The 144,179-nt window shown below is 35.3% G+C and overlaps 1 protein-coding gene and 1 pseudogene across 1 annotated transcript; one reads left to right on the top strand and one right to left on the bottom strand.

The window, feature by feature from the left end:
• Positions 1-4,466: 4,466 nt before the first annotated feature.
• On the bottom strand, positions 4,467-112,884 carry LOC148945959 (uncharacterized). Its single transcript, XM_089097775.1, has 7 exons — positions 112,812-112,884; positions 80,966-82,005; positions 31,935-32,093; positions 28,443-28,562; positions 23,057-23,178; positions 21,001-21,156; positions 4,467-4,714 (listed from the first exon to the last, which is right to left on the bottom strand). Exons 2-7 carry the CDS (start codon positions 81,996-81,998, stop codon positions 4,514-4,516), a joined length of 1,791 nt encoding a protein of 596 aa, XP_088953901.1. The 5' UTR covers positions 81,999-82,005; positions 112,812-112,884; the 3' UTR covers positions 4,467-4,513.
• Positions 66,768-76,853, top strand: LOC148945960 (52 kDa repressor of the inhibitor of the protein kinase-like; annotated as a pseudogene).
• Positions 112,885-144,179: the final 31,295 nt, after the last annotated feature.

A 144,179-nucleotide genomic window follows, 5' to 3' on the forward strand; every position in this document is an offset into this window, starting at 1 on the left:
CTAAAATGAAACATAAAGGAAGTGTTTTGAACAACAAATCTTCACTAAACTTTGATATATATATATATATATATATATATATATATATATATATATATATATATATATATATATATATATATATATATATATATATATATATATATATATATATATATATATATATATATATATATATATATATATATATATATATATAAATACTTGATAAGGCTTAATCTCAGTCTCAAATACTAGGAATAGCATTTTCAAAGATTAGAGCCAACAAAGATGACATAGAAAACCCAAAATTAAAGCAAAACATTTTTTGTCAAAATTTAGATAGGTCATGTATACCAACATGTCATGAATGATAGGTTAGATAGACCTGTCATGTATGCAATCTTCTAAGCCCTAGAAATATAGAAAGGGTAGAGATAGCAGCTTGGCAATATCTTCCCAGGGTATATTTAGGCTCTGGATTCACAGCTGGGTTTCATTCAGTCAACTCAACTCTCTAAGATAGCAACAAGCCCCTAATCTAGAATTTTACCCCTGTTTTTGCAACACTTAACTGAGGGATATGCTTATCTCACATTCTCGTCACACTTATGGATAACCTCAACACTGTGCACGACTTTAGCACCAATTATATATCGCGTTCGTAACTTGTCAAGGATCAACATTGCTCAACTTTCAAGCGTAAAAATTTATGATCGATCAGTCAGGGTAAAGATGTAAGACGTAGTCTATTGAAATTAAAAAAGAACGAAAGGTAGAGCGGCAAATCTAGAAAAAACATAATCTAGCAAAAGGAACAAAGACTCCAGGGTTGACTTTTTCCTGGGTTGATTCTAAAAGTTTTCTTTTATGGTTTAATTCAGTCTTACGTCTCTTGTCCCCCTAATGCATGGACACCAGCTTTTATTCCTTTCTGATACCGCTCTGTAAGATATGTGATAAAGTAAAAAACCTTATCCTGGAAATAAATAGTTCTCTTCCCTCTGAAAGAAGCGATTCCACGACACTCCTGCTAGAGTGACTCTCACCAAAAGGACAAGATATTTGCATTATTGGATTCATTAGTTTCAGAACTCTTGACCAGAATCATTATAGTGCTTACACTTTGTCTTGGGGAATATTCTAAACTTGCGTAAAAATAAGCAAATTGTCTTTTCTCCAACGATTTTCAACCAATTTTCAACGTGTTTTCAGTGTAAAAAAAACGATTACACCGAATTTCAAAAACATAATTTGGATAAAGCTGAATCTCAGCTAAGACATGATGTCAAATTGTCGTCTTTTGTTGATACATTAAGACTGCAGAAGAGCAGAAAAATGACATACAACAAACTGCACAGGGAATATGAACCTTAACAAGCCGTTGTTTGATTTGAAGTCTCAATATTCTTTTGTGCGCGTCTTTCCTTTTCTTCAATAAAACGGTGATGTCTCTACGGCCCTAAGAAATAATCGGTGTTTTATCTCTAATCGTTTTATACATCATCTTCGTAATTCTGACAATATTCGAATTTCATTCACTCCATCAGATAGGCTTTAATCTCCTGACTGCCTTTTATGCTGCCTGAAATACTTTACTCGAGTCAGGTAAAAGTGCCACGTGTTTGGTTCTTTCAGAAAAATTGCAAAAACACTTTTACTTTCTGGTATTTTTACCTATCCCAGCACGGGATGGATATCCCTGGGGGCAAGCTGCAATTTTGTTTTTGTATTGTTTATTGTGCATGATACTTAGTTTTGGCTTAGTTTTCGACAGGTAATTAGCGCTGGTCAGCTACTAGTCAATTTCTTTTTGTTAGATGTGTTTTTTTTCTCCTTATTTTCTTTCACCCTACATAAGCCACCAGAGGCGGATCCAGGGGACGGATTTTGGAAAATATTTCCCCCCCCCCCTGAGGGTCAAAAGCTGCGCTGATTACAGGGGCAGGTGGGAGAAGAATGCCAAAAAGAAAGCCCACGCTTCGTTGATGCCCCCCCCCCCAAACATAAATTCTGTATCCGTCCCTGTAAGGGACGAAGATTTTGGGAGTATATGATTATGTATTCTTTTTATTGTTAAATTTACGTTTAATTATTTTTTATATTTCTGATATATTTGAAGGAAAACAAATATTTTTCGTAAATTCTGACATTTTTATAGCCAGATTTGGCTATGGCGGGACAGTAGACCATAGAGAAAAAAGAAGAAGAAAATATTGCTTTCCGAAAACAAAACAAAAACAACAAAGAAACTAAGAATCTCACACAAACTCAATTATTTGCCAGTCAAAACTAAGTTTTTTTTTCAAATAAAAGCTTACAAATTATTTATAGCCATCTTATCTCAAATCATAAAAAAAAATTAATCGCAACATAAAATATTCTGAATTAAGATGTCCTTGACCAGATTCCTCGTCATTGGAAAACTACTAATCATGATAACTAACAGCTATATAATTGGATAGAGATACTTTATCAACAGACAGTTAGTAAACATTGTTCCGTGGTGTATTTTTGTAAGTTACTGTCAGGAGCAAACAACAACCCTTCATTTTGTTGCTGTCGTGCCTATAGGTCTTATCTTACATGTTCAAAATTTCCAAATAATTGCCAAAAACCATTTGCTAAGCTATTCAAAACAGGAAAATTCTCAGGACAATGTATGCTCAATCTCACTTTGATCCTACAGGCTCTATATATCCTTGCTGATCCTCCCTCTGAGAACTGCTTTGCAATCAATTTTTTGGGAATTACCTCAGAAATGTGAAGTTGATCTCCCAAGTGTCAGTTAGGCTACTGTCATGAACAAAGAGCAACCCTTAATTTTTTCGCTTCTGTGCTTAAAAGTTGACGCTTGACGTTTCACAATTCTGAAATAATTGCCAAAAGCCGTTTGCTAAGGTGTTCTAAACAGGAAGATCAGCAGGACAATGTATATTCAATTGCATTTTACTTGCTAATCCTCCCTTAGAGAACAGCTTCGCAAGCGGTTTTTGGTGATTACCTCAGAAGTGGAGTTACTCCCACAAGCGTAAGTTGGGCTACCGTCGGGGACAAACAATTTATTTTGGTGCTGTCGTACCTAAAGGTCGTATCTGGCATTTTTACACTACTAAGACAACTGACAGAAACTGTTTGCTAAACTGTTCTCAAAGGGGAGGATGTATGTTCAACTACAATTTGATAAGATGAAAAAACTTAAGCAGAAGAAAAAACGAGGATATTTCCAGTCAGCGAAAAAGCAAAAAAACAATGCAAATATTTCGACCGAGACCCCCGCTCAGCCGTCCTCAGTACAAAGATAGAAAAATAATAAAAGATCGTAAAAAACAACCACTAAAATGAATAAAAACAAACCATAAAAAATAACCACTAAAACCTCGGCTCTCCCGTTCTCAGCGCAAAGATAGAAAAATAATAAAAGACCGTAACAAAATAACCACTGAAACAAATAAAAGCCAACCGGAAAATAAAACAAACACTAAAGTGAAAGCGGAGGTCTAGGCCGAAATATTTGCATTGTATTTTTGCTTTTTCACTGGCTGATATATCCTCGTTTTTTCTTCTGCATGTTTTTTTTTCATCTTGCTTAGCCAGTGTTGTCTCAGAAATGAATTACAACTACAATTTATCCTCCAGACTCTTTATAGACTTGTTGACTCTCCATTTGAGAACAGCTTTTGATAAGTATCTCAGAAGCGCGAAAAATACTAGATCTGATCAATAGACACGTCAGAGATGATTTATATATTTGAAAAAAAAAACTCTTTGATATGGTTCCTGAACAGATAAAAGTTTTTTCTAAAGATGAGAGCCCCAACAACCACACCAGCCTTTAAAGTAATCTTATGCTAATAACCAAATCTTTCACCCCTCCTATAGATCACTCTATAAATGCCCCTGCTACTGTTTCTGCCATAGCTAGATCAAAGTTATTTATTTTGATTGAAGGTAAAATATTTCAAAATACTAAAATCTTATAATTTTTTTGTACTCTTAAGCCACATTATTTAACTCTGTTTATTTTGCAGAAAGACGATTCAAGCATAGACAGTGTGCAAAAACATTTGCATCGTTGGTATAGCCATTAGTCAAGGTATTTTGCTTAATTTTGGGTTATTAGGTTTTGGGGGATATTCTTTTGAGAGCATGCTACGTTAAGAGTGAAACGGCTGCTTTGCAGAGGCACCAGTTGGATGAAGGAGGAATCCCCCCCCGCTAGGCTTTGAAAAACATTTTTTTATATTTTCATTCAAAGATACTTTTTTTCCGTTTCTTCATTGAAAAAAAGAACCAACATAGTTGCTGCCACCCAGGTACTGAAAATACATCTTGCCCCCCCCCCTCTTTGTATATTTTCGTGAATTGGCACCCGATTTAAGCTAAGAAAAGATGAAACAGCCTTTAAAATATATGGACAGAGTATCGATTAGATAATTTGCATCAAAATAGCTCTAAACTTGGGATCAAGTCTCCTCAGATCAATAACGAACCGTTTAATAGCAAACTAAATGTATGACAAAACTGAGATAAGCTAAAATATTCTACCACTTCGAAGCCCCATCCACTTCATCACTTTTCTGAACAATGGAGGAGGAGCAGATTTTAGGACCAGATTTCTTCCGTTCTGCCCCAAAAAAGGGACTGCAACATAGGCAGCATGTAAAAACATTGGCATTGTTCGTACAGCAGCTTGTCGAATCTTTAAGGACTTCAACAAGTCTTCAGTCAATCTCTGGAAAAAAAAATATTGTGAATTTTTTAAGGTCATCTAAAAACTTAAAATGAAAGAAGAAATAATTTTATGAAAAATCATTTGATAACTAGATGTCTAGGCAATTCAAAGCATGACAAGGGTTTGATGTAGCTATTAGACTAACCCCTGCGAATCTTTTTTGGGAAGAAAACATGAATTGTGTAATTAGTTCTCTGAGCAATCTCTGAGCAAAGAAGACAAATATCAAAAATTTTCAAGGTCTTCTACTACAGATTCTACTAGTTTAATGGCTAATAGCTAATGATGAAACAAAAAGTTTTTACTCACGGGCAAGGGCATATTCAAGAGGAGATTACTGGGTCTGACCCCCCCCCCCCAATTGTGTCCAAATATGAAACAAGTAACAGAAATGTATAAAAACAAAAGTTTGATGGTTTTTTTAAAGTTTGTTTTGTAACACTCCTGCCCCCACAAAATACTGGATATGGACAGGCTCACGAGGAACGTTTTACTTTTCTAGACAAAATTTTGTGTTCAATTCAATTTCTGTTCGTTATATAGTAACATGGCTGTTGTATATTCTAATTGGAGTACCTTTGGGTTAAATAATTTTATTCATTAAGGCAGTTAAATTAACCTGATAATAGAAACCGAGTATTAGTAGTCATTGTGAAATTAGTTAGCCATGGAATAATTTTAGAATTGTGTAGTGCACTTTAAGCCAAATACAGTTAGAAACCTAGAAAATCCTTAAATATAAACTTTTGTGAAAATGAAACATTATTTGCGAAAAATGAGTTTGATTAATTTCAGTAATATAAATCATTAAATGCCAATGTTGGTGAGAATAAACAGTATTTGTGTTAAAACACTATGTTTCAATGAAAGCCTGAAACTTGAAGTCAACAGCCCCAGAAACCTTTAAATACCAAACTTGGCAGAAATGAAAAACCATCCGTATGATATATTTGTAAAGTAAATTTCGTAAAGGTTGTTTTGGGTACCCGACTGACTGGCCGTATCTCAAACAGTAAGCTGTACAAAAAAATGTGCTTCAACCCCGCTTTCTATGGCTGTAATGAGAGAACGGTTAAGATGGCTAAGACACGTTCTGTGGATGAAGTATGACAGATATCCAAAGATAGTCCTTGCCGGCTAACCGTCTAGGGCCAGACGAAAAGCAGGTTGTCCCCGAATGGGGTCGGAGGATGGGTACTATCCCTTATATTGGCATCTTTCAAGAAGTCCAACAAGAGATGCTGCAGTCAAACGGCAGAGACGCTTTGAAAAAACCCGTTTTTACAAGATGATTCAAGACACAGCCGAGAGAAATACTTTGTCTAGCGTGGTTTTAATTGCGTATATGATATTAAACTGTGATTTTTTTGGAGTTTAGATGTGGAAAAAGGTACCTAGGTTAGGTTATGTATTTAATATATGCAATGCTTTGCCCTTTGCCCCCACCTGCCGCCTCCTTTAATGTGCAAAAATATAGCCCAAATTTGTTTCTAAACTATTATATAGTCATCCTATTTTATTTTATTTTTATTAACATTAACCAAACTTGACTTTTTAGAAAGGCCCACATAAGGAGATTGTACCGGAGGATGTATAAGGAGGCTTTGGAGTTTTTAGAAGGTTTTGAACAGATTAGGATGGAGGAGGAGCGTGCGTAGCTGTGTTGGCCTCAGGCGGCTTGGTTCTGCAGTAAGTTGTTAGCAGTTGTTAGTAGTAAATAATCCTGGGACGATTCGAAAAAGTAAAACATCTCTATATAAGCTAATCTAGGAATGAGAATGGAGAAGATGTTGGAGAAGACAAGGGCATAAGGGATTCACTCTAGGCCCTCCAATGACAGAGATTCTTAACACGGATTTTCAAATGTCTACCATTTGTAAGACAAATAGTAAATGAATTTTGATTTTCGGATGTGAATATTGTAACATTTGCCTCAGATTTGTGATCAGCAAGAAATTCTAAATACCAGCCCTGGTGGACATCAACCAGCACCCGTAAGATATTTTCTGAACATTCTTGATTTTAGAGTTCTGTATTGAAATATTAGACTCAGATATAGCCTCTAGCGGTACAAATTTCATATACACATCCAGCGGTACATATCCCAGGATGATTTTCATTCCAACAAGGTCCGGCGCAACCTCAGACGTGTCTTAACAGCCTCAAAACTATCCAGTTTTCAGATTTTAAGAAAACCTAACAGTCCTTTACGGATTTCTTCAATGTTGATTTTATATTGCAATATTAATCTCAAAAATCCACAGCCCCAAAAATCCATAAATACCAGCTCTACTGGAAATCAAACACCACTCGCAAAATATTTACTTGAACAATAGTCATCTCAAGTATTTTAAATGATCAACATTTAATCATTAAGGACCATTTACAAAATAATCTTTGAATGAACATGAATTCAAAACGTACAACACGTCTACAAACCACCAGGTGTCTTGGGGGGGGGGGGGGGTGTCAAAGACCCAAAGACTGTAATTATCACCATTCACGAAGATTGAAAATATTTGAATGTTTTGATTCCAACCTGATGTGGCTATTTGTGAAAGACGTACTTAATATAAGATGATTTTCGACAGGTATATTGCATTCAGTAGACTTCAAAACCCCTAAATACTGAAGTTGGCGAAAGTCGAACGTTATTTTTATATTGGTTTGATCTTTTTGATTTCAGATTTCTTCCTTTTTTAGTTATTAGGTTTTTTTTTCTTTCTTTTGATACTTTGTCCTTGTTGTATACAGACAAAATATTCGTGCGATTACTTTCCTTTTTCTTCCTATTGGCCACAGGCCTTTTTTTTTTTTTTGTCATGGTGAGCCAATTTGGCCGAGTGTCATATTTGTTTAATTTAAAAAAACTACGTCGATTTTTATTTGTATGTAGTAAAAAAAAAAAAAAAAATTAATAAATAAAAAACCTTCTTGAAAAATTGACTTCTAAAGCCATTTTGGTATTAAAAAAAGACCTTTAAAGAGGGAACAATATATCAATTGTTCTCCTATTGTTCTAGGAAAGTACTCCTATCTTATGTTCTAAGCATTTCGACCTATAGCTACCAGAAGTCAACAAAGGTAAGCCCAACAAGCCTAAAACTGAATATTTATCAGAAGGCCCAAGCTGACTATCCTGAAAGAGAACGGGAGAGAAATGAAATAGGGTGCCTCGAGTGTCTAAATCCAAATAATCAAACCATTTTTTTGAATTTAGTAAACCATTAATACAGATCTAAAAACAGAGGCGTTTCAAGTTAACTAAAGATATAAATTGCTATGAACATTTGAAAGTGATTTATCTTCCATTGGAAGCATTCCTCAAATATAAGGATATGGCTCTCAAGTCCTTTAATAGTGATTCCCATCCTTTAAAGTGATTCAAGTCCTTTAAAGTGATTCCCATCTTTCAAATGATGTGTTGGTTGAAAAGTTCAATAGACTCTTACTCGAGACTTTTCGTCTATCCTTGATTCTTATGCCTTTGAGATGCCTTGATTCTCGATTCTGATGCCTTTCATCTTCGATTTTGTCCTGGTCCAGTTGTAAAGAACATTTCATCGAAACCCTTGACTAACTAACAAGAAGCCCATTTGCCAGAAGGGTTGGAATTCTGTTTCGTTCAGCAATTCGATGCTCCAAATTTAGGCAGAGGTTCGTATTTTTGTTTCTGTTGATAAAGGTGAAGCTCCACAAGAACTTAGAGCCGAGATTACGAAACATTAAACAGTTTTGATAAGACAAAGCTTAAAAAAAATAACACAAAAAATGACATAAAAACACTTTTACAATTCAAACAGAATACAGACATTATTATCACCAAAAGCGTATAAAGGTAAAATTATTGCAACAATGGACAATAGTGATAATCAACTAAAAATGAAAGACGTTATTTAATACGAATCCAAATACAAAAAACTGCATTTTGACCCAGATGAAAAATAAATGAAAGATTCTCAAAAAGAACTTACACCGAATGTCTCTATTGTATTAGATTTTATAAAGAGGTTTTTTGGTACCAAAAACCTACGATTTACCCAAAATTCACAAAACTATTCTCGACTTATTGTTTCAACCATCGGTTCATCACTTTCAAATTGGGCAAACGGCAACAGTGTTCTGACCGTTTTGGGGAACTCAAATATCTTATTTTAGAAATTCAATTGACCTTACTAAAGTTACTACTCCATGAACAATCCACTGAAGTAGAATATACTGCAATTGGTCGAGGCACTTTTAAAACAACAAAGAAGCAACTGACAATCAAATAATTAGACGAATTTAAAACGACTTAATTACTCTATTGAGAAATAATTTCCTAATGCAGCTATTCTATTTGATTTTAGATGTTAATTAATCTTATCTCATTAACTTAGATTTCATTATCATTAACTTAGATTTAATTTTAGATCTTAAAACTCGAATGAGTTACAATCTTTGACAGAAGGTTTATTGTTTTTTAATAGTATTATAAATTTAATCAATATTCAAATTACCAGTATCTCTGATAAGAAACAAATCTCCTAAAATTTGGGTTCTTTTTCATTTCTACGGCTTCCCTAGCCCCTTGTGCAATACATTCATCATAGGCAGCGCTATTGCGCTGCCTAGGTAAAGACCGATGTTAACACAATGAATTTTTTCCCCATACCAGGGCACTTTGTATCAAAGGGTTTGTCGTAGAAACTTCGAAAAGGGCTCATTCGATTGAAAATTGGTGGGGCTAGTGCCCTTTTTAATAGTCAAAAGCAAATGGAAGGCAACTAACTTCCCTTCCACGCCCACCATTTCCCCAAACACATCTAATCAAAATTTTGAGATAGCCATTTTGTTCGGTGTAATTGATTTCCGGATAGAAATTATATTTTTGAGGAGGCCACTCTCCCAAAGCCCTCAGGGCAAGGATTGTAAGTTATGCCCTGGGGTTATATAAGATTTTTATAGACAGCTTTGTCGTAGAACTTCAAAAAAGGCTCATTCGAATGGAAATTCAAACGGATAGTACCCTTTTTAATAGTCAAAAGTGATTGGATGGCAACGAACCCCCCTCTCACGCCCACCTTTTCCGAAACACATCCAATCAAAATTTTAAGATAGCCGTTTTGTTCACGTATTTTAAAGTTCTGTAAACTAGGTCTTGGTGGATGACGCCCCCCCCCCCGGGCCTCTGGGCAAGGGGTGTAAGTTGTGCCCTGGGGGGATATAAAGTTTTTATTGAAAGCGTTTTCTTAGAAACTTCAAAAAGGGCACATTCGATTGGAAATTGAATTGGCTAGTGCCCTTTTTAATAGTCAAAAGTGATTGGAGGGCAACTAACACCCCTTACACGCCCACCATTTCCCCAAACACATCCAATCAAAATTTTGAGATAGACATTTTGTTCGGTGTAATTGATTTCCGGATAGAAATTATATTTTTGAGGAGGCCACTCTCCCACAGCCCTCAGGGCAAGGATTGTAAGTTATGCCCTGGGGTTATATAATATTTTTATAGACAGCTTTGTCGTAGAACTCCAAAAAAGGCTCATTCGAATGGAAATTCAAACGGATAGTACCCTTTTTAATAGTCAAAAGTGATTGGATGGCAACGAGCCCCCCTCTCACGCCCACCTTTTCCCGAAACACATCCAATCAAAATTTTAAGATAGCCGTTTTGTTCATGTAGTTGAAAGTTCTGGAAATTAGGTCTTGGAGGATGACGACGCCCCCCCCCCCGGGCCGCTGGGCAAGGGTTGTAAGTTATGCCCTGGGGGGATTGTGTTTAAGGTTTTTTATAGAAAGCGTTGTCGTAGAAACTTCAAAAGGGGCTCTTTCAAATGGAAATTGAAAGGGCTAGTGCCCTTTTTAATAGTCGAAAGTGATTGGAGGGCAAATAACACCCTTTCCATGCCCACCATTTCCCCAAACACATCCAGTCAAAATTTTAAGATAACCATTTTGTTCAATGCCGTTGAAAGGTCCTGAAATTATAACTTTGAGCTGGACACTTCCACCACAGTCTTCAGGACAAGGGTTATAAGTTATGACCTGGGGGCATATAAGGTTTTTTATTGAAAGCTTTGTCGTAGAAACTTGAAAAAAGGCCCATTCGATTGGAAATTCAAAAGGCTTGTGCTATTTTTAATAGTCAGAGTGATTGGAGGGCAACTAACCCCCTTCCCACGCCCACCATTTCCCCAAACACATACAATCAAAATTTTGAGATATCCATTTTGCTCAACGTAGCCGAAAGTTCAAGGACTTAGGTCTTTCAGAATGACAACCACCCCAAACCCCTCAGGGCAAGGGTTGTAAGTTATACCCAGGGGGCATATAAGGTTTTTATAGAAAGTGTTTTCGTAGAAACTTCAGAAAGGGCTCATTCGATTGGAAATTCAAAGGGCTAATGGCCTTTTTAATAGTCGAAAGTAATTGGAGGGGAACTAACCCCCCTCTCACACCCACCATTTTCCCAAATACATCCAATCAAAATTTTGAGACAGACATATTGTTCAACGTAGTAGAAAGGTCCGGAAATTATGTCTTTGAGGATGAAACTCCCCCTAGAACCCTCAGAGCAAGGTTTTTAAGTTAAGCCCTGTGGGCATATAAGGTTTTTATAGAAAGCTTGGTCGTAAAACTTCAAAAAGGGTTCACTCGATTAGAAATTGAAACGGCTAGTGCCCTTTTTAACAGTTGAAAGTAATTGGAGGGCAACTAACCGCCCTCTCACGCCCACCATTTCCCCAAACACATGCAATAACAAATTTGAGATATTCATTTTCTCCAACGTAGCAAAAAATTCTGGAAATTAGGTCTTTTAAGATAATAACCCCCTCAGAGCCCTCAGGGCAAGGGTTGTAAGTTATACCCTGGGGGCATATAATGTTGTTATAGAAAGAGTTGTCGAAAAAACTTCAAGAAAAGATTATTTGATTGGAATTTGAAAGGGCTAGTACCCTTTTTAATAGTCAAAAGTGATTGGAGAGCAACTAGCCTCCCTCGCACGCCCATCCTTTCCCCAAACACGCCCAATTAAAATTTTGAGTTAGGCATTTTCTTTAACTTAGTTGAAAGTTCTGGCAATTATTATTATGACGATGGCAAACCACCCAGACTCCTCAGGGCAAGGCTTGTAAGTTATGCCCTGGAGGCATATAAGGTTTTTATAAAGAGTGTTTTCGTAGAGCCTTCCCAAAATTGCTCCCTCGATTGGAAATTTAAAGGGCTAGTGCCCTTTTTAATAGTCGAAAGTGATTGGAGGGCAACTAACCCCCCTCTCAAAATTTTGAGACCTCCCAATCAAAATTTTGAGATAGTCATTTTGTTCAACGCAATTAAAATTCTGGAAATTAGGTTTTTGAGGGTAGCAACCCCCCCCCCCCACAGCCTTCAAGGCAATGGTCGTAACGTATACCCTGGGGGCATATAAGGTTTTTTTTTATAGAAAATATTGTCGTAGAAACTTCAAAAAAGGCTCATTCAATTGGAAATTGAAAGGGATAGTACCAATTTTAATATGCTAGTCGAAACTGATTGAAGGGCAACTAACTCCCCTCTCATACCCACCATTTCCCCAAACACATCCAATCAAAGTTTTGAGATAACCATTTTTTTCAACGTAGTTGAAAGTTCTGGATATTATGTCTTTGAGGATGATACCCCCCCCCACAACCCTCGGGACACGAGTGGTAAGTTATGCCCTGGGGGCATATAAGGCTTTTATAGAGAGCGTTGTCATAGAAACTTCGAAAACTTCGAAGGGCTAGTGCCCTTTTTAATAGTCAAAATTGATTATAAGAAAACTAACACCCCTGCCACGCCCATCATTTCCTCAAAAACATCCAATAAAAATTTTCAGATAACTATATTGTTCAAAGTAGTGGAAAAGTCCAGAAATTATGTCTTTAAGGATGACACTCCCCCCACAGTCCTCAGCGCAAGGGTTGTAAGTTATGCCCTGGGACATATAAGGTTTTATAGGAAACGTAGAAACTTCAGAAATCGTTTATTCGATTGGAAATTGAAAGCGCTAGTGCCCTATATAATAGTCAAAAGTGATTGGAGGGCAACTAACGCCCCTCTCACACCCACCATTTCCCCAAACACATCAATCAAAATTTTGAGATAGACACTTTGTTCAACGTAATTGAAAGTTCTGGATATTAGGTCTTTGCCAGCATTGTCGTTGAAACTTCAAAAAAGGCCCATTCAATTGGGAATTGAGAGGGCTAGTGCCCTTATTAATAGTTAAAAGCGATCGGAGGGCGAATGCCCTCATTCCCCAAACACTTCAGATCAATAATTTTATATAGCCATTTTGGTGAACGTAGTTGAAGGGTCCGAAATTATGTTTTTGAGTACGACAACCCCCACAGCCCTCAGGGCTAAGTTTTTAAGTTATGCCCTGGGGGCACATAATGGCATATAGAAAGTTTTGTCGTAAAAACTTCAAAGAGGGATCTTTCGATTGGATATTGAGAGGGCCATTGCCCTTTTTAATAGTTGAAAGTAAGCAGAGGAAGAATTACCCCCCCCCCCCACGCCCATCATTTCCTCAAACATTTACGATCAACATTTTGATGTGGCCATTTTGTTCAACGTAGTTGAAGAGTCTGGAAATTATGTCTTTGAGGATAACAACCCTCCCCCCCATAGCCCCCAGGATAAGGGTCGTAAGTTCTGACCTTAGGGCATATAACATTTTTATAGATATTTTTGTCGTAGAAGGTTCAAAAGGGGCTCATTCGATTGGAAATTGAGAGGAATAGTGCCTTTTTTATTAGTCGAAAGTGATCAGAGGGCAAATGTCTCCCTCCACACCCATCGTTTCCCCAAACACTTCCAATCAAAATTTTAAGATAGTCATTTTGTTAAGCCTATCAGAAAGGTCTGGAAATTATGTCTTTGAAAATAAAAAATCCCCCCAGCCCTCATGGCAAGGGTTGTAAGTTATGCCCTGGGAACACATAGGGTTTTTATAGAAAGTGTTGTCATATAAACTTCAAAGTGGGCTCATTGGACTGGTAATCAGACACTCTAGTGCTCTAGACGCTCTAGTGCTCTTTTTAAGAGTCTCGGTGATCAGAGGGCAGCTACCCTCTCCGCGCCCCCCCCCACCCCCAAAACACACCTCATATTGTCCCGAAATGCGTCTAGTAGAAATTTTCTAATAACCATCCCATTGAAAACAGTCTTAATGAGACAAAAAGAGAGTTTTGTGGTTGAAACAAATCGCGGATATTAGGGGCAAGGGTTGTTAGATATGCCTAGGGGGTATTAAAGGTTTTTATGGAAAGGATGGTTGTTTAACGTCAGAAGAGGCTCAGTCTTTCTCCCTGAAAAAGACTATGTCAATATAAAACGAACAGAAATTAATAAAAAAAACTTTTTGCACAAAATAAGTTTTTCAAAAAAAAGTAAAGAACTCCATTAAACCAAAAATGAACAAAAATAGAATCAAATAATCTACCAAGCATACAACTACCACAAATCAGTATCAATAAATAAATGAAACCCAAAACAAACAGAAATTAAAACAAGTAAAACTCAAAACGAGCAGAAATTAATCTGGGTAGGGTTCTAAGCCATATGCTTTCTAAAAGCCAGAATATAGTTTATTCTTTACTGAAAAAAATTCTTTTAAATGTTTTGACTTTTATGACCTTAAGAAATCAAAAATTAATTAATATTTTAAGAAATAAATATCAGCATATTTATATTAAACTGACAATGCACATTTTTTTTTCTGTAAATTCATTTGAATTTTGATGCTCTGCCAAAAGATGCTCTGCCAAACGAGAGACTAAGTCTGAGGAGGTTTTCTAAATCTGAAAACTTTATCAATGGAATTCCAGTGCTCCATATATTATGGAGAACAAATTTTGACAGCCAATGAGATGAATTTTATTGATGATACTGAATTCATCAACCAAAGAAATCACTATTCGTTTTTTCACCAAGACTGGGTAGCATGGGCGGAAGTTTAATTCCTATCAACCAATGAAATCACTACTTCTTTTTTTTCACCAAAACTGGGTTGGTTGGTCTTCTAGACATCTACCATTACGAGTTTTTTTATATATTGAGAAAATTATTCTACTCTCTCTTTTTATTAACAAAGTATCTAGAAAAGGTGGATTGTCTTCTTTCTCCGATTCGAGCACAAATTTAAATTTTCTATCAAACCTGTTTAACTGATCGAGAAATAGATTTAAGGACTCAACTACGTCTCTCCAATGGAATGAAATATCGTCTATAAATGTACCCCAAAAACAAGCAACCAGACGGAACATTGAATAGCAGACATTTCAATGCAGATTGCGCAAATGATTAGCCAAATCAGTCACATTAGCCAAAATAGCCAGATTAGCCAAGAACAGAATAGCCCAATTATGAGTTAGACCCATAGGTACACCAAACATCTGCGGGTAAAATTCACCTCTAAAGCTGAAATGAAAGGAGTATGTGTTTATCAGAGTTACCGATATCAGTATGACGTCAATATCCAAACTTTCTGAAGTTTTATCCAATTGATCAAAATGGTTTTGTATTTCATCTCTTGACATAAATCCATATTTTACGTCACACTTATATGCATGGATACCAAATGAAAACTTCAGAGAAATATATCCTAATAATCCTAATATATATGAATATCCTAATAATCCTCTAAGCTATGATTTTTTTTTTTGTTCATCGAGTAGTAGCTGTTCATTTGATCTTTTCTTTCTATTCTTTTTTATTTTTTCATTTTTTAAATTGTTATGGTTTAGTTTCTTTCTTTGTCAACGCTGAAGACGCTTTGCTGGATACAGGCAAAATATTTGTGCAACGGTTCTTCTTTTCTTACTACTGGTCATAAACCCGTTATTTTCAAGAAATTCTTCTTTGATTTTGTTTAACGCAAGTTCGAAATGTTGACATAAAATATAGCACTTGTAATTATATCGACACCCAGTACGTATTATCTGTCCAAACAGGTTATACATTCAAGTTAGCTGCTTTTTTTGTGAGTGTAGTCACTTCAGAAAAAAAGTAAAAATTAACTTACCATCCGTGCTATAATGGACCAAGTATAAAATGAAATTTTACAATAAAAAAAAAAAAAGTTTCAATGTTAGCTTTGTCAAGGTCGTTACAATACAGGTCAAGTGAACAAATTAAATAGAGAGACATGGCCAGAATCCGATAAAAAATAGATAAATATAAATAATAAGTGATAATCAATAAAGCATACAAATCTTTCCTGCAACTTTTTTGTTTTGTTTTTGGCTAGGGGCCCAACACATCCCAGAGGAAGGGGGAAGGGGGTGTTCCTCCACAGCTCATTTCCCCCCTTGTTCGTAGGTATGAGGTCCTATGCTTCAGGAAACAGTGTTTTCTAGAAAATCGGTACCAAAAAATAGTGTTCGGGTGTGTTTAAAAACTTCTTTAAAAATATTATAGCCTTTTGGGATACGGGATATTTTAAGGGATAATTGTTAGTTTTTGTTTAGCATCTATCTTTTTCTTTTTTCTACATTTTTCCCTTTTTTAGAGCGCTAAAGACAGCTTGGCGAAGGTCTTGCAGAAATATCTACTTTGTTTTTTCGTTGTTATTTTTTCACTAGCTGAAGATTATCCTCATTTTGGATTTTAAACTTTGTTCTTCTTCTTCTTCTGATGGTTTTTTATTCGAGACTATTCAGCCCCTTTCCTTTTGTCTCACTACCTGAGATGATTTGGATTACTTTAAGTGGGTTCAACTTATTTGTCTTGTGTTGGATCGGTTCTGATCAAATGTCTTACAGAAAAGCTCTTTTGAGTCTAGGATCTGAAACATCAGGGGATATATTTCAACTCCAGTACTCTGTGTAGATATGGTCAGCTAAGCACCTAGCTGATGATGAGATTTTGTAGTGGTTGAAGCACTTTAACAGTTTATAATGCAGGTCAAATTGTGCAGACGTCAGCACATTACATTCAAATAGGCAATGGTCAACTGTTTCATTTTTTTTTTTTTTTATCGCAATGGCTGCAAAGAGGGGAAATAAACCGGATGAATTTAAAACTGGCATGAGAACGCCTGAAAAATTAGCCCATTTGAGCCTGAACTTGTTATATTTTATATATGTTTTAGAATGGTGCTTATTGGGGAAGGGAGATAAATCTGGTTTATATCTATTTGACTGGACTTCTGAGAATCTCCAGCGATATACTTCTCTAGGAGGGATTGGTCTCCCACTTGGCTGGCCAATATCTAGGGACTTTTTGCAATTTCATCAGCCTGATGATTACCTATGATACCTGAGTGGCTTGGAACATATTGGAAATATCTTTTTATGCCTCTTGAAGCAAGCATATCAGTAAGCCTGAGACAATATAGTGTATTCATATCCATCTTATGTTGGGATGCTATGGACAGCAACTCCAAGCTAGATATAAAGTCAGAATAAGCTATAATATTTTCTATATTAGGAATCATTGATTGATCATTCATAAGGTACTCCAATGCCATGATTATGGCATTTAACTCTGCAGACATTATAGAGACATTATCAAATAGTCTCTCACCCATTGCGATATTGAAGGATGGGAGATAAACTCCACGTGCAGCCTTCTCATTTATTTTAGACCCATAAAAAAAATTGGGAGGCAATCATTATATGTAATTTTATTAACTTCAGCAAATTTTCCTGGATGAATACTAGGGTAAGTTCTTTTGTCCACTTTGAGAAAGAAGTATTTACATTGGGAGCAATCAACTCCATGGAGGGGTTTGGGGGATTGTGGGGACAATAGACCTTGCTGGCACTGAAAATTTCTTCTGAGTAATTGCAAATTTGTTTATAATGTCTCCATACATGGATGGATTTCCAAACCAGTTATCCAGGGTGTGCGAGCTCTTAGCTTCAATTTTTGACAAGTAATTGAACAGAAGCAATCTTCGTCTTTCATTTATCGTTGATAAGCCACTCCCATTAAGCAGAAACTTAGTAATTGTTGGTTTCCACCAAATATGAGACAGATTATATCATTTTGTGTTGTTTCGATTTTTTGCATCTTGGTCTTTGCACAGGCACCATAAACAATGAGCCCATAATTAATTTGGGGTCTTATATGCGATTTACAAAATTGGAGTAAAGTTTCTCATTAAATCCCCAGGGTGTGGCTAGTAGTCTTTTTATTATTCTGATTTTCCTATAGCACTTTTTTACAGTAGTTGTGATGTGGAGGTGGAAATTGAGTTTTTGGTCAAGCACGAGACCTAGGTTATTTATTTGATTATCCTCTGGAATGATTATGCCATTTAGCGTTAGTTTTGCATTAACAGTTTTCCACTTATGGTGGAATTGGATGATTTTTGACTTGGTAGGTGCACTGGGTAAATTAGATTTCTGGAGTATTTTTTTTTTCAAATTGGAATAGTGACTTTTGCAACATTGAATGTGCAATATCAAAGGTGTTGCCAGTTGCCCATAAAACCAGATCATCAGTATATTGTATGTTAGTGTGGGGGAGATACATATTCCCAAGAAATAGGGAAAATAGGAGGCAGCTTAGGACAGCACCCTGTGGAAGACCATTGGCTATTGTAGTTTTGGCTGAAGTGGCTAAACCTACACGAATAATGAAATTTTTATTTTCAATAAAGATTTTATGAAGGATAATAGCTTTGGGTGTAATCCAAGACTTGTAAGTTTGGCAAAAAGGATCTGGTGGTTTACATTGTCATATAATTCTTCAAAACCAAGGAATGCAGCCACTAGGACCTCATTTTTAGATACAGATTCATTTATGGCTTTGTTAACAACACAAAAGCATCTGTAGAGACATAGTGTTTCCTGAAGCCAGTTTGAGTATGGGCTATCATATGATTTTTTTCAACAAACTAAAGGAGTCGACTGTAAATCATTTTCTAAATTACTTTTCCCAGCACAGGAGTAATCATTATAGGCCTGTAAGATGGAGGGTCGTATTTGGGTTTATTTTTCTTTAGGAAAGGTAAGAGGGATGAGCACTTGCAGACACTAGGGAATACAGATTCATCCCATGCCTGATTATAGCCCTTTATTGGCTCCTCTTTGTATGAAGGGCTGAGATTTTTTATCCATGTAGGATATATCTTATCGTAGCTACATGTAGCCTTAGCCTTAATATGATGTATTGCATTCTTCAGTTCATGAGTAGTGGGAGGAAAGGTTATGTACTCATAGCCTAGGCGAGGCTAGTATATGGGATTGATTGTTATTGAGGCGGTGTTGCTATTACTTTTTGATGTGAGCTTATTGGAGAAGAAGGTTGAAAATAAGCTTGCCTTTGAATTTTCATTATCATAATGGGTATTATTATGTATTAGCTCATATTGGAGAGGATTAGGGGACATTTTTTTCCCACAGATGTGGCTTATAAGTTTATGCATAATGGACTCAAGTGTTTCTCTGGTTAGATTATTTGCAAAATTGTTCCAGTAATTATATTTAGCATTTATTAATAGCCCTCTTGAAGTTGTTAATAGCCCTCATGAAGTTATTAATAGCCCTCTTGAAAATGTTATTATAGCTCTCTTGAGATTAGCCTCAGCATGTAATTTGTTTACATATGTAACAGGTGAGAATTTCTTCAGAAATATCCTCTTTGGTGCCTTTTTATTCTACAATTATTTTGGCACTCATTTGACCACCATGCTTTAGATGTGTGTTTGGGTTTTGTTTTGGGGATAGCATGATTAGTTGCATTTGTTAGTACAGATGCCAAAACTTCAGAGGCTGTGATAGGTGTTGTAGTTGAATCATATGATTCCTGCGTGTGAGTTAGGGTTTCATCATTAAGTCTATTTTTGAACTTAGTCCAATTTGCTTTAGAGTTTATGTAATTGGGAGTGTGCAGTTGAATTGTTTCAGGTTCATTTATTGAAGAAACAATTGCAAAATGATCAGTAATAAATTTTATTCAATATATTTGCTGACACAATTTGAAGATCAATTGTGGAATCCACTTTTGGGATCAAAGTAAGTATTAAGATCTGGGGGTTTGAATGAACTTGCCTGCTTTATTTGCTGGCTTAACCCCCCACAAAAGGCTATGGCCATTGAAATCTCCGCATATTATTATATTTTTCAGCATATTAGAATTACTTAAATAATTGAAGAAGTCTGAAGCATCTGCAGTTGGCCATTGGGGTTGTAATAGCTTATTATGTAAGTATTGGTGTAATTCAGCCAAACCTTGATTACAATTGTATCTATATCATTACAAAACATTGGGAATTCAATTCAACAAAATTTGATGTTACTACTCGTTAAAATAGCCACACCACCACCTATTTTCTCAGATGACCTATCCTTTCTCAGGATAGTATATCCTGGGGACTTTAATTTGCTGGTTTTTAGTCAAGTAGGTTTCCTGAAAGCAAGCTATGTCAATAGTATTCTTATTCATAAAAGACACAAGGCCATTTAACTTATTTCCTGAAAGTGATCTTACATCCCATTGAAGTATTGAGATGTGCTTCATCATTTCTTTTGTGCTGTACTGATCTTCTGATCATTTTCTCTACCTTGGTATTCATCGTTTTTTTTTTTTTTTTTTTTTTTTTTTTTTTTTTTTTTTTTTGTCGAACGTCATGTAAAAAATTTGCTTTATATTCGATAAATACCGCAACGTCGTTGAAAAGTCTCAGGTGGTGCCATGATTAACAATTTCAGTGGTGCCATGACAGTGGTGCCATGACATGGTGCCATGATTAACAATTTCAGTGGTGCCATGACAGTGGTGCCGTGACAGTGGTGCCATTAACAATTTCAGTGGTGCAAAAAATTCAGTGGTGCCATGATTAACAATTTTTAAGACCAATCCTCCATTTACAGTCTTTAAATAAACGAAAGTAAAACCAAAACCATTCACTTTAATTCCTGAGAAGAGATTTTGTATGGCTCCTTTCCCATACCCATGTGCATATTTGGCCATAGTTCTTGGTCTAACATTCAGCGCTGACTGCTTTTCTAATGCTAATGGTGAGAAAGGCAAACTCCGGAATGCTTACTCTAATCCAGTCAGTCAATTTGGCTGTTCAGTGTTACAACTGAGACTGGCTTACCTCACATACATCAAACCAAATTTTAGAATACGCTTGTCTTGTGGGGAGCTCGTCTCTTCAAACAAAAATTCAGGGAATTTCACAGGTGCTTTCGAATAGGAATCTGAAGGAATTTCACTGGGACCAATGCTATTTCACAGGGGCGATGGTATTTTTTTTTTTTTTTTTTTTTGAGAATTCTTTTCTATATAAACAATAATTTAGAAAGAAAAGGAAAAGCAAACCTGTGGCTTGAAGCTGTCTACATGGGAATATTTGTGATCGCCAAGAACAGGGCAGCCTAATCCAAGGCCTAAATGAACTCGTATTTGATGCTTGAATCCCGTTTCTGGCTTTACCAAGAGCAGGGCTCCTGTATTTCTAAGACATTTTGATAATACCTAAAAAAAAAACTGAAATTATAAGACACCATACCAAGGAGCATGAATTTCCTTGATCTTTGGCAAGGTCATCTGGAAAAGCTGTAAAGGTAATCATATTAGAATTCACAAATTAAGGACTAGAAAAAGATCACCTTAGAAAAAAATTAGGGACCCAACTAATCCCAGAGGGAGAGGTGTTCCTCTACAACTCATTTCTTTCCCTGTCTGTAGGTATGAGGTCCGATGCTTCATAAAATAGTGTTTTTCCAGACTGTCAGCTAAACAAGACAGTGTTCGGAGTGTGTTTAAATCCTTCTTAAAAAGTATTGTAGCCTTTTGGGATATTTTAAGGGATATTTCCTCGCAACTTACTACAGTTATTATAAAAAAAAATCTATAACTCTTTTCATAGTACGCAGTGACTCATAGTTCCCACATACTGCATTTGACGAAAAATCACAGCGATTTTGCAGATTGCGGATGATTTGTTACCAGCCTTTTTGCGGACCACGTAAATCCACAAACATTGAAAATTTCAGAGACAAAGTCCTCGGGAAACATTGTTCAATTCTTTGAATGTTATAATTTGGACGATTTTCCTCATCCTGTTTGCGATTTTCAAAGTATTTTTATATGTTTTTTCCGTAACCTAATTGCATTTATCAAATTGCGCTTTTGCGCAAATCACAGCATGTGGGAGTCAAGGGCAAAAAGAAAAATACTGAACTTGCAAAACATATTCACCGCAAGTGACAATTATCGCCTTTAAACGGTTCGAAGGGATGGTATCCCCGCTCTTATTTATGGTAATGACTGTTCATTTTAAGTTTGATTCATTATGTGACTTTTGTTCGGTTCGTTTTACAGTTTAATATTGCTCCTTACTTTTCTTTGAAAATCTTTTTTTGGAAAAGGTTCTTTAAATTTATTTATATTTGTGTTTTGGCTGACATAGCTTTGTCGAGGGTTAGTTGTAGAGATATCTGTAATTGTTTGTTCAGCTCTTCGGAACTAAATTCTGAATTTAAATTTTAGACAACATATATATGTTCAATTCTAAGCTCTTGGTCAATCTTCCTAAGACCATAGGCCTCTCATTCCAGGCCATCTAACGGTCCTATGTCAATTTTAAATTCTTGGTCAACCTGCCTGAGACTCTAGGCAGGCGTGCCTTTCCAAAAACCAACACACAAGTATTTATCCAATAAGAGAGTCATACTTACTCCCGCCATTTACTTTTGTCATTTAAACATTTTTGCCTCTCAATTACTCGGACTATCTGTCTTGGCTTTTTCTACAATTAGCCATGTCTTGATGCCTACTACAAAAATACTTGATTTTCATTCAATTCTTCCTCCCCCAGGAAAGATCACTGAAATTTTTGAGCAAATCAGACAGTCAGGACCAAACAAGGCCACTTCCATCTACTAAAATCTATATGTGAATCCTCACTTTCGCCCCATAAAAAGGGTACTAGAATTTTCAGTTTCCCATCTAATGAGCCCACCTCCCAAATTTCTGCGCCCATCCCTTCCATACAAAGTGATTTGGCGGAACACAAAAATACATCAAAGACCAATCTTCGAATTCCTGCTTCAAGGGTAATATGGTGATAGTAGAATTTTCAGAGAGTTCAGAGAACTTTGGACAAAAAAGGTAAATATGAAATAAAAACTAACTTTTTGAACAAAACTAGCGAGACAGAAAAAATGAAAGATAAATGACTTTATTTTTTATTACCTCGCTTTGGTTTCTTAATTATTTATAATTTTTTTTTAGTTTTCCTTCTTTTTTTTCAAACGTTAAATATAGGCAATCTGGCCTTACAATTTATTACTAGAACGTTTCTTTTGAAACTGAATTGCTTCTTTATTTAAATCCAAATTTCGTCACTAGAATATTCACCTGTAATACAGACCTTAAACTGGGTAACTGCGTCAAAGACTTTGATCTTGGCTCTTTCACCCGGGGCAACGTACTGAACACCCATTCTTTCTCTTCCGTCTATAATACACTCTCTCATTGGTATTTCAATTATACCTATGAAAAGAAACGAAACAATTTCAACTTAAATGTACATCGATAATTTCGGAGACCACACTGCCTTTCCATGACGATAAAACAAAAGTTCAAAATAGGGATAAAATCCTTTTTAATAGACAGTGTATAATAAATTTCGCAAAAAAATACCAGATATTTCGGTCACATATACAGTGACCGATATATCTGGTATTTTTTTGTGAAATTTATTATACACTGTCTATTAAAAAGGATTTTATACCTATTTTGAACTTTTATTTTATCGTAAATGTACATCTACCTATATAATTGGCTAATGAACGTATAATTTTCAGCTTTGAAAACAATCGTGTGGCGTTATAAAACGGATACCTAAAGCCACCCTACAAATTTGATATTATGCGGTCAGTAGGCTTCTGATTCTCACTAAAGACTTTTTTTTAAGTCTTTTGTTTTTCTTGCCTTTCGTTATATTTTTTTAAGCTATGTTTTTGTGCCTTTCGATCGACAGGCTTTGCTGCTAGCTTCATGATAAACCTTTGACTTGCCAAAGTAGCACTCTACAACGTCTACACTCTTTTTATCTAGGAGCCTTTCTCAACGAAAAAAAAATAAATAAATAAAGCAAAAAAAAAACTTAAATTACATTACAATAAAACATACTAAACACATAAAGAGAACAAAAAGCAAAAACGAAAGAAAAATATAAATAAATAAGAAAAAAACTCACATATTAATTAAACACTTCCATGCACTGAATGTCTTTCAACTGGCCTCCTCTCAGTATATAAATGGAAATATATTAAATAAATTAAATAAACACTGATCGATTTCTCGATCAGTACATGGAAGTGTTTATTTAATATATTTCCATTTATATACTGAGAGGAGGCCAGTTGAAAGACATTCAGTGCATGGAAGTGTTTAATTAATATGTGAGTTTTGTTCTTATTTATTTATATTTTTATTTCGTTTTTGCTTTTTGTTCTCTTTATGTGTTTAGTATGTTTTATTGTAATGTAATTTAAGTTGTTTTTTTTTGCTTTATTTATTTTTTTTTTTTCGTTGAGAAAGGCTCCCGGATGTGGGGCCGAAATATTCGGAGCTTTTGTGCATAATTAATTGTTTTGTAGTTCACTGCTTGTTAGAAAATTAAAACCCGTTTTTCGTGTTTAAAAATTTTTTTTTGTTTTTAATGGAAAAGAAGTGTGGTCTAAGAAATTATTTTTATCTAGCTTTAACTTTGGAATACACAGCAGCGTTTTCACATGACGACATAGGTTTCTGCACTACATAGCAAAATTGCTCCTACACTGGACTTGATATCCCGTTTCAATGCCTCCCAAAAGGAGTACACAATCATGGCTATTCACAAGAAAGAGTAATGAAAAATAAATGAAAAGAAATTTATTAAAATGCAAATATTAGCTATTCTTCTGAAAAGCAAACTGATTGAATCTTCCAAAGATTTTCGGAGTATGATGCTTGAGCTGATTCAATATATATATATATATATATATATATATATATATATATATATATATATATATATATATATATATATATATATATATATATATATATATATATATATATATATATATATATATATATATATATATATATATATATATATATATATATATATATATATATATATATATATATATATATATATATATATATATATATATATATATATATATATATATATATAATATATATATATATATATATATATATATATATATATATATAAATATATATATATATATATATATATATATATATATATATATATATATATATATATATATATATATATATATATATATATATATATATATATATATATATATATATATATATATATATATATATATATATATATATATATATATATATATATATATATATTTGTATGTGACAAATTTACCCCCTCCAAAGGCGATAACCCATGAATTAATGTCAATAATACTTTTCTAGGTGAGAGGCTTAACGATGACATAAAAGGGTAGAATTCTCTCCAAAAATAAAAAAAAATAGAATTAGGATTAGACCAATGGGAGCCTTGAATAAATTTATTGTAATAATTAACAAGTCCTTTCGTTTTAGTTTGTTTTTACAGTAAAACCTGAAAGTCTTTAAAGCACATTTAGGTATGCGAGTATGAAAATTGTGCTTTCAGGTGAACTAAGGAAGACCTGTTTTGTTCACACTGAAACAGAATATAGAGAAAAAAAATATATAGCGCAAGGCCTCACAGCTGAGCACTATGAGATGCCACCTTTCAGTTGTTATCTCCTACGATAAAACAATAGAATAACAAATTAAACGCCCCATAGCTGAACACTCTTCAGGAATTATTTGTTATTTCTTATAATAAAAGTTTTTCATCCATCCAAAAAGTTTAGCAGAAAACTTTTACAAATGCATGGAAGTATAACTCGCAAATCAACAATTCGCAAAAATAAAGATTACCTTGAAAATATTTAAATGGAATCCACGATAATAAATACACATACATTTGAAACTACAAAAGAAGCATGAAATAATATGTAAAATTGCAAACACAAGGTCCTACAAAATTCTTTTTTAAACTACAAAATTTTAGGTTTTATTTTTAACTTTTTTTTTATTTCTCACTCAAATCTGTCAATTATATTTTCCAACTAGATTTCACTCTGAAGAACAAACTAGCAACGATTACTAAAGATTCACAAAATTTTTTAATTCGACAGCGGCAACACGCTTTAACAAATTAAAAATGCAATTCGCAATTGACAATTAAATTTAATTCACAGTTCGCAAAACAATCTAATTCACAATTAGTCATATTAACAATTTTAATTCGCAAGTGCTGAACTAACCAATAATTTACTTGTAAGGTATTCCCAATTTTATCAAAGCAAAAAGTTAATATGATAATGACTTCGCCCCACAAGACTTGAAGAATATGATATAATAGAATTAACTTTATTTAGGGATGAAAGGCATTCTACGGAGGATTCACCATACCTGAACCTCCTTATCTACCAATACTAAAGGCAAGAACATACAAAGGCAGGAGTCTCTTTTTCCTCAAAATTTTTTGAATTCTACAATTTCGACGTGTTTTCCTGAACTTATGGGGAAAATAACTTTATTATTCCCATGCTAATACCGCAGGAACGTTGGATTAGTAGCTTTTTTTAGGGACAATTTTATTATTACAATAGATTTGTTCGTTGAGGGATGAGGTTTGCACCCAATTCAAAAAGACGTATGAAGGACACAAAACCTGGACCTCATTTAAAACACTCTCACTGATTCTGTTTTTCATATTCATCATACCATAAAAAAAACATTTTATCAATTATTTCGCAACCCAAAAAATTCGGATACTTCAAAACATGGAAAGAGATTAGCACAAAACAGAAAATGAAAGTTTGACTTTTCATTAAATGAAAGTTTGACTTTTCATTAAATGAAAGTTTGACTTAACATTCAATATAAATGTTTCTTATTAAGACGCCTTTTCATATGAAAAGGTGACTCTTCATTTTAATTTTTCATTTTTGAGGTCTGAGTTTCCAATGGCTTTCATGGACTTTATTCTACAACTACTAACAACTCACTGCAGCACCAAGCGGTCTGAGGCCAACACAGCTACAAACTTTATTCAGTGGTTCCATCTTTTTGGGAATGAGAATGTCTGAGCGGAGGCCTCAGCCAAAATATTTGCTACAGCAAAGGGCTGTTAAAATCAACTCTGTGTGACATTCATACAAATCATGATTCGCCATTATCTATCTTATAACTAACGTCCTTTCATGAACCCCGCTTTCGGTCAAATTGTTCTCAGTAGTGATAAACAAGGAAACCTATCACGATGATTAAGGTCGTATCCAGGGGGCAAAAGTTATCGGGTTTGACCCCCCCCCCCAGAAATTTTTGTCAGACTCATAAAAATGTAACAATGCATATAAACACATATTTGGTGCGTTTTTAAAGTTTTTTATTGACCCCCCCCCCCCCGAGAAAGATCCTGGATACACCCTTTACGATCAATTATGACTAAGCAAGTAAATACAAGATTCAAAGAAAACCACCAACCGTTCGAAGAAAATGCTTTTCGAAGATAAAATTCAATTGTGCTTTATGTGTCAGTTTTTAGTAAGTGCTAGTCCGTTTTCTTTTATATATATATATATATATATATATATAATATATATATATATATATATATATATATATATATATATATATATATATATATATATATATATATATATATATATATATATATATATATATATATATATATATATATATATATATATATATATATTAAATGTAGTAACCATTACAAAATTTGTTGCACACAGTAAGTACAAGGGTCATTTAGCTGGGATTTATTCTTAACTACGACAGCTTGTGCGAATAAAATGATTCTGGTTTGTCCCTCATTTTAACAGGCTGTGAATTTTCCCGGCTTTTCCGCTGTCCTTTATTTCAACATGTTGCTACTGTTATTAAATAAGCAGTAAATCCTGACACCAAATTAGATCAATATAATAATAGTAAAAAAAAATAAAGTAGATTTTGACCAGAAAGCAAAGTATGAAAAACGTGGAGAAGGCAAAAACTTCCACTGAACCATCTTAAGTCCAAGGAAAAGAAGAATACCGAAAAACGGAAAAGGGATAAATAAAAACCTTAAAAAAAAACTTAAAACTAAAATAAATTAATAATAAGAAACTGTGGGAAAAAAAGGAAAACAATAAAGAAAAGAAAAGCAGGCGAAGCTTGAAACTAAAAATGGAGAGAATCACTAGAATCACTTATTAGTTAAAAAACAATTGCCATAAAACGAACCAGTTATAAAAAGAAACAATAGCATTATACGGCACAATTTTTATTTATTTTAGATTTCTTAATTGGTACGGGAGGGTCATCAAGATTCTACACTTTAGTAGACTTGCACAAAATCTAGGGGAAACTATTTCACCATATTGAATTCATGTAGGCTATAAGACAACTAAAAAAAAACACGCCTTCCTATCCTTCCGCACCTTTAGCTGGAAATTAATTCAATGCCAAGAGGAATAAGAAGAAATAATCCGGGTGAATCGTTTATACCGCTATTTGTCTTATTCGCAATATTTCCTAAAATGAACAATTTTCATATTAATCGATCATCAACTCAGGCAACCCAATACTGCAATTAAGGTTGGGATTAACTTGATGTTCCATTTTTGCTAGTTTTCCGTACTATTTTGGCTAGATACTTAACCATAACTAACCTCTGTCGAATTGTGGCACACCCTTTGTAATGGCTAAGTACCGTTTTATGATAACTCCTTCTTGAAAAAGATCATGGAACCTCTTTGCAGCACTTTGGGTTTTAGCCAACAGCAAAATACCTATGTAGAAATATATTAGACAATTATAACTTGCAACTATGCGAATCAGACTAAATATTTCTAGAAAGAGAAGCTATACTATGTTCATATTTCCGAAAAATAATATTATCTTTGAGGAGGGAGAGGTTATAATTCTATCTGGAATTTAAATTCATCAAAAATATTTTGTTGTTTTTATTGTCTTTTTCACAGAGAAATACCAATTAACTTTTATTTCAGCGAAACCTCAAAATTTTCTATGAATCATTAAATCCTATTCAACTCCATTTCCATGGGTGGGTTGATTCGTTTGAAAACTATTGGTTCTAGTGCCTTTAAAGGACAGAAAGTAATTAGATAGCAACCAGCTCCCTCCTGTGCCCATTCCCTTTACAACCCCCCCCCCCTTAGCCTCTAGAACATCGGATCAAAAATTTGAGGCATCACTTTTGTTGATATACGTAAATAGGTATAATAAGCATGCCTCCAGATTCGATATCACTCTCACAGCCTCAAGGGAAATGTCCTAAATTATATAAATAGCCCATCGTTCACAGACAGGTTTGAATAGAAAAGATGACCATTTGTGGTCTTGGTTATTTATCTGGGAGCATTTAGGAATCGTTGCTAGGTCAAAATTCCACCAGATTTGAATAAGAGTATGCTCCGAACACGAAAAGTGTTCCTCGGTAAATCGAAAGACGGAATAAAATTATCTCTAATACCTTAGGAATGGCTTGGGGTTTTTGTTAAAACTTTCAGGGAGTCTTGGGGAGAGGGGCAAATTTTGACATGGGAGATTGGGTAGAGGTATATCGCAAGACGTTATGTGCATCCAGGTCATCAACAAATCATATCTGCAGCATCTCAGGAACACGTCGGGCGTAGATATGAAGCTTTCAGGTAGTGATGAAGAAGTAAAGGGGGGACAAGGGGCCTTCAAATGGTGTGTTGGGGAAGGGGTTAAATATGTTATGTCCCTGGTCAACGCGAACATTCTGGCCATAGAAGCGGCTATGGGACTTAGAATGCCTTCGCGGTTAAGTAGCGAGGTTATGTATCTGCAATAAAGTGGGAATGGTTAGGAAGGCCGACTTGAAACTTTCAGAGAGTATGGCTAACGCCCCTTAAACCTTTTAAATGCCAGAGCATTTGTGCTTTAATAAAAAAATGTCTTCTTGAATTATATATAGATAAAATCAACATCGCGGAGAGTTCCAGGAATTCATGTTATTATATATTACACAATCAGCCTATTAGTCTTTCTAGTAATTTAGGTTAATATGGTGATTTTCATTTTACCCTTTTTTCTATCCATGTTGTGACAAATAAAACCTGCAACGTTCAAAAAATATAGCCTACCGTTTTCAATAAATCGCAAATGACACTCCGGTCATTTAGAGGATTTGGAAGGAGAGGGGGGAGACAGCACCACTCTTATTTGTATATCTTGATTACCCTTGTGAAATTATTCTTTTGTTGCGTTAATGCTGATGATATGACTCATAAAAAGCACACTGCTCGAAATACCAAATGTTTTCAGTAAAGCACAAATGAGGCTCTGGCCTTTAGAAGAATTAGGTGTGGTATTATGACTCCTGTTTGTAGTAGTTTCCATTTATTTTTAGTTCGACTCGATCATTCATTTCAGATTCTGATCAGATTGGGTATCATTTATTCATTGATAGTTATTAATGGTTGTTGTAAGTTTGAATTATTTCATGACTTTATTTCTGATCGTCTTAGATTTTAGCGTGGCTCTTTACTTTCATTTAAAAACTTATTTTTTTGGAAAACGTTTTGTAAGTTAATAGACTCAAGAACCCACTATCGAACTCCTATTGAACTTTTTAGAGAAAACTCGTTTGCTGGACACAAGTTTATGTCAACATATAAATACAAAAAAGTTGTTAATAATAAAAAAATAATAATATTGGCAGGCTTAGAGATTTGAGTTCGACGTAAGGTTTTTTCAGTTCGTTAAAAGCACTGTATATATAATTAGCAGTCAACCGCAGATGATTTCTGGCTCTTCATTATCGGTGCGAACAAAAAGCTCCTCCCACTTATTCATACATTAGTGGGTTAGTAAGTATACGTCAATCAATTAGAAATGGTTAGAAATTGTATTATTCGTAATTGCGAAAGCAGAAAAAAAACTTGGTGAGCCGGCCAAGTTTTTTTGAACAAAGGGGCAAAAATTTTTTAAACTATATATATATATATATATATATATATATATATATATTTATATCGGCGCGTACAAACAGCTCTTCTCATTTGATCTGCCATCAGCGGTCCAATTACCCTGGAACGCGTATTTTGGCAGAAACTTTCTCAAAATGCCTTTGAAACCAACTTTTAATTCCTAAAAACATCTAATAATAACATTGCACTACTAATTACCGATTTTCATATCTGTATTGGAATAAATTAATTTAAAATTAGTTTCTTCAAGATTTAGTGTTCCAACGTTGAAGCCAATTTTCGCGTTCAAGAGAAATCTGACTTATCTACCCGTGAAAAGATCTAATGTCGCTTATGTTTCTGCGTTCTCTTGAGCACTCGCACCTCGGTCCGGGTTTTTATAATGGATGAGATAGGGAAAGATCATACTGCCTATTATATATACAGTGGTTAATAGTAAGATATCGAGAGGGCATTGCCTTTTTAGCAAAAGGTTGCCTTTGGGAAACTATCTCAAGCATATCGCCTTTGACTAATGGCTATAATTATTATATTAAAATGGAGAGGCAACTCATAATAAATTACATACCTAGGAGAGCATTCGGGCAGCTGAGTACCTTCGGTTGTTTAAAAGTAAATTTAAGAGATATTTATTCAGAAAAGCCTCAGAGTTTTCATTGATTTATTATTATCTTTGTTTCTACTATTATTATTATTGTAGAATGGTTGATGAGGAATTTGTAATAGTTTATATTTTGGTTATGTAATTTATTGAATTCTTTGCGTTATCTTAGTTATGTTTTTTTCCTTATTTTTTTTTTGTCGTTTCAATTATTTGTAGAAAAAAACAACCTAATTAGCCGCACTGCCGCACGAATTTTTTTAGCAGTTTTTTGGTAATAAATAGAACTTGAGCTTGAACAAAAATTATTACTTGCTTAGCTGTGCAACTCATTGAATACTAAATCAATATTGAAGTCTAAATCAATACTGGTATAGCTCAAAACCCAGGCAGATACAAAGTTGCTACTTCCAATTTAACATCTTGGCGATAGACCCCACCGTTGATCGAAAGAAAGTGTGCTGGTCCTGAAATCGCATGTTTTTTGCAAATCCTTCTATTAAAGATTATAAGTTAAAAAAAAGAACATAAACCTTTTAAGTTTATAATGAAAACGGGAAAGACGTTAGAAATAAAACAATTACCAGTAGTATTTCTGTCCAGCCTATGCACAGTGTAAAGCTTGTCAACTTTCATCATCTTTGCAAATTCGTCCAAATAATTGACTAGTGACAAATCTTTGTGGTCACCTGCCGTACCGTGTACTGCCATCCCGTATGGTTTGTTTAAGGCCATCAGGTCACCTAAATAGATAATAAGTTTTATTTATATAGAGAGGATTAGACGAAAGCATATACCAAGTTTTATACTAACAGGAAAAGATGATGATGTCTTGAGTTTCCCAAACAGAAAAAGAGAGAAAGAACTATTATCACCTTGGAAGAGAAACCTTGTAATTCTTGACAGAGCCGTTCCTAGGGTTGGTAGTGCCCAGGGGAAAATCAATTACAGCGCTCCCCCCCCCCTCACGACTGAAATATAAGCAAAAAGCCTAATCAAAGCAAAAAATTAGATCCCCCAGCTGCGGTACCCGGGGCAGCTGACCCTCCCGTTAAATGGCTCTGATTCTTGAAGCCACACAAAAACTGGCAAACAATTATCATCTTGTGCTTGTGTGAGATTTCGTCCATGTTTATGGATGGTCCACGCATTATGATAAACATGGACCATTGTGGACAAGCTACATTGAAATATTTAACTCTACGATTAAAGTCGAATACCCTTCAACCTTAATAATTCTCTTTTGGCTGATAAGAAAATAAAAAGTTTCAGAAAAACAACCTTTATTTGTTAGAAGCTGTTCTACAACTTGGAAATCTAAGATGACTTCTCTTACATAACAAATGTAAGTCTATAGTTGTTTTTCATTCTCATCATACCTTTTTCTTCTATTTGTAATTCAAACAGCAAGTCTACATTTTCGAATATCCACTATACAAGAAACGTTTTAAAGAAAAAAACGCAACTGTATGAATCAAGGTATAGAGTTATTAGGAGAACAGTGGAAACTCGAAGAATCTTTATATGCAGTGGCGTCTATTTTATGCAGAAAACTAAATACAGCGGTATCTCATTTATAGACGAAACTATATGTAGCGCCATCTACTTTACGCACGAAACTAAAATCCCTGTCGTGCTATCTTGGATGAAAAAATGAAGGGATTCAACATTTCCAACTCGTTTATCTAAAACCAAAGTACATTAGACATATCTGTAACATTGTAGACCATATGGTCAGGGCCTTGATCCCTTTCGAACATATGCCCTTCGACAGGTCCACCTGTAAAGGGGTCAGAGATATTTTACAAAGAAAATGGGGAACAATCTTGAAAAAAATGCATTTTAGAGCCGGAATTTTAAATTTGTTGTGGGTACAATTTAAATCAATTTCAGAAGGATTGACCCCCTTCGTATCCAACCTGTCTAGGGGTAAAACATAGTTCATAAAATTACACTAATAACTCTGAAATTTTTTCTTTCAAACCTATATGCCCTTCGACTGGTACAACTGTAAAGGGGTCTGAGATATTTTACGAAGTATAAAACTGACAAAAAAAAATGAACAGAAATAGTAATCGAAAACAACATTTAGATCGATCAATCCCTAACTCTGAAACTCTGGGGAACGGGTCGAGTACCTTCCTCCCTGTCCTGCCAATCCAATTAGAGCTATTGTTCCTTAGAACTTTTTTTTTGTAAATCTAGATGTACTGTCTGTAGTAATTAGCCTTTGCGAGTGAGATATATCTGTGTTGTTGCTGAAATTCATTGTAATATGGACAAAATAACTGTACATTTTCTTCTTAGTTATCATTATTATTCAAACTTATTGGGTTCAACATTATCCATGGCTAGGAATTTAATTGTCTCTGAGAGGCTCAATTACTTGATGACTTGTCTATTAAATGTTCAACATCGATGTCCGTTGGACTACCACTGTTTTTGCAATTCTAATTTTTCAGCTCTCTATTATTTCCTTCTGTCCTTTTCCTTCTGTCTGCTATGCCCTTCAACTGGGCCAACTGTAAAGGGGAGCTACCATAGCCTCATCTTTTTATTCTCTGAAATGAAAATATTTAGAAAAAAATCTAAGAAGTGGTTATACAGTTTTTTTTTTTTTTTTTTTTTTTTTTTTTTTTTTTTTTTTTTCACTAAGATGCACTGGATCAAGGCAACAGGTTTATTTCCAGAAATTTAAATGACAGAAACCTAAAATTAAAAAGTGGAAATCCACATAATTTCACGTTACTTTAGCTAATAGAGCAGAAAATTGCGTTAGCTAGTCTTTGTGCTAGAGGCATTGAAATATTTTACATCTCAATCTCCCCTGTCCCCTCTGATGTCTATGAGTTATTGTCAATGATGTCAATGTGTTAGAAACTCTTCGTAGCTGTTCCGTTGTATTGTTTTGTTTCATCTATATCTTGAAAACGTTTACCTTTAAGGATAATTTTAATCTTTGAGAAAAATCACATGGACCTCGGTCTGGTGAGCAGGGGAGGTTGAGAAACAACTGGGATATCATGTTTGGCCAAAAACTGCTGCACAAAATAGGCTAAATGGGCTGGTGCATTATCGTGATGCAATGTCCAACTACCAGACTCTTAAACCCTTAAGATTGAAAACTTAAACTAAACGCAAAACGTTGATTTGTAAGAATGTTGATGGGTATGAAGTCTTCTAAGCCCCCCCCCCAAAAAAAAGGTGGACATAGTATCTTTACAACACCTTCCCGGGATTAACTCTTGGTCCTCACACAAGAAGTGCTATTTTGTCTCTTGACCAAGCCCCCTTCCTTGCTGTATCCGTCCCCTCGTCTTCTGGACACAAGGTCTGAGAACTTAGCCATGGAGGTAGGGATCGAACTGACAAATGAAAAGGAATAGTTATTCGTTTGAGGTTAGATGACTTCTTGTGTTCGAGCTCTCTGTTTCACGTTTCGTACAGGGGTAAGATAAAAATTTTTACGTGGGAGTTCTATTATCGTAATCTGGAAACGAAATAGGACCACTTAATAGGGCAATATGAAAGCCATTTGTAAACAAATCGACGGATAAATAAAACTTCATGTCAGTCTTCAAAGAAATGTATATCAGCGTTATATACATGCACTTCATGTGGAGTTTTTATACACTACAAATATTGGAAAAGTCTCAAAGGGTGAAAACTAATGAATTTATATACATGTGAGTTGTGGGTCTAGGCGTGTTTCCCCGGTGTTTTCAACCTTGCGGACCCCCCCCCCCCAGGGAATTCCCACCCATGTTGCCCCTGGATAATTCCAGATGTTTATTAGAGGGAAAATTGAAAATTATTCATTGCTGTTATACTGTCTGTACTAATACTTGTGAATTGGTTGGTAACTCCCCGCTTTTTCAGTTTTTTGTTTGAGAATTAAAATACTGGATTGTAAGTAACACTTTGGACAAGATTTGATTATTTATTCAAAATTTTGAATCAACTGATCATCTCCCTTATTATTTTCAGGAGATTCCAAAAAAACATGCTGAGAATATCCCGAGTTACACCCTTTTGACAACCCGTATACACATATCGTGTTTTGATTTAGTTCAAAATTCCCCCCGACATTCTCTAAAAGGTTCACCCGAATGCCCTTCGTCTTTTTGGAAAGTATGTAAACAATCGACGAATTACCTAACTTACAGCCCTCGCACTGAGGACTGTGTGTGTGGGGGGGGGGGGAATCTCCAAAGGTATAAATAACAACTTGTGTAAATATTGTATTTACGGTTCTACCGGCACAGAGGGGGGAAAAGGCGATGCAGGGTATCTTGAGCCCTGCCAGGATGTTCTTGGGGGATGGTTGGTATCAGCAATAAATAACTTTCAATTTCCCTTCTAATGAACATCTGGAATTTTTCGGGGTGAATGTAGGAGGGAGTTATCCGGTAGGGGGTATAAGCCGGCTCCTACATGTTATTCCTAAGTATTGCGTATACGTATATGTTTCTTAGCTGTCTTTTGCATTCAAATATTCCTATTTGTTAAGATGTTCTTAAAAATTGTCCGAATTTACTTTTATTTTAGTCGTTTATTTATGTAGTTTTCGGCAAGTTACCTCCTCCCTCCTCCCGTATATTCTTCAAATATAATTCAATTTATTAGAAGGATTGTCCTAGAAAAATCCACAAGAAAACACAGTCTCAAATTTGATTTTCAATGACAGTTAATTTTAGTTGTTTATGTATTTCTAGTGTCCCGTTAATCCCCCCTTTATGTTCATTAAACATAATTGTATATACACCAAATTATGGTGTGCGTGTAACTGAACCACCGTGTAACTGAACCCAAAGCAACTGAGCCCCCGTATAACTGAACCCCCGTGCAACTGAACCCTCGTGTAACTGAACCATCGGAAAACTGAATCCCATTTAACTAAACCCTCGTGTAACTAAACTCCCGTGCAACTGAACCACCGTACAACTGACCCACCGTGCAACTGAACCACCGTGCAACTGAACCCCCGTGCAACTGACCTTCCGTCCAACTGAATCACCGTGCAACTGAACCACCGTGCAACTGAACCACCGTGCAACTGAACCACCGTGCAACTGAACCCTCGTGTACCTGAACCCTCGTGCAACTCAACTACCGTACTTACATTGGGTAAAACACAATAGGGTTATGAACCAACTCAGCCCCATTTAACTGAGCCCCCATGTAACTAAACCCCCGTGTAACTGAACCCCTGTGCAACTTAACCACCGTAAAACTGAACCGCCGTGCAACTGAACCACCGTGCAACTGAACCACCGTGCAACTGAACCACCGTGTAACTGAACCACCGTGCAACTGAACCCTTGTGTAACTGAACCCTCGTGCAACTCAGCCACTGTACTTACATTGGGTAAAACACAATACGGTTATGAACCATAGTTTTTTAACTATGGTATAGTACTTTAAACTTTAAACTGTTTTTAATACAACGGCCGTCCCAAAATTCAGATCGGATGTATTTGGGGAAAAATAGGGTGGGATGGAAGCCCTCCGATCACTTTTAACTCTGAAAAAGTGCACTGGAAATTTTGATTTCCAATCGAATGAGCCCCCCCCCCCCAAAGCTCATACAAATATTTTTCTACAAAAACCTTATGTATTAGCAATGAGCAACTAGCTTAACTTACCGCCCTTGCCCCAGATGCTGCGGGTGGGGTTGTTAACCCCTAAGGCATGGCTATTTGATCTTCAGACTATTTTGAACAAAATGTTCATTTTTTTTTTGATCGGATTTATTTGGGGGGGGGGGGGGTAATAAGGAAAGGCTGATTGTCCTGTGATTACCTTTGATTCTTTAAAATTGAACTTGAACTTTCCATTTCCAATCGAAAGAGCCTCCTTCAAAGTTTTTACGACCATCCCTTCTATAAAAACCTTAAATTTTAACAATTGGTAACTTGCAATAACATACAGATTACTAATACAGGCGTATCAGCATTTTTTTTTTTTGGAACAGCTTAGCGTATCAAGGTGAAACTTCTGGGGCATTTACCTGCTAGTACAGCTATTATTACTGCTACTACTACTAATTCAACACTATTATTACTACTACTGCTTCTACGCACTATGACCTCTGCTACTATTAAACTAGCACTATTAAGGCTACGGTAATCAAGTTGAAAATTTGACAGAATGCGGTATTTGAGGTGGAACTTGAACTAAATCAAAAGACACTATGTGCATGCAGATTTTCAAAATGGCGTATCTCAAAAAGGGATTTGTGTATTAAGTTGGAGCTTTTAGAGAGTGCTTAAAGGGAAATTCAATTCACCAAAAGGAAACATGTGCACGCTCAGGCCTGAATTTACCACTAGATTCCTAGGCCCGGACCTAGGGGCGCATAATGCCAGGGGGAGAAATAAATTATCACTGAGTAATTTTTTCCTGACAAAAACTGGACTGACGTGATTTATCATCGCCAGGTGCACTCTGCCGCCACGCTGCCTATTCACAGAAAAGTGACTTTAAAACAACACAGGATTTCCATGGTCACTTATAAACTGTCAGATGTCTCCCAAGAATGGTAGCTGAGAGTTCGGTATTACCCCTCTCTTTCATCACTTTTCGTTCATCAGTTGTGTTCTGTTAATTGCTTCCATCTGCCCCGAATTTTTGGGAATAACCCCAAAAATCTTGCAAAAACGGAGCGGCAAAAACGCTTGGTTCTTAAGCGTCAAAGTTTTAAATCCGGCCCTGTGCACGCTACTGCTAATGCTATTACTAATTTGATTACATTTACTACTACTGCTACTAAGACAACTACTACTACTACTAGTTCGACTGCTACTTCTATTGCAACCACTTGTAAGCTAAAAGTATTAGGATGAAAATTAAGCCACTACATGAACATATAGGTTATCAATGGGATATATCGGATATATCAGGATATATCGGCAATAGGATAGCAACAGCTAATTCTATTAAGTATTAAGTTGAAACTTCTAGAACTTGATGAGAGGAATCTTCAGCTGACCAAAAGGCAATATGTTAATACTACTGCTGCTTCTAGTACTAGTGCTATTACTATTCATACTACTACTAACTTTATTTCTGGGACTACCATTACAGCTGTACCTAACGGTAATGAACTGTGTAAAGGAAGAATTTTCAGGGAATATTGAGGGCGGAAGGTGAACTGAATCACATCACGCCATCTGTATGCAGGTTGCCAAAGGGCGCATCAGCAATATCCTAGGGACAGTTTGGTGTGTTGAAGAAAATAAAAGGTGCTATGTGCATACTGCTACTAATTCTACTACTGCTAATACGCAAGCTAAGTGTATCTCAAGGAATATTTCGGCGGATATTGAACTGAATCAAATTGACTATGATTATGCACATTCTCAAAAGGATTACATAGAAATATCTCAAGAACGGCTTCCATTAATAAGTTAGACCTTTCAGGATAAGTTGTGGGTAGGGGACTTCAAACTAGCCAGAAGGCTCCATGTACATGCTACTAATATTACTACTACGATTACTGTAACTAATAACGCTAAGAGTATTAAAATGAAACTTTTAAGGAGCGTTTAGAGGATGTTTTAATTAAAAAAAAATACTATTTGCACGCAGGTTTTCGAAAGGGCATATAAGCGTTGTCGGTACTTGTTAATTAGCTGAACCCACGCGATATATTATATAGGGAAGATTCTTAAGAAACTAGTCAAACGGGTTTCTTTCAATTGAGAATTGGATTGCAGGCCGTGGTTTGTCAATGCGTTTACAATATTTAAATTTTTGTTTTTTGGGGTTTAGGGGGGAAAAGGTACCTATGTTAGGTTGCGTATTTAATATATGCTATGCTTTACCCCTCACCCCTAATGTGCAAATATACAGCCGAAATTTGTTTCTAAACAATTATATTTTCATCCTATTTTGTTTTATTTCATTAGCATTAACCAAACTTCTTTTCTTGCGTTGGTTCCAGCTCATCGGCATGTACTGCGATATCCTAAATATCAGAGGCAACGATATAGCGTTGCTTATAGTAAAGGCCATACGGCTCCAATGTTTTATTAATTTACTATTTGTTAATATTTTTTTCCCAGAGGCACTTCATATGGAAGGGGTCGTCGTAGAAACTTCAAAGGGGGCTCATTCGATTGGAAATCGAGAGTTCTAGTGTCCTTTTTAAGGGTCAAAAGTTATTAAAACTCTGGGGTTAACACAACCCCCCAGGGCCCAGGGACAGGCGTTGTAAGTTATACTCTGGGGATATTTATGGTTCTTATAGAAGGGATACTCGTATAAACTTCAGAGAGGGCTCATTTGATTAAAAATAGAAAGTTCTAGTTCACTTTCAAAGAGTCAGAAGAGACCGAAGGTTAATTAAAAAAAAACCATGCCCGTTTTCCGCAAATCCATCCGATAAAAGTTTTGAGATAGCCATTTTGTTAAAAATACTTCAAACATCAGTAGAGTAGTACATTCCATTTCTCGGCCTTTACGTTCCTTCCTGTGCTATTCTCGGCCTTTACGTTCCTTCCTGTGCTATTCTCGGCCTTTACGTTCCTTTCGGTGCTATTTGGGGAGATTACAAACCCATGCCTGAGACATTAAACTTACGCGTGAACATTTGAAAAAGCTAATCTGCCTTGGAAACAGTTTGTCGTGTTCGGTGAGATTACGTTCCTTGGCGTTTGATTGACATTTGCAAAAAAGGGGTAATTAGTGATAGGATAATTTTTTAACATGAAATCTCTGAATAAAATATTTTTGGAGCATGTACTTGACGATGAATAAAAGGGTTAAGGTGATTAGCAATTACGAGTGAGCATTCCCCCATTGGTTCCTGCCAGTAGGCTACGCATATCATGTTGAAAATTTGATAGAATGAGGTATTTGAGGTGGAAAATTAATGTTTTGAATAATAGGAGTGTGATTGATTCTAATTAGTGATTGGATAATTTTTTAACATGAAATCTCTGAATAAAATATTTTTTGGGGGAGATGGGGTCACTGTGTACTGTATAATACACAAGTGATGTTTGAACAGTGTTGTCAATTTAAAATAGGGTCTAACGTTTTAGTATACTAAAAATTTGATACTAAGAGATATGTAGATGGTAAGAAAAGAATTTTAATAATGAAATTCAGAACAAACCTTAGAAATCCTTGCAAATCAAGTAGTAAGGTGTAGGTGAGTACGAACCATCAAGGATCATAAGCACCAATGACCCTAACCAGCAGACATCAGCCCTCCATAGGTCCCCTATCCCCAAACTCGAAGGGCACCCCCTCCCTCCAACTTTTTGCCCCCCCCCCCCCCCATTTTATTTTTCTTTTTTTTTTGGCAATTGACATTTTTTCTGATAACAAGTATCATTCATTACGATCGTAGCTTTCAAATGTGAAACTTAAGTCCATTTTTGAATCGAAAAATAAACTATTTCTGTAAAATCTGAGTTAATAAGGGTTTTTGACCGTAAACTCTAGTTTTTTGTAAGAAAATTTAGGAAAATACAATTCTCTGGTTCAAATATTAAACTTAAGTCCCTTTTTGGATCGAAAAATAAAACTATTTCCGTAAAATCTGGGCTAATGAGGGTTTTTGACCGTAAACTCTAGTTTCCTGTAAGAAAATTATGGAAAATACAATTCTCTCGTTCAAATATGAAACTTAGGTCCACTCTCTGGTTCAAATGTGAAACTGAAGTCCAGTTATGGATCGAAAAATAAAACTATTTCCGTAAAATCTAAGCTAATAAGGGTTTTTGACCTTAAACTCTTGTTTTTTGTAAGAAAATTATGGAAAATACAATTCTCTGGTTCAAATGTTAAACTTAAGTCCATCTTTTGGATCTAAAAAATAAACTATTACTGTAAAATCTGATATAATAAGGGTTTTTGACCGTAAACTCTAGTTTTTTGTAAGAAAATTATGGAAAATACAATTCTCTGGTTCAAATGTGAAACTTAAGTCCTTTTTAGGATCGAAAATAAAACTATTTCTGTAAAATCTGAGTTAATAAGGGTTTTTGACCGTAAACTCTAGTTTTTTGTAAGAAAATTATAGAAAATACAATTCTCTGATTCAAATGTGAATCTTAAGTGCATTTTTGGATCGAAAAAATAAATTATTTCTTTAAAATCTGAGCTAATAAGGGTTTTTGACCATAAACTCTATTTTTTTTGTAAGAAAATTATGAAAAATACAATTCTCTGATTAAAATGTGAAACTTAAGTCCCTTTTTGGATCAAAAAATAAACTATTTCTGTAGAATCTAAGCTAATAAGGGTTTTTAACCATAAACTCTAGTTTCCTTTAAGAAAATTATGGAAAATACAATTCTCTCCTTCAAATGTGAAACTTAGGTCAATTCTCTGGTTCAAATGTGAAACTTAAGTCCAGTTTTGAATCAAAAAACAAAAATATTACTACAAAGTCTAAGCTAATAAGGATTTTTCACCTTAAACTCTAGTTTTTTTTGTAAGCAGAATATGGACAATAAAATACTCTGGTTTAAATGTCAAACTCAAGTCCATTTTTGGATCGAAAAATAAAATATTTATGTAGAATCTGAGCTAATAAGGGTTTTTGACCATAAACTCTAGTTTTTTTAAAGAAAATTATGGAAAATACAATTCTCTGATTCAAATGTGAATCTTAAGTACATTTTTGGATCGAAAAAATAAATTATTTCTGTGAAATATGATCCAATCAGGGGTTTTGACCGTAAATTCTAGTTTCTTGTAAGAAAACTACGGAATATACAATTCTCTGGTTCAAATGTGAAACTTAAGTCCCTTTTTGGATTGATAAATAAAGTTTTTTTGTAAGATCGGTGCTAATATTGGTTTAAGACAATAAAATCCAGTTTTCTATATGAAAAGTATGGAAAATACATTTCTCTCGTTCAAATATGAAACTTAGGTCCATTCTCTGGTTCAAATGTTAAACTTAAGTCCATTTATGGATCGAAAAATAAAACTATTTCTGTAAAATATGATTTATTAAGGGTGTTCGACCGTCAAAAGTAGTTTTTGTAATAACATTATTGAAAATACGATTACTTCGTTAAAATGTGAATCCGAAGTACATGTCTTGATTGAAAAAAAACTATTCACTTAAAATCTGAGCTACGATGGGTTTTTGACCGAAATATAAAGTTTGTTGTAAGACAATAATGGAAAATACACTTCTCTGGTTCAAGTATGAAACTTAACTCCCTTTTTGGATCAAAAAATAAAACTATTTCTGTAAAATCTGAGTTAATAAGGGTTTATGACCGTAAACTCTAGTTTTCTGTAAGAAAATTATAGAAAATACAATTCTCTGATTCAAATGTGAATCTTAAGTCCATTTTTGGATCGAAAAAAATAAATTATTTCACTAAAATCTGAGTTAATCAGGGTTTTTGACCGTAAACTCTAGTTTTTTGTAAGAAAATTATGGAAAATACAATTCGCTGGTTCAAATGTGAAACTTAAGTCCCTTTTTGGATCGAAAAATAAACTTTTTCTGTAGAATCTGAGCTTATAAGGGTTTTTGACCATAAACTCTAGTTTCCAGTAAGAAAATTATAGAAAATACAATTCTCTCGTTCAAATGTGAAACTTAGGTCCATTCTCTGGTTCAAATAGGAAACTTAGGTCCATTTATTGATCGAAAAACAAAAATATTTCCATAAAACCTAAGCTAATATAGGTTTTTGACCGTAAACTCTAGTTTTTTGTAAGCAGATTATGGAAAATACAATTCTCTGGTTCAAATGTGAAACTTAAGTCCCTTTTTAGATCGAAAAATAAACTATTTCTCTAGAATCTGAACTAATAAGGGGTTTTGACCGTAAACTCTAGTTTCCTATAAGAAAATCATAGAAAATACAATTCTCTCGTTCAAATGTGAAACTTAGGTCCATTCTCTGGTTCAAATGTGAAACTTAAGTCCATTTATGGATCGAAAAATAAAACTATTTCCGTAAAATCTAAGCTAATAAGGGTTTTTTTAAGAAAATTATGGAAAATACAATTCTCTGGTTCAAATGTGAAACTTAAGTCCCTATTTAGATAGAAAAATAAACCATTTCTGTAGAATCTGAGCTAATAAGGGTTTTTGACCATAAACTCTAGTTTCATGTAAGAAAATTAGGGAAAATACAATTCTCTCGTTCAAATGTGAAACTTAGGTCCATTCTCTGGTTCGAATGTGAAACTTGAGTCCAGTTTTGGATACTCATAATAATGAGGACTGATGGTTCTAATTCAATTTTTTTTCATAAAAACAAACTATTTTTTTTAACTTCGAAATTCTTCAACTTTATTTTTTTTTTCATAAAAACAAACTATTTTTAAATTTTAAACTTCGAAATTCTTCAACTTTATTTTTTTTTCATAAAAACAAACTATTTTTTTTTACACTTCGAAATTATTCAACTTTATTTATTTATTTTCGACCAGAGGAAATTTTTGAGATTTTTCATTGGTCGGAGATACAACAATGGTACAGTTTTTTAATAGCATGGAAAAGAGCGAGTATTGAATGCCTCGTTGTTTAAGTTAAGAGGTGAAATCAAGACCAGAGGAATTTTTGAGATTTTTCATTGGTCAGAGAGGGTTTTATGTTTTTGTGTGTGTGTGTAAGTTTTGTGTGTGTAAGTTTTTTTTGTGTGTGTAAGTTTTTTTTGTGTATGCGTGAGTTTTTGTGTGTGTGTAAGTTTTTTTGTGTGTGTGTAAGTTTTTGTGTGTATGTAAGTTTTTATGTGTGTGTAAGTTTTTGTGTGTGTGTAATTTTGTGTGTGTGTGTGTGTCAATTTTTGTGTTTTTGTTAGTTTTTGTGTTTTTCTGTTTTTTTTTGTGTTTGTGTAAGTTTTTGTGTGTGTGTAAGTTTTGCGTGTGTGTAAGTTTTTGTGTAAATTTTTGTGTGTGTGTAAGTTTTTGTGTGTGTGTAAGTTTTTTGTGTTTGTAAGTTTTTATGATTGTTTAAGTTTTTGTGTGTGTGTTATTTTATTTGTGTATGTGTAAGTTTTTGTGTGTGTGCATGTGTAATTTTTTTTTGTGTGTGTAAGTTTTTGTGTAAATTTTTGTGTGTGTGTAAGTTTTTGTGTGTGTGTAATTTTTTGTTTTTATGTGTAAGTTTTTTTTTGTGTGTGTGTAAGTTTTTTTTGTGTGTGTGTAAGTTTTTATTTGTGTGTAAGTTTTTATGTGTGTGTAAGTTTCTATGTGTTTGTAAGTTTTTGTGTTTGTTTGTGTAAGTTTTTTTTGTGTGTGTAAGTTTTTTTTTAAGTTTTTGTGTGTGTGTAAGTTTTTTTGTTTTTGTAGGTTTTTGTGTTTGTGTGTGTGTGTAAGTTTTTGTGTGTGTGTAAGTTTTTGTGTGTATGTAAGTTTTTGTGTGTGTGTAAGTTTTTATGTGTGTGTAAGTTTTTGTGTGTGTGTGTGTAAGATTTCCTGTGTGTGTGTGTGTAAGTTTATGTCTTTGTGTAAGTTTTTTTTTGTGTGTGTAAGTTTTTTTTGTGTGTGTGTAAGTTTTTTTTTGTTTGTAAGTTTTAGTGTGTTTGTAAGTTTTTGCGTGTGTGTGTGTGTGTAAGTTTGTGTGTGTGTGTAAGTTTTTTTTTGCGTGTGTAAGTTTTTGTGTTTGTGTAAGTTTTTATGTGTGTGTAAGTTTTTGTGTGTATGTAAGTTTTTTTGTGTGTGTAAGTTTTTTGTGTGTGTGTGTGTAAGTTTTTGTGTGTATGTAAGTTTTTGTGTGAGTAAGTTTTTGTGTGTGTGTAAGTGTTTTTGTGTGTGTGTAAGTTTTTGTGTGTGTTTGTTATTTTTTGTGTGTGTGGTAATTTTTTTGTGTGTGTAATTTTGTTTTTGTGTGTTAGTTTTTGTGTGTGTGTAAGTTTGTGTGTGTTTGTGTAAGTTTTTGTGTGTGTGTGTGTGTAAGTTTTTGTGTGTGTACGTTTTCGTGTGTGTGTGTAAGTTTTGTGTGTGTGTGTAAGTTTTTGTGTGTCTAAATTTTGTTTGTGTGTGTAAATTTTTGTGTGTGTGTGTGTGTGTAAGTTTTTTTGTGTGTGTGTAAGTTTTTGTGTGTGTGTAAATTTTTTTGTGTGTGTGTAATTTTTTTTTTTGTGTGTGTAATTTTTTGTGTGTATGTAACTTTTTGTGTGTGTTAGTTTTTTTTGTGTGTGTGTAAGTTTTTGTGTGTGTGTGTAAGTTTTTGTGTGTGTGTGTGTGTGTGTAAGTTTGTGTGTGTGTGTGTAAGTTTTTGTGTGTGTGAACATTTTGAAATTGGAAAATATTAAATGTGAATTTCTTGTTTTAAGTGTGTTTCATGACATTCTAAGAGATGTAAAAAAAAGTTGAAAAAAAAGTTGAAAAAAAAGCACTTTCTTGAATTCACCTCTTGGATACACAATACAGAAATTTAATTCAGACGGGGTTAAATTTAAATTTAGACGGGGTTACGTGCGCGCAGGTAACCCCGTCTAAAATTTTTTTTCATAATTTCCTGAATTAAATTTCTGTATTGTGTATCCAAAAGGTGAATTCAAGAAAGTTTGCTTTTTTTAACTTTTTTTTTAACTTTTTTTTCAACTTTTTTTTTACATCACTTAGAATGTCATGAAACATAACTAAAAAATAAGAAATTCACATTTAATATTTTCCAATTTCAAAATGGTCACAAACACACAAGCTGAAACACACACACACAAAACTCACACACACACACACAAAAAAAAACTTACACACACACAAAAAATTACACATACACACAAAAAAAATTACACACACAAAAACTTACATACACACAAAAACTTACACACAAAAAAAAACTTACACACACACACAAACAAAAACTTACAATCACACAAAAACTTACACACACACACACAAAAACTTAAACACACACCAAAACTAATACACACACACACACACAAAAACTTACACACACACAAAAATTTAGACACACACAAAAATTTAGACACACACAAAAACTTACACACACACAAAAAATTACACACACAAAAAAAACTTACACACACACAAAAACTTACACACACACAAAAACTAACAAACACACACACACACACAAAAACTTACACAGACACACACAAAAACTTACACACACGCACACACACAAACTTACACACACACAAAAACTAAAACACAAAAAAAAAAAAACAAACAAATAAAAAATTTACAAACAAAAAAAAACAAACACACACAAAAAAAAAATTAAACACACAAAAAAAAATAAACACACAAAAAAACTTACACACACAAAAAAACTAACACACACACACAAAAAAAAAACTTACACATACAAAAAATAACACAAACAAAAAAAATAACACACACATAAAAACTTACACACACACAAAAACTTACACACACACAAAAAAAACTTACACACACACAGAAACTTACACACACACACACACAGACACAAACTTACAAACACACAAAAACTTACACACACAAGCAAAAACTTACACTCACACAAAAACTAACACACACACAAAAAAAAATTAAACACACACATAAACTTCCACAACCACATACAAACAATCTTACACAAACAAACACAAACTTACACAAACACACAAAAACTTACACACACATAAAAAATTACACACGAACACCATTTTACATACACACAAAAACTAACACACACAAAAACACAAACACAACAACCAAAATTTACACACACACAAAAATTTACACAAAATAATAAACTTACACACAAAAACAAAACTACACACACATAAAAATTTACACAAAAACTTAACACAAAAAAAAACTTACACATACACACACAAAAAATTACACACACACAAAAAAAACTTACACACACACACAAAAACTTACACACACATAAAAACTTACACACACAAAAACTTACACACACAAAAAAACTAACACAAACACACAAAATAAAACACAAAAAAAAAATCACACACACACACACAAAAAACTTATACACACACAAAAAAACTAACACACACACAAAAACTTACACACACATAAAAACTTACACACACACAAAAACTTACACAAACACAAAAAAAACATACACACGCAGAAACTTACACACACACACACACACAAACTTACAAACACACAAAAACTTACACACACATGCAAAAACTTACACACACACAAAAACTTACACACACACACAAAAAACTTACACACACAAAAAAAAACTTACACACACACATAAACTTACACACCCACACACAAAGAATCTTACACACACACACAAAAACTTACACACACACACAAAAACTTACACACACATAAAAACTTACACACGCACAAAAACTTACACACACACAAAAACTTACACACACAAAAACATACACACAAAAAAAAAATTACAAACAAAAAAAATCTTAAACACACACAAAAACTTACACACACACAAAAACTTACATACAAACAAAAATTTACACAAAAAATAACACACAAAAAAAAACTTACACATACAAACACAAAAAAAACTTACACACACACACAAAAAAAATTACACACAAAAAAAATATTAAACACACAAAAAATTAAACACAAACAGAAAATAACAAAAAAACAAAAACTTACACACACAAAAAAAAAAACTTACAAACACACAAAAACTAACAAACACACACAAAAATTTACACATAAACTTACACACAAAAAAAAACTTACACATACACAAACAAAAACTTACACATACACAAAAACTTACACACACACAAAAACTTACACAAAACACAAAAACTTACACACACAAAAAAAACTTACACACACACAAAAACTTACACACACACAAAAATTTAAACAAAAACTTACACACACAAAAACTTACACACACACAGAAAATTACACACACATAAAAACTTACAAACACACACAAAAACTTACACAAACACAAAAACATACATACACACACAAAAACTTACACACACACAAAAACTTACACACACACACACAAAAATTTACACTCACACAAAAACTTACACAAACATAAAAACTTACACACACACACAAACTTACACACACACAAAAAAACTTACACACACAAAAATAACTTACACACATACAAAAACTCACACATACACAAAAAAAAACTTACACACACAAAAAAAACTTACACACACACAAAAACTTAAACACACACACACAAAAACATAAAACCCTCTCTGACCAATGAAAATCTCAAAAATTCCTCTGGCCTTGATTTCACCTCTTAACTTAAACAACGAGACATTCAATAGTCGTTATTTTCAAAGCTATTAAAAAACTGTACCATTGTTGTATCTCCGACCAATGAAAAATCTCAAAAATTCCTCTGGTCTTGATCTCACCTCTTAACTTAAACAACGAGGCATTCAATACTCGCTCTTTTCCATCCTATTAAAAAACTGTACCATTGTTGTATCTCCGACCAATGAAAAATCTCAAAAATTTCCTCTGGTCGAAAATAAATAAATAAAGTTGAATAATTTCGAAGTGTAAAAAAAATAGTTTGTTTTTATGAAAAAAAATAAAGTTGAATAATTTCGAATTAAAAAAAAAAGTTTGTTTTTATGAAAAAAAAAATGAATTAGAACCATCAGTCCTCATTATTATGAGTATCCAAAACTGGACTTAAGTTTCACATTTGAACCAGAGAATGGACCTAAGTTTCACATTTGAACGAGAGCTTTGTATTTTCCACAATTTTCTTACAGGAAACTAGATCTTACTGTCAAAACCCCTTTTAAGCTCAGATTCTAGAGAAATAGTTTATTTTTCGATCTAAAAAGGGACTTAAGTTTCACATTTGAACGAGAGAATTTTATTTTCAATAATTTTCTTACAAAAAACTAGAGTTTACGGTCAAAAACCCTTATTAGCTTAGATTTTACGGAAATAGTTTTATTTTTCGATCTATAAATGGACTTAAGTTTCACATTTGAACCAGAGAATGGACCTAAGTTTCACATTTGATCGAGAGAATTGTATTTTCCATAATTTTCTTAAAGGAAACTAGAGTTTAAGGTCAAAATCCCTTATTAGCTCAGATTCTAGAGAAATAGTTTATTTTTTGATCCAAAAAGGGACTTAAATTTCACATTTGAACCAGAGAATTGTATTTTCCCTAATTTTCTTACAAAAAAACTAGAGTTTACGGTCAAAAACCCTTATTAGCTCAGATTTTAGTGAAATAATTTATTTTTTCGATCCAAAAATGGACTTAAGTTTCACTTTTGAAAGCTACGATCGTAATGAATGATACTTGTTATCAGAAAAAATGTCAATTGCCAAAAAAAATAAAAAAAATAAAATGGGGGGGGGGGCAAAAACTTGGAGGGAGGGGGCGCCCTTACAGGAAACTAGAGTTTACGGTCAAAAACCCTCATTAGCCCAAGATTTGACGGAAATAGTTTTATTTTTCGATCCAAAAAGGGACTTAAGTTTAACATATAACTAGAGAATTGTATTTTCCATAATTTTCTTACAAAAAACTAGAGTTTACGGTCAAAAACCCTTATTAGCTCAGATTTCAAAGAAATAATTAATTTTTTCGATCCAAAAATGGACTTAAGATTCACATTTGAATCAGAGAATTGTATTTTCCATAATTTTCTTACAAAAAACTAGAGTTTACGGTCAAAAACCCTTATTAACTCAGATTTTACAGAAATAGTTTTATTTTTCGATCCTAAAAAGGACTTAAGTTTCACATTTGAACTAGAGAATTGTATTTTCCATAATTTTCTTACAAAAAACTAGAGTTTAAGGTTAAAAACCCTTATTAACTCAGATTTTACATAAATAGTTTATTTTTTCGATCCAAAAATGGACTTAAGTTTCACATTTGAACCAGAGAATTGTATTTTCCATAATTTTCTTACAAAAAACTAGAGTTTAAGATCAAAAACCCATATTAGCTTAGATTTTATAGAAATAGTTTCATTTTTCGATCAATAAATGGACTTAAGTTTCACATTTGAACCAGAGAATTGTATTTTCCATGATTTTCTTACAAAAAACTAGAGTTTACGGTCAATAACCCTAATTGGCTTAGATTTTAAAGAAATAACTTATTTTTTCGATCCAAAAATGGACTTAAGATTCACATTTGAATCAGAGAATTGTATTTTCCATAATTTTCTTACAAAAAACTAGAGTTTACGGTCAAAAACCCTTATTAACTCAGATTCTACAGAAATAGTTTATTTTTCGATCTAAAAAGGGACTTAAGTTTCACATTTGAACCATAGAATTGTATTTTCCATAATTTTCTTACAAAAAAACTAGAGTTTACGGTCTAAAACCTTTATTAGCTTAGATTTTACGGAAATAGTTTTATTTTTCGATTCATAAATAGACTTAATTTTCACATTTGAACCAGAGAATGGACCTAAGTTTCACATTTGAAGGAGAGAATTGTATTTTCCATAATTTTCTTAAAGGAAACTAGAGTTTATGGTTAAAAACCCTTATTAGCTTAGATTCTACAGAAATAGTTTATTTTTCGATCCAAAAAGGGACCTAAGTTTCACACTTGAACCAGAAAGTTGTATTATCAATAATTTTCTTGCAAAAAACTAGAGTTTACGTCAAAAACCCTTATTAGCTCAGATTTTAAATAAATACTTTATATTTTTGATTCAAAAATGGACTTAATACTGAAATCTGAACCAGCGAATTTTATTTTCCATAATTTTGTTCTAAAAAACTATAGTTTACGGTCAAAAACCCTTATTAGATCAGAATTTACGGAAATAGTTTATTTTTTCAATCCAAAAATGGACTTAAGTTTCACATTTGAACCAGAGAATTGTATTTTCCATAATTTTCTTACAAAAAAACTAGAGTTTACGGTCAAAAATCCTTATTAGCTTAGACTTTACGGAAATAGTTTTATTTTTCGATCCATAAATGGACTTAAGTTTCACATTTGAACCAGAGAATGGACCTAAGTTTCACATTTGAACGAGAGAATTTTATTTTCCATAATTTCCTTACAGGAAACTAGAGTTTATGGTCAAAAACCCTTATTAGCTCAGATTCTACAGAAATAGTTTATTTTTCGATCCAAAAAGGGACTTAAGTTTCACATTTGAACCAGAGAATTGTATTTTCCATTTTCTCCTTACAAAAAACTAGAGTTTACGGTCAAAAACGCTTATTAGCTCAGATTTTAAAGAAATAATTTATTTTTTCGATCCAAATATGGACTTAAGATTCACATTTGAATCAGTGAAATGTATTTTCCATAATTTTCTTACAAAAAACTAGAGTTTACGGTCAAAAACCCTTATTAACTCAGATTCTACAGAAATACTTTATTTTTCGATCTAAAAAGGGACTTAAGTTTCACATTTGAACCAGAAAATTGTATTTTCCATAATTTTCTTACAAAAAAAACTAGAGTTTACGGTCAAAAACCCTTATTAGCTTAGATTTTACGGAAATAGTTTTATTTTTCGATTCATAAATGGACTTAATTTTCACATTTGAACCAGAGAATGGACCTAAGTTTCACATTTGAAGGAGAGAATTGTATTTTCCATAATTTTCTTAAAGGAAACTAGAGTTTATGGTTAAAAACCCTTATTAGCTTAGATTCTACAGAAATGGTTTATTTTTCTATCTAAAACGGGACTTAAGTTTCACATTTGAACCAGAGAATTGTATTTTCCATAATTTTCTTACAAAATACTAGAGTTTACGGTCAAAAACCCTTATTAGCTCAGATTTTAAAGAAATAATTAATTTTTTCTATCCAAAAATGGACTTAAGCTTCACATTTGAACCAGAGAATTGTATTTTCCATAATTTTCTTACAACAAACTAGAGTTTACAGTCAAAAACCCTTATTAGCTCAGATTTTACAGAAATAGTTTATTTTTTCAATCCAAAAATGGACTTAAGTTTCACATTTGAACCAGCGAATTGTATTTTCCATAATTTTCTTACAAAAAAATAGAGTTTACGGTCAAAAACCCTTATTTGCTTATATTTTACGGAAATAGTTTTATTTTTCGATCCATAAATGGACTTAAGTTCCACATTTGAATCAGAGAATGGACCTAAGTTTCACATTTGAACGAGAGAATTCTATTTTCCATAATTTTCTTACAGGAAACTAGAGTTTACGGTCAAAAACCCTCATTAGCCCAGATTTTACGGAAATAGTTTTATTTTTCGATCCAAAAAGGGACTTAAGTTTAACATATAACTAGAGAATTGTATTTTCCATAATTTTCTTGCAAAAAATTAGAGTTTAGGTTCAAAAACCTTTATTAAATCAGATTTTAAAGAAATAATTTATTTTTTCTATCCAAAAATGGACTTAAGTTTCACATTTGAACCAGAGAATTGTGTTGTCCATAATTTTCTTACAAAAAAGTATAGTTTACAGTCAAAGACACTTATTAACACAGATTTTATAGAAATAGTTTATTTTTCGATCCAAGAATGGACTTAAGTTTCACATTTGAAAGTAAAGCTCGAACTTAAGCATACTTGTTATCACAAAAAATGTCAATTGCCAAAAAAAACAAAAAAAAATGGGGGGGGCCGAAAAGTTGGAGGGAGGGAGCGCCCTTCGAGTTTGGGGATAGGGGACCTATGGAGGGTTGATATTTCTGCTGGTTAGGGTCATTGGTGCTTATGATCCTTGATGGTTCGTACTCACATACACCTTACTGCTTGATTTGCAAGGATTTCTATGGTTTGTTCTGAATTTCTTTATTAAACTTCTTTTCTTACCATCTACATCTCTCTTAGTATCAACTTTTTAGTATACTAAAACGTTAGACCCTATTTTAAATTGACAACACTGTTCAAACATCACTTGTGTATTATACAGTACACAATCAACCCATCTCTCCCAAAAAATATTTTATTCAGAGATTTCATGTTAAAAAATTATCTAATCACTGATGAGAATCAGTCAAACTCCTATTATTCAAAACAAGAATATTCCACTTGAGATATTTCATTCTATCAAATTTTCAACTTGATATGAGAAGCCTACTGGCAGGAACCAATGGGGGACTGATCACTCTTAATTGCTAATCACCTTAACCCTTTTATTCATCGTCAAGTACATGCTCCAAAAATATTTTATTCAGAGATTTCATGTTAAAAAATTATCCTATCACTAATTACCCCTTTTTTGCAAATGTTAATCAAACGCCAAGGAACGTAATCTCACCGAACACGTCAAACTGTTTCCAAGGCAGATTAGCTTTTTAAAATGTTCACGCGTAAGTTTAATGTCTCAGGCATGGGTTTGTAATCTCCCCAAATAGCACCGGAAGGAACGTAAAGGCCGAGAATAGCACAGGAAGGAACGTAAAGGTCGAGAATAGCGCAGGAAGGAACGTAAAGGCCGAGAAATGGAATGTACTACTCTACTAATATCAGATAATAAAAACTACGAGGTTGCCACAAACCCATTTTTTCACTTTGATATTGTTACTTTGATACCAGTTTTGATACTTTGATGAATATTTGATTTTTTTCAAGTTTGAATTTTAAATAAGCATTTTTTTAAACTTGAAACTTTTTGCAATAAAAAACGAACACAAATTAATTAAAAAAAACTGTCATAAAAATAAGTTTTTCAAAGAAAAGTAAAGGCCCTTTTAAACTTAAGCTCAACAGATACAAATACCTTTTAAAATTAAAACTCAAAACGACTAGAAATTACTATTAAAGAATAAATGAAACCCAAAACGAACAGGAATTAAATAAACAATCATAGCAAAACATACAAAAAGTATTAATATAAATGAATAAATAGATCTTAAAGCGAGTAATGCTTAGATTGAATATGAAAACCAAGCTTAACACAAAAAAAATTTTTCCTATTGAAGTATAAATGAAACTTAAAACTAACATAAATTAAATAAAGAATCAATGCAAACAAACATACAATAGATATTAATGTAAATTAATAAATAAATCTTAAACGACTGAAACTTAAATTGAATATACAAATCAAGCTTGAAACGAACAAAAATCACTAAAAACAAGAGTTTGGGTATGACCTCCTTCCCTCACTGTAGAAGTCTAAAACCTACTGCATTATTGGCGCTTTACTGAAAACTATATGCGTCTTGAACAGTCTTGGAAAGTATAAACAGCATCAAACTGGATATTTGATGTATAATGATATTAATTGTTGAAAGATCCATCAGTTCAAGAATTTATTGCACTGTAATTTTGTTTTTATTTTCAATACTGTAAGAACTGGAAAAGATAATATCTGTAATATAATTCGTTTTCAGTTAAGCGCCAATGACGCAGTAGGCTTTTGTTTTTTATTTACAGTTAAGAAAGGAGGTAGTATCCAAACGCTTGTTTGTAGTGAATCTATATCCGTCTTGAAGAACTTTAAAAAGAGCTAATAAATTAAACTAGATATTTGACGTATAATGATATTAATTGCTGAAAGCTCATCAGTTCAAATGTTACTATAATTTTAATGTTTATTTTCAATATTAAGTACAAAAGAAAATATTGTCATAAAATTGGTTTTCAGTAAAGTGCCAATGATGCTGTAGGTCTTAGATTTCTACAGTGAGACAAGGAGGTGATATCCAAACTCTTGTTTGTAGTCATTTTTGTTCGTTTCAATCTTGATTTGCATATTCAATTTAAGTTTCGCTCGTTTTAAGATTTATTTATTGATTTACACTAATATCTATTGTATGTCTGTATGCATTTATAGTTTATTTAACTTCTGTTCGTTTTAAGTTTCATTTATGCTTCAATAGGAAATTTTTTTTTTCGTTTTAAGCTTGATTTTCATATTCAATATAAGCATTACTCGCTTTAAGATCTACTTATTCATTTATATTATTACTTGTTGCATGTTTTTGCTATGATTCCTTATTTAATTTCTCTTCGTTTTGGGTTTCATTTATTCTTTAATAGTAATTTCTGGTCGTTTTAAGTTTGAATTAAATAAAAAAAAAAAAAGTTTTTTAAACTGAAAGTAAGGAGCGACATTAAAACAAAACGAACAGAAATTATTCCGTATATGAACGGGGCTGTCCCCTCCTCAACGCCTCGCTCTTTACGCTAAAATTTTTTATTGTTTTAAAAAATTAAGTTGTGAGACAGAGTCAAACTTTAGCGTAAAGAGCGAGGCGTTGAGGAGGGGACAGCCCCTTTCATACACGGAATAATTTCTGTTCGTTTTAAGTTTTAATGTCGCTCCTTACTTTCAGTTTAAAGAACTTGTTTTTTTTATTTAATTTCTGATCGTTTTTTAGGTAATGCAGCTTTTATTTTGGCTCACCGTCATTGAATAAGTAAACAAAAATTGCATAAAAATTTTACTTTCCTTTTACTAAATGGCTGTCTCTAAATTTGGTTCTGACGTAATTTACAAATTAACTTACTTAACGAACTTCTATATTCGTATATTTTTCTTCTGGCAAAAAATACAAAGTTGCAGATTTTTGCAGATATGAGCTTGAAACCTATGTAATAGGGCTTTCTGATACGCTGAATCTGACGGTGTGATTTTCATTAAAATTCTTTCACTTGTAGGGGATGTTTCCCCCCTCTTTAAAAAATCAGGTAAATTTTCTCAGGCTCGTAACCTTTGATGAGTAATAATAAACAGTAGTGATAGTATAGGCACTATGAAACTTACACGGAAACTTACGCCTGAGGCATGAATATACAGTACAGTTTGAACAGTACATTGCAAAAAGCGACCAGTCCTTTTATTTTATAGACCTATAAAGTGATCAAACACGTTTTGGAAGTATGGTTGAGATTGTATAATGTAATCAGACTGGTTTACATGATATGCGCTTTAGCAAGTTCGTTCATCCATCATCATAACGTGTTTTTTTTTCTTTCCTGGTTCAATATTCAAAATTCCTTATATTGCTTGTTCAAAGGATGGTCTAATTCTAGAAATACTGGTTTACACCTGGAGGGCTTATACTCCTGTTTTCCCGGATATAAATTAAGATGCAATTGATCATTCTGGATCAGTTGATTAATAGAACTTATATTAAACCTATTAGTATCAAACTTACTCGTTCTAATGGACCGACCACAAAAGACTTATGATGGTGAGTAAATACACACTATTCTTTATTCATCATAACAACATAACCCCCCCCCCTTTTTTTTATTCCCATAGCTAGCAATAAACTATCTATCATCTGGGTTTCGCACAGAAAGCGAACTCCTGTAACTACATTACGCAAACCCTCGAAATAAACAATCATAATTACATATCTACGATAAAATTTGCATGTGCTATAACAGCTGTTTAGATATTTTGACTAAAAGGATACTTTTCTCGCTTCTCGTGAAAATTCCAAATCCATATTTCACTGCAGTCCTAATTAGGGAAACTTGATGAAAGGAACATTGCCTACTCAGCTAATAATCGGGGTAAATTATTCTAGAGAAAAAAAAAGAGGAGTTGGGGAACGGGTACAATCCCCACCATTAATATTCTGAATAAATTTCAAGCGTAACTAATAGTTGAATATATATTATTTTTTTTCATGTATCATATTTAAAAGTGTGTTTTATGGCATTCCATACAGGTATAGGCTATTTGGCTTTAAATGTTTCTTATGTACCTTACAGAAATATCACCTTTTTAAGAGCATAATTGAACAATACGTCTCCTTTAGATACGAACAATATCGTTAATGTATTTGGAGTGGGCTTTGGGGTGGAGGGAGGGATGCAATCTCCACCATTAATATTCCGAATAAATTTCAAATGTAGCTAATAGTTGATGAGGGTAAAGTATTTAGTTAAATAATGCTAGGAGGGGGAACTAAGTTTTGAGGGAGGTGTAGAATGGTACTTATTTAATACTCTGGTAAACATGTAACTCGAAAAGACTGAGATTGATTTTTATTTCCAGGATTCTGATATTCAAACATCAAGTCAAAAGCGACCAAAGCTGGATGGCGAGAATAGCACTACTGACATGGACACAATCAGAAGCATGAACTTGAGGAGAGATAGTGTGATTCACTTTGCACCTTAAATAGTTTATACCGAGCTACCTATAACTTCCACGGTAAGCACCATTTATCAGATAGCTTTCAACTTTATAGCGCACTCACAATTTCGATTTGCAAATTCCCTTTTTAAACAAGTTGCTTATGATTTAAATTTTACATTCGGCTCAGAGATGGCGTTCATGTAGCTAAGTTAAAATTGATCAAGCTCTATTTTGGGTACTTTATATTGGGTGATGGGTGGGGAACGAGTATTTACTCAATATAATGCTAGGAGGGGGAATTAAGTTCTGATGGCGGGGTGAAAAAATTGGTAGTCTTTTAACCTTATAAAGGGGTGTTGTAGAAAAGGGGCGGGTGTGGGGGAGAAAACCATAACTTTGCTACATGACTTTTGGTACTTATTTAGTACCCAGTAAACACACGAGGGGTATTATAACGAAATGGTTCATTGGAAAAATAGGTTGCCACTTCTTACTGAGCTAATGCTAACCCCTCGACAGATATTTTTTTTATTGTATTCCATTGCTATTAGCCAAACGTTGTGTTGTGTGTGTCTGTCTCATAGCAACTAGTGAATACGTATCGGGCCTTTTTCCGCTCAAATATTTTGAGTTAAAATGATATCATAAAAATGGTGAAATATAAAATTGATCAAGCTCTATTTTGGGTACTTTATATTGGGTGAGGGGTTGGAGGCGAGTATTTACTCAATATAATGCTAGGAGGGGGGATTAAGTTTTGAGGGTGGGGCGAAAAATTGACATAGTCTTTTAACTTTATAAAATAATAGTTATTTCACATGGAAAATAAACCCTTTTTCTATAGATTAATGAATTAGCACCACCATCACCATCAAGTCATGAAGCATCCATTTTTAGTAGACCTGAACCAATCATCGCACCACCAATGGGGTTTAGGGGTGAGGCTACACTAGTTCTTGATAATATGGAGTGGCATAGGGTTTTTCTAAATGATTGTTTTGGGGACATAGCCCGCCTAAATGATCTAACTTGTGACATAGACAAGGTGGAGGACCCGGAATGGACAGATAGATTTATGAGAAAGAATTTAGGTGATGTTAGTAGTATTGGTACTAGTGCATCTAAACCGGGTCCTCATAAAGAAATTCCGTCACAAGACAATACAGGCTGGCTTGATCAGCTATCCCCAAACACCTTGGAAGATATATTAAGTAACCTGGGCGATTTCACGCCATTTTCAACTAATGCAATTGAACAGACTGGGGGTGGTGCTATTGACGATTTTATGCCACCCCCATCATTTGGTTAATGATACCAGTAGTAGTAGTAGTAATGATACAATATCCCCACAAGTATTCCTACTTCCAGATTTTTTTCTTTCCAACTCTGCCTTGCACCATATAAAAGTCTACAGCGCCAAATTCGGTGACCCATTTAACTCTTTAGTGTCAGGGGATATAATAACACATCCCGTGGACATTACCCATTTATATGCTAACAAGATTCGAGCCCTTCTTGAACAACAGATGGGTGTGTGTGGGGGGGTAGTTTAAAAGCATCAATAGCACTAAAAATATTTTTTTTAATGAAAATACTAGCGAGCTATATTCAAAATACTTGCACACAGAGATGTTGGCAATTCGCCCGCATCTATCAAATTAGGAGGTTTTTCTAGATTGGGTTAATAGTATTCAAAATAAAGTGGATAATTATAAAGAGGGGGGTAGTGCGTCGGTGGTTTTATTTATTGAGAATTTAAATGTAAATATTTGTACATTTAAAAAGGTTTTTATTTTAAGAGGTGGTGGGGCTGGGGAGAGGGCTATAGTTTTAAAATATCATTCTGATTTAGAGGGTTGTCAGGGGGTACAACGAATCTGTTTCGATGCGAGGCTATAGTGTTTCAAGTATGCATTTTGATTGCCACCTACAGACCTCTTCAAAAAGATGCATCTAAGAAAAATTTGGACAAATTAGCAGTTAATGGTAGGGAGGGGTCAAAGTTTCCGATAGTAGATTTTAATTGTGACATTATCACAATTTCCCGTGATATTAAAAGGAATATATATTTTTGAGCGGGCTAATGCACATTTAAAGATTGGTGTCACGGTGTTGCAATATGAAACAGAATTTGAGGAGGGCCAGCGTTCCGATAAGAAGGGTGTATTATTTCCAGTGAGTGCTCCGTCAATTGAGTCAGTGAAGCATTGGGTTTGGCTTTTATACACGCCACCCACAGAGCCTGATTCAATTGGACATTTTAATCCAGTTACAGACATTAGTAGGGTTCTACGTGAGGGTAAAACGCGGGGTGGTGTCTGTTATTACTGTCCAACATGCCTCTCAAGATTTCGCTCTGATTTAAAGTTAAAGCATCCCATGAAACACTGTAAACGTCATGGATACCAGGCTGTGGAAACGGTAAACGGAGATAGAGCGATCTTACGTATAAAGAATTTCCAAAACACGCTCCTACAAAGCAATTGGATCGCTTTGGACTGCGAGGCGAGACTCACAAGACGTGTACGATTCGTCAAATCCAAATCGTGTTAAAATACATGAAGCCATACGGGTCTCTTACGCTCACGCGCAACGAGATTCCAATAATACCCTGAAAATGCTGGATGTAGTTGAGTCATTGGGCGGCGAAGACTGCATGCGCTCGGCATTGGTCAGTCTAATCAAAACAGCGATCGGTGCAATTTCGCGCCTTCGTTACACAAACTATCCTATGCTCCTATCACCAGATGACAGATTGGCCATTAAAAATCGTAAAATATGTTGGGTTTGCAAGGGGGAATTTGATGATGGTGTAGGGAATGGGGGAGGGGAAGGTGATCAACCATGATCATTTGTGGCAGAAAATTACATCGGGGGGGGGGAGTAACTTTAAAAGGGTTGCACGTCAGTCGTGCAATGTAAACATTAGTCAGTAATATTTTATGCCGGTTTTTATACACAATTCCAATTATGACTAACGGTTTATTTTACCGGTGTTGGCCCATACTGCCAATGGAGGAGTTGAAGATAACACATTGATAGAAGGCTCTTTTTCATATAATATCATACCCAAATCATCGGAGAAGCTACCGCTGCTAGAATTCATGTGGAAAACAGTTGACAAGGGTAACACGTGTCTGAATAAAATCCGTTTTTTAGACTCTTTCAGCTTCTTCCCCAAATCCTTAAAACAACTGATTCAGGTGCAGAAAAGTGACAATTTTGACAGCTTCCCCGATGATGAAATGTATGATTTATTAACGTGTAAGAGCATATATGCATATGATTATTACAACTCTACCTCGAGGCTAGATGAGGTGTCATTACTGCCCATTGCAGCTTTTTACAATTCTCTTACTGAGAGTGACTGCACCACTAGTGACTATGAATTTGCTAAGAGGGTTTGGGCAAAGGGCGGATGTAAAAATGGGTGGGATTATTGTAAACTATACTTGACCATTGACGTACTGACTCTTCTGGACATTGTGTGCAAGAAAACGGATATAATCTATGGGGACTTTGGGTTGAACTTAGGGTATTATTTTTCCACTGCTCATTTGGTGATGGATTTAATACTTAAAATCAGAAAAGAAAAAAAAGTTCTGATCACCGACGTGTATCAGCATCTATTTGTAGAGAGATCAATGAGGGGTTGGTATGTTTTTCACGGGGACTGTATCAGGAAAACTGATCCGACCGGACAGCACACCGATGAAAAGTTTTTTTGGTCAGACTCAGTTTTTTGGATATGAATTCCTTCTACCCGTCGGTAATGCATCACTGCTTATTGCTATGTGGCGAATGCAAACAGTTTATCCATCAGAACGCTTTTAATTTCCCCAACAGCGCTAGCGTTGAGGGAATCGAACAGAGGAATGGTTTTTTTAAATTGACGATGAAGTACTGAAGTAAATCCATGACTTCATGAAAAACTTTGTCTTTCCGTGCATAAATAGATTGGTGGGTAGGGACTCTCTGAGCCTCTACAATTTATCTTTATTAAAGGATTGAAGTATGCACTGGGTCCTTTCAAAATAAAAACTATTTGCCGACCTCAACCCGAAACAGAATATCATTGTTCATCCCCTGCTTTTGAAATGGATGGGTTCAATGATTTCAAAGTCAAAAAGATTCAAAGAGCCCTCCAATTTGATCAAAAGCCTTACATGAAAACTTTAATTGACATTTTTGTTATTAACCATTCATAAGCGAAAACAGAAGTTTAAATAGAAATCTATAAATTCGATTTAAAGTCAGCTTTCGCTAAAATGTGTGAAAGTGTACGACACAGAGCTCACCGTGACGTTGTAACCAATCCCAAAGATTATGCTCGAATAATTGCGGATCCAAAGTTCACATCGTTCACAATCATAGACTCTGATATGGTGCTCCTACATCGTAAGAAAAGAATCGTTGTTTTAAATAAAAATATTGCAGGCGGGAGTGCAATAACTGAAATATCTATAAAACTCATGTTGTCATTTTATTATAATGTATGCAAGGTACAATGGCCGATTGAGGGACAAGTTCAAGTGTATTACGGGGACACTGATTCACTCCTGTTAAAAATTAAAACTGAATATGTGTTGAGTGATTTGTAAAATGGAGACCATATTAACTCTCGGATGGACCGCTCCAGCAGGGATGTACCTCTTTATCCAAAGCTAGTAAAACATCAGGTTCCAAATCAATTGTTAATTTTAAAATATGAAACTGGAAGCGATCTGATATCTAGCGGTGTGTTTCCTGGGCCGAAGGTATACTATGTGGAAACCCACAACAAGGATATCAAACAAGTTTGCAAGGGGGTACCTACACACTTTGTAAAAATAATTTCGACATGTGTGTATAGAAAATGTGTGGAACGTAGTTTAGTCCCAAGAGCGAAAGTCATGGCGATTCACTCTTTACAATTTAAAAACTACACAGTTAGAGTTGAGAAAAATGCATTGACGGCCATATCGGAAAAAGTCTGTTTGCTTCAGGATGGTGTGAGGATACTAACACACGGTAACTATCTAATATCAGACCGAGTAGAATGTGTGTACTATATAAAACAACTCGGTCTACATAAAATTAACTTAAATTCTTTAATAGTATAAGGCGGGTGGGTGGGTGGTTGGTTGGTGTTTAAAGTTCTTTTTTTTCTCTTTTTTATCACAAGCAATTTTCAATGTGTGCAAGGCAGAGCAATTTCTTCATAAATTCCACTATTTAATGCCCCCCTCCGCCCCCGCCCACCGCAGCGGGCCCCGCGGCGCTTCCCAGCCGCCGCAGTGGCCGCCCTCGCCCTTCGGCCGCCGCAGCGTCCGCCCCTCGGGGGGGGGGGACCCCATTTCAAATTTAAAAATGTTGTAAATAAAAGTGTGATATTATTTTAAGTGTGTGTATTCTAATAAATGTTGTATTTTTTTATAAATAAATTAAAAAAAAGTGTATTTATTAAAGTGTTTTTTTTCTAGTGCTTATGTAAAATAAATGTTGTATTTTTTATTATAAATATATTTAAAAAAAAGTGTATTTTTTCATGTTTAGTGTGCTTTTTTCATGTTCAATGCATTGTTTATAAACTGTTAATACTTTTATATATAATAAAAGAAAATATGATTCTTTATTGATTTTGTTCTTCTTCTTCTCATTGATCTTAAACAGACTAGTAGCACTAAAATGAAAATGATTTAGTCATTTGACAACTATAGTCTACAGTTAGTAGTGTGAAGTGTTGAAGGGAACATGTATCAATTTAAAACACCATTCAGATCGTTTCTGTGTGGGCCATCAATGTCAGGCAAAACAACAATCTTAACTAAAATAATTAAATATTGTAATAAAATATTTGTAGAAAAGTCGAAAAAAATCTACTATTGTTTCAGTGTTTGGAAGGAGTCATTCGATAAAATAAAAGCAATTGGCATATCGGGGTTGGTGCAGATACAATTCACGCAGGGACTTGATGTTTTCAGCATTATTGACGATTTAGCTGAATCTATTAAACAATGGTCCCAGGAAATGCTACAACTGTTCACTGTTCGCTCTCATCATGAACAGATTTCCGTTACTCTAGTTCGACACAATCTCTTCCATCAGAGCAAATGTATGCGAACATTTGCATTGAACTGCACCAACTATATCATCTACAGAGTTGTTAGTGATTCTAGCTCGCTAATAACTCTCAATAAACAATTATACCCCGGCACCCCCAAATTTCTACTATCAGCGTACAATCAGGCAACTAGTAAACCCTACGGCTACATCCTATTGGATCTTAATCAAAATACACCCGAGGATCTGCGTGTAGTCACGGATATTTTTGAAAATGAAATTACAGTATATCTTCCCGTGAACAGTAAAAAAGCCTATTAGTTGCCATCATGACACTGAGGAAACTACATGAAAATAGACATTTATTTTCCGTTCTAAGCACTTCAAAACCCCCACTTAGGAAAGCCATACTCAAACACGGTATTGACAATGATCTCATTAATCTAATATCTGAACTTTGTTTAAATTTGACCGAGGATAATATTCAACTGCCAGAAGTAGTCAAGCAACCGGCAGAGTAACATCGTTCAATTGTACGTACATTGGCCTGTAAAAAGAAAGGAAAGAATTTTAAAAGGAAACGTCTTCTTCAGGCGGGTGGTAGCTTTTTCACACTTTTACTGCCAATAATTGCAGGACTTGTAAACAATTTTCTGTAGATGGCTAAGCCCTATAAATTGACTCCAATTGAACTCAATCTCCCACCCGTGGAACACTTTGAGAACAATCTGAGTAAATTCATTGACAACGAGAATATTGAGGATGATAAAAACTGCTTTTACTTCAAGATGCACTTCGCCGAGGGAACAAGCATAAGCCCTATCGTGCGAAGGCCAGTGGTATTGATCACAAAAAAGAATCATCTCCTCAGGATTCTGCTGCTGCTGCTGCTGCTGGAACACAATTAAATAAGATGTAATTGGATTAAATAGTGTCAAGAATTGTAAATCTAAGCCCGCAATCAAATGGTGAACAAAGAAAACGACTCCTAACATATTTCATGGAAAGTGGTGAAGGTCATATTAAAGTTGAAATCAATGGGAAAGAAATTATAATTCAAGGCAAGATCTACAATCTACTTCATCTAATATACAATATCGATAAAAATCATAAAAGACTATTATCATTCAACACTCATCAATACAACTTTCTAAATACATCGAACTCTCCCAAAAGCCTTATTAACAATTGACAAATTCTACGAAAATTAAATGAACATGCACGATCATCATCAACACCATTAAAATATGAAGATGAAGAAGAAGAAGAAGATTTTAAATCAATCTTGGAAAATACTAGCACACCTAGTGGAAACATTGATTTGACAATGAGGAGGAGGAGGAGCAAACCATTGATAGCTAGACAAAAGCGAAGACGTATCAAGTCAACGTCGCCACCACCCCCATCAGCCATTAGTATACAAAAGGGTAGCGGACGTTACACTACGTGTTTACGTTCAAAATGGTTGAAGTTCTGAACCGTGTTTATGAAAATATTGGTGAAGCGGGAAGTTTAAGTTCCCCCCCCCCCCCACTCTTTCCAAAGTCACTGGTGTTCGCACTAAAAATGTACAAGACTATCTTCAAAATGAATCATTTTACACTCTGCATAGAAATCATAGGCTTCGTGCTAATCATTATTGAAAAACTGAAGCCTTTTCCCCCTTGCATATAATACAAGCAGATCTCTTAACTCTATATGATATTCAAAGACATCACAATATACCGTACAAGTACATTCTACTTGCAATCAGTGTTTATAGTCGTTATGCATATGCAATTTCATTGCGGTCAAAGAGAGGCGTTGAAGTTGCTCAGGCCATTTAAAGTATTCTCGAACAGGATTCGTATAAAAAATTCAAACGGATCGCGGTAGTGAATTTGTTAATCCCCATGGTGCAAAACTACTAGTGAAATATAATACACTGCTCTATCATAGTCATCCTATAAAGACTGCATTGGCCGAACGATTGATAAGAACTATTCGACTTTTAATTTCAAGATATTGTACATTGAAAAAAACATCTGCTTTTATTCATGAGCTAGATAAAAATCATGTTGATTTATAATCAACGACCTCATCGATCATTGTCCATCTCAACCCCAACGGAAGTTCATCACTCTGATCATGATACAATTGACACCTTTCTTAAACAATATTCCAATGAAAAGATTGTCAAGAAAAAATTCAACGGTGGTGATACTGTTCGAATTAATAGAACAACAAATGTTGTTGAAAAGGGTAATTACTTGTGGTTCACAGAAATTTTTAAAGTGGCAAAAATCCTAGACACTAAACCCATAATTTATCGTTTGCGCGATACCAAAGATGAAGAAATTCTCGGCGGCTTTTATGACTATGAACTACAAAAAGTTAAAAATAATAGTGAAATCTATCAAATTGAAAAGATATTAAAGACTCGTACTCACAGGTGTAAGAAACAGTTACTTGTTCGGTGGCTAGGATACAACTCTGATTTTGATTCTTGGATCGGTGTTGAAGATATTGACAATGCCCAATGATTTCTATGTAAAATTTATGTCCAACGTTTTTGATCCTCTCCACAATGACTTGAATAAAACAAGTGATTTTTGGACGAAACTCTCCCCGACATTAAATTCGATGACGGAAAGTATGAAGTAGCTCTTGTCGACTGTATTCTCAAAAATACCAACGATATCCTGAGAAAGGATTGTGTGTATGACATAAAAGTTATACCATTCGATCGGTCACTCTTTGTCGAGTATGAATGGGTTGAAGCACTTAAATCTAGTGAATATCCACATAGTAAATTGAAATATATTGAATATTATAGTATGACAGATTTGCGTCGTAAAATCAATAGAAAATCTCATATCGTAGGAATGGTACATTCCATTCCAATTATTCAATGAAACACGATAGGATTTACATTACCTCACCTGTTGACACTGAAATAATTCATCTCAATGATAATCTGAGAGATGTTCTTGGCTTTAAACAGAATATGATAATGGGGAAAACGCTGGTACTGTTAACGGGATGGACAAAGTCATTTTTGATGATTATCCACCTGGTTTAAGCTCGGACTCTTACATATTTCTGTATGCATCCTTTGTGGAAACATCGAGAGTTGGTAGTTCAAATGTCCCCCTCCTAAATGTTCTTGAACGAAAAACATCTCATGAACTTGTTCATCACTATAATATAAAGCATTTTCAGTATGTTCCTGTAAACACTTCATATTTGGAACTCTGTCAGTTAACACTAAGAAGTGAATTGGGTGATCCTCTAGCAATAAAAAAAGGTTTAGCAGTGATTACACGTCATTTTCGACCCATCGTCGGCGACACCACCACCTAAAATGAACAATAGAAGAATTCCATTTGTCTGTCCTGATATTAATTGCTATGTTGGTGCTCTAAGTCCATGTCAAATAGGACATGGATTGGACTACTACAAGGGGCGTACTACAATGTCTGGCCTCGATGTTGGAAGCTTGTATGCTATGATATTTCGTTCTGAACTACCCCTTGCCATACTATATCTTACAACCGGTGAATTAAATTTTGATGCCTTCGGCATTATACGACTGGGGTCGGGTAAGAATTTCAACGAGAGTGAGAAGTAAAATATTAGATCTTCAGAAAGAGCCGTTGGTGAGCAATTAAAATCTCAGAAAAATGGGAAGAGATTGAAAAGGATGCGTGCGCGTCATTCACTCATCAGTTTCTACCCAGGCGGAAAGCGAAGGACATCAACAAGGACTTTGAGGAATAAAACGAAGAAGACCAATAAGCAGAAAACGAAAAAGATTGTTAGATCAAAGAAGGATTTCTTCTATTAAGATGACTTATCTCCCCCACAAGGAATCACATCCATCAATCACTTCCTCATTGAATCTGTTCAATGCTGAAAATGTTGATGTCAGTGTCAAGTATGGCTACTATGACCAATTTCACCCCCAGCAACCCCTCTCGGAAAATATACTATTTCAAATATTTTCCAATGAAGACTATTTCATTGATTTGTCATCAACATTTATTGATTTAAATGTTGCGGTGAAGAAAAAGTCAGATAATACAACTCCAACTGCTGTCGATGGTCTCTCCTATGAAAGCTGTATTCTACACAACTTATTCAAACAAATTAATGTATATATTATTGGGACGTTGTTAAGTACTAACTATAATTTACTCAACTGTGCAAGTAGCACATAATAATTTATAATGAAACCAAAAGATTAGAAAGAGTTGAATGAACCGACACTGGACTATGATTATCGATCAGAAGTTGATACTTGGATGTGAGCCGGCTTCAACATTGAGGCAGGAATGTCATTTAGTTGGAAAATTAAATCATGAGATATTCAATATATATCCCAATGGTTACCCCCCAATGTCAAGATTGACACAAAGTTGCAACTAGCCCCGTCAAATTTCATTTTGAGAAAAACACTTCCCGCAGCACCCGATGCAAATGTCATTATCACATCGGCAATTCTCCACATCCGAAAACAACAGGTTATGAGCTCTGTGCATTGGCAGTGGAAAAGCTAAGAGCCAATGGCAACAACACTAAACTTCTTGTCCCTCATACAATCACCATTCAACGTCACGTTGCCACCGGCTCTCGTAGCTATTCCGATTCATCATTTATCAATGGAGAAATCCCATTAAAACTTGCTTTGGCCTTTGTCAAGAGTGACTGTGCCGTTGGGTCCTGAATGCGTCCCACCGTAATTTCATTTTTTTGGTCTGTCTAGCCTTGTGTGCAAAGTGAATGGTATTCCACTGTACACTCTATCATTTGACAAAAAATCCTATAGAACTCTGTACGAGTCGACCATGCAATCCCTAGATCATGAATCCCAACTATTTGAAAATGCAATAACCGATTCAGTGTTTTCAAAAAATCATGGCTTAAGTGTTTTGGACCTGTCGGGGACCCAGGATATGAGCAAAGTACGAACAAGGAATGTACGTTTAGAGTGCACATTTTCCAAGGCTTTGACTGAGAGTATCACGCTAATATCATTGGGTCAATTTGAAACCTATTGGGAAATCACACCCGACGTCAGTGTTCTACTAGACCTAGCACCATGAGCACAAACCAAATAATCAACGTATTTAATATGGATCCATACATGTCCTAGTACAAGTCCTATTGCATACCATCGGACTTCATCAAAAAAATTCCAAGTGTTAACAATACCCTAATCATTGTTAATAGCAGTCCATCGACTTTGAAGACTGGCCATTGGCTATGCATATTTCAAACAGCAAAGAATATCGAATTTTTTGATCTTCTTGGTCTATCATATAAATTCTACACTCCACACATCAGCAAATTTATTGAGAGCAGTTGAAAAACTATTATTCAAAATCAATGAAGAGTACAGGATTTAAGGACTATGGGATGTGACTTTCATGCTCTACTCTTTTTCATGTTCAGATGTCATGGTTATACCTACAAGCAGTTTCTCGACGTCTACGTTGACTTTCCTTGATTGAACAACTTTCTAGTGCAAAATATACTTACAAGCGTGTTTAATATTGATTTTAGTACCCTACAAATAAAATGTCTAAAAATGTATGTGAAATTGCTTTTTAATAAAAATAATATCAAAAATAAATCATGTATATACATGATAAAAACGACTTTTCTACTCTTTAGATTTTATCTTCTACTACGTATAGGTACTTTTCGAGAACACCAAATGCAGGTAGATTATCTGAATTCAGGGTATACTGATCCGGATGTGCTCCAATGTCGGGGTCACATTTCCTATAATATAATGTAATTTAACTCTTGTCATATCTCTTTGTATAGTCAATGATACTATTTTCTTGCATTTTGTAGAATTCACATGTTTCAATTTGCTTATTTGTAGCAATGTCACAAACAGTGTCCTCAAGTGGCGAATCACATTCCGCCACAGCCAAATAAAAATCAGTGGGCTTATAATCATAGTAGCCATTGTCTTCACAAATATGACGTAGGAACCAAATTCTTTTGTTGTTCCAACAGTTGAATCGCTGACCCGGCTCCTCCTCCCAAAACAATCTAAAGCCATGACGATACCAATCTCTTAGCAATAAACTAAAATCACGCTTAGGATTCTTTCCAATCATACCAGGATATGTATTCTCAAACTGATTACATTTATCATAGTGGCAATTCGAGCATAGGTGCCCTCTAGGATGAGAGTCACACACCATTTCAAGACAGGAATAAAAACCTTTAATTTGTATATAATATTCTCTGTGCAATTTACACAGGTTGCATAATCTGCACTTTTCATCATACTCATCAATTATTGCACAATTCTTACATGATGACCAGCTGCCCAGTGTGTACATGCATAGTGGACATGTATGTAACATTTCTTCATGTGTTGGCACTCTCATCGCCAAAATGAAACTGAGCTACGAACAACAAATTGAGTGGGATAGAGAGAGAGAGAGAGAGGAGTAAATCATCCTTGAACTCCATCTTTCTCATGAGAAAAGTCCTAAATTTCTAAGCTAGTGTTTAAAAGCATATCCACAACATCATTTTGCTGTCTCGTGATTAATATGTCAATAAATTGTGTAAATGCATTTGGATCACAACGTAAAAGCTTCATACAATAGTCTAATGACGGAGAATCGGTTTTTATTATATAATAAGTAATCTCCGGGAAAATATCTTCCTTTAAAGAGATGACTCCACAAAATCATCACCTAGAATAAAACATTTATCCATAAAAAAAAGATTCCCCATGATTTACTCTTTCTCAAATCTATTCAGTTTTTAAGTCCTATCACTCTCACAACCAACTTCATACTAAGCAGGACTCTTTTTTTCTACTCTAAAAAATTTACGCTAACCTACTATAGAAAGAAAATTATCTTTGATTTAGAAACAGTTTTATTGAGCATAATTACAACAATAATAATCACTGATTCAATTTGTTTTCATCAATATATTTCACTAGTGCATCTAATGCTGCCTGAAATCTATGTATATGCACAATGTTCAGTCTCGCAGCAAAACATAATTGCTCCTCCATTTTAAATTTGCTCAATGATATCACGTACTTACCATACATATCGTCCCATTCAAGGCTTAGTCTACATCCTCGTGTTATTTCCAGCCACGTTTGGTACTCTTGTATCATTGCTGATGCTACCTGCTCCACCTTCAAGCTCCAATAGTGTAAATGTTCCACTCATTTTCTTTACTAATATCGTCTCAAATAAACTATTCTCTGAATTCAATTCTCCTACTAATATGAACTACAATGAAAATTACTCCTTTTATTTGAATCCAATTACTAATCAAGTTATCGTATATGGAGTAGCCTCCGCTCTCTGTGATTGGCCCTAAAAAATGGGTGTTGCCTCAAAAACCCGTCTGGTAACTAATGTATCGTTCATAGTTTCAAAACATGTTTGATCGCTTTATAGGTCTATAATATAAAATGATTGGTCGCTTTTTGCAATGTACCGTTCAAACTGTACTGTATATTCATGCCTCAGGCGTAAGTTTCCATGTAAGTTTCATAGTGCCTACACTATCACTACTCTAAACTTAATAAAATTTATATATTTAGAATCAGCAATATAAGCCCCTTCTGATACATTTATTGACATCAAAATTCCGTTTTTTAAAAGTTTCGATTACTATTGAGCCGTATCGGTTATTTTTTTTTTATTACGTATATGTTATTACGTATATGAGGGGGTTCTCCCCTAAGTCAATACCAAATTCTTTACGTTAAAATTAAAAAAAAATTAATTCACAAACCCCTGAATCACAAAGGCCGTTTAATTAGAATAGAGAGCTCTTTTGAAAGCACTAAAAAAAAACTGTATCGTAAAGAGCGAGGTATTGACTTGAAGGAGAACCCCCTCATATACGTAATAATTTCTGTTCGTTTTAAGTTCTAATGTTGCTTCTTACTTTCAGTTGAAAAAAATTGTTTTTTTTTAATTTAATTTCTGATCGTTTTTTAAATAACGCTTGGAAATCCGGCGCCCCTTCATAGAAATGTCCCTTACCACAAAGAAACATCCTCCACGGAAATATTCTCCCGAGTAACCCCCTCCACCAGCCCCCCCCCCCACCAGAAAAAAATTCTTCCTGAAAATGTATGTATACTTCCCTGTAAATGTCTGTAAAGAATCAAATTAAAATCTGATTCTTTTGATGTATCTATTGGTATCAAAATTCCTTTTTTTAGAATTTCGGTTACCATTGAGCCGGGTCGCTCCTTACTTACGGTTCGTTACCACGAACTGTTTGATTTTAAAAGGTATTTGTATCTGCTGAGCTTAAGTTTAAAATGGCCTTTACTTTTCTTTGAGAAAGTTGTTTTTCGGAAAGTTTTTTTTTAATTAATTTTGATAACAATTACCCGCTTACGGGTCTCCATCATGGCATTCATTCGACTGTCTATAGCCGTTGTGTACCATTAAGCGAAACAGTACCGCAGTTTCTTATCATTTTGGGTTTGAATTATTATAGGAATTTATTTATGCTAGTCTTTGGTTTAATATGGCTCTTTATTTTATTTGAAAAATTGTTTTCGAAAGAATCTTTTTAATTAATTTAAAGAAAGCGCAACAAAAAGTTTTTTTTTATCTAAATTCTCAAAGTTCCGATATTTTCAGCACAGATTTTTATTACTCATCATTCAGGAAAGGCCTGATACATATATGTAAGAAAAAAAAAAAAAAAAAAATCAAACCAAAAGTTCCCAAACACAAAGAGAAAGTAGCTTTTGTGTCGGCTCCACCGAAGTAGGTAATTAACCTTTTTCAAACCAAACGATAAACAACTACGGGCGTAGAAAATACTACAAAATGAAAACAACAAAATAAGCAGTGGTAAAAAAAAAAATACAGTATGTAGACGGCGAGAGCCGCCGTTTACCCCCCCCCCCCCCGCAAAAAACATCCCATGCTTTGCGATTATCAAACAATTTGAACCTCCATCCTCTTGTCGTCTCTCCCTTAGAGCTGGTTCTGAATTTATTTGAAGGCTCAATGAGAGCTGAGATGTTGTGGCATCAAAATGCACCCTTTGAGATATCTCCCTCTCTTCCTAGCTACAAAATAATCAAATAGCCTCATTCTGGAAGTGTCAGTTCCTTTTTATGTTTTTTTTATTTGTCTATTACTTAAAGATAGTATTTGTCATTGAGAAACATACAAAAATTTTTGTGTGGGGGTTTTCTGGAGGATCCTTAATGAGAGGACAGTATTTGCACGGTGGGGGGGGGGCAATATTTACACATAAATTTCACTTTTCCACTTCCCTTAGAACTTCTCAATTAAACTAAAAATTAACACGACTCAAAGAAGATTTTTAAATTTTGAAAACCATAATTTCCGTAAGGGGGGTATTTTCCAGGTGATGGGGTTTCCGTGGGTGGAGGAGGGGAAATTTTTCGCGGGGGAGGGGGGTAAACGCTAAGACCTGTAGAAAGTGACAGGGTGAACGAACCCTCATTAACAGACATAGAAAAGAGAAATAAACCTGGATTTAAGAGTTTATGACGTCTGATTTTCTTTGTTTTTGTGACAACAAAACATAGCATTTTTATAAATCATCTTGACATTAATTTATATAAAGACTTAAAAAAGCAAACAATTCCAACAAGGTTGAACATGTAAAGATTTTAACTTGTGTGTAACCCAATGTAAGTATGGTGGTTAAGCTGCACGAGGGTTCACTTACACGAGGGTTCGGTTGCACGGTGGTTCAGTTGTACGGTGGTTCACTTGCACGGGGGTTCAGTTACATGGTGGTTCAGTTACACGGGGTTTAGTTAAATGGGGTTGAGTTGCACGGGGATTCAGTTGCACGGTGGTTCAGTTGTACGGTGGTTCAGTTACATGGTGGTTCAGTTGCTTGGGGTTAAGTTACACGGTGGTTCAGTTACAATGGAACCACCTCACTATACACAATTTTATTAGACGTAACCTGAATCAACTTGGTCCTTACTAGGGCACTACTACTATCCCTCCCCATCGCCTCAGCACCAATAATAAAGACGTAGACTGAAAATATACATGGAAACTAAGAAGAATTATACAACAAGTCCCAAAAAATCATTTAGTTTTCATCTGAAGGCTCAGTGAGGCATAGAAAATTAGACCATAGAAACCTACTCCTTTTGGTACTTGGCCCCTCCCTACACAAAGATCTACTACTCCTCAATAAATTACAAGGTTACTCCTGCTGAACTTTCTTTCATAAAACTGAGGGGTTTCTTGCTGTCAGCTCGGATGGTATTGTTGTTCTTCCTGAAGGAGGAAGAGCGATTCCCGAAGTAAAATGTCCCCTCGCCAGTGCTTCCATTTCTACTATATTTTAGAGTAGACTACTTTATTTTGAAAACTTCTCCTCTAATATTTGTAGACTTACTTTAATACTTTATTCCTACTTTAAATATGAATTTTCTACTTTTTTCCTTGCCGAGTCTATGGATTTTCGTTATGGAAATAGGAATTTCGGATACAACGGTGGGATTTCGGCAACAACGATTGACAAACATTCTTGTTTTGTCGGACTTGGATAAACCCGCGAAATTTGAAACAAAATAACCAACGTGATAGAAAAATACAAATACAAGCACCTATGCCAAGCACGTACGCAGGGGGGGGGGGCACCGGCCCCCCCAGAAATCTCACGATTCTTTTTTATTTTCCCATAATTTTCTGATACTTCTCACAGAATAAAAGATAGTGGCAAATTACTGATCTAGACATAATGTGTTAACCGTTTTCGATGATTTTTCGGCCTGTAATTACCGATTGGGTCACCAGCATAGTATTAATCCATTTCCTGTCCAACTTTTTTAAGCTAACTGTTAGTTTTCAACGATCATCTGTTCGTGGGTGGTCCTTCCCTAGTGGATGAAGCAGTCATTCTTGCAATTAAACCCAGGCCTTTGCTCTTGCAGTTGACAGCAGGGTTGCCACCGTCAGTAGGATTTTACTAGATCTAGTAAAAAAAAATCTAGTAAATTTCCCGAAATCTAGTAAAAAGTCATGACGTATAGTAAACAAAACTTACTTTTTATATTACATGAATTCAGGGAACAAATTTATCGTAAACATATGACAATTTACAGTTTTTGCTTGTCTGTTTTACAATTTACAAGTATGCTTGTCTGTCTTAGAGACAGACAAGCAGTCACCTATTTTCATAAACAGACACTTCATTTCCGGCGTCTAAAGGTCGACGAAATCAGCTTTCTGTGTATCAAATCTTACCAACTAAAAATGAAGCTATAATGACACTTGGATTTGTAATGATCGGGAATCTCTTAGAATCAAAACAAAGCCAACCACCCAAGGTGATTAGGTGAATCTCCTCAGTTTGAAAATCTTTATTGAAGAGAAAGGAACCTGCTGAGAAAAATTAAAAGTAAGTACAAATGTAAAATATATATATATATATATATATATATATATATATATATATATATATATATATATATATATATATATATATATATATATATATATATATATATATATATATATATATATATATATGTATCCAAAAAAAGGATTTTTGAACTTGTTGGTTTCCTGAATTTTCAATCATACTATGAAAACGAAAGAAAAGAGGAAAAGAGAAAAAAAAGAAGAAAAAAGGAAAAAAAAATTGTGAAAATCGTATTGATTATCCTCCTATAGTAAAATCGATGCTTGATGGTGCATGTGGGGCGTAGCCGCACGCGCAAAAATTTTTTGGAGCATTTAGTACAAACAAATGCAATCTAGTAAATTTCTCCTCTCCGATTTAGTAAATTCTTCGAGCTCAGGGTGGCAACCCTGGTTGACAGTCTAAAACCAAGTGTTGCTAAATATAGGACAAGTGTGACATGTCGAAAAAACAACAGTGTTCTCCAGCTTTGGGTAAAAACGACGAATTAGTGAGGTTTACTTGGAAAAAAGTGGCAATGGTGATCAGCTGAACATTGCAGTTGCGACTGAGCCTTTGACTTCAGCTCAAGAATCAAAACCAAATGCTGAGGTAGTAGCAGACAAACGTGATGAAATAAATAATGACGTTGAGCTTGACATTGGAACCTTTTTTGAAAGAAGAGGTTCGGTTTCCGATGAAACAAAGTATAATTTACTGAAAAGGCATTTTAAGCCAAACAAGACTATCCTTTTCCAGTTCATGTCACAGGCTCAAAAACAAGGAAGTTTCAAGTTAGCTGGATGGATAAGTACGCTTGGCTATTATTTTTTTCAGTGAAAAAAGGGTGTTTCTGCAAATATTGTGCTTTGTTTGCTTGTGATCAAGCTGAGAGGGGGTCTCACCAAAAATTAGGGCAGCTTGTCATAGAGCCTTACGTGAATTAGAAAAACGCCCTGGAAGACTTTTCTAAACATCAATCAAACTCTTACTATAAAGACGCTGTTGTTTGGGGGGGAAAGTTTTCTGGCAACAGTGAGCAGGCAAAAGTCCTCTATAGTGGAAGTCTTGAATACTCAGAAAAGAGATGAAATAGAAATTAACAGCAAAAGGCTTCGTCTCATCACAGAAACAATACTGTTGTGTGGATGGCAAGGACTTGCAACGCGTGGGGATGAGGATTCGGAAAAATTAACCTTTGTAGAGCCTGTAAAAAACGATGGAAATTTAGGACCTTACTACGCTATCGGATGAAAGACGATCCAATAATGAAAGAGGTGTTTGAGAAAAGCGCGGGCAATGCGCAGTACTGTAGCCCCAGAATTCAGAACGAACTAGTTGATATTTGTGGAAAGCTCATTACTGCAAAGATTGTTGATCAAGTGAAATCGGCTCGTTTTTTCACCATCCTGGCAGACGAGACAACCGACATATCAAGGCAGGAACAGATTGCTCTAGGGCTTTGATTTTTGGACAGCGAAACTTTTCAGATCAGGGAAGTGTTTGTCGAGTTTGCTATTGTTGAAGACTTGCGAGGTGAAAGCCTCGGTCGATTTTTTCATAAGTCAAATTGAAAAACTTGGTCTCGATATAAAACTATGCAGAGGACAGGGATATGATTGAGTTGGAAAATTGAGCGGACATATGTCAGAAGCCCAGGTTTTTATCTCCAACAAATATCCCCTCGCCAAGTATGTTCACTGTTTCTCCCACTCCTTGAACTTGGTTCTGACGGACTCGAGCAATATTCCTGATATCAAGCACTATGTGATGGTTATTCGTGAAATAGTAAATTTCTTTAACTTCGGTGCCAAGCGAAGCGCTGTCTTGAAAACTTACACTGAAGTCAATCTGAAAGGATTGTGCGAAACCCGATGGGTCGAAAGACACGATGCGATACAGATATCAAAGCAGTTAGTAGTTCCGATCTTTAAGGCCCTAGAAGACATAGAGACAAATGGGGACTCCTTGGTGTCTTCAAAAGCCAGAAGTCTGCTCAATAACATCCTGAGATTGGATCATGTAGTGACCCTTATTGTGATGGATTTTTTTCTGGGGTACACACTGAATTTGTCTAAGCTGCTGCAGTCAGAAAACATCGATATATCTATGTGCATTTAGTGTGTCGAAACTGTGACAGAAATGTTTCAAGATACACGAAATAAGGCGAAAGAGAAATTCGGTAAACTGTTTTCGGAAGTCACTTGCATATGCCAAGAACTGGAAATCACCATTGCCATGCCACGAAAGAGAAATGTCGTCAAGATCCCACATAATATCCTGGAAGAAAAGCAAATAGAATTTTACTATCGAGATTCCCTTTTCATCCCATTCGTGGACCAACTCATACAATCACTCGAATCTCGATTCATAAAGCACAAAGTTATCCGGAAAGGCCTCAGCGAAATTCTGCCATCTTTTGTCATAAAACAGTCTATTTGCGATGCTAAAGAACTGATGAAGTTATATACTTCAGACCTAACAAGCTCCGAGTCCGCAGTCAAGGCTAAGCTTCAGCTATGGCGGGCTAAGTGGCTGAAAGTAGCTCCCTGTCTTTTTCCAAAGACGGCAGTACAGAGCCTGGCTGAGTGTGAGCGAGCCACATTTTCCAACGTCAATATGTTACTCCGCATTTTCTGCGTTACTCCTACTTCTACAGCATGTGTTGAGAAGTCATTTTCTTCAATGAAAAGGCTAAAAACCTATCCCCGGAGCCGAATAGATGAAGGCCGACTAAATGGTTTGGCACTTTTTAATGTCCATCGAGATATTTCTGTATCAGTGGATGAGATCCTGGAAAAGTTTGCTCTTAGCTCTGCTCGTAGGTTGCAATTTGCAATATAGGGCGAGTTTCTATTTCTTGATATATGTGTTTTTGGTTTGTTACGTATTACAATGTGCTTCCTATCTTCTGTTTTGAAGGATTTGCCCCCCCCCCCGACACAAATTCATGCGTACGTGCCTGACCTATGCACATCTACAGCCAAATAGACAGAACAATATACAGTAAGAAATATATATTTTTAAATTAATTGTCAGTAGTAAACGGAATATATATTGGGAGAAACATATTTTCTTTGGATCTTTTTTATTAAAGAAACCATAAGACCGATGCTTATTAAAATTTCTGAAGGGCGGGACACATTTTTTACATTAAAATTATAAAAAAGCTCAATTTCAAAATTGTCGCAGGTGTTCAGCAATTACACTAGCTCAATTAGAGTAAAAAGAAAATAGTTCCCATGTTTGTTGGGGAAAAAACTGGGGTTTTAAATGGACAAAGGAAAAAATTAAAAGTAAAAGTGAATTTTTCAATTTCAATCTCAATTTCACTAAATCAGGAAAATACAAGGACGAAGCAAAGATTTTGTTCTATTCTCTGCATAAAGATCGGAAAGGGTACTTTCAAAATTTCAAGGGTAATTTTCACTTGAGAAAAAAACAAAACACCAATCTAAAGGTATTTTTCCACATCTAGGGGGGTAATTTTACGCCCTTCCCATTCGTGCGCCTGTATATAACATGGTAAAGAAGCAAAATCACTATTTATTACACTGATAAATAGTATTATAATTCTAGTGATTTTTTGGTTGAATTAGTGATTTTCTTGGTACTGTTCTATTAGCTGGGAGCCATGTAATAAGTGAAGTTTGGTTATTGCTAATGAAATAAAACGAAATAGGATGGAAGTATAACAGTTAAAAAACAAATTTCGGCTATATGTTTACACATTAGAAGGATGGGGGGGGGGATATATCAAAACATATATTAAATACGTAACCTAACCTAGGTACCTTTCCCCCCCTAAATCCCAAAATTAAAGTCTAAATATTGTAAACGCAGTGATAAACCACTGTTTGCAATCAAATTCTCCGTTGAAAGAACCCGTTTGACTAGTTTATTTTATCATCTATCTTGGTTGGCTCCCAGCTAATAGAGCAGTACCATTTTCTTCAATAATCTAGGTGATTTGTGTGCTGATTTAGTGATTTTTTTCAAGAATCTAGTGAGTTTGTCACCAGGCGGCAACCCCGAAACAACCCTCTAGGAGACAGGCCTGGGCGTTTACGAGTAGCATGGGTGTATGCAGTCCGAGCGGCCCTATATCGCACCATACAAGCGGTCCTATGTCCCACCATACAAGCGGCCCATGTCCCACGATACAAGCAGCCCTATATTTTTCAGCCCCAGAAAGTGGAGTCGAGCCATTTTTTTTGTACTTCTCGTCGTTTGACATATGATCAGTCAAACGGGCACATAAAAGTATCCATAGAGAAGTCCTCTGAAAAACATCGAACAAATTTTCCTCTACCTTGCGAAGCTCCCACGTTTTAGGCAGGGGTACCATTACCTATGGGGCAAGGGCCCCCTCTGCCTTTATATTACATATAAAGGCATAATACACTATGAAATTTTTAATACAACAGTGATTTCATTTTCACTGTCTCATTAAAAATGTTATTCTTTTTTTATATACATTTTTCTGTCAACGGAAAGGCGGTGCAGTCAAAGAAATTATATACATACATCCTATGGGTGGCAACTGCAACCCCCCCAACAATTTTGACTCCCCCCCCCAGCTCAAATTTAGCGTCTTCAAAAATCTTGTCAAAACTTAGATAGTCCTACATAATTCAAGCATCCACAGAAACAGATCAGTTTTCTTTAGTATACCTTTACCTTTATGGTAGCCTATTATATGTCCATTTTTCACTAAGTCATTTTCACTTGACTTGAGAAACCTGGCTCCAACCCCCCCCCCCCCCCCGCCAGAATTTTGACGAAATTACACACCTGCCCCACATGGAAATTCCCCTCTCAAAAAATGTCTGTAATCAACAATAGCAATGTTATATGTGAATAATCGGCAAATTGCAAAACTTAGTGCCCTTTCACCCTGTGTAAAATTTCCCCCCTCCCCAGAAACTTTTCCCCACGCGGAAAATTCTCCCCTTCGGAAATATCCCCCTCAAAATTCCCTCGGAAAATTTTCGTATATTTCTCTAAAGAAAATACTAAGTTGGCCTGTAAACAATAGGCAAATTGCATAACTTACATCCTTTTCCCCAGTGGCTGTTGGGGGCCATGTCACCCCCAGATACATAGTTATTGGACCTTTCAACTATGCTGAATCAAATGGATATCTCAAAATTTTGATCGAATATCATTGGGGGAAAACGGGGGGGGGGGGGGGGTAGGAGTTGGGCTAGTTTCCTTCCAATGTTTTCAGTCAATAAAAAAGGTACTAAAACTTTCAATTTCTGTTCAAATGAGGCCTCTCAAAATCTTGTAGGGCCATTGGTTTGATACAATCATCCCTGGGAGAAGAAAAAAACATGTAAAATTCCGCATTTTTTTTAGAGAGGAGCTTTAAACCTCTAAAATATTCTCTTGCATGCTGAATCTTATAGCGTGATTCTTATTAAGGTTCTTAGCTATTTGGGGGTGTTTCTATCCAAAATCTTTTTCCAAAATCTGGCAAATATTCTTAGGTGTGTAGCTGTTGATGCGTACCATTAAACTTCAAAATTCTTATATATTTGGAATGAGAACAAAAAGTTAATCCTTTTGATGTGTTCTTATTAAAATATGTTACAAAATTGTTATTGAAATTGCATTTTTTAATATAAATAGCTGAAAACAAAGCATTTACCAAAGGATTTTTTTTATCAAAACATTATTAGGGATCAGGAATGGAAGTCTTAAGTAAAACTATATCCCCTTTAACCAGGGTCCCATCACCCCAAACAGGGGACAGCAGGGCACCTTTGAAATTTCCCATGGTCACCCCCCAAAATAAAATTACACATTCTCATTTTAAATATAAAATAGGGCATATTGTATATGAAAAGTACATTTAACATGTCCCAATCGTAATTTACAATCTTTCAGAGCTTGTAAATAGCTCCAATAAGCCAAAAAAAAAAAATAAACGGCTACGTTTCACAACAAATTTCAAATGCCCATAACTCTTACCTCGAGCATTTACAAAAACCTTTGAAGAAAATATGCTCTGCTTTTCTTATAAAAACCAAACCTTCAAAGATTTACAGAGGTTACCATTTGTAATTCCCATGTCGCTCCTTAGCATCCCATAAAGAGAAAACGAGATTTCCTCCCGCCCATGATCCCTACTGCCACTCCGTTTTCAAGATATTTAGCACTATCAAAACAAAACGGAAATCCTGTAAATTTATAGCCCAAGAAAAGGCACACATATTATTTCAGAAAAAGAAATCACAACCTTACCCTCATTATAGATCACATTTTCCTTTAGTACAGACAGAACTATCTCACGCGGTTCATTTCTAAGGTTATGCCATAATTTCGAAAAATTTCTTTCTCCATTTTCATCCAATCCATTATAAGACATATCCAACAGCTTCTTCACCTTATTATTGTTTTCAAGCACATCCTTCATGTCTACATCACCATTACTAATTTGTTTGGCTGTTCTGTATATTCTTATATAATCATATGCTGTTTTAGGGGAGGAGGAGTTGAATTTTGACTCATTTATTTGCACCTTGGAAGACTGTTCATCTAGACTAGCACTTGAAAGTGGTGAACCTCTTATAGGAGGTTCTGAAGAGGTTCTAATTTTATTTTGTGATGAGATAGCTCCAAAATAGTGCTCATTAATTGGATTCATATCTTTTAATGCAGATTTGTCCAAAGGTGCTGATTTTGGGCTACCTGACACAATATGACAATTACTATCCTTAAAATAAATCTTGTCTACTTCATTCAAGTCTGATGGCGAACTATAAGATGAGTTTTTTATATTTAGTGTATCAGACTCAATAGGAGGGGGCTTAAAAAAATAGTCTTCAATATAATTTTCTTGCCCTGGAGTTTCAAAGATATCTTCATCATTTGACTCTTGAATTACAGGCAAATTTTCTCCATGATCTTCATTTTCATTTTTACTTTTTGATTTTTGAAAAGCAACAGATCCAACAACTATAGAGTCAACACTGGCATTAGCGGATGAAGCCATATCAACACCTCCATTGTTGTCAAATAATTGATTCATACTGTCTAAGCGGATTGAGCCAAAAGATGTCAGATATACTTTTTCTTCAATCATGTCTTGATGGGCTTTTGAACCATCTAAATTTTGTACCTCATCATCATCACATTTAAAACGCTTTTGTCTTCTTAACATTTCTGCTTCTTTCCTTAAACCTGCATACTTTTCATCAAGATCAACTGAATTGCTAGATTTTTGTACCTCTACAGCATTGGTCTCTTCCCAAAAACAAGAGTCTGAATTTTCCATGTTAAACCTTAAAAAAGAAGAATAAATAATAGATGTACAGAAATAATAGATGAAAAAAGTTTATTTTCCATTTCTATGTTCAAAGTTTTACAATTTCCTAAAGACTTTTGTTGGTTAATTACATTAGCAAGTTTTCCTATGAATCTAAGATTAGTAAAAACAGGAATGGTCTTTTGTCACCCGCAAGCCTTACATTAGTAATTTTTCAGACCACACTGCCTTTTCATTTATAACTGAAAAAAAATATACTAATATAGGCAAGATTTTAATAAGACAGTGAAAGTGAAATCACTGTCATATTAAAAATTTTACGTTTTTTAATATATTTTGTTTCAATTATGAGTCGAATTGACATATACTAGATTGATTTGTACACATTCCAGGGCTCCAGTGTCTCATTTAGTGCTCAAAATGCTGCTCTGAGAGGCTCTCTTTTTTACATCATGCAATATGTCTCCTTTCCTAGCTTGTAGAAATGCTCAAAAATAATGATTTTGACCCTGTAGTTGGTGTGCCTGGATTGGAAGACCTATAAAAATCCTCCTTGTTAAAAAAAAGAGAGTTTCTGAAGTTACCAACAGTCACCTTTCATTTTGTTTTTACTTTTCCTACTTTTGCAGAAAGTTGCAATATAAGGTAAAACTATAAAAAACAGGTTATGGCAAGTAATAATTATAAAAAAATAACAGAAACCAATAAGATTGAAAAACAATTTATATGGTGGCCATATCCAGGCATTAGGGGGGCTGCAATGTAATTTTGAAAGTAATGATTATTATATCTTTTTTAGAATGAGCAGTAAATGGGGAAAAAGCCAGGAAATTCATTGTGAAGCACAAAACCACCTCCATTAAACGTGCTTACGGAACTGTTGTTCCAAATCGGGGGCGATACTCCACGAAATCACGTGCTTCTCACGTTATTTACCATGCTGGTGTGTCTCATCTACTTGCCGAGAGTGACATAGATAGGCTGAAATTAATAAGTGCTGTTTTATATACGCAAAATTTCTGTTGTTTATTCCTAAGCAGCACCGAAATTCCCGTCTTGAAAAAATTGGAATTAAGAATCCAGCGAAAGAACGATCAAGAATGCGTGAGAAGTCTGTGATAAAAGTGACACTGAATAGACAACATTTTTCTGCAATAATAACTTAAGTGTTTCTTTTCACCAGTGTATTTAGTTTTTTCCTTTTATTTTTCCTTGCTCCACTATAAACTTTTGTAGATGGTTGGTAAATAAAACATTACCATTATTTATAGAAAATTATTATCATTAGAAAACATTATCATTATTTATTATCATTATTTATAGGTATATAGAAATATACCATATTATTAATATGGTATATTTCTTATTCTTGAAAAAATATTAAAGGAATCTAGCCCAAGTAGTAAGTTATTCAACAACTTAAGGACCAACTTTAATTGGTGTTACAATTGGTCTTTTTTTAAATAATATTCTAAGAGACATTTTTGGTTAAGGCTGCTTATAGGACAGGAATCAGATATGAGAAGGAAAAATATACCAATGTTCTCTAAAAAGATAATATGACGACCATCAGGACACTCTCACAATTTATATTCAAGTCTTCCCCCTGATAGGGCCAGATATAGCATTAGAATCTTTGCAAAAGCATGCTGTATTTTCTGGGCTTGCTATTCTTTGTGAAATTAGAATGTTTTACATTTCTTAACTATAATCAAGGTGAACACACCACTTAATGCATATTTTTATGCTCTTTCTGAATATACGGTACTGATTGCTTCCAGCACAATTATTCCCCCCTCCTCTTATGGAAAACTATTTAGCCCTTGTTATATTTGCTCATTATGTTTTCAATAATTCAACTTTTCTTTCTAATGCGTGTTTAGCATTTGGTGTTAAATTAATAAGAAGAAGAGAGTCAAGTTATTGAAAATACAGTGAGTCAGTGTTATGTCAATACTTTTATTTTTTGCTGAAGTACAAGTACCAAGGACTCCAAGAATTTTCTACTTCAGTATAAAAATTAAGTACTTCCAAATAAAACTCTTATTACTTAAGTAATAAATTAACTGACATAAAAAACCATGCTTCAGTACTTAAGTACTGGGGTTTTACTAATAACAAATAACCCATGAATCACCACTCTAGTAGCGAACTGGCCTGCCATAGCAATAACCACAGCAGCTCTGCTATAATGGTCATGCTATATGTCAGTTTTGGAAGTGCAACAATTGTCATCTGATATCTAAGTCTGAACACATCTGGAAATGTAGCTGTCAGGAGAGACAATACAAAACATTTTCTACTTCAGGTTAGAAAAACATGAACTGTTATAGAACAAAAACACAACACAAAATGTTTTTTCTTTAATTAGGAGACAAAGGAACTGACTGAAAAAACATTTGATTCAAGATTTACTGATCTAGTATATAACAATTTAACTGACTTTATTGCTTGCTCTCTTCAAGACAAGTAGCTTCTGAAACAAAGTATCTCAAGCATATTTTGCTGGGGGGTAAAGTTCCACTACCAACAAAAAACAGTAATTCAGTAGGTACAGATGAAGGAATGCAGTTATATTTCCTGAAAATTGTCATTACCACCGGGTATTCTTTTAAAATGATCAGTTATTTTTGTCTATCAGCTACATACAAAAGAACCTCCACTTCTACATACCGTTAACCCTGTTCGCAATGCCCAGAACTGTGTGCATCTGTTTCTTGGCTACTACATTCTGAGCATTTCTCAGAAAAAGACAAACCAGACAAAGGTGCATTTCTCACCCTCGTCAGCAGTTTTGGAACCTTCAACCTTTCTTTCCTTTTCTATCAACAGTTCAGAATCATGGCTCTTAGTAGAAAACCACTTCAGCTAGATATAAGGAGGACTTGCAGTGGCAATAACATAAACTTTGGTATGAAGACCCTGAGAGCCAATCCAAGATCATGAAAAATCTTTTCTCAAGACCCACAAGCCGAGCATTTGACAATGGCTGGCAAACACTCATTAAATCGCTTATCTTTTAAATTTTCTTTCCCAAAGATTGATAACAGACTAGGTTGTCAGAGGCAACGCTATAGCGTTGCCTATAGTAAAGGCCATACGGCCAAATGTTTTATTATTATTTTTTTTTTTCCCCATAGGCACTTCATATGGAAGAGATCGTCGTAGAACTTCAAAGCGGGCTCATTCGAATGGAAATCGAGAGTTCTAGTGCCCTTTTTAAGGGTCAAAAGTGATTGGAGGGCAACTAGCCCCCCCCGCCCCTTATTCCCCCAAACACATCCAATCAAAATTTTTAGATAGCCATTTTGTTCAGCGTAGTTAATTTCCAGATAAAAATATATTTTTGAGGAGGACACTCCCCCACAACCCTCAAGGCAAGGGTTTTAAGTTATGCCCTGGGTCCATATAAGGTTTTTTTTTATAGAAGGCATTGTCGTAGAAACTTCAAAACAAGCTCATTCGATTAGAAATTCAAATGAATAGTGCCCTTTATGATAGTCGAAAGTGATTGGAGGGCAACTAGCCCCCCCCCCCACGCCCAAGCCATTTTGTTCAGCGTATTTGATTTCCGGATAGAAAGTATGTTTTTGAGGAGGACACTCCCCCAAAACCCTCAGGGCAAGGGTATTAAGCTATGCCCTGGGGCATATAAGGTTTTTATAGAAGGTGTTGTCGTAGAAACTTCAAAAAAAGCTCATTCGATTGGAAATTCAAAGGGCTAGTGCCCTTTTTAATAGTCGAAAGTGTTTGCAGGGCAACTAGCTCTCCCCCCCCCCACGCCCGTCATTCCCCCAAACACACCCAATCAAAATTTTGAGATAGCCATTTTGTTCAGCGTAGTTGATTTCCAGATAGAAAATATGTTTTTGAGGAGGACACTCTCCCACATCCCTCAAGGCAAGGGTTTTAAGTTACACCCTGGGGGCATACAAGGTTTTTATTGAAGGCTTTGTCGCAGAAACTTCAAAAAGGCTCATTCGATTGGAAATTCAAAGGGCTAATGCCCTTTTTAATAGCCAAAAGTGAATTGAGGGCAACTAACCCCCCTCTCACGCCCACCTTTTTCCCAAACATATCCAATCAAAATTTTGAGACAGCCATTTTATGAAACGCAGTTTTAAGTTCTGGAAATTAGGTCTTTGAGGATGACAACTCCCCCCCCAGCCCTCGGGGCAAGGGTTGTAAGTTATGCCCTGGGGGCATATAAAGTTTTGTATACACAACGTTGTCGTAGAAACTTCAGAAAGGCCTCATTCGACTAGAAATTTAAATGCCTAGTTCCCTTTTTAAAAGTCAAAGGTGATTCTAAGGCAACTGACACCCCTTCCATGCCCACCATTTCCCAAAACACAACCTATCAAAATTTTGATATAGCCATTTTGTTCAACGTAGTTGAAAATTCTGGATATTATATATTCGAGCAGGAGACTCCCCCACAGTCTTCAGGGGCAAGGGTTATAAGTTATGCCCTGGGGGCATACATGGTTCTTATGGAAGGAATATTCGTATAGACTTTTGAGACGCCTCCTTTAATTGGAAATTGAAAGTTCTAGTTCACTTTTTAAGCATCAAAAGATATTGGAGGGTAACCAGCTCCCCCCTCCCCACCCCCAAACCCTTTTTTCCCAAATGCATCCTATAAATATTTTAAGATAGCTATTTTGTTAAAAATAGCTCAAAAATCATATAAAAAAATTCCAGTGTCAACACAACCCACCAGGGCCCAAGTGCAGGCGTTGTAAGTTATGCCCTGGGGGCATATATGGGTCTTATGGAAGGGATAGTCGTATTAACTTCAAAGAGGGATCATTTGATTGGAAATTGAAAGTTCTAGTTCACTTTTTAAGAGTCAAAAGAGATTGGAGGGCACCTAGCCCCCCCCCTCCATGCCCTTTTTTCCTCAAACCCAGCCGATAAGACCTTTGAGATAGCTTTTTTAAAATAGTTCAATGAATATATAACTAAAACTCAGGGGTCAACAAAGCCCCCCCCCCGGGCCCGAGGGCAGGTGGTGTAAGTTATGCCCTGGGGAATTATATGGTTCTTATTGAAGGGACGCTCGTAATAAAAATTCAGAGACAGCTCATTTGATTGGAAATTGAAAGTTCTAGTTACGTTTTTTTAGAGTCAAAAGAGATTGGAGGTTAACTAGCCCACCCGCTCCCCCCCACCCCTTTTTCCCCAAATGCATCCGATAAAAATTTTGAGATAGGCATTAAGTTAAATATTTCTCAAAAGTTAGATAACAAAAACTCAGGTGTCGTTACAACCCCCAAGGGCCTGGGGGCAGGCGTTGTAAGTTAAGCCCTGGGGCATATATAGTTCTTATGAAAGGGATGCTCGTATTTCAGAGAGGGCTCATTTGATTCGATATTGAAAGTTTTAATAATCAAAAGAGATCCGAGGGCAGCTAGCCCCCCCCCCCCACGCCTTCTTTTTCAAAATCCATCTGATGAAAATTTTGAGATAGACATCTTGGTAAAAATAGTTCAAAGGTCGGATAAAAAAATCCGGTGTCAATAGAACCCCCAGGGCACAGGAGAAGGCGTTCTAAATTATACCTTAAGGGCATGTATGGTTCTTATGAAAGGGATGCTCGTATAAACTTCATAGAGGGCTCATTTGATTGGAAATTGAAAGTTCTAGTTCACTTTTTAAGAGTTAAGAGAGTTAAACAAGTCCCCCTCCCGCTCTTTCTACCCCAAACCCGTCCGCTACAAATTTTGAGATAGCCAGTGTTTTGGAAATTGTTATAAAATTAGATAACAAAAACGCCCCCCAGAGCCCGGGGGATAGGCGCTGTAAGTGTTGTCTTGGGGGCGTATATGGTTCTTATGAAAGAGATGTTCGTATAAACTTCAGAGGGGGCTCATTTGATTGGAAATTGAAGGTTCTAGTTCAATTTTTAAGAGCCAAAAGATATCCGAGGGCAACTAGTCCCCCCCAGACACCCTTCTTTCCCCAAGCCCATCCAATAAAATTTTTATAAAAGCCATTTCATTAAAAATAGTTCAAAGGTCATGTAAGACAAATTCCTGTGTCAACGGAACCAGCCAGGCCCCGGAGGCAGGCGTTATGAGTAATGCTCGAGGGACATATATAGTTCTTATGGAAGGGATGCCCGTATAAACTTTGGAGAGGGCTCATTTGATTGGATATTGAAAGTCCTTGATCACTTTTTAAGAATCAAAAGAGATGGGAGGGCAACTAGCCCCCCTCCTCCACGTCCTAAATGCATGAGATAAAATTCTGAGATAGGCATTTTGTTAAAAATAGTTCAAAGTTCTGATAATAAAAAACTCTGGTGTTAACACAGCCCTCTAGGGCCAGGGTGTAGGCGTTTTAGGTTATTCCCTGGGGACATATAGGGTTGTTACGGAAAGGATGCTTGTATAACCTTCATAGAGGACTAATTTGATTGGATATTGCTATTTATAAATCACGTTTTAAGAGTCGAAAGTGATTGGGGGGTAGCTAGCCGTACCCCACACTCCATTTATTTTTTCCCAGAGGCACGTCACATGGAAGAGGTCTTCGTATGAACTTTAAAGGGGGATCATTCGATATAAAATCGAGAGTTCGAGTGTCCTTTATAAGAGACAAAAGTAATCGGAAGGTAACTGCCCCCCCCCAAGTCCTTTTCCCCCAACGACATCTCATAAAAATTTGGGGCAGCTTATTTTGTAAATATACTTCAAAGATCATATAGCAAAAACTCCTTTATGATTGTTAATTTTGTTAAAAAAAAGTTCAAAGTTCAGATAAGAAAAACTCCTGTGTCATACAATCCCCCCCCCCCCCAGGACCGGGGCAGACGTTGTAAGTATTGCTCTGGGGGCATATATGGTTTTTATGGAAGGTATGCTCGTATTAACTTCAGAGAGGGTTCATTTGAATGGAAATTAAAGGTTGTAGTTTATTTTATCAGAGTGAAAAAAGATCGGAGGGCAACTAGCCTCTCCCGCCCTCCACGCCTTTGGATGTATCGGATAGATAAACCCAACCGATGAAAATTTGAGGTGACTATTTTGTTAAAAATAGTTCAATCGTCAGATATTAAAACTCCAGGGTCGACACAACCCCCCAGGGCCCAGAAACAGGCGTTGTAAGTTATACTCTAGGGATATATATGGTTCTTATAGAAGGGATACTCGTATAAACTTCAGAGAGGGCTCATATGATTGAAAATAGAAAGTTCTAGTTCACTTTTAAAGAGTCAAAAGAGACAAAGCTTAATCTAGCCCCCCCACGCCCCTTTTCCCCAAATTCATCCAATAAAAATTTTGAGATACCAATTTTGTTAAAAATAGTTCAAACATAAGATAATAAAAACTCTGAGGTTGACACAAACCCATTTTTTTCACTTTGATATTGTTACTTTGATATCAGTTTTGATACTTTGATGAATATTTGATTTTTTTTCAAGTTTGATTTTGAAATAAGGAATTTTTAAAAACTTGAAAGTTTTTGCAATAAAAAACGAACAAAAATTAATTAAAAAAAAAAACTTTCCGAAAAATAAGTTTTTCAAAGAAAAGTAAAGGCCATTTTAAACTTAAGCTCAGCACATACAAATACCTTTTAAAATTAAATCTCAAAACGAACAGAAATTACTATTAAAGTATAAATGAAACCCAAAACGAACAGAAATTAAAATAGACAATCATAGCAAAAACATACTACAAGTAATAATATAAATGAATAAATAGATCTTAAAGCGAGTAATCCTTAGATAGAATATGAATATCAAGCTTAAAACGAAAAAAAATATTTTCCTATTGAAGTATAAATGAAACTTAAAACGGACAGAAATTAAATAAACAATCAATGCAAAAAAACATACAATAGCTATTAATGTAAATTAATCAATAAATCATAAAACGAGCGAAACTTAAATTGAATATGCAAATCAAGCTTGAAACGAACAAAAATCACTACAAACAAGTTTGGGTATGACCTCCTTCTCTCACTGTAAAAGTCTAAAACCTACTGCGTCATTGGCGCTTTACTGAAAACTATATGTGTCTAACAGTCTTGGAAAGTATAAACAATATCAAATGGAATATTTGATCTATAATGATATTAATTGTTTAAAGATCCATCAGTTCAAGAATTGATTTCACTGTAATTGTATTTTTATTTTAAATACTGTAAGAACTGGAAAAGAAAATATTTGTAATACAGTCCGTTTTCAGTTAAGCGCCAATGACGCAGTAGGCTTTTGGTTTTCATTTACAGTTAGGAATGGAGGCAGTATCCAAACACTTATTTGTAGGGAAACTATATTCGTCTTTAACAACTTTAAAAAGAGCTAATAAATTAAACTGAGTATTTGACGTATAATGATATTAATTGCTGAAAGCTCATCAGTTCAAAATTTTACTTTAATTTTAATGTTTATTTTCAATATTAAGTATAAAAGAAAATATTTGTCATAAAATTTGTTTTCAGTAAAGCGCCAATGACACAGTAGGTTTTAGACTTTTACAGTGAGAGAAGGAGGCCATGCCCAAACTCTTGTTTGTGGTGATTTTTGTTCGTTTCAAGCTTGATTTGCATATTCAATTTAAGTTTCACTCGTTTTAAGATCTATTTATTAATTCACATTAATATGTATAGTATGTTTGTTTGCATTGATTGTTTATTTAATTTCTGTTCGTTTCAAAGTTTCATTTATACTTCAATAGACAAATATTCTTTTTTGTTTTAAGCTTGATATTCATATTCAATCTAAGCATTACTCGCTTTAAGATCTATTTATTCATTTATATTATTAATTGTTGTATGTTTTTGCTATGATTGTTTATTTAATTTCTGTTCGTTTTGGGTTTAATTTATTCTGTAATAGTATTTTCTGGTCGTTTTGAGTTTGAATTTAAAAGGTATTTGTATCTGCTGAGCTTAAGTTTAAAATGGCCTTTACTTTTCTTTGAAAAACTTACTTTTCGGAAAGTTTTTTTAATTAATACCATAAAAGCACTTTTCTTCCCCTGAAGGAATATCTTAAGCAACTGCCACTGGTTCTATAATTTTCATCCATTCTCCCAGAAACATATAATACTGAGCACCCTTTCTTTGATTAATGTTGAAAACCTCGTATTTCAAATATGACATAATTATAATATTCATAAATTAGTGTTTATAAGATTTGATTGCAATAAATCAATGCCTGTGGAACATATGACTTGGAGAAAAAGGAACTTGTAACTGAATAGCTAATTTTAAACTACATGTTTTACCTGTTTGAAGTTACAAAAGGTGAGAAAGAAGATAAAGCAAATGAAGCAATTATTATATTTGGAAAGAGAATAAGAATTGAACTGTCTTACTACTAATTAGTTTTGTCATTTTCAAATTCAAACAAGTTCTGAAACTAATTCTTGAGAAAAAGCTGGACATGTTTCATTGTGGGCCATCACATATATGTCTAAACTCAAAAAACAGGTGCCCCATTTAAAAAATTAGATATTCCTATTCTAAGATGGTGGCAATGTGTTACATATAAGCTACCAATCAAGATTTTTGCAGGGGATCATAGTAATTCCCAAAGGGAAAACAACCTCTTTTTCCTTTGACTGGTTAAATTGTTTTAAAAGTAGGCTATAATAGTGTATTTTTAAGCTTTTAGATACATTTTTTAGGTAAAAAAATGTATCAAGAAGTGTATTTGCCTAGTTCCTTGCTAAGTAATAGAAAACTTCAATTTCACTAAAAAATAATCTGCTGAGTATGGTCTTGCTAAAATTGCTGTAAGCATTGGCCTAAAATTACTCTTTTGTACTTCTTAATTCTACACTAAACCATCCTTAACTGAAATATAATGTTACCAAAGAAGTATCTTGTCATCAAAAATGCAGTTTGAAGTTTACATAAATGAGTCACTGTTTCTAAATAATAGAATCCATTGTTAGACAACTCAAATCATTTTGCTATGTCCATTGCTATTCCTTACATTAGAATGAGTGTATATAAATTAGGCTAAAGATTTTTCCAGTAAGGCAAGAGGATGAGGATAATTGTAATGTGTAGTGTTTTATGAATTAATCAATTCATTAACCCAGCAACTATTATAAGAGGGCATAATATAATAAGCATCAAACAATATAACAAGCAAGCCTCAAGCAACATAATAATCAGATATCAACCATCATACCAAGCCAGCATAATATTACTTTCTCTTTCATCCATCATTGAATCCAACAACAGGTACTAATTATGCCATCTCAGGGTATAACAGCACTTCCAACTCTAACTAGGATACAATTATTCCTTAGCATATCTATGAGAAGGCACTAGGCTTGCTTCTTTACAAACTCAAGCTACACAACACTCATGAGCCACTCACTTATATAATTCTTTGACCATAACCCAATCATATAGGCTCACTGCTCATACATCCAAGAGACTATATAGATTATTTACACTACTTTCTTATCTTTCCTTCAAGATTTTTTTTAAGGTTCAATTTCTTTGGCGGCATTATTAGCTTCCTGTATTGTGTTCTGGTCAATGAACCTTCTGCTAAAACATTTTCTTCGGGCGTCAATGGGCTGTTGGTGCCATTGGATAGGGTTTGATTATTGAAGGAGGGATTTCTGGGAGATGTGGTGCTTGGGATTTCTTCCACGTGAGGAGTTGTGTGGTTCACCCCAGGTTCAATGATTGGGTAGTGTATCTCATGTTTGGGGCTCTGTCTCTTGGGTTCCAGTGCTGTTGGTAGGGGGTCAGGGATGGGTTTCTTATTTCTCTGTAAATTCATTCCAGATTCAGCTACTAACTGGAATGATTTGACGCATCCTGCTGGTGCAAGCACCTTGGCTGAGTTCTAATGGCCATCCAGTTCTTTCTGGTACACAACTTCATTGCCTATGTGGAGTTTGTTATGAGGCTTAGCATGTTTGTCAAGTTGGACTTTTTGTCTTGATTGAGCCTGTTTTCTCTTCTGTATACACTTGTTAAGAGGAACAATCTGCTTCTGTAGGTGTTTTCCTGCACAAGGCAAGATTGAGCAAAGCTGGCAGCTCATAAGTAGTTGTGCTGGTGCAACAAAGCCATCTACAGGTGTATTTGGGTATTCAAGGAGCCCCCAGTATGGGTTGTCTCCACTTCCTGTTGCCTTCATGAGTATATCCTTGCAGGTTTGGATAGCAGTTTCTACAAGTCCATTTGATTGGGCATATATAGGGCTAAAAGTTATGTGGATTATGCCCCAGTCTTCTGTGAAATGTTTGAATTTGGAAGATGTGTATTGAATTCTGTTGTCTGAAATAATGATATGGGGAATACCATATCTAGCAAAGTGAATTTTTAACTTGTTAATGACTTCCTTGGATGTCATATTCCTCAGCTTGTCAACTTCAAAGAAGCAGCTGTGGTAATCAACTGTTATTAGGTATTTATCTTCATTTCAGTCAAAGATGTATGAAGCTATCTGCCGCCATGGTAAAACCGGTATTCTTGAATTGATTAGAGGCTTTTTTGCTTATTGTGGCTGTGCTTTTGACATACTGGACAGTTGGCAGTGAGGGTTCCCATGTTGTTATTCATCCTGGACCAGTAAACAAGCATTCTGGCATGTTGTTTGGTCTTCTCTATACCCAGCTGAGATGTATAAAGCTGTTTGAGGATTTTTGGCCACATATCCAAGAGAATGACTCACCCTTGCATATGATTCTGTTGACAAAGGATACCTTCTGCTGAATATTCCAGCATGTGACGAGATCTGTGAGGCACTGTTACCTAGAGCTGGGATATTCACTTTGAATGGTTGTTTTAAGGCGTTAGTCTTTTTTTTTGTTATTCATCCTGGACCAGAAGACAAGCATTCTGGCATGTTGTTTGGTTTTCTCCATACCAAGGTGTGATGTATGAAGCTGCTTGAGGATTTTTCGCTAAATATCCAAGGAAATGCCAATTTTCTTACCCTTGAATATGATTCCACTGACAAAGGATAACTTGTGCTGAATATTCCAGTATATGATGAGATCTGTGAGGCACTGGTTTTCTAAAGCTGGGCCATCCACTTTGAATGGTTGTTTTAAAGTATTAGTCTTTTTTCACTATATAGTCATATTTCTTCAAGCCTTACATTGCTAATAGGAAGGATTCACGTAATTTGATGGATATCTCAATACTCCTGTGAAGCTTCTTGTCAACGTTGGGTAGGTGTAACCTTGATAGGATATCAGTGGCAGGTCAGTGGCACCAATTAGGGGGGAGGGGGTCATGGTACCCCTGAACTTTGAAAATTACCATTCATTTATATTTCACAGCCATTTTCTATCTTAGTTATGAGCTATATTAAACCAGTGAGACTATAACTGGTCGTTTTTATTTTTCGCCCCTGTGCATTGTTTTGCACAGCTATTAAATAGCACTTTTACTTTTTGATGACCTTATTTTGAAATGTCCCGTCTTTCCCACCCTTGTACCACCCTAATTCTACCATTAGGAGACAATCTTGCTTTGAAATGTCTAAGAGCATTTCTACAGTATTTTATTACACAATCTTTGACCAAAAATGGGATTTCTGAGTAGGGTTTATTCAAAACCAAATGTCAGCTGGTCAGTATTTCTTTGTTGTTTATTGTGAATAATTCGTAATAGAACTATGAGTAAAAAGCGACAACAAACTTTGGATTTTTTTATGATGAAAATGCGGAAGAAAAATGAAGAAACTGGCAATAATGACAGCGCTCAAACTGTCGGGTTAGTGGAGATAAATTCCACCACCTGAGACAGTCCTTTGGAAATAAGCAGAAGAATAACTGACTCAGGTCAACATGAAAGTTTGGGCTGCATCCCTGAACCCCTTGTCGGCTCCAGTAGCAGTAGCAGTCAAGAAACTCTCTCAGATATCTCTATGACGCATCACAACAAACCAGCTCAACATATTCTTGAGCGATATCTGGCTTCCACTTCTAACAGTAGGAAATTCAGTGCAAATTACTATAAGACTTATAAATTGATTGAATACTGGAAAAACTAGAATTCCGTGTTTTGTTTTGATTGCCACCATTTTTCTATAGAGATTCTAAGGACTGGAGAAACTGCTGGAAAAAAGGCTTTCATTGAGTCAGGATATTACAAGTGGAAAGACAGTTCTGCTCTATTAAAGCAACATGATGGTTCTGAAAGACACTGGCGTTGTATGTCAGCATGGACAGGATTTAAGACAAATAGTACTGGTACCTCGAGATCTATAGCAAATGTCTTAATTCAATCCAGATCTCAAGAGGTTCAGGAAAATACAGATCATGCGAAGTTCATTTTTTGGGCAATTTGCTTTCTTGGCTGCCAGGGTCTTGCTTTGAGGGGTCATGACAAATCAGAAACATCTGCAAACCAGGGTAACTTGGTTGAATTAATGGAGGGAATGTCTAAAAGCAACGAAAATCTGAAGGCCCAGTCACATAGCTGATATGGTCGCTATTGCAGTCATCAGTACCAAAATGATGCAGTTAAACTGATAGGAAATGCTTTGCACCAAGACATTATTTCAGAAGTAAAATCAGCTAATTACTTTGCTATTCTTGTCGACAAGACAAAAGATGCTTTTAGAAAAGAACAATTAATGATCCTACTCAGGTACATATCAAATGGAAAGGTAGTGGAGTGGCCAATTGGCTGCTATCACATGCACAAATTAGACACCAAGAGCTTATCCACCTCAATTTGTGAAACTATAGAAAAAGTATGGTGTAGATTTGAGGCAGTGTATTGACCAATGTTATGATGGTGCATCCATTGACAGAGTTCAAGCAAAGTTTAGGGAGAAGGTACCTCATGCAGTTTATGTACACTGTCATGCCCACACATTAAACTTGGTTTTGACAGACTGCTTAAAAAAATATTACCAAACTTCTAGAATTTTTCTGTGTGGTGCAAAGACTTTATGCATTTATATCATGCAACAATACTTGACATGAGTTATTTGTGGAATCCCAGTATATTAGCTGGCATAAATTTGGAGCTTGAGGGGACCATCCAGACTTTCTGGTTTTATGCAGTCCACTCTATTTCAAAGGTGAAGGCAAGATTTGATTGTATTGTTGCTGTGCTTGCCATAGTCTTTGATAGTTCCAATGGCAAGGCAGTGTGAGAGGCAAAAGGACTACTGGACAAAATCAGCTTTGCCTCTTTTGTCTCAACTTTGCATATACTGGAAAAATTATTAGTAATTGTAAATTGTTTATCAGAGCAACTTCAATCTGGAAGTTTGTTAATTTATAAGGCACTGGCACTGATTTCTGGGACATATGAGACACTTCAAAAGCCAAGAAATGATAACAAAGGAACAACTTAAGCAAAACATATCTTAATTCTTGGCTTTACACAATATCCAGGAATCAAAATTTCAACAATCTAAAACATGTGCTTGAAGCAAGAGAAGTCAAGCCATTTCCATTTATCTCAAAGAGTTTCTTTCAAACTCAACAACTGGTAAACACAATACCAGTCAGCCAGCTCAATCAGACTCCAGTAAACTTCTGTACTTTCAGGTAATAGACTGTTTCACAAATGAGATGCACCAACATTTCATGCAAAATATGCCTCTGATTAATGCTTTGACCCCTCAAGTTCCAATTTTTTGAACGTTTGAAAGGTGGAAACGTTTCACACAACAACAACAGCAACCGTACAAGAAAATCGAAATATATTTTCTTGATTATTATCGCTTCTAATCAGTAGTTGTACCAAACCTATCCTGCTCAAGTCATCCTCAGGGCTATACTGTGGTGTTTATCCTTCCCATAGTATAGTGCAGACGGTTTTATATCATTTTTTTTCCCTTATTATTTTATTTTTATTTTTGTTTTTAAAGATTTTTCCAATTGGCAATGTTCAGAAGTCCTCCAAAAAAAAACGTACCCCCAGATCCCAAATCAAATTCCATAGTGAAAGATACCCATCCTGGCTGGTCAAGCACATTATCTGAAAGTTCTAATGATGGCTCCGATTCGGAGAATATGACAATGATAACTGTAGGTCCTAATGCAACCATAAATGATGATAATGGGTTTCAAGAGGTCCTCTCTAGAAGCTCTAAAAAAAGGAAAAAATCTCCCCAATTAAAAGCATTTCCCTCTCCCTGCCCAAGATCCTCCCTCCAAAAACTTACGAATTTACCTTAAAATTACTCCCACTACCCCCTTTGAAATAAAATTGATCACTGCAATAAGAGTTGCAATTTTTAAATTGCTAAAATCAATGTTCTCTCTTAACATTAACCGTGATGGATCTCTGCTAATAGCTGTAGAAGATCAGAAATCAGCAGATACAATAATTAACCTTAAATCCCTTCTGAATATCCCAATTATTGCATCTAATTGGAACCCAAAACAATCACCAACAAAAATTGTAGTTTATAATGTTCCCCCAGAGATATCTACTCAGGAGTTAAAAGAAGGCCTCTCAGATAGGGCTGGAAACACAATCCCAGTTGAGGATGTTACCCAACTTGGAAAACCTAACTCTACTGGCCTAAAAACTAGTAGATCCTTCTTATTCACACTAAAGGATAAAATTGATATCCCAGAAAAATTATTCCTATTTGGGCAAATCAAACCACACAAGGAATACAAACCTAAGCCTATTCAGTGTCAGAAGTGTTTCAAACTGGGACACACGACAAACAAATGCAATGAAATTCTCCAAGAGTGTAGTAATTGTAAATCTTTCCATCCTAAAGAGCTGACAACTTGCAAAAACACCCAGCCTACATGCATCAATTGCAAAGGTCCACATGAATCTACAAATAAATCATTATGCCCTGCATACAAGAAAAGAGCTCTAACACTCCAAATATCAACAGAGAAGGCCATCCCACACCCCTTTGCAGCAATGGAAGCAAATGCTGCCCAACAATACCAAATAAAGCCTGTAATGAAACCAACCAAAACCCCCAAGTCAAATGCCCCAAATGCATCTAGCACCCCATATAAAACAACATCTTCTAAGCCCCTAGCTCAAATCCCTATCAGAAGGAATCACCAAGCCAGCAAGCCTTGTTTTCCGGTGAGATGAGGCCAGCCTGGCCCTCCCTCCCAAGAAGAAACAAACCAGAAACACTACCGGGAATCAATCCCTTAACCAACAAACAGGATGCACTACCAAAAATGCAATCCCCAAATATATGCTTATTCATTCTAAACTGTAATGCAGTTCAGGCCATGAACATACATCAACTACAGAAAACAAAAATTATTGCAGAATTGACAAAAATCTACATCCCAGATGATATGCTCATTCAAGCAAAAAAAGATCTTGCTTTACTTTTAACAAAGCTGAACATTGATACACAGTCATATGAAGAATAAATCAACAACACAACATTTATCAATACTCCAATGGAATGTAAGATCACTCACAGAAAATAAGCTAAATGAACTAATATCATTTATGAATAATAATTCCATTAATATTGCTTGCCTCCAGGAAACTCATTTAACCCAAAATCAACAAATTAAGTCTCTGGGATATACTATCCTGAGAAAGGATAGATCTTCAGAGAGGAAAGGAGGTGGTGTAGCTTTATTAGTTAATAATAACATAAAATTTTGTGGCATCAATTTTCCAGATTTCGAAAATGATGTTGATGTAATTGGTATAAGTGTTTGGCTGAATAATTTAAAAACCTACATAATAAGCTTTTATAACCCTAATGGCCAAACTTCAGATGCCAAGGATTTCTTTAATTATATAAATAATTCTAATATGTTAAAAAACATCATTATTTGTGGTGATTTCAATGCCCACAGCCTTTTGTGGGGGAATAAACCAGCAAATAAAGCTGGTAAATTTATTGAGCATATGATTTCAAATAATAATGAATCAGCTGTTGCTACCCCTCCAAACCTAATTACATATTTTAACCCCAAAAGTGCCACATTCTCCACAATTGACCTACAAATTGTGTCTTTAAATTTTTTGAACAAAATTTACATAAATAAAATTGATAGTCTGTGTACAGACCACTTTGCTATAGTTTGCTCCCTAAATGAACCTGCTGAAACTTCTTCTCATACTTCCAAATATATCAACACTAAAGCAAATTGTTCTATTTTAAAAAATAATATAAATTATTAAATTACAAGTTTAACCCAAAGTTCATTCATTTCTAACAAAACAGTTGACACACATGCTGAAGCCTTGACATCTTTACTAATAAATACAGCTAATCATGCTATCCCCAGGACAACACCTAAGAAAACATTCCCTAAACAAATTCCTAAAGCATGGTGGACAAATGAGTGCCTAAATAAATGGAAGATAAAAAAGGCAGCTAGGACAGAATTCATAAAAAAAACAACACCTACTACATATTTAAAAAAATTACAAGCAGAATCTAATCTAAAAAGGACTATAATAGATGCTAAATATAAATACTGGAATAATTTTGCAAATAATCTCTCCAGAGAAACGCATGAGCCAATTATAAATAAAGTCATAAGCCACATGTGGGAAAAAGACTTCTCCCAACCCACTCCTGTATGAGCTTTTACATAATAATACCCATTATGACAACGATATTGAAAAGGCTAACCTATTTGCAACTCTTTTTGTTAATAAGCTAACATCAAACAATCAAAGCAATCTGTCCACAATTCCTATGAACCCTAGTTACCAACCACGCCCCGGATCCGAGTACATAACTAATCCATTTTCAATCCAGGAATTTAATAATGCAATACATCATATTAGGACCAAAACTAGCGGCAGCTATGACAATATACACCCTACATGGATAAAGAATCTCACACCTTCATACAAACAAGAACTGCTAAATTGTTATAATCACGCTTGGGCATCCTCTAGGTTCCCCAATATATGGAAATGTTCGTCCCTCCTACCAATCCTAAAGAAAAATAAACCAAAAGATAACCCTGAGTCTTATAGGCCCATAATGATTACACCTGTGATGGGGAAAATAATGGAGAAAATGATTTATCACAGACTCCTCTGGTTTGTTGAGAAAAAATAACATGATCCCACACACTCAAACTGGATTCAGGAAATACCACTCCTCAACAGATGCTTTCATTTTGCTAACAAATGCAATAAATGAATCTTTCTCAAAAAATAATATCCTAGTGGCAGCTTTCCTTGATTTTGAAGGAGCATATGACAATGTGAACCACCAAATCCTTTTAAATAAACTTGCAAACCTTGGAGTACCTCCCAAGCTAGTATCCTTTATTAAATCCTTCATAGAAGTGCGAAGTTTCATTGTTTGTGTTGGTTCAGACTCTTCACCCCAAAAGACAATATCCAAAGGCCTACCTCAGGGAGCAGTCCTCAGTTGCCTCCTATTTGCCCTATATCTCTGGGACATGAACCTACCCCACACGAATATACAATATGCTGATGATCTGGTGCTATGGTCATCTGGCAACACCTTTCAGATAGCACAGTCAAATCTGCAAAAGTCACTTTTCCAGTTTGAAAAATTCTCTCAACATTCAGATTTACCCATTGCACCCACCAAGTCAAAAATAATCCAATTTCACCGGAAGCTAAACCAAGTTAATGAAAAACTAGCCCTAAATAAAACAACTATTAAATAAGATAATAATATTAATTAAATATGTCTCATGATTTAACAAAAACTTAATTTCCACATCCACATTTCAAACACAATAAAAAAATGATATATAAAAGCAAATATACTAAAAAGACTTCTTTCCACACCCTGGGGTTGTAAGGAGAAAACCTTACTCCAGTTTTATAAATCACATATAAGACCCCATATTGACTATGGGCTCATTGTCTATGGTGCATGTGCAAAGACCCAGATGCAAAAAATTGAAACAACACAAAATGATATAATACGTCTCATATTTGGTCTTAGGAAACCCACAAGCACCAAGTTTCTGCTTATGGAGAGTGGATTAACAACAATAAGGGAGAGACGTAGCTTTCTCTTGATAAAACATCTTACAAAAATTGAATCAAATAGCTCACACACATTACATAATTGGTTAAGAAATCCAGCCATGTATAGAGGTATTGCAGATGAGTATGCTAATATTCAAAAGAAGTTCCCTGTACCAGCAAAGTCTATTGCACCTACTTTCCCCCAATCCCCTCCATGGAATTGGTCATCTCCCAGAATAAATACTGAATTTTCAAAATGGAATAAAGATTTAACCCCCATTGCTTTTGTTCAGAAAAAATTTGTAGAACTTAATGCAATTGCCTATAAAAATCACTTCCAAATATTTGTTGATGGGTCAAAAATGAATGAGAAGGTTGCAAGTGGTGTTTTCCTTCCTCACCTGAAAATTGCAATGGGTGAGAGATTATTTAATAATTTATCTATAATGTCTGCTGAGTTAAATGCCATAATCATGGCATTAGAACACCTTAAGCAAAACCAATCTTTGATTGAAAATTCGAATAATATTATCATTTATTCTGACTCTTTATCAAGCCTTGAGTTGCTGGCCTCAGCTCCTCAATATAAGTTGGACATTGACACTTATCATTGTCTCAGTATTATTGATAATCTTGCTTCAAGTGGCATAAAAACTTACTTTCAGTACATTCCTAGCCACTCTGGCATAAGTGGTAATCATCAGGTTGATGAAATAGCAAAAAATGCTATAAATATTGACCAGCCAAGTGGGAGACCAATCCCAATTAGAGATATTTACCGATGGAGGCTATCAGATATTAATTTTAATAAGATTAATCCTATCCTTTCCCCCTTTCCCAATAAGTATCTTTCTAAAATTTATCATAGAATTCGTTCTGGAACAAATGGACTAAATTTCCTTGCATTCTCATATAAGCTTTCTAATTCAAGTGGTTCAATTCCCCTGTCCCCTCTTTGCAGGCATTGTAATATGAATAATGAAACAATTGACCATTGCCTATTTGAATGTAATATGCTGACGTCTGCACAACATACCTTGCTTTCTAAACTGTTAAAATACTTCAAACACCACAAAATCCCACTATCAGCCAAGAGCCTAGCCAACTATACCTGCACACAGAGTATAGAAATCGACATCTATCATCTTATATTTGAACTCCTAGAGTCGAAAGATCTGCTGAAAGATATCTGAATATATCTAATAAATATGAGGCAATCAAGCCAGTAGCTCTGTAGCCCACAGAGTGAAGCAAAAGTAAAAGGGCTAAATAGTGTTACTGAAAAGCCCGCCTGCTGTTAAATAGAAGAAGGAAGGAAAGGTTTATGTGTCATTATCAAGGGATTCTTGATGCCAATGACCATGCCATAGTATCCCAGCAAAGCTGCATCTGTCAAAAGTGATATTTCAAACATCGATCTTCTTTGAGCTATCAAAATCTTATCCAACCTCCTAGTTGCATATTCTGCAGTGCTAAAAGTGATGAAGCTAGTTGCTACTTTGCCTGTGACCACTACCAGCAATGAACAATTCTTCTCAGCATTAGGGCATGTGAAGGACTCTGCAATCAATGATGGGAAACAACAGACTCAGTGATCTCATGATAATGGCTGTTGAAAAGCAGGAGGTAAGGAAACTGGATTTGGATAGATTAGTTGACAATTTTGCCAAGCAGCAAAGTCGCCACTAACCCCTATTTTAGGTATGTTTGCTCAATTTTTTTTTTGGAATCTTCATTAAAAAAAATTAAAACACAAAATCCTCCCCCCCCCCCTACATTTTTGTGAATTGGCACCACTGTGCCAGATTGGTAGATAAACTCTAGGTCATATGGTTGATTCTGCAGCATCATTTGCTGAGCCCTGGCTGGTGCTTTCTGAAGTGGATTTCTAAGTATAGTTTCCAAAGGATGATGGTTGGTTTTCACTTTTACATGCACACCATAAATGAAATGAAAAAGTATTTACAGCCAAAAACAATTGCACAAAGTACCTTTTCTAGCTGTGAGTGTTTTTGCTTAGCTTTGCTCAGTGCACATGATGCATAAGCAAGAACCTTTCCTTTTCATGAAATACATGCCCCCAGACCATGGGATAAAGTATCAACTGTAAGATCAAGGGGCTTTCATGAATAGTCAAAGTATGCAAGATTGGAGACAATTGAGTATTTTATGTATTCTAAGACTAAATCATTCTGATTAGTCCAATTGAATTCTATAGACTCACTGAGGTTGTGCAGAATATTGTTCTTTGTTGATTGATTAGGGATGTATTTTGCAAGGTAATTTAACATGCCAAAGAGTATTGCAAGTTCTTCTGAATTAGATGGCTAATGCATGTTGCTAATGGCTTTCAGTTTATTGAGATATGGCTGCAACCCATGTTCACTAATGATGGGTCCAAAATATGTTACACTTGTAAGTCACAAATAGAATTTTTCCTTGTTGAATTTAATGCCTCTTTCTCTATCAACTATGGCTACCAATCTCTTGCTGTGTTCCAAAAGAGTCAAGCCAAATATGAGAAGATCCCCAACGATGACAGCAAAGTCCCTTCAAAGCTTTCCCCATTTGTCTTGAGCTGATATAATACCAAGTGGCATGCACTTGAAATGGTATTTCTTATAGATGGTGTTTAATATGGTGAGGCCTGCTGACGAATCATCTAGAACTAGTGACCAATAACCTGACCTTACATCTAATTTGCTTAGACACTTAACTCCATGCAATTTGGATGTCACATCATCCAAAGAAGGAACAGGGAATAAAGGTCTTTTGGTTGATTTGTTCAAGTCAATAGGATCTATACATATCTGGAGGCTGCCATCTTTTTTTTTCATGGCTACCATTGAGTTAACCCAGCTTGTAGGCTTGGACACTCTTTCAACACTTCCTTTACTTTCCATTTGGTTGTTCTGTTTCAAGCTTTCCATGAAGGGAGCATGGGATTTTCCTAGCTGGATAGGCTATAGGGACAATGCCATCTTTTACACATATATTGCATTCTCTACTGAGTTTTCCTATTCCTTTAAAGATATCTTCATAGTTGCTGATTATGACCATTATCTTCATATCTTTCTTATGAATAGATTCATTGTTTTTGTTAATATTCAATGCCAGTTTTACTATATTCAGATCAATACTGGAGCAAAATCCAAGGATTGGCACTGCATAACTTCTACAAAAATCAAGGTAAAACTTTCTGGAATGCTGCATTTATGTCAGCAACTGAGCTGGCATACACCTTGAACAGGAATATTTGATCCACAGTAGCTAGTTAGCTTTTGGCCTGTTTGTCGCAGCAGTGGGGGATCTGACAGAGAATCAAAAGAACTTGGCAGGTAAATGTTAGCTTCTGCTCCCTTATTATTGCTTATTTCTTAACATTATATTGCTTATTTCTAGCATGACAAGGGATTCATCATTGTTCTTCTTGTTTTCTGTGACATAAAGAAAAATACCATCATCTTCTCTGCTACAAGCAGCCTGGGTATACCACTAACTATTCTGTCATGCGCCATTTCATTAGCACTATTATAATTACAAGCTTTCACTATTGTTTTTAATTCTGTAATGTATTTTTCCATGTTGGTGATGGGTGTTGTGTATCCACGGAATTTCTGGAGGTAAGCATTTACTTTGTTTTATTCTTCTTCAGTGAGTATGAATGTGTCAAATATTTGCCTTTCCTTTTCTCTAGCCCAAGTGAGGAGGTAAGCACAGATGCTTTACTGAGATTTTCAGATAGAGGCTCCAAAAAGATGAGTTTTATATGCTCTTTAAAGCATTTCTATTCCAAGGGTTGGTGAGTCCCAATTGATGCTTGTTGGTTTGCCTTCTATCTTTTGACACCATGAAGTGTCTAAATCAATCAATTTATTAACCCAGGTACATGTAATAAATTCAACAATTCAACAAACTATTTGCTTCAGTTTTCTCACAAAACAGGTAGTAACAGACCCTCAATTTGCTCCTCCAAATTTAATAAAAGAATTCGATGACTCGGATTTTACCTTTCAGCAGGTTTATCAGACACTTCAGAAACTAGATACAGGAAAGGCGCCCAACATCAACAGCTTTTCTAACAAGATGCTGCATGAACTTCCGCCAGTTCTGGCAGAGCCACTCACGTACCTATTTAATCTGTGTCTTTCGCCTGGAGTCTGTCCCTCAGCCTGGAAAAAGGCGGTCATTACGCCACTTTATAAGAGTGGTTCCAAATCCCAATTTCACAACTACAGACCGATTTCGAATAGGTCCATTTTTTCCCAAATTATGGAAAAATCCTGGTCTGTAGAATACAGTCATACTTTGAAGAAAATAATATGTGGCATCCAGCCCAACATGGGTTTTGTAAGCGGCGCTCTTGTAATACACAGCTTCTGGAAGTCATCGGTGACTTTCACTCAGTGGCGGAAAGGGGGGTTTTGTTCAATTGCATTTATGTTGACTTTTCTAAGGCATTCAACAAAATTTCTATCTCACTTCTGATTAAGAAGTGTCAACAATACAGGATTGGCTCTCGGACTGCTGCATGGATAACAGATTATCTAACACACAGAACCCAATAGGTTTTTGTAGGAGAAGCCCTATCAGATTCCACATCTGTGATCAGTGGAGTTCTGCAGGGCAGTTGCCTAGGGCCTGTACTTTTCTGCATTTTTATTAACGATCTACCGTTTGTTGTTAATAACTCAACTGTAAAAATGTTCGCAGATGATGTGAAGCTGTACAGATCAGTACTGAATGAACAAGAGATTTCACTGCTCCAAAGTGACTTGGATGCTCTGCGTCAGTGGTGCATAGCAAACTGTATGTTCATTAACAAGACTAAGTGCAGTACTGTTCATTATCTTTGTAGACCTTCTCAACATTACCCTTACCTCCTTGATGGAAAACAAATTCCAAGCGTTGAGTATATTAGAGATCTTGGGGTTTGCTTTGATTCATGCCTGAAGTTTGAAACATGTGTCGGAGATTACCCATTGGGCAAACTACCAACTGTTGCGCTTAAAGTGCACGTTCTCCAGATTTAACCTCCGTTCACTCATATCACTTTATGTTTCAACTGTCCACTCAATACTTGAGTATTGCTCGTCAGTATGGTTTCCCCTTAACAAGAAAAACCGAGCATGGATTGAAAAAGTTCAACATAGGGCAACTAAACTCGTACCTTATCTGAGACATTTGCCATACCAGCAGAGAATGCAGAGACTACAGTTAGCCAGTCCTCAGTTCAGGCGTGATAGAGGTGACCTAATAAATACATTCAGAATCGTTAAGAACATTGACAATATCACCCCATCTCACTTCTTTGCCTTCTCAGGATACAACACCACCCGTCAACACCAGCACAAAATTCACCCACCACGGCCATGTACAAGATTAAGTCAGAACTCACTGTCCAGCCGTGTGTGCAAGCCTTGGAATGCACTTCCGTCAGAGACCATTGATACTCTCACAATCCACACTTTCAAAACAAAACTAGCTTCTACAAATTTTCACAGTCGGTCGTTTCAAGATCCATTTTAAATGTGTTTTCATGTATATTTATAGGAAATTTCTGTTGTGTGTATATTTTGTAAAGTAAGATCTATTGTTGCCTTATTAAGTTATTCCTTAGTATGACAAGCTTTTTGTATAGCTTACAGCTGTTGGTATTAATAAATAAATAAATAAATAAAAGCGCATATTATAATGAGCATCAAAAAATATAACAAGCAAGTATCAAGCAACATAATAATCAGGCATCAACCATCATACTAAGAATGCATAATAGGCCTTTCACAAACTGGAGGCAATTAATACCTCAAGAAAGAGCATAAAAAAACCAATTGAGTGGTTCTTTTACCTTGATTCTAGCTAAATAATTTGAAGTACTCTGAATTTACCCCTTTTTGTGCTTATTTCTTACCAAAAATTAGTCTTTAATTGGGCATAAAACTGACCAACGATACTTTAAAGCCCGGCGCCCGCTAGTGCCCAAAGAACCCAAATTCATTAATAGTTTAGCGCCCAGCGCCCAAAACCCACAGCTCCCAACTTGAAAAATATATACTAGCATTACCTTTAGCACAGCAAATTTATAGGCCATTTCTTCTTTAAATAGCGATTTAAAAAAGTATCATATCTAAAGTTAGCAAATCACAGATGTTGCGGGCATACACAAAAGAATTCTGCTAGTCACCAAGATATATTCAATTTATGTCAGCAAGTGCATTGTGTCGGTAAGGTGAATATGGCAAAGAGAGATCAGTATCAATTAAAGGAGGGGAGATTTGACTTCTGTCGGCAAAAGTATTTCGCATAAAGGCGATTTGCATGTTACAAATATTTGAGATATGTCATTCAGTGTTGGCTCCCGCACCATCTGTGATTTACTAACTTTAGATATGATATTTGGCTTCTGTCCGCAAACACATTTCGCAGAGACATATCAAGTTACAGGAGAGATCAACTTTGGGTTCTTTCTGGGCGTTCAGAAATATTTCAAATATGTCATTTAATTTTGGGTTCCGATTAATTAAAAATGTTTTTATTACATGCATACGGATGTCGGCCTTGTTTGGGCTTATGATGCCCTGTACAGTGGTTTTATCAAGTGGAAAATAATTCTTACTTATATTTTCGGCCAAATAAGTATTCAAATAATCAATTTATTGTCAGTATAATTTTATTTTTAACTTGGGCGCCAGATTCAAAGGTAAATAAACACCAGATCACATGGGATTTTGCGAGTTCCTTGCGCTTTTTCTTCTTTGCCTCCAGTAAAAATCGCTATTTAAAGAAGAAAGAAGAATTTGCTGTACCAAAGGTAAAATAACTTAATATTTGGTTTTATGATTGGATGCTTGGGTGTACTTGTATTTTATCTTCCAAGTTGGGAGCTGTGGGTGCTATGGGTTCTTGGGCGCTAAAGCAAATGTTGCTTTGATCCTGGAAGCTAGATATGGTTTCAGCAAAGGTTTATATTTACCTTTGAATCGGACGCCCAAGTTAAAAATAAAATTATACTCACAATAAATTGATTATTTGAATACTTATTTGGCCGAAAATGTAAGTATGAATTATTTTTCACTTAATAAAAACACTGTATAGGGCATCATAAGCCCAAGCAAGGCCAACGCCCAAAGGCCCAAGCAAGCAAAGGTTTATATTTACCTTTGAATCTGACGTCCAAGTTAAAAATAATATTATACTGACAATAAATTGATTATTTAAATACTTATTTGGACGAAAATATAAGTATGAATTATTGTGGTTAGGCTAGTTTTTCTTTATTTATAAAAGATGGTTCAATTAGTTTTTTTAGTCTAAAGCTCTTTTTTGATCCTGGGCGCTTGGACTCTGGAAGCTGAGAAGCTAAAGTATCAAAGCTTTGATCTTGGAAGTTAGATCCGGTTTCAGTACAGGTTTATATTTACCTTTGAATCTGGCGCCCAAGTTAAAAATAAAATTATACTGACAATAAAAATAAATCTAACAATCGAAAATAAATGTGGTCTGCTTCAAGGGGAAGACTCGGAGACCCCTTCTTCTCCAGTTTCTGAGGGGGGGGGGGGACGGGGGGGGGTCAATTTTGGAGTGAAAACAAAAATGCTCAGAATCAAAAATACAGCGTGATCTGCCTCAAGGGGAAGGCTCAGCAGCCCCTCCTTCCCCCATTTCTGCGGGCAGGGGCGGGGGTCAATTTTGGAGGGAAAACAAAAATGCCCAGAATAAAAAATACAGCGTGATCTGCCTCAAGGGGAAGGCTCAGCGGCCCCGCCTTCCCCCATTTCTGAGGGCAGGGGAGGGGGGGTCAATTTTGGAGGGAAAACCAAAAATACTCAGACTCGAAAATAAACGAGATTTGCCTCAAGGGCAAGGCTCAGAGGCCCCTCCTTCCTCCATTTTTGAGGGCAGGGGAGGGGGGTCAAATTTGGAGGGAAAACAAAAAATGCTCAGAATCGAAAAATGCTCAGGCAAACTATTACAGTTATATTATTGAAGTTTTCGCCACTTCGCAGCAGAGATCTTTGTTTTCAAACCATTTGCTTGCTATTATTAAAGAGAAACGTTAAATGATCCATGTCTTTTTTCTTTTCTTTTTTTTTCGAGAAATTCGTAGGTGCAATGTCAATTTCTGTCGGCACAGTTTCATCCCCCCCCCCTCTAAAGGAAAATTTCTAGCAATGCCCCTGGCCTTGGCTACAACTAGAAGTATTCGAGACAAGAGTATAATTTTATTTGGCAACCGAGCGTCAATCTCCCCCCAGAAATCCTGGATCTGCCGCTGTTTCTAAGTTGTAAATATAATAGAAAATTCATTTTTTTTTGTAGGGAATCTGCATAATTTTCCGCAAAGATGTGGAAAAAATTTTTGAAGTTCCCCCCAGGACTTTTCTGAAATTACGCCCCTGGCCACAACCTTATTATTTAACTATTACCTGTAAATACTTTTTTAATAATTTTTTTGTTACTGATCTCTCAATGCAATGCTAATGCAAAAGACCCCCCCCCCCTCGGTTGTTTTTTGGGGTTTAGGGGGGGGGGAGGTACATAGTTTAGGTTACGTATTTAATATATCTTATGCTTTACCCCTATATTTTATTTTTTATGCTTCACCCGTATTTAATATATTTTATATACGACTTTTTTATTTAACAAAACCAGTTGCCCAGCGCCCAAGAACCCAAACAAAGATAGATCATATCAAGTTACAGGAGGGGAGATTTGACTTCTGTCAGCAAAAGAATTTCACAGAGACGTATCAAGTTACAGGAAAGATCAACTTTGGGTGTTACAAATATTCAAAATATTTCATTCAGTGTTGGGTCTCATAGACATATTATTACATAAACACCAGATCGAATGGGATTGTGTGAGTTTGCGATTACCTTGCGTCTTTTCTTCTTTGCCTCTAGTAAAAATCGCTATTTAAAGAAGAAAGAAGACTTAGCTGCACCAAAGGTGATATAAATTAATTTATGGTTTTAATAATTTATACTTGGTTGTACTGCTCGAGAGGTGTTGCTCCTGTCTCAATACCTCTTTCTTTACGCTAAATTTAGAGTTTTATAGAATATTTTAAAAGGGTTATTATTCCAATTAAACGACCCTTGTGTTTTATGAGTAGTTTAAAATAACTGGGGCAAAATCGCAAACCTCATCGCAAACAGCGAGGTATTAAGGAGGGCGATACCCCCCCCCCTCATATACGTAATAATTTCTGTTCGTTTTAAGTTTTGGTGTTCCTCCTTACTTTCAGCTGAAAAAAAAATGTGTTTTTTTATTTGATTTATGATTGTTACAAAATAATGGCAGGAAATCCGGCTCCCCCTCAGTAGAATTCTTTTGTGTATACCCGCACTATCTGTGATTTGCTAACTTTAGATATGATATTTGGCTTCTGTCGGCAAACACATTTTGCAGAGACATATCAAGTTACAGGAGAGATAAACTTTGGGTTCTTTCTGGGCATTCAGAAATATTTCAAATATGTCATTAATTTTTGGGTTCTGATAAATTAAAAATGCTTGTATTACATGCATGCGGGCGTTGGCCTTGTTTGGGCTTATGATACCCTATACAGTGTTTTAATCAAGTGAAAAATAATTCATACTGATATTGTCGGCCAAATAAGTATTCAAATAATCAATTTATTGTCAGTATAATTTTATTTTTAACTTGGGCACCAGATTCAAAGGTAAATCTAAACCTTTGCTGAAACCAGATCTAGCTTCCAGGTTCAAAGCAACATTTACTTTAGCGCCCAAGAACCCATAGGGCCCACAGCTCCCAACTTGGAAGATAAATAGAAGCACATCCAAGTTTCAATTAATAAAACCAAATATTAAGTTATTTTACCTTTGGTACAGCAAATTCTTCCTCCTTCTTTAAATAGCGATTTTTACTGGAGGCAAAGAATAAAAACCGCAAGGTACTCGCGAACTCGCAAAATCCCATGCGATCTGGTGTTTATTTACCTTTGAATCTGGCACCCAAGTTAAAAATAAAATTATATTGACAATAAATTGATTATTTGAATACTTATTTGGCCGAAAATATAAGTATGAATTATTTTTCACTTAATAAAAGCACTGTATAGGGCATCATAAGCCCAAGCAAGGCAAACACCCACATGCATGTAATACAAGCATTTTTAATTTATCAAAACCCAAAAATGAATAACATATTTGAAATATTTCTGAACGCCCAGAAAGAAACCAAAGTTGATCTCTCTTGTAACTTGATATGTCTCTGCGAAATGTGTTTGCCGACAGAAGCCAAATATCACATCTAAAGTTAGCAAATCACAGATGGTGGGGGTATACACAAAAGAATTCTACTGAGGGGGAGCCGGATTTCCCGCCATTATTTTGTAACAATCAGAAATAAAATAAAAAAACATTTTTTTTCCATCTTTTTTAAATCCAAGTAATAGATTGGATTTAAAAAAGAAACTGAGTTTCTTTTTTAAACTTTAAATTCAGTATATAAAAGATTTTCTCTGACAGGGAATCAAACCCGGATCTCCCACCTGACAGTCAGGAACAGCGACCATTGTACCACAGAGACACTAACAGACTTATTATTTTAGCGTCCAGTATCTGTTTTTGATGCAAGCAAATCCCCACAAATCTTGATATTTGGTTTTTGGAAAATAGGGAAGGAAGGATTGGATTGAGCTGAAATTTTGAGGATAAGCTCCCAGGCCCAGAGTCTAAAGCTCTTTTTTGATCCTGGGCACTTGGACTCTGGAAGCTGAGGAGCTAAAGTATCAAAGCTTTGATCCTGGAAGCTAGATCTGGTTTCAGCAAAGGTTTATATTTACCTTTGAATCTGGCGCCCAAGTTAAAAAGAAAATTATACTGACAATAAATTGATTATTTGAATACTTATTTGGCCGAAAATATAAGCATGAATTATTTTCTACTTAATAAAAACACTGTATAGGGCATCATAAGCCCAAGCAAGGCCAATGCCTGCATGCATCTAATACAAGCATTTTTAATTTATCAGAACCTAAAAATGAATGACATATTTGAAATATTTCTGAAAACCCAGAAAGAACCCAAAGTTGATCTCTCCTGTAACTTGATATGTCTCTGTGAAATGTGTTTGCCGACAGAAGCCAAATTTCCCCTCTTGTAACTTGATATGCTCTCTCTTTGTCAAATTCCCTTTACCGACACATTGGTTAGCTGACTCTAATCTTTGTGAATAGTAGAATTTTTTTATGCATGCCAGCCCCATCTGTGATTTACAAACTTAAGTTAGGATAATTTTTTAAATCGCTATTTAAAGAAGAAAGAAGAATTTGCTGTACCAAAGGTAAAATAACTTAATATTTGGTTTTATAAATTGGTACTTAAAAAATTATCGTGTGCTTGTATTTATCTTTCAAGTTGGGAGCTGTGGGCGATATGGGTTCTTGGGCGCTAAAGTAAATGTTTTGGGTTCTTGGGCGGTAAATTAAATGTTTTGGGTTCTTGGGCGCTAGTGGGAGCTGGGCTTTAAAGTATCGTTGGTATAAAACCGATTGGTCAAAAAACCAAAACAGAAAACTTTGCATGTAAGCCTAGCCTTAGGCTAGCCTAAATAAGGCCCCATTCAAAAGGGGAAGCTAGGATGTAGCCTAACTGCAATAGCAGTAATTATTGAGTTTTGGAGAGAACCTTGGTAAATGTTCAATGGTTGACCACATCTTAAAGAAATACAAGCCCACAACAAAGTAAAAACACTAGGTGTGTTACTATTGGATTACTTATTTTATCCCCTTTTCTAATGTTTTTCTGTTCTGACTTCAGTTCTAGGCCATACAGATAACCATAGCCTAGCCATTTATCCTGCAAGTCCACCTCTTTGAAAACTCCTTCAAAAATACTTACCTACTTGGAATAAGACCTGTTAGCCTTGGGCTTATTTAAATTCACATTATAGCGCATAGCTTTCATGACTTACCAGATTGACTTGCCTGACTTACTTAATTTTCAAAATCAAGTGAGCGATTATTTTGAAATTTGTTGCATTTTTACGATCTTGTTGCCTACTGAAAAAGAAGACAATAATCATGAAAAAAAATATCACTAAATGAGCGAAAAACCTAAGATTTGACAGCTAAACAACTCGTTTAAAAAGGTGCAGTTTTCGATCATCTGGGTCCTTAGAAAACTGCAGGGCATTTTCTTTATAAAATCAGATGTATCCTTCACAGGAACTAAAACAACACGTACTTGATGAATGCCATTACGGTATTTGCGTGACCGGTAATGCCATAGCGTGCAAAGAGTGTTATCATCCAACTGAGGACAAAAGAAGACACGAAACTTATTATCATAGCAGGAAATTTGTTGGCAACATGCCAGCTCCATACAGGGTTTCACTCGCTAAAAGGCTTAGCGATGGTGTAGAAAGCTTTACTAACTTTCAGGTTAGTTTTACTAACTAGTTTTCAATATTCGATAATGCTCATAATGCTTATATCTTTCGCACCTTATAACCTAGAAAATAATTGATTAATATGTTGTTTTACTATAAGAAGCGTGTGTACAGCTAGCTAATGATCTAAAAATGGTGCTTTGGACATTGTTGGATAGATTTTGGCGGTTTTACGATAATGGACAAAAACCTTCAATTTGTCAAATTACCGCTGAGATTAACTAATTGCAATGTTTGTTAATTTCCACAGGATCTAATTATAAGACAATCTCTGATATCTATGATTATGCTCAAGATATACAATTTCTGGGGGATAAAGGCCTATTCCCAGAACTCACTTTGATGCTCAGGAAAGTTTTTCATAACTCTCACTTCTTTTACATAATGGCAATTTCCGATTCCTATTATTATTTTGAGGAAACTGTAGAATTTAACAACGTACAATGATCTTCAGTCCTCCAATTATTTGCTTTTAGAACTTGGAATTTATCTTGAAAAAGTTTGTTCATTTTGTCAAGGGTCTAAGCCGTTTGGCTCATCATTTAATTCCAGTGGAACAACTTACTTTTTACTTACACATCTTCTGATTTCTGGCATAAGTATCCAAAAACAAGCTGCGTGATTGCTTCAGTCTTGATTGTGGCATCCGTGCAACCTAACAAAACAAATAAATTTCAGCCCATAATAACTGAAAATTGAATTAACACAGCCTGTAGACTTGGACACTCTTTCAATACTTTCTTTACTTTCCATAAAGTAACTGAGCAATCACTATTTTAAGCTGAAAATAAATGGTAGCTATTATTTCGATTACTCTTAATGGTAGAAGATTATTGCGAAAGAAAATGTATTGGAATTGAACAAAATGGCCTGAAACACCAAAACAATGGTGCCAGATCGAAAAAAAAACTGTACCATGGGAATATCGTAGCCGGAAACCCCACGTAGGAAGATTAAAATCCTCCGTTCTTGACCAACAAGAAAAAAACTTCTTCTCACGGGAAGTAGTTATGTGTCTCTTATTTCTGCTTTTGTTTCGTTTTTCTGTTTTCTCTTTAGGGGGATTTACCCAGTAATTTTCCTTTTCTTAGAGGATTTTGTTTTGCGAAACATGAATACCAATACAGAGGTGGCGCGGGTGGGTGGAACTCCCGGAAGCGTGATTTGTTTAATAAACGCCTTCTTCCCACTTGTAAAAATCATGCAGCATTTTCACGTAAAAGGATTTAAAAATTAATTTTGAATAATTGTACTCAATTTGTAAAAACTCTTTTAAAACATCTTAGAATAATGGTAGTCAATTTGTAAAATCTCCTTGAAAATATATTGTTCTTTTTGATTTTCACAAAAAAGGATTTATAGATGAATCCTTGAATAAATTTTTATAAACTGTAGAAATCAGGATCTAACGGCTATTTTGGCCAAGAGTATTCAAAGTTTTTAAAGATACGTTTTGGGAAAACAACTTCAACTTTTGCAAATGAATAAATTAAGATAAAGTTTTTCTTCAACGATTTCTATTAGAAAGGTAAAAATGCTATATCTCGTTAATATCTGGATGGCAGATATATTACTATATTAAGGAAATTTTGACATTTCTTCTATCTGGTCCCATAAATAATATTTATGCGAAAAATACAGGCTAAATTTTCTAGTGTTGTGATTAGTATACCACGAGGTATTAGGTTATGTACTAAGTATTGAGGAGTATTAAGTTATTAGTATTAAGACGGGGCTATAAAATAAGTCAAAATCTGTTCCTGATTAAGGGTTAGTTTCCATCTTAAAAAACAAAGGCTATATAAAATCGATCTTTCATTTTAAAATATGGTTTTCAGATAAATATGAAGGAGTGGGAGAATAAAAAATTGATCAACCAGCCTCCCATCATTTAGAGGAATATATTTAAATATTTGAGATAGGTGCTGCGGAGTGACAGCTCCCCTCTTATGCGAGAATTATTAAGTGTAACGTAAAACAATATATTCTTACCCTCCATATAATTATCTGGATTGAAGTGGGAGAGTGATTACAACTAAAGGTCTTGCAATATAATATCATAGCAGCGAAATTGTGAGCTAAACGGAAGAAACAACAACAAAAAGTCTTAAAGCAGAGTAGCTGAAGTACTTATTGTAAGAAAACATAACTACAACAGCAAAAAAGAGATAGCACCCTAGAAACTGTGAAAAACAGATGTAAAGGAGATGAAAAGGCTACTGAACGGAATAGGACTTAAGTACATATGTGGATGGTTATAATAGTGTCTTGTGATCCAAACTTTAATACACAAAAGCTACAAATGACAAAAGCTATACAAGCTACAATCACTTAATTTTACCATAGAGGTAAAATTAAGGAGTACCGTCAAAGAGTAAAGAAAAGAAAAAGTGAATATATTCAACAAACCAGGACTATCGAGAAGCAAAGCTGAATATAATTAAAGGGCTTGATTATTATTATTATTATTATTTATTTTTATACCACACTATACAGAGGTACAATACGTGGAGTATCACGGGGAAAAACACAAAAAATGCGACACAAGACAATATATAAATAAAAAATTACAAAATTAAAGTTTAAAAAATAATAATTTAAGAGAAACGAGACCAAAAAAAAAAAAAAAAAAAATAACGTGAAAGGAGGAGTAAACTTGGAAAAAAAAAACAAAAAAAAACTGACAACATTCAAAAAAAAAAAAGCAGGCCATAATATTATCATTATTGGATTTTTACTCACTCTTTACAAATCTAAATTGTAGAATGACCAAACAGAGAAAAACAACTAAACAAATAAAAGAAAAATAACTTAGGACTGAAGTTACACAACAAGCATATACAAATAGTCGACACCACAATAATGAGTAAATGCTGGAGTAATGAAATTAATCAATGAAGAGCTCAAAGATGTGCAAGATAAAATGTAGAGATAAAATCCAAAAGTACTATTCAAAAGTATTAATACAAGAGCACTGTCTTCAAATGAGGTAACTGGTGAAAATAGATAAAAATACAGACATGGTATCTACCTCTATCTAGATAATATTTAGGAATGATTGGGATTTAGCTTAAGAGTTGAAAGAGCTTGAATGTAACACACATTGTATGCAAGGTAAAAGAAAATATAGCGTTATTAATATTATTGCGGAGCACTTATTTATAATTAGTTGGTCAACAAACTTGACATTTTTTTTTACTGAGCTAAACCAATAACCAAACTGATCTTAGATATTAGACCAGCCCTTTTCTCAACCAGATACTATTGAATATATTGCTACCGACAAATAGTGGGCTACCAAGTTTTAAAGTCTTCAAGGAGTCATTCGGTATTTTGGCTCACTAAACTGCTGTAATTAAATGAATATCATCCAGATAGTGGTGGAAACACTGTCAGTATTATCATGTTTTTTATTCATTCCATCATTTTATTTATCAAAGTCATCTTTTCACTAGTATAGAAACTTAGTTGGCAAAGTTATGACATTTATAGACTGACAACAAAATGTTGGCAGTTTTAGGTTTTCTAGATTTTAGGAGACAGTCTGCAATCAAGAAGGCATACATTACAGATAAAATTTTTTTTTTTTTTTCATTTACGTGACTTTGCCGTCACTGCCTACTTTGCTTCTTTCTTATTAATGACCCCTAGCTCACTTTGTTGATCCGGTTGGTAATATTTATATGTTTATTTGAAAACCCGTATTACAAAAGCAAGAAGACGGAGCAGTAAAAGAAAACAAAATAATAAAACATTAAAGACAATAATTAAACACTGCAAAATACAATACAAGCAAATCATACGAAAGTAACAAGAATAAAAAAAAGACTTTGCGAAATCTGATACACCCAAAGGCGTGGAAGGCAGGAGGGGCTAGTTGCCCTCCGATCTTTTTTTCTCTCTGAGAAAACGAACTACAACTTTTAATTTCCATTCAAATGAACCCTCCCTGAAGTTTATACGAGCACACCTTCCATGAGAATCACATATACCCCCAGAGCAATACTTACAACGCCTGCCGCAGCCCTGGAGGGGTTGTGTCGACACAGGAGTTTTTCTTATCTGAACTTTGAACTTTTCAGAGGCAACGGTGTTGCGTTGCCTCTAGTAAAGGCCATACGGCTCCAATGTTTTATTATTTATTATTTTTTTTTCCAAGAGGCACTTCATATAGAAGGGATCGTCGTAGAAACTTCAAAGAAGGCTCATTCGATTGAAAATCGAGAGTTCTCCTGCCCTTTTTCATAGTCGAAAGTGATTGGAGGGCACCAAGCCCCCCCCCACGCCCATCATTCCCCCAAACACATCCAATCAAAATTTTGAGATAGCCATTTTGTTCAGCGCAGTTGACTTCCACATAGAAAATATATTTTTGAGGAGGACACTCCCCCACACCCCTCTGGGAAAGGGTTTTAAGTTATGCCCTGGGGGCATATAAGCTTTTTATAGAAGGCGTTGTCGTAGAAACTTCAAAACAGGCTCAATCGATTGGAAATTAAAGGGCTATTGCCCTTTTTAATAGTCGAAAGGGTTTGGAGTGTAAATAGCCCCCCCCCCCCACGCCCATCATTTCCCCAAGCACATCCAATCAAAATTTTGAGGTAGCCATTTTGTTCAGCGTAGTTGATTTCCATATAGAAAATATATTTTTGAGGAGGACACTCCCCCACAACCCTCAGGGCAAGGGTTTTAAGTTATACCCAGGGGTATATAAGGTTTTTATAGAAGGTGTTGTCGTAGAAACTTCAAAAAAGGCTCGTTCGATTGGAAATTGAAAAAGATAGTGCCCTTTTTAATAGTCGAAAGTGATTGGAGGGCAAATAGCCCCCCCCCCCGACGCCCATTATTCCCCCAAACACATCCGATCAAAATTTTGAGATAGCCATTTTGTTCAGCGTAGTTAATTTCCAGATAGACAATATATTTTTGAGGAGGACACTCCCCCACAATCCTCAGGGCAAGGGTTTTAAGTTATGCCCTGGGGGCATATAATGTTCTTATAGAAGGCGTTGTCGTAGAAACTTCAAAACAGGCTCATTCGATTGGAAATTAAAGGGCTAGTGCCCTTTTTAATAGTCGAAAGTGATTGGAGTGCAACAAGCCCCCCCACGCCCATCAATTCCCCAAACACATCCAATCAAAATTTTAAGATAGCCATTTTGTTCAGCGTAGTTGATTTCCAGATAGAAAATATGTTTTTGAGGAGGACACTTTCCAGAACCTTCAGGGCAAGGGTCTAAGATATGCCCTGGGGGCATATAAGGTTTTTATAGAAGGTGTTGTTGTAGAAACTTCAAAAAGGCTCATTCAGTTGGAAATTCAAAGGGATAGTGCCCTTTTTAGTCGAAAGTTATTGGTGAGGAACTAGCCCCCCCCCCCCACGTCCATCATTCCTCCAAACACATCCAATCGAAATTTTTAGATAGCCATTTTGTTCAGCGTAGTTGATTTTCACATAGAAAATATGTTTTTGAGGAGGACAATCCACCACAACCATCAAGGCAAGGGTTTTAAGTTATACCCTGGGGGCATATAAGGATTTTATAGAAAGTGTTGTCGTATAAACCTCAAAAAAGGTTCGTTCTATCTGAAATTGAAATGGTTAGTGTCCTTTTCAATAGTCGCAAATGATTAGAGGGCACCTATCGCCCCTCCCACGCCCATCATTCCCCGAAACCCATCCAAGCCAAGTTTAGAGATAGCCATTTTGTTCAGCGTAGTTGATTTCCGGATAGCAAATATGTTTTTGAGGAGGACACTCCCCCAAAACCCTCAGGGCAAGGGTTTTAAGTTATGCCCTGGGGGAATATAAGGTTTTTATAGATGGCGTTGTCGTATAAACTTCAAAAAAGGCTCATTTGTTTGGAAATTCAAAGGGTTTGTGCCCTTTTTAATAGTCGAAAGTGATTGGAGGGCAACTAACCCACCCACGCTCATCATTCCCCCAAACACACCCAATCAAAATTTTGAGATAGCCATTTCGTTCAGCATAGTTGATTTCCAGATATAAAATATATTTTTGAGGAGGACGATCCCCCACGACAAGGCGTTGTCTTAGAAACTTCATATAGTTAGAACTCAAAAAGACTAGAAATTACTGTTAAAGAATAAACAAAACCCCAAACGAACAGAAATTAAAATTAACTATCTTACAAACGTAAAGATAACCGGTGCAAACATAAATAAATGAATAAATCTTATATAGCTTCAATATTTTTTATTACTTTCCCCCCAGAGCTGCTTTATATGCAAGGGTTAAAAATACCATTTTGTTAAAAATAGTTGAAAGGTTAAGTAACAAAATTCTGGCGTCAACAACCCCCCAGGGCTCGGGGGCAGGAAGAGATTCTCGTATAAACTTCAGAGAGGGCTCATTGGATTGGAAATTGGAAGTTCTAGTCCAGCTTCTAAGAGTCAAAATGGATCGAAGGGCAAATAACCCCCCACACGCCCTTTTTCCCCACCCCTTCCTTTGAACTAATTCTGTTTATACCTGAATGTCCAATGACAGTTAAAATGTTTTGGTATTAACACACACCTATTAGGCCTATGCTCTCCTCCCTAACAAGGAAAGAGACTTAGAGTGTAAGGCAGTGGCGGACCCTGGGGAGGGGACACTCCCCCAAAACCCTCAAGGCAAGGGTTTTAAGTTATACACTGGGGGAATATAAGGTTTTTATAGAAGGTGGTGCCGTAGAAACTTCAAAAAAGGCTCATTCGATTTGAAATTCAAAAGGCTAGTGGACTTTTTAATAGTCGAAAGTGATTTGTTGGCAAATAACCCCCCTCTCACGCCCACCTTTTCCCCAAACACGTCCAATCAAAATTTTGAGACAGCCATTTAATTAAACGTAGTTTTAAGTTCTGGAAATTAGGTCTTTTAGGATGACAACTCCCCCACGGCCCTCAGGGCAAGGGTTGTAATTTAAGGATTCTCCGAATCCTTTCCATTATTTCTTATGGAAGGGATGCTCGTATAAACTGTAGAGAGGGCTCATTTGACTGAAAATTGAAAGTTCTTGTTCACTTTTTAAGAGTCAAAAGAGATTGGAGGCTAACTAGCCGCCCCATCCTCCAAGCCGTAAATGCATCAGATAAAAATTTTGAGATAGACATTTTGTTAAAATGGTTCAAAGTTCTAATAACAAAAAACTCCGGTGTCGACACAGCCCACCTGGGCCCGGGGGTAGACGTTTTAAGTTATGCCCTGAGGCATAACTTATTAAGGGGGGTTTATAACTTATGGGAAGGGATTTTGTATGGGAAGAACACATAGAAAATCTATTATAATTATCCAATTATAAGGTTAAAATACATACTCTGTGATAGATGCAAAATTGCTTTGGCACACAAAATCCTATTAAGGTCAGTTCCAAACAGTCGTGAGTCCTTTGTGTCAGCAAGTGAAATGGTCTAAACCCCCTTATTGGAGCTATTTTTTCAATACATTCATTATTGTCAATCGCTGTCCACAAGTTATGCAAGCTGTCTATTGTTCATATATAAAGTTTTTATCAAAGAGGTAATCGAATAGACTTTGAAAAAAGACTCATTCGATTTAAATTGAAAACTCTAGATATGTTTTTTAAAATCAATAATAATCGGTCAGTAAGCACCCCCCCCCCCATGATATAGAAACTTGAACCTTTTTGCAATCAAAAATGAACAAAAATTAATTAAACAAAAACGTCCGAACAATAAGTTTTTCAAATAAAAGTAAAAGCCATTTTAAACTTAAGCTCAGCAGATACAAATGCATGTTAAAATTAACACTCAAAACAACCAGATATGATTACTAAAGAATTTATTAAACCCGAAATGAACAGAAATTAAATAAACAATGATAGCAAAAACATACAATACATAATAGTATAAATGAAAAAATAGATCTTAAAGCGAGTAATGCTTAAGTTGAATATGAGAATCAAGCTTAAAACGAAAAATAATATTTTGCTATTAAAGTAAAAAAGCAACATAAAACGAATTGAAATTAAATAAACTATAGATGCGAACAAACACACAATATAATATTAATGTCAATGAATAAATAAATCTTGAAATGAGTGAAACTGAAAAATAATATGGAAATCCAGTTTGGATCGAATAAAAATAATTACAAACAAGAGTTTGGGTATCGCCTCACTGCAGAACCCTAAAACCTGCTGCGTCATTGGCGCTTTACTGAAAACGAATTATATTACAAATGCTTTCTTTTGTACTCAATATTGAAAATAAATATTAAACTTGCAGTAAAATTTTGAACTGATGAGCTTGTAGCAATTAATATCATTATGCATCAAATATTCAGTTTAATTTATTAGTTCTTTTCAAGATTGGTCAAGACAAATATAGTTTCACTACAAACAAAATTTGGATACTGCCCCCTTCTTTAACTGTAAAAACCTAAAGCCTTCTGCGTCATTGGGGCTTCACTGAAAACGAATTACTCGTATATTACAAATTTATTATTTTCCAGTTCTTACAGCATTGAAAATGAAAATAAAAATGACAGTGAACAAAAATTCTTGAACTGATGGATCTTTCAACAATTAATATCATTATATATCTAATATTCAATTTGATTTTGTTTATACTTTCCAAGACTGTTCAAGACTCATATAGTTTTACCATTTCTTTTTAAATCTGCCATTTTTTCTAACTAATCGTGTTAGTTTGTTATGAAAACATTCTATGGCTTCTAGGCATTTCTATTTGAGCGGAAAACTGCACCTCAAACTTTGTGGAACATGCATTTTCTTGCATGAAACACCAAAATATTATAAAATGTCAATTTTCGGAGTGTTCCTCCACTCGCAAGCAAGTGCCATTGGTATTTTTGAATCCGTATGGTCAATTTAGGGGGTGGAGGGTGGGCTAATTCTCGTAGCAGCCCCATTCCGTCGTGATATGATTCACATTTTCAACAACTGGTGTCCGGACTATCATATAATCTACCAAGCATACACTACCCCAAATCAGTATCAATAAATAAATGAAACCCAAAACGAACAAAAATTAAAATAAATATTAGAGTCAAACTCAAAACGAGCATAAATTAATATGAGTAGGGTTCAAAACCCCCTATGCTTTCTAAAAGCCAGAATATAATTTGTACTTTACTGAAAAAAAATTCAAATGACTTTACTGAAAAAAATGTGCATTGTCAGTTTAATATAAATATGATGATATTTATTCCTTAAAATCTTAATTAATTTTTCATTTCTTAAAGTTACAAAAGTGAAAACATTTCAAAGAATTGTTTTCAGTAAAGCGCCAATGACGCAGTAGGTTTTAGGCTTCTGCAGTAAGGCGATACCCAAACTCTTGTTTGTGGTTATTTTTATTCGATTCAAACTAGATTTGTGTATTCTTTTTAAGTTTCACTCGTTTTAAGATTTATTTATTCATTTACATTAATATATATTGTATGTTTGTTCGCATTGATTGTTTATTTAATTTCTGTTCGTTTTAAGTTTCATTTATACTTCAATAGGCAAATATTTTTTTTCGTTTTTAGCTTAATTCTCAAATTCAATCTAAGCATTAGTCGCTTTAAACTCTATTTATTTATTTACATCATTACTTTTTGTATGTTTTTGCTATGATTGTTTATTTAATTTCTTTTCATTTTGGGTTTAATTTATTCTTTAATAGTAATTTCTGGTCGTTTTGAGTTTTAATTTTAACAAGTATTTGTATCTGCTGAGTTTAAGTTCAAAATGACCTTTACTTTTATTTGAGAAACTTATTTTTCAGAGTTTTTTTAATTAATTTTTGTTCGTTTTTGATTGCAAAAAGTTTCAAGTTTTTATGGCATGGGGGGGGGGGTACTTACTGTCAGTAGTGCAGCTATAATGATAAGTAGCAGAGTGTCCCCCCATATAGCTATAATGATAAGTAGCAGAGTGTCCTCCCATTAGCTATAATGATAAGTAGCGGACAGTACTCCCGCTATACAAGCAGACAGTACAATGACCGGATTCAACCTACCATGAAAATTTGTGCTGTTCACGAAACCATGGTTTTGGAGTTAAATAACATGTTTTCTGATAGAGTCATGGCCGTTCACATGTCTAATGTTAAACATGATTCTTCATTATGGTATGATTATAGGCGTTGACAGAAATGAAAATGGTAAACCATCTGAGGGAATGCTAACTCCTATTCAGAGATACATATATTTTTTTTAATTTTGGTGATTCTCAACTGTGTTCAGTATAATACACAACTACCATTTGAACAGTGTTGTTAGTTCCCCTGCCCCAACCCCAGGGACCCCCCTCCCCCCAACTTTTTGCCACCCCCCCAAAAAAAAACTTTTTGCCCCTCCCCCCAACTCCTGCCCCTAACTCACCCCCTCCCCAACCCCCTGCTAACCCCCTCCCCTCCAACCCCCTCCCTCCGACCCCCTCCCCCCCATTTTTTTTAACATGATATATTTTTTCAACTTTTTTTTACATGTCTTAGAATGACTTGTAAGATACTTAAAACATAAAAAAATTCCCATTTAATATGTTCCAAATTCAAAATGAGAATGATATAGAAATGTCAGTCATGACTTTTACTATTAGAAAAATACTGTTTGTAGTAGCACTTTTTTTTAACTAAATTTTTTTTTGGACTTCGAAATTATTTAACTATTGGAGGATTATTGTGCGGGGTCACCACTTTTAAAGGCAAAAATGGCGCAAAGAGTTGCTATACCACTTACTTGTGGGGGAAGATCCCTCTTTGGCCCCAAATTAGTGGGATTTCTGCGATTACTCCAACGGTTCCTTTATACTAACGTGATAGGGTGTTCTATGTCCACATTTAAAGCCAAAGTTTACCGATAAGATTTTCTATTTAACCCTTTAGTCTCGGCCTAAGCTGAAAAGTAAAATAGGTACATAGAAAAATTCATACTGTATTAACACTCACGCTTTATAAAAATGAACTGAACACAAAAAGGACAAATTCTCCCAGCCCGCTATCCGCAGCAAGCGGTGGGGGTTACTAGGGGTGGTAAATGAATCTTTCCAGCCAATCCCAGGACTCCTAATATACTGGCCAATCTCCCTAACTGCGCACTTTTCCCCTCGTGGTCAATTAAACACGTACGCAGTTAAGAGGACCCAAAATGGCGTCAAAAAATAATAGGAAAATTAACATTTATTACTTAAAGAAGGAAAATAATGAAGGGGCCCAAAGAAATGAATCGGGGAGGGACATTTATCTGACAAAACTGGGACCAAGGGTTCCAACACCTCCCCCCTAAGATAAATGGCCCACATCCCCGTTGGATTGGCTGGAAATTCAAACACAATATTAAAATAAACACTAAATTTCCTTTTTATCTTCCTCTGGTCTTCCAGGTTCATTTCTTCCTGAGAGCTCCTGCCGTGCGAGGGTTTCTGCCTTGCCGAGTAGTATGGGGTACTATGAAGTTTTTATCATCTTTCAGCAGCCTCTCTTCCTCCTCTGTTGGAAATAATTGTAGGATGTCGTCCTCGGGACTTGTAGAAATTGATTGTGCACAGCACAATCAAAAAAAAAATTTTCTTGCTCTCACGAATTTACATTTGAGAGGAGCAGAGAATCGGTTTCTGGCACATGTGATGATGCCAGCCATCGTGAAAAATTGGCTGCACTAGCCTCTTAATTTCCATCTGTGGGAACAACCCCAAATCTCGATAAAAAAAAGTAAATTGTCCCTTGGCATAATTTCAAATAGTCTAAGGCCGAAAATACACAGGCCTGTGAAAACGATAAGGGTTCAGGAAAATGAAGTAAAAATCTGAGCGAACCATGAATCGCTTTTTTTGGTTTCCCTCCCCTGGGATAATTAACTGAAGAATATACGTTGATGCTAATTGAAAAAGGAATTTGGATACATCTCCCACTGAATACAATTTGCCGAAAATAATTGTTGGTTTCCATGAAGAATAACAGCTCTGAATAGGATTGCTGGACAACGGTTTGGGTGAAGTATGAAGTGACTGGGAGAGAGTACCTCCCATGGACTTCAGATCAGAAAGGCAAAATCTCGGTAAAGGGATCAAAACTTGTCCGCCAGTTGTGCATTGGGGAAAATGGCTATCTTTTGCGACTTCCCGCAGGGGATCTTCCCGCAGGAGATATATAAACAATAAGGGGGAAAAATAAAATGTCGGATGGGCTGTGCCTTGAAAACATAGACAATAAGGGGGAAAAAGAGGTCAAAGACCAATGGGGAATAAAAGAAGATAATTACAAAAGAGAGATGAATGAACTACAACGGGTTGGGGGAAGGTTGGGAGATATTGAAGGTCGAGTCGGACTGGAAAAATTTGGAAATGAATCTGAGATTAGTATTATCAATTCAAAAGATATGTCGATCCTTTATGAGGGGGAGGAATCCCTTGGGGAACTATTATCCTATTGGGGAAGTATTGTTTTATTGGTTTCTTGTCCTTTAATAGTATCTTATGTACTACATTTTCTGTTTTTCCGATTCGGTCTGTTAATGCGTCTGCAAATTTCGTGAATAACTTGTTTAATTGGGATTTCAGAGCCTGGCTCAGATATGTTTCTGCTGAAACCCCTTCAATGGCATTTATATGTATTTTTGCCGGGTCAACTATGTCCACCGGGGTACTTTCCTCGTAATGTTCTGAGGTCCAAATTATGAGAAAGTGCGTTTACAGACCCTTGTGGTTGTCTTTTTCATTTTCATGGTTAAATTTCTTTAGTAAATTCAATGGCAAATTTTTTCCTTTTTTCTCGCTCCATCTAATTCTATCATATAATTCACCTCATTCATTTTATTTATGATCTAACACTGTCCCGTCTATCTCACTGCCAATTTATTATTTCTGTCTGGAAATAAATTGAGGACTTACTCACCATTCTTTAATTCGTGCAGTTGGGCTAAGATGTCGTCCAATGGTTTCTGGATGTGCACATATTTCCCCTGTGCTTGTTTTTCAATTTCATGGTATTTATGCAGTTTTTCTCGTAGTGATAGAAAGTAGGTTATCACTGTTTCTTCATTTTTCTCCTCATTCTCCCATGATTCTTTTAAAATGTCTAACACCCCCCTTGGGTTTGTCCCATATAGTAATTTAAATTGTAAAAATCCTGTAGCTGGGTGTGGAGTTTATCTGTATGCAAAAAGGACACACGGAAGCATTTTGTCCAATTGATTTACGTCGTCTCTTACAAAGCGTCTTAACATACTAATTAGGGTTCAATTAAATCTTTCTGTAACTCCATTTGTCTGAGGATGGAATGGAGTAGTTAATACTTGTTTAATGCCGAGAGTTTTGAATAATTTTCGAATGTAGGTCGATATAAATTTGGTTTCATTTTCTCTTAAAATTTCCTTCGGGATTCCGTGACGCGAGACATATTTCGCTAATTCTTCTGCGATTTTTGGTGATTTTACTGTTCGCATCGGGAGAGCTTCTGGGTATCCCGTGGCCAGATCATTAATAACTAAAATGAATCTGTTTCCCGCGCTAGATTTTGGAAGTGGACCCACAATGTCCATTGAAATTCTCTCAAAAGGTTTGCCAAAAATGGGCATTTTTTTTCATTGGAACTTTCTCGTTTGGTTTTTTGTATGCGAATAATTGACAATCTTTGCATCTTTTACAAAAGTTGATAATATCTTTTAATAAACCTTTCCACCAAAAACGCTGGAAGACTCTATCTCTTGTTCTTTGGGATCCCATGTGTCCCCCCGTTGGGTTTGAGTGAGCCAACTTTATTACCGCTTTCCTTAATTCATGTGGTACCAAAAGTTGTAATTTTTGAGCGTTTTCCACAGTATCTATTATTTTGTAAAGTAGATTTCCATTATTGGAAAACTGTTTAGATTGCGGATTTTTTTTATTCTTTAGTGCTACTTTTATTTTTCTGCATTCTTTATCGTTAGTTTGTAGTTTTGCAAAACTTTCGGAAGTTAATCCAAGTTTTTCAGTTAGTTCCTCTTCGGTCCTTTCTGGCTCTTTTTCTACGGTCAATACTTTCTCTTGATTTTTGTTATATTCCTTTTCATACACCCGTCTTTTTCTTTTAGGTTTTCTCGGTTTTGTATTTTTTATGAATATCTCGTCGTTAAACTGAAATGGGTTTTGTATATTCTGATCATCATTTCCATTAGTGGGGGGCACAGCCTCCCTTTTATTTTTTTCTTGACTTCGTGTCACGGCATTTACTCTTTTTATCATGGAGGCTGCTTTTAGTGCAAGGAAGTTTTCGATATTTCCGAAGTCTCCCCCTAATAAAACGTGAACCGCAAAATTAGGTACAACCCCTATTTTTAATTCTTTTTCAATCTTATTTCCCTCTTTATTGGCTAATTCTATTATGACCTGAGCTGTTGGACATTTATGTTCTGCTCCATAGTAGCATAGCGATGCCACTTTATTTTTGTAATTTATATTTTCATATTTTCATATTCTCATTTCATACTATCAGCAAGTTTTCATATTCTCAGGGCTTTTAACCCATGCGGTTCTCTTATACGTTTGAGACTTTTTCCAATTATCTCGGGATCGATCATTTCTCGGATTGTCCTGTCTTCCGTTTGCCCCATCGTCCCTTGTTCTGTAATTATTGTCGTAATTCTTTTTCGCGCCTCGGCAATCTGAGGCATAATGTCCTCGTTTATTACAGTTATAACAGGGGAATGTCATACTGTTCCTGTTTTTGGCCGTATTTTCTACCGTCTTTATTTGGGCAATTGGTGCTATAGTGGCCGCCCAAGTTACAGTGGTAGCATGTTACTCCTCCTTGTGTTTGTCATATTTGGCTAGCAATCTTTTTATTTTCTGTGTACGGCTATTCTTTTCTACCATTTCCTCCTAACCTTGGTTTTTGTGAGAATGCCTCCCTTTTATTTTGTGTGTGCCTGTTTGCTAATTCGGCCATTTCTTCAATTGTTTTTGGGTTTCTTTCTTTTAAGTATATTCTCTTATTTGGATATGTATTTTCTAAGAATTGTTTCATCGCTGTTTTATTAACTAATTCCGTTATCTTATCTTTTATTTCTTCCGGGTTTTCTAGTATTGTATAGTTCTCTATCTCTAGCCATTTTAAACACATATCTTTCAATTTGTACCCGTGTTCTTTATAAGTTTCGTTGTCTCGTTTTCTTTCGCTTCTAAAACTTCTTTGAAAGTGCTCGGGGAAGAGTTGAAATTTTTCAAAAATGGCTTGTTTTAGACTTTCAAAATCTTTTGAGTATTCCATTGGTAATGCTTTATATGCAAGTTTTGCTTTGTAGTTAAGGAGGGGCTGTATTCTTGTTACCCAATTTTCTCTCGGCAACCCGCTTAATTCCGCCGTTTTTTAAAAGTTGTGTATGCATAAATGTACATTTTCATTTTCCTTCATTGGTTGAAGGTTAACTGCCTGCATTATCTCTATTGTAGACGATTTCTGAGGCTCTTGGTAATTTCTCCCTGCAATCATTTCCATTATGTATTTTCTTTCCTCCTCGTCTGCTTCCTCCTTTTTCTCTCTGGCTATCCTATCAGCCTCTTCCTCTTTTTTCTCTAGCTAGTCTCCCTCGTCCTCTTTGTTCTCGATCTTCGATCTCTTTCGTACTCTGGCTATTCTAATATATATGTAAATTAACAGTCTTTTTTTCATATTTATTTCATTTTCTTTTCTTTATATCATGATGGAATTCTAAATTCTACTACTTCTGCTACTTGGCCTACTTTGAATCTCACTGTTATTATATTCTCTTAACTCATTTTCTGAGTCTACTCGTTTTATAATATTTACTTCTCTCCACAACTTCCTTACTTTTTGTACCTTCTCTGAAGAGTGAGCTTGTGTCGTTATACCCGTTCTTTCTTGTAATAATTTTTCCTCATGTATTATCGCCACTGTTTCTTTTGTTCGGTCTTCTCTATCTGCGAGTAATTCTTCCTGTATTTGTTTTAGATTTTTCTCTTCTTCTCTGGTTCGTACCCTGGATCGCTCTATTACTAATTTTGGTTTAAAAATATCCTCTTCACACGTCCCAGAAATGTCTATTTCACCTGTTGAGTGATATATGGTTCTATCTGATGGCGTTTTTCTTATGGTATTTCCAGCGGGAGTCGCATACAATTGTGTGTCTGAATCCGATTTTTGTTTTACCGCGGTAGATCTTGTCTGAATTCTTCGTTTGTCCGCCATTATTTTAAGGTTTATTTAACGTCTTTCGTTCAAATGAAAATTCTTTTATTAATTTTTTTTTTATCCTTTTGTGAAAAATTATTTTCTCTTAATTTGTCGATTATCTGTGGGGGGCTCAGCCTCCCTTGTCTCACAAGTTAACTATTCACGTGATTTATTGATTATTAAATTTCATTCCTATTATTATCCGACTAGGCAGAGTTTGGATAAAAATTTTCTCCTTGTGATTTTTATATATAGCCTCTGTAACTACAATAGGCTACTTTTGTAGGCTAAATTACCCTGTCTCTTTGAAAGCACGGAATTCTTTTAATTATCAGATTTACTGATAGGACCTTAACTCGCTGCCACCACTTATTGGAGGATTATTGTGCGGGGTCACCACTTTTAAAGGCAAAAATGGCGCAAAGAGTTGCTATGCCACTTACTGGAGGGGGAAGATCCCTCTTGGGCCCCAAATTAGTGGGATTTCCGCGATTACTCCATCGGTTCCTTTATACTAACGTGATCGGGTGTTCTATGGCCAAATTTAAAGCCAAAGTTTATCGATAAGATTTTGTAATTAACCCTTTAATCTGGGCCTAAGCTGAAAACTAAAATAGGTGCATAGAAAAATTAATACTACATTAACACTCACGCTTTCTAAAAATGGACTGAACTCAAAAAGGACAAATTCTCCCAGCCCGCTAACCACAGCAAGCGTGGGGGTTACTAGGGGTGGTAAATGAATCTTTCCAGCCAATCCCAGGACTGCTAATATACTGGCCAATCTCCCTAACTGCGCACTTTTTCCCTCGTGGTCAATTAAACACGTACGCAGTTAAGAAGACCCAAAATGGCGTCAAAAAATAATAGGAAAATTAACATTTATTACTTAAAGAAGGAAAATAATTAAGGGGCCCAAAGAAATGAATCTGGGAGGGACATTTATCTGACAAAACTGGGACCAAGAGTTTCAACATCAACTTAATTATTTTTTTTTCTAACAGTTTTTTTTTAATTTTTTTTTATGACATAGCATTGCTAAGGATATCAGAAGCATTTTGACAATATGTAACCATGTTTCTTAAAATTAAAAGCTAAGTTCCTCAAAATGTTTTAACATTGCTAAGTATATCAGATGCATTTTGACCCTATCCATCCTTCTCTCTCTCAACTAAATGATAAGCTCCTCTAGATGATCTAACCTTGATAAGGATATCAAATGCATTTTGTCCACATCCATCCTTCTTTCTCAAAACTAAAAGCTAAGTTCCTCAAAATGATCTAACATTCCTAAGGATATCATATGCATTTTGACCCTATGTATCCTTATTTCTCTTGCCTAAATGATATGTTCCTCAAAATGATCTAACATTACTAAAGATATCAGATGTATTTTGACCATATACATTCTTGTTTCTCACAATTAAAAGCTAAGTTCCTAAAAATAATCTAACATTGCTAAGGATATCAGATGCATTTGACCCTATGCATCCTTTTTTTCTCAACTAAATGATATGATCCTCAAAATAATCTAACATTGCTAAGGATATCAGAATCATTTTTTCCTCATCCATCCTTGTTTCTCTAGATTAAAAGCTAAGTTCCTAAAAATGATCTAACATTGCTAATGATATTAGATGCATTTTCATCCTATGCATTTTTGTTTCACTCAAGTAAATGATAAGTTCCTAAAAATAATCTAAAATTGCTAAGGATATCAGATACATTTTGAAAATATGTATCCTTGTTTCTCAAAACTAAAAGCTAAATTCCTCCAAAATTATGTAACATTGCTAAGGATATCAGATGTATTTTGAAAATATGTATTCTTGTCTCACAAAACTAAAAGCTAAATTCCTCAAAATGATCTAACATTGCTACGAATATGAAATTCATTTTGACAATATGTATCCTTGTTTCTCAAAACTAAAAGCTAAATTGCTCAAAATAATCTAACATTGCTAAGAATATCAGATGCATTTTGATCCTATCCATCCTTGTTTCTCTCAACCAAATGATAAGTTCCTCAAAATGATCAAATACTGCAAAGAATATCGGATGCATTTTGTCCACATCCATCCTTGTTTCTCAAAACTAAAAGCTAAGTTCCTCAAAATGATCTAACATTGCTAAGGACACCAGAATATCGGATGCATTTTGACCCTACGTATCCTTGTTTCTGTCAACAAAATGATAAGTTCCTAAAAATGATCTAAAATTGCTAAGGACATCAGATGCATTTTGACCACAAGGATCCTTGTTTCTCAAAAATAAAAGCTAAGTTCCTCAAAATAATCTGATATTGCTAAGTATATCAGATGCAATTTGACCCTATCCATCCTTGTTTCTCTCAACTAAATGATAATTACCTCAAAATGATCTAACATTGCTAAGGACATCAGATGCATTTTGACCCTAGGCATCCTTTTTTCTCTCAACTAAATGATAAAATCCTCAAAATAATCTAGCATTGCTAAGGATATCAGTTGCATTTTGACCCTATGCATCTTTGTTTCTCTCAACTAAATGATAAGTTCCCAAAAATTATCTAACATTGCTAAGGATATCAGATACATTTTGAAAATATGTATCCTTGTTTCTCAAAACTAAAAGCTAAGTTCCTCCAAAATGATTTAACATTGCTAAGGATATCAGATGTATTTTGAAAATATGTATCCTTGTCTCTCAAAACTAAAAGCTCAGTTCCTCATAATGATCTAACATTGCTACGAATATGAAATTCATTTTGACAATATGTATCCTTGTTTCTCAAAACTAAAAGCTACGTTCCTGAAAATGATCTAATATTGCTAAGTTTATCAGATGCATTTTGACCCTATGCATCATTGTTTCTCTCAACTAAATGATAAGTTCCTCAAAATGATATAACACTGTTAAGAATATCGGACGCATTTTGTCCACATCCATCCTTTTTTCTCAAAACTAAAATCTAAGCTCCTCAAAATGAACTAACAATGCTATGGATACCAGAATATCGGATGCATTTTGACCCTACGCATCCTTGTTTCTTTCAACAAAATGATAAGTTCCTAAAAATGATCTAAAATTGCTAAGGACATCAGATGCATTTTGACCACAAGGATCCTTGTTTCTCAAAAATAAAAGCTAAGTTCCTCAAAATAATCTGATATTGCTAAGTATATCAGATGCAATTTGACCCTATCCATCCTTGTTTTTCTCAACTAAATGATAATTACCTCAAAATGATCTAACATTGCTAAGGACATCAGATGCATTTTGACCCTAGTCATCCTTTTTTCTCTCAGCTAAATGATAAAATCCTCAAAATAATCTAGCATTGCTAAGGATATAAGATGTATTTTGAAAATATGTATCCTTGTTTCTGAAAACTAAAAGCTCAGTTCCTCAATATGATCTAACATTGCTAAGGATATCATATTTATTCTGACCCTATGCCCCCTGTTTAAGGGGGCCGAATAATCATGTTCGCATGCGAATAATCGTATATGTGGGAACCCAGGGATTGCTAAAGAAATCAGATGCATTTTGTCCACATCCATCCTTGTTTCTCTAAATTAAAAGCTAAGTTCCTAAAAATGATTTAACACTGCTAATGATATCAGATGCATTTTGACCCTAAGCATCATTGTTTCTCTCAACTAAATGATAAGTTCCCAAAAATTATCTAACATTGATAGGAGTATCAGAAGAATTTTGTCAACATCATTCCTTGTTTCTCAAAACTAAAAGCTAAGTTCCTCAATATGATGTAACATTGCTGAGGATATCAAATGTATTTTGAAAATATGTATCATTGTTTATTAAAACTAAAAACTCAGTTCCTCATAATGATCTAACATTGCTACGAATATCCGATGTATTTTAACAATATTTATCCTTGTTTTTGAAAAATAAAAGCTCAGCCTCTCAGAGTTTTATAATATTTCTAAGTAAAAAAGATAAATTTTCACCCTATGCATCTTTGTTTCTCTCAACTAAATGATAAGTTCCTCAAAATGATCTAATACTGCAAAGAATGTCAGATGCATTTTGTCCACGTCCATCCTTGTTTCTCAAAACTAAACGCGAAGTTCCTCAAAATGATCTAACATTGCTAAGGACACCAGAATATCGGATGCATTTTGACCCTACGTATCCTTGTTTCTGTCAACAAAATGATTGCTAAAAATGATCTAAAACTGGTAAGGACATCAGATGCATTTTGACCACAAGCATTCTTGTTTCTCAAAAACAAAAGCTAAGTTCCTCAAAATGATCTAACATTGCCAAGGCTATCAGTTGCATTTTGACCCTCTACATCCTTGTTTCACTGAACTAAATGATAATTACCTTAAAATGATCTAACATTGCTAAGGACATTAGATGCATTTTGACCCTATGCATCGTTGTTTCTCTCAACTAGATGATAAGTTCCTCAAAATCATGTAACATTGCTAAAGATATCAGATTTATTTTGACCCTATGCATCCTTGTTTCACTCAACTACATGATAAGTTCCTAAAAATGATCTAACATTGCTTAGTATATCAGATGCATATTGACCACATCCATCCTTGTTTTTCAAAACTAAAAAGCTAAGTTCCTTGAAATGATATAACATTGCTAAGGATACCAGATGCATTTTGAACCAATGCATCGTTGTTTCTCTCAACTAAATGATAAGTTTCTCAAATCATCTAACATTAGCTGCGTTCGTTTTCACCGTTCGTTGTTCTTAGTACTAAGAATATTTTCTTGGTTTTACTCTTAAATTGCGTTTTATTTCGCCGTTCTAAGAACGTGTTTTAACTGAAAAAACGGCTTATAAGAGCTTTCCTTGGCCAGATAAAATTTCAAAGCCCCAGATAAAATTTCAGTCAACCAGCACAACAAAAAGGGAAATTATACTTTTAAATGTAGAAAAACAAGAAATGCAGTTACTAAAGGAAAGGGACTCTAACAATGAGCTCCTGTTGAAAGCTGTGGCAGAAAATGTTTTTATATCAGGAAGATCACAGATATGTTTTGCACTTGCTAATGGTGACTTAGAGATAGGAAAAGTAAGTCTGGACGTATTTTATTCCCTTGTCCATTGATTTTTTTTTTTAAGAAGGCAGTTATTCAGTGTTTTTTTTATTACACAAGGTCTATTGGACACAAGGATAATAGAAATTTTTGGTAAAAGTCTAGTTCAGCTACTTTTTCCTATTTTGGAAAGGGGTTAGGTTAGGAAAATAAAACTTTACGGGATGGGTCTATATGCTAAAGTATGCTCCGGTAAGTTGTTTTCAAGTATCTATCTCCACTCTTTTTCCCTCTATAGGGCAGTGACTTTTGCTGACCTTTAAAGATTTTTGTGTTATAAAAGTGGAACCGTACAAAACAGGTCTTTTTCTTAAATGAAGTACAAGAAGCTTGTTTTCAGCTTCACAACTTTGCTCAATCCTAAATTATTAGTTTTTAAGGATCTTCAAATTCATTTCCTGAATTTTGAAAAGAAATTATTAATGTGGCTTGAAATTTTAATAAATTAATAAGAGCTGCATTTTAAGAACTAAAACCAGAGAGAAAGAAAATGAAAAACTGAAAATTCTTATAAAATTTTCTTTTGTCAAAATTTCAATAGGTTAGAAAAGAGGCTTGTCAAGTAAGCAAATTTTTAACACTTAGAAATCAGAAGAGGGTTAACTTAACGAAAAACATATACGAAAAACAAATCACTACCATTTTTTAAATGAAAGACCTCAACAAAAAAATATACAAAACTAAACAAATCAATAAACTAGTTCTTCGTATTGTTTTTTATATTTTAAAACTGGTGATCACACCGTAAAAATGATGTTGTTTAACTGATTATGTGGCACAGTTCGTTGTACTATGAACGACAGTGCTAAGAACAAAATACCGCATTTCAAAAAACGGCTTATTAGCGAAACATTTCATAGAACGGCGAAAACAAACGGCTTAATTGTAAAACCGAGGATTAGATTTCCATAGAACGACGAAAACGAACGCAGCTATTGCTAAAGAAATCAGATGCATTTTGACCACAAACAAAATCGCATGCATCCTTGTTTCTCAAAACTAAAAGCTAGGTTCCTCAAAATGATCTAACATTGCTAATGATATCAGATGCATTCTGTACCTATATATTGCAGCTAAGGATATCAGACCTTCACGCGGATGCATGGAGCCAAATAACTGCATTGAAGTTAGATTCATTTAGGCTCACTTAGCGTGGCGCGCCACGGTAAGTCCCTTTGAATTTCCAATTGAATGAGCCTTTTTGAAGTTTCTATGACAACGTCTTCTATAAAAACCTTATATGCCCCCAGGGCATATCTTAAAACCCTTGCCCTGAAGGTTGTGGGGGAGTGTCCTCGTCAAAAACATATTTTCTATCTGGAAATCAACTACGCTGAACAAAATGGCTATCTTAAAATTTTGATTGGATGTGTTTGGGGGAATGATGGGCGTGGGGGGGGAAGGGCGGATAGTTGCACTCCATTCACTGTTGACTATGAAAAAGGACACTAGCCTTTTAATTGACTATCATATTAACATGTGTATTATTTTTTACGCCAACATTTAGTATAAAAACCTTATATGCCCCCAGGTTCTAGATGAAAACCCTTCCCCTGAGGGTTTTGGTGGAGTGTTCACCTAAGAAAAATATTTTCTATATGGAAATTAACTACGCTGAACAAAATGGCTAGTTTCTACGACAACGCCTTCTATAAAAACCTTATATTCCCCCAGGGCATAACTTAAAACCCATGCCTTGAAGGTTGTGGGGGAGTGTCCTCCTCAAAAACATATTTTCTATCTAGAAATTAACTACGCTGAACAAAATGGCTATCTCAAAATTTTAATTGGAGGTGTTTGGGGAAATGATGGGCGTGGGGGGGAGGGGGGGCTAGTTACACTCCAATCCCTTTCGACTATTAAAAAGGGCACTAGCCCTTTAATTTCCAATCGATTGAGCCTGTTTTGAAGTTTCTACGACAACGCCTTCTATAAAAAGCTTATATACCCCCAGGGTATAACTTATAACACTTGCCATAAGGATTTTGGTGGAGTGTCCTCATCAAAAATATACTTTCTGTATGGAAATAAACTACGCTGAACAAAATGGCCATCTCAAAATTTTGATTGGATGTGTTTGGGGGAATACTTTTATATCAAAATACTTGCTTATCCTTTAATAGCAAAATATTTGTTTTCGTTTTAAGCTTGATTTTCAAATTCAATCTAAGCATTACTCGCTCTAAGATCTATTTATTCATTTATATTATTACTTGTTGCATATCTTTTGCTATGATTGTTTATTTAATTTCTGTTCGTTTTGGGTTTCATTTATTCTTTAATAATAATTTCTGGTCGTTTTGAGTTTGAATTTTAATAGATATTTGTATCTCCTGAGCTTAAGCTTAAAATGGGCTTTACTTTTCTTTGAAAAACTTAATTTTCGGAAAGTTTTTTTTAATTTATTTGAACGAAATGACCATACGTAAAGGAGTTTTTGTTATATAATCTTTGAACTATTTTTAACAAAATGGCTACCTCAAATTTTTACCAGATGTATTTGGGGGGAAAGGGCTTGGGGGGGCAGTTGCCCTCCGATCACTTTTGACTATTAAAAAGGGCACTAGAACTCTCGATTTTCAATCGAATGAGTCCCCTCTGAAGTTTATACGACGACCCATTCTATGTGAAGTGCCTCTGGGAAAAAATAAATGGAGTGTGGGGGGAGGCTAGCTGCCCTCCAATCACTTTTGACTCTTAAAAAGTGAATTACAACTTTTAATTTAGAATCAAATGAGCCCTCTAGGAAGTTTATACGTGCATACCTTCCATAACAACCACAAATGCCCCCAGGGCATGACTTACAACGCCTACCCCCTGGCCCTGGGAGGCTGTGTTGAAACTGGAGTTTTTTATTATCAGACCTTTGAACCATTTTTAACAAAATGTATATCTCAAAATTTTTATCTGATGCATTTAGTGCGTGGAGGAGGGGGGACTAGTTACCCTCCGATCTCTTTTGAATATTAAAAAGTGAGCTTGAACTTTCAATATCCAATCAAATGAGCCTTCTCTGAAGTTTATACGAGCATCCCTTTCATACGAAAAAATATATGCCCCAGGGCATAACTTACAACGCCTGCCCCCGGGCCCGGGGGGTTCTGACGACACCTGAGTTTTTGTTATCTGAATTTTGAGCAATTTTTAACTTATGGATATCTCAAAATTTTTATTGGATGAATTTGGGGAAAAAGGGGCGTGGGGGGGGCTAGTAGCCCTCCAATCTCTTTGGCTCTAAAAAACTGAACTAGAACTTTCAATTTCCAATCAAATGAGCCATCTCTGAGTTTTTTTCGAGCATCTCTTCAATAAGAACAATATCAGTTTCAATTCAGAGTTCAAACTGCCAACATCTAAATTGGATATTGCACGAACATTAATAATTCAGTAAGTTTTAGGTGAAGAAAAAACAAATTTGCAATAGGGATTATAGTGATGTATAATCCCTACATATACTTATTGACTTACATATTATTTTGCCTGCCAGAAACAATCTTATTGACCTTGAACTGAATTTTGGATTATGATTGTGAACTCGCTTTAGCCGGATAGTGTTGGAGGATAATATTTTTATATCACCCTTAGTGAATTTTTTCAAAGACAGTTAATGAACAAACTTGATAAAGATACGATTATAAAGCATGCAACAAAGTGTTTTTAGTAAAGATTCCCTCAGGGTAACGACGGAATTGTGCAAAATTATTTTTCGGACAGATATCGCAGAGAAACGTAGAGGAACCCACCCAGCAATTGCCTTTTTCAATGATATTTTTGATTTGCTTGATAACCGAATGAGAGCCAATGAAACCTTGCCCAAATTTGATTCTTGATCCATCGGATGTGCCGTTAATACCTAACGAGCCAAATACTATCATAGCATCTCGTCTGAACGATACTGTTAGAATGCTGAACTTTCTTGTGGAAAAGCAAGAAACCTCATGCCCCATCTCTCCTGTCCCAGTTCAGTGGCTTTCCGCTCCCCCAATTATGCTTACCACAGTCCTGGTGGTGCTTACAAGTTTACCAAGAGCTAAAATCAAGAAACCCTGTAAAGCAGCGTGAATTTATACAAAAAATCAACTGTGCCGAGAAGTTAAAGTATGTTGAGCTGAAGCGTGATCGCCTTATCTTACATATGTCCGATGAAGCCGCTGCCCTAAGTGTACCAGCAGTTATTCCCCAGGCCTAAACATTCGCTCGAAAGTGATAAAAAATGAGCATTTAGGAATAATTCGAACCGATAAGGATTTTGATGGGTCTACTATACCCTGTTTGGTTACTAGCGTTACAAATGCCAGACGTTTCAGTCAGTCTTCTGTGGTGCAGCGAACCTTTAGTAGCAAGGAGGATCTTGAACACGCCCTAAGATTCGGCATCAAAATTGAATATTGCTTGTTTCGTATTTTGAAGCCATTGATTTGGCCCAAACATTGTTTTAAGTGCCAAAGCTTTGGCCATACAACTCGCAATTGTGCAAACCAATCGAGGAACAATAGATGTTGTGAAAGTGACCACAATAGCACTCATGACAGAGCATGTATGGCTATTACCTTGAAATGCGCAAATTGTTCTAGTAATCACGTCGGAAGCAGTTTGATCTGTCCCGTGACTAAGATGCTTTCGGCTCGCAGTGATAAGCTGGCTCCCCAGTCATACCCCCGAGTTCTGTCCGGTAAAAGACAATGAAAAGTAATGACCCAACTAGTGTTAAGCTTCTGTTCTATCACATTAATGGTGCCAGAGAAAAGCTAGATGCATCAGCTTTCACTTTTGGTCTGTTTGATATAGTGTGCATCGTCGAACACCTACTGAATTCGGATAATGCTATGCGGCTTGAGCTGTCTGATGTCCATGATTTTTTTTATTCGTCCTGCTAAGACATCGCTGGGCCAACCGTCAGGTGGTCTCGCAGTTCCTATACATATAAAGTTTCAGAGGAAATTAGTTGATGCTAATGATTTATTTATTGCTGTTGATTTAGGAGGTGTAACTGTAATGTGTACACATACATACCAACTAATTATCGTAATGCTACTTTAAATCATAAATTCGCGTTAGAATGTGCCAGATTATCAAAAGTCACGCACAAAATTAGGGCATCAGGAAAAAAAAATTCTGCTTTGCGGAGACTTTAACACAGATTTAAAGAATGATAATGCTTCACTTTCTTTGATGTTAAAAGCCTCTTTTCCATCTGACCTTCATATTTTACATAAAGATCATACTTACACATATCTGCACAATTCTGTTAGTACCTCAGATTTGGATTTTATTATAACAGATGTTCAAGAATCGGCGAGCCTTAATGTACATGTATCACAAGATTTTTTAATTAGTGATCATTCACATCTAGAACTGTCCTGCCCTTTTCCATCGTCTTTAAGTGGCGGATCAGGGGTGAGAAAACGGTAAACAAAGGGGTCGTGGGATAAAATAGATATGGAGATGTATCAAGAAAATTTAAATTCTATATTCCGTAAAATTAAGCTACCATATCACTTTCTTTGTTCTTCGCGTCGCAGGGACCCCCTGGATGTTGATTTTTTTACCTTGCTGAAATATCAAATTTTCTAAAGGTTGCCGCATATGTTGCCGTCCCTACTGAATCAGTAAAAACTAACACGAGCAAAAGGGGATGGTCTGCTTTCCCTGGGTTAAAGGAAGCTAACGTCCGTCATCGTTTTTGGTATGGAATATGGAAGAATTGCGATAGACCTCGTTCAGGTATAGTTTTCGGTTTAGTTAAATGGACGAAGCAGAAGTTTCAGAAAGTTGTGAAAAATTGGAAAAAATACCACTTTGAAAATTCATCCCAGTCAATACAGGATAATCCACAGCTTTTGCTGAAAGAGGTTACTAAACTCACATATTCAACTTCAACCCTGACAAAAAAAATTACCAACACTGAATGGCACACTCATTTCTCATCAATATATGCTTGCGACCCACCACCAATTGACACAGATTTCCATGGAATATTACGGAAGCAATTGTCAAAGCTGAATACCCCAAAAAATTACATCACTATTACACCTTCTATGCTATTTACTCACATTCATCTTCTTCAAACAGGCCAAGCCCCTTGTTGCGGATGGTCTGCAAGTAGAGCCTTTGAAGTACGGTACACATGTGCTGTTCGAACACTTAGCTCTGTTATTTCAGATAATTTTGTCCCAACAATATGTCCCTAAGAATTTATGTGAAGGGCTAGTTATATGTGTGTCTAAAAAGAATAAGGACCCCACGCTATGCAATTCATATAGACCTATAGCCATGTACTCTGTGCTTCGCAAGTTACTTGAAAAAATTATTTTCCCGTTTCTGCGTGAAAAATGTGATTTTGCGGATCATCAATTTGGTTTCAGGCAAGGCTTAGGAGTCCAAAATGCACATTCTGTGTTATAATGGAACGTCACAAGATAATGAAGACGAGTCTGTATGTATGCGCGGTTGATATAGCTAAGGGTTTTGATTCAATTTTGCATTCACAATCTTTAGTTGCTTTGTTGAATAGCGGAACTAGCGGCTTTATTTGCGCGTGCCTTTGGAAGTGGTACCAGAATTCCATAGTCCGGGTCCGTTCTAATGACGATTTGACATATCCCATTCCTGCAAGGCACGGGGTAAAGCAGAGCTCAATTTTAAGTCCATTAATATTCAACAATGCACTTAGAGCTGCGACGAGAAATATCCCACCCTATATTATCGATGGTCATATCGATATTAGTCACCTGTTGTATGCAGATGACACACTTATTCATGCTGATAACCAGTCATCAATGGAAAGGGCTTTTGAGGCTCTTCAGGCTAGTTTGTCTAATATTGGCTTTGCTATGGAACCGTCGAAAACTGATTTTATGATAGTAAACCAGAATTAAGACACATTCAGAGTCCCTTAAAGTAGGCTCGATCACTCTTTCTAAGTATGATTCACTCAAGTATTTAGGGACTCATTTTGGGTCATCGATAAGAGCGACACGAACTCTGGTTATTAATGAGTTAAAAAAGAAACGTCGCAAAACATATGGTTTGCTATGTAAAGTTAAAGGCAAATTTGACAAGTATACATTAGGAAAGCTCTACAACTCTATGTTTGGGCCGCACATATTTTTTCTATCTCCATTTTCGAAACTTTTTTCGTCAAGAGAAAAGAAACAAGTTAGGGTTCGATTTTACGGGTTTGCTAAATTCTTTATTGGTATTCCTCTATGGTTCTGTACCTCATATATTTGTAAAAATATACTATGTCTTTGATATATCTGAGAAGATGGAAGAATTATCGGCCCGATTTGAAAACCGTTGCAAGAAAATATCAGATTTTCTGCTTAACCATCTTCTATATACGGTGGAGTAGAAATTTAGTCCCCGGTCTGAGCAGTCTTTTATGTTTTGGTTGTTTTCTCGTCAGTGGTGGTTGTCACTTTGTTGTATAGCTGATGATTTTTCATGTTTTGTTCTTTTCTCTTTATTACTCCTCTAATGCATTATTTTTTTAATGTAGCGAAAAAGGGTAACAAATGTGTATATGTGGGTATATATATATTTATGTATTTATGTGTATGTGTGAATGTATATGTATGTGCATATGTATGTATGTATGTATATGTATGTATATATGTGTATGTATGTATGTATTTGTATGTATATAGTAAGGAGATGTATGCCCAAAGATTGCCGAGTTGTCAACGTCACCGTGACATTACTAGTGGTCAATAGCAAAAAAAAAGCCTCTAATGTCTCATCTCATTGTTTTTAATGTATATTTTATGAGCTATAGTATTTATTCAGTGAGGCATACGATTTATTTGCCATTTACTAACTGATGTAGGAATTTATTAGACTTTCTATTTAACCATTATGATATATGGATGGGTAGACCGTTAGGTCCAGTATTTTAGTGCCAATTTAAGTTTCCACAGTTGATTTAAGTTTCCACTTGTTCGCCTTTTTTTTTCTCGTTAGACATGTTGGTACTGTATTTGTTAACTATTTTGTGTTTCTTTTCTCTTTTTTTTTCTCTCTCTTTGTTTGTACTCCTCTAGTGCATTTCTAATGTATCGATAGAGGGCAAAAATAAGTTATTATTATTTTTATTATTATATTAATATATCCCCCAGGGCAAAACTTACAACCCCTGCACTCGGGCCCGGGGGGGGGGTGCTGTGTTGACCCCTGAGTTTTCGTTATATGGTCTTTGAACTATTTAAAGAAAAGCTATCTCAAAGTTCTTATCGGATGTGCTTGAGGAAAAAACGGTGGGGAGGGGAGGGGGGCTATGTGCCCTCCTATCTCTTTTGAATCTTAAAAAATGAACTAGAGCTTTCAATTTCCAATCAAATGATCCTTTTTAGAATTAGATAAGAATACCCCTTCCATAAGACCCATATAAGCCCCCAGAACATAACTTACAACGCCTGCCCCCGGGCCCTGGTGAGATGCGTTGACACGGGAATTTTTTTTATATGCTCTCCGAACTATTTTTAACAAAATAGCTATCTTAAAATTTTTATTAGATGCATTTGGGAAAAAAGGGTTTGGGGGGGAGAAGCTGGTTACCCTTCAATATCTTTTCACGCTTAAACAGTGAACTAGAACTTTCAATTTCCTATCAAATGAGCCCTCTCGGAAGTTTATACGAGCATTCCTTTCATAAGAACTTTATATGCCCCCAGGGCATAACTTATAACCCTTGCCCCTGAAGACAGTGGGGGGAGTGTCCTGCTCAAAGAAATAATTTCCAGAACTTTCAACTCCGTTGAACAAAATGGCTACATCAAAATTTTGATTGGATGTGTCTGGGGACATGGTGGGTGTGGAAGGGATGTCAGTTGCCTTAGAATCACTTTCGACTATTAAAAAGGGAACTAGCCATTTAAATTTCCGTTCAAATGAGCCCTTTCTGAAGTTTCTAAGACAAACGTTGTCTATGCAAAACCTTATATGCCCCCAGGGCATAACTTATAACCCTTGCCCTGAGGCCTGTGGAGGATTTGTCATCCTCAAAGACCTAATTTCCAAAACTTAAAACTACGTTTAACAAAACGCCTATCTCATAATTTTGATTGGATGTGTTTGGCGAAAAGGTGGGCGTGAGAGGGGGCTTAGTAGCCCTCCAATCACTTTCGACTATTAAAAAGGGCACTAGCCCTTTGAATTTGCAATCTACTGAGCGTTTTTTGAAGTTTCTACGACAACTTCTTCTATAAGAACCTTATATGCCCCCATGGCATAACTTATAACCATTGACCTGAAGACTGTGGGCCCCACAGTGTGGGGGGAGTGGCCTGTTCAAAGGTATAACTTCCTTAGCTTTAAACTGCGTGGGACAAAAAGGCTATCTCAAAATTTTGATTGGATGAGTTTGGGTAAATGGTGAACACTAAAAAGGTGATTGGTGCCTTTTAGATACCATTGCCTATGGAAGTTTATGTTGGCCACCTCAATTGTGAAGCAACTGAGGCCATTTTGAGGTTTCTGTACTGAGACTTTCTATAAGAACCTTACCGGACCACAGGATTCGCCTCACAACCCCTGCCCTGGAGGGTGTGGGGGGGGGGGGGGTTTGGCATCCTCAAAGACCTCATTTTCAGAACTTTTAAATTAATCAATTTAGACTATTAAAAAGGGCACTAGCCCTTTGAATTTCCAATCGAAAGAGCTTTTTTGAAGTTTCTACAACAACAC

The sequence above is a fragment of the Artemia sp. Qi Xiang Cuo genome, chromosome 12 (assembly GCF_049724085.1).
Source record: "Artemia sp. Qi Xiang Cuo chromosome 12, ASM4972408v1, whole genome shotgun sequence".
Taxonomy (NCBI): Eukaryota; Metazoa; Arthropoda; class Branchiopoda; order Anostraca; family Artemiidae; genus Artemia; species Artemia sp. Qi Xiang Cuo.

Bases quoted from the DNA above. Each gene is read 5' to 3' on its own strand.
- LOC148945959 (XM_089097775.1), bottom strand. From the start codon at position 81,998: ATGGAAAATTCAGACTCTTGTTTTTGGGAAGAGACCAATGCTGTAGAG. The intron at 28,563-31,934 runs GTAATTGTTTTA...ATTTCTACATAG, and splicing joins GCTGGACAGAAATACTACTG to GTATTTTGCTGTTGGCTAAA. The intron at 23,179-28,442 runs GTTAGTTATGGT...TTCTTTTCATAG, and splicing joins TGTGCCACAATTCGACAGAG to GTATAATTGAAATACCAATG.